Source organism: Cryptomeria japonica, chromosome 9 (genome assembly GCF_030272615.1).
Source record: "Cryptomeria japonica chromosome 9, Sugi_1.0, whole genome shotgun sequence".
NCBI classification, from domain to species: Eukaryota; Viridiplantae; Streptophyta; class Pinopsida; order Cupressales; family Cupressaceae; genus Cryptomeria; species Cryptomeria japonica.
In genome coordinates this window covers 356,708,725-356,852,903 of record NC_081413.1, presented here as the reverse complement: position 1 = coordinate 356,852,903, position 144,179 = coordinate 356,708,725, and the positions used below count along the sequence as shown (strand labels likewise).

At 36.8% G+C, this 144,179-nt stretch overlaps 1 protein-coding gene across 1 annotated transcript; it reads right to left on the bottom strand.

Annotated features, from left to right (window-relative positions):
* Positions 1-61,020: 61,020 nt before the first annotated feature.
* LOC131029693 (ABC transporter I family member 6, chloroplastic) lies at positions 61,021-137,362 on the bottom strand. The gene is made up of 6 exons (XM_057960286.2): positions 136,993-137,362; positions 92,315-92,365; positions 91,997-92,218; positions 90,884-91,006; positions 61,585-61,761; positions 61,021-61,469 (listed from the first exon to the last, which is right to left on the bottom strand). Exons 1-6 carry the CDS (start codon positions 137,221-137,223, stop codon positions 61,383-61,385), a joined length of 891 nt encoding a protein of 296 aa, XP_057816269.1. The 5' UTR covers positions 137,224-137,362; the 3' UTR covers positions 61,021-61,382.
* Between the last annotated feature and the right edge of the window lie 6,817 nt (positions 137,363-144,179).

The window sequence follows — 144,179 nt, the reverse complement described above, 5'->3', positions numbered from 1 at the left end:
AACAGATGCTATCTTTGTCTTAATAATGAGGAATCTGTGAACCATATTTTTATACACTCTCCTTTTGTCCTTCCTATCTGGGGGATGCTTTTTCAACTTTGGGGATTGGATTGGGCTTTCCCAAAGGAGATTCAAGACTGTTTTAGAAGCTGACACTACACTACCAATAACCCCACCATAAGAAATCTATGGAAGTTCTCCTTTTCTCATATCCTTTGGGGTATATGGAAAGAGAGGAATAACATAATATTCAGGAATGATATTAATACCTCTAAAGTGGTGTGGGCCAAGATAAAATATAATTGTGTTAAGAATGTGATGGCCAGGGGTGAGTATTGGTGTAATAGTAAGGAGGACTTGATGTTCTCAAGTGCTGGAATATCCCAACCTACATGGGCACCAACATCAACCAAATCAATAGAAGTATGTGTAGCTAGTATTTTCCCCCTAATGATTGGTTTAAGGCCAACTTTGATGGTGCTGCTAAAGGGAACCTTGGACTTGCTGGTTGTGGTGGAGTTATCCAGAATGGTGCTGGCTTTTGTACTGGGGTGGTTGCCTATCCCTTGGGGATTCAAACTAATATTTACCTTTGACCTTTGTTGAAATTAGTGTTCCCATTGAAGTCCTGCTTCCTTTTAAATGAGTGGTTCCCATTATAGTTCCGCCCTGCTAGTGTTTGAATCTTCCTCTCTTGCCTTAGGGACTTTTCAAGTACTTCGTTCATGTTTTTGGGTCCATGCATGTCAACCTTTGCCCCTATGTTGGTATTTAGCCCCAAAATGAACTTCCTTGCTTGGCCTTCTTCATCTTTCACATATCCATATATAAAAAAAAAAATCTAACAATATCATTTGCCATAATTTAAAATTTGATTGGCATTAATAAAGGGGTCAAGTGGTAGTGGGACCCCACGGGTCCCCTCCACTACCCTACGGCCACTACCGCAACAGTGACCGCGGGCTAGTGGAGGGCACCATTACGGTACCACTCCCCCTGTGGAGTATTAACACCACCTGCGAGCCCGATAGCCCGTACGGCATGCTGGATACCGTGCACCCAAACAATAAGGAAATTTACTTTGCGCAAAAAATTATAAATACTATATATATATATATATATATATATATATATATATATATATATATAGTTCCCAATTTTAATTTATTTAAACACAAAGAGTAGAATTTAACCAGCATATGAGAGATAAAATATTAATGTAAACAATAAGGATTTATTTATAGGAGTGAATAACACAGAGAGTTAAACACAAAGGGATTTATTCCTCAGTTTTCAACTATTATTTCCAAAGAGAAGTAGATAACCAGACAGAAAAATATTAATGGAACCAAATGAGAATATCATAGAGAATTATTCACAGCGAAACTATTCCTCCATTTCAACTAATTTTCACAGAGAGGATATATAACCAGATAATAGAAAAATATTTATGGAATCAAATGAGAATATCACAGAGAATTATTCACAGCGAAAACTATTCCTCCATTTCAACTAATTTTCACAGAGAGGATATATAACCAGATAATAGAAAAATATATATGGAATCAAATGAGATCAAGGATTCATTCACAGGAGATATATTCTTCAATTTCAACTGATATTCACAGAGGAATTTTGATTCAACTATTATTCATAGAGAGATCTATTAAAAGGATGATATTCAGATTTCTATTCGAAAAACCAGAGAGATGAATTAGAGGGAGGAAATAAAGATTGATCTAATCTAATTCTCAACAAGGAATTGAAACAAGATTCTCTTTTTTTTCTTTTACTAATCTAATACTCATCAAGGAATTGAAACAAAATGATCTAATTCTCATCAAGGAATTGAAACAAGATTGATCTAATCTAATTCGCAGCAAGAATAAGATGCAAGATTCAAAATAAAATAAAACTAAATTAAAAGAACTTGGATACTTGCAATTGATGTAGAATCCCCTATGAATCCTTCAATTAGCCTCCCTTGATCCTTCAAGCTTGAAAAAAAAAATCCTCCAAAGCAACCTTAGATATTCTCTAAAATGAAATATGACTACCAAAACAATTACTTGAGAGAAGAATTTCTTCAAGGAATAACCAACTCCCCTTTTTGAAAACTTGCATATCATTTATAAGAAAAATCCCTCTATTCCACTATCTAGAAATTTTAATTAAAAAAAGAGATTCTTTTCCAATATTGGACTCATGCAAATTGATTAAACTTAGTGGGGGAGTTACATGCAAGGTGATGGAGATTCATCTAGAAGCTTCTTATTCTTCCTACAACATGTGCCAAAATTGGGAGTGAAAAATAAATAAATAAATAAATAAAAATAATTATATTCTCCAAGTGTGTGTGTGTGTGTGTTTATTACTATTCTTTTATAACAATTATTCAATCATTTTAAATAGCTTAACCAAAATATAATAGAATTGTATTTTAAATCCAAAAGTGATAAAGGAGGGTTGTGACATCCTCCCCCCCTTAATTTGTGCATCATCCCGATGCACTTATTGAACGCATCCAAAAGAGTCTATAGTTCATGATTAAAACAAAAAAGGAAACAATTGTTGTATATCCTTAGTATCCTCCCACGTGGCATTCCTTTCATCATACTAGTTCCATTGTACTTTGCACTGATCAACCTCTCTGTTGTGCAACTAGCACTAGGGCCTCTCCAATATTTTGAATGGCTCTATCATTATTCCTCCCATTTCCTGGACCTGTAAGGCATCCCAATTCAAAATGTGTTTCTCATCAGGTACACACTTTTTAAGAAGAGATACATGGAAGACATCATGGATTCAGCTCAATTGGGGAGGTAAGGCCAACCAGTATGCAACTGGATTAATCCTTCCCAATATTTCAAAGGGTCCAACATAGCGAGGTGCAAGCTTAGTCTTTTTCCCAAATCTTATGGAACTTTTGTGTGGCCTAACCCTTAGAAAGACTTTCTCTCCTACCTCAAACTCCCTTGGTGTCCTGTTTTTGTCTGCATAACTTTTCTGCCTATCTGAGGCTTCCTTCAATCTCTGCCTAATTTCCTTAGTTTTCCTTTCCATTTCCTTCAACATATCTGGTCCAACAATTACTCTATCTTCCAGACTATTCCAACTCAAAGGTGTTCAACATGGTCTACCATACAATGCTTCGAAAGGTGTCATTCCCAAAGACGTTTGATATGTATTATTGTAATAAAATTCTACTAGAGGTAGGTACTCTTCCCATTTCTTCTGTTGGTCCATGCAATACATGCGAAGTAGGTCTTCCATAATCTGATTTGTCCTTTCTGTCTGACCGCCGGTTTCAAGATGGTATGCGGTGCTAAAATTTAGTTGAGTTCCTAGAGCTAATTGAAGAGTGGTCCAAAACCTTGAAGTGAATCTAGCATCTCTATCTGATATGATTTTCTCTGGTATTCCATGCAGCCTAATTATTTCCTTAACAAAGTGCCTAGCCAAGGTAGGTGCATCATCCGTCAAATTCCCTGGTATAAAGTGTGCCACCTTAGTGAGTTTGTCAATTACCACCATTATTGTATCATGCCTAAAAGGTGACATGGGCAACCCTTGCACAAAATCCATGCTAATAACTTGCCACTTGTGTTGAGGTACATCATGTAACTGTAACAATCCAGCTGGATGTCTATGCTCTACCTTTACTCTTTGACACTCAAAACATTTAGCCACATACTTGACAATGTCATTCTTCATCCCTTGCCAAAAGTATAACTTCTTTAGATCTGCATAAAGTTTGTTAACTCCTGGGTGCCCTGAATAAGGGGCATTGTAAGCCTCCGACAAGACTACTTCCCTTAAGTTCCCTAAATTAGGAATATAGATTCTATTATTGTATCTGAGCAACCCATCTTCATCTAATGTATACCCTTCAATCTTAGGATCGGTTGGATCGTATTCTAAAGTCAATTTGGCATGCTCATACCATGGGTCATGTCCTTGTTCATCCATTACTTGCCTTTTGAAAGAAGTTTTGAATATTGCTATAGTCATGAAGTGTCTCATCCTACTTGAGGCATCTACCACCCTATTTTCCTTCCCCTTAATATATTCAATTTCAAAATCATATTCACTTAGAAACTCTAACCACCTTCTTTGTCTGGCATTTAAGTGGGGTTGGGTAAAGATGTACTTTAGTCCTTGGTTATCTGATTTTAACTCAAAGGGCTTCCCTAGCAAGAAGTGTCTCCATTTTTGTAGGGCATGCACAATCGCTGCCAGCTCTAAGTGAGCAAGGGATAGGCAACCACCCTAGTACAAAAGCCAGCACCATTCCTGATAACTCCACCACAACCAACAAGTCCAAGGTTCCCTTTAGCAACACCATCAAAGTTGGCCTTACACCAATCATTTTTGATTTGGTTGATGTTGGTGCCCATGTAGGTTGGGATATCCCAGCACTTGAGAACATCAAAGTCCTCCTTACTATTACAGCAATACTCACCCCTGGCCATCACATTCTTAACACAATTATATTTTATCTTGGCCCACACCACTTCAGAGGTATTAATATCATTCCTGAATATTATGTTATTCCTCTCTTTCCATATACCCCGAAGGATATGAGAAAAGGAGAACTTCCATAGATTTCTTATGGTGGGGTTATTGGTAGTGTAGTGTCAGCTTCTAAAACAATCTTGAATCTCCTCTGGGAATGCCCAATCCAATCCCCAAAGTTGAAAAAGCATCCCCTAGATAGGAAGGACAACAGGAGAGTGTATAAAAATATGGTTCACATATTCCTCATTATTAAGACAAAGATAGCATTTGTTAGGGTACAGAAGCCCCTCTTTCTCAAATTATCAGTAGTTAGAATCTTATTTTTCAAAATAATTGATAAAAATATATTGATTTTAGGAGTCAAACCTAGATACCATGCCTTAGCCCAGCAAGGAGTAGGATCTTGGGATTGAGCTAGCAAAAAGACAACAGATGAGACCGAATAAGTCCCTGAAGAGGTCCCACTCCACACCATGTGGTCTTCCCTTTTGTTATTTAAGATAGCATGGTTGATCATTAAGTTTACCTATTTTAGGTTGGGATCAATAGAGTTGAGGTCCACCCACTTTTGATCTTTCTAGTAATCTACCACTTTAGCATGAATTATACCTTGAACATTAATTATATAGAGATTTGGTGAGACTTGAAGAATGAAAATCTCATAAAGCGATCAGACTAATCAAGTTATCTACAATAGTGATCAAGAAGGTTAATAATAACAATAACAATATTACACAACAATTAGATCTATGATAAAGGTTGACAACATAGAAAATAGAGCAACAACTATATATTTAAAATCAATGCTTATGAAACATCAACAATTTGTTTGAATAAAGAATAAAAATTTTAGATAGTGATCAATTCACATTGATGCAACAATTCCTAACAAAGAGTAATATAAGACAAGAAAATAAAACCTTGAAAAAGACAATATCAGAAGTGGAAAAAGATAAAAACACAAAAAGACAAAACTTGAATAAGACAAAATTTGTCTTATATGGAAAGAAAAAGTGCACCATAAAAAAAATTAGGGGGGGCAATTTTCTTTTGGAAAGGTTAATAAATTAAAAGGTGCAATCTCCTTGGTAAAGGATGACTTCATAATACACATTTATAAAGGGCATTGATTAAGATAAAGACTTATTGTTTAATCTTCTGAAGAGGTGTGATCTGATTTGAGGTGTGTTTCTAAAAGATGCATCTCTTCATTTTAAAAAGGCATGATCTTTAGAAGTAAAATATATATATAGAGATAAATTTTGGATTTTTATGAGAGTGTGTATTGTGAGTAAATAAATAAAAAGACTAATCAGGTACATACACCAATTTGAGAAGAGAAGGGATTTGAGTAAAGATCTTTTCAATTTTAAGGAGAAATAGATTAGAAATTTATTGCAGATTCTATATGAAGTGATTGTGGCCTTCTTGAGATAAATTGAATATCATATTTAACCAATTTGTGAAAAAATCATATAGCAAATTTGTGAGAAATAATCTAGCAGACTTGTGATCATATTCAAGGAGTTCAAGTGCAAATTTTGAAGGATAGATTGTGATCTCTTTGTGGCAAATTGGTGAGCAGGATTATAGAAGATTTAAGTAAGAGTTATTGCAAATTAACAAGAGAGTTGTAACTCTTGTGACTATATTTTTTAACGAGGGGTTGGTGCCTCTAAAATTCTAATTGTTATTTATATAAAGCAAACATATTGTCACAGTTTCTCCCTTTTACAGTTTCTACATAAACATTGTGTTCCAAACATTAAGACTTGTTATCATTATTTTTTATTATAATACAAAAACTGGATAACCCCTACGAATTTTTGTTTGAATCCGTAATTTTTCTCTCTAAGTTCATTTTTCAAGGCGAATTTTCACTTCGATTAGTCTTATTAGGATTTTCATGGTTGTCTCTTGATCATAGCTAAAGTTTTTAACTTGAAAATTAACTTAAAGTTGTCTTTTTTAATCTTTTTAAAAAATGGTGCAATATCAAAGTTTAACTCTGATCCTACACTAGTTTTGGTCTTTTAGGTGCAATTCGCACTTACAAGTCTGAATTACACCTATTTTTGCTTGTAGATGCAAATCAGACTTATCAGTTCGAATTACACGTATGTATAAAAATGCACTTAAAATGCACTTAAAATGTGTATTTCAAGTTGTAAACCCGAAATACACATCTTGGTTTATTTCAAGTTTATAACCCCAAAATACACATCTTGGTGTATTTTAGGTTTATAACCCTGAAATACACATCTTGGTGTATTTTAGGTTTATAACCCTGAAATACACATTTATGTCGCACGATTGAGCATTTATTGGCTAATTCTTTGAAACTGATTTGGTTTCTTCTTGCTTTTTAAATCTTCTTTTTTATATCTTTTGGGTCATTTCACATTCCTTTTTCTCCCACACCAAAGTTTTGGTTGATTGTTGAGGAGGTGTTGAAGCAGAAGTCAATTTTCATTTTCATCTCTTTTCGGGTATGTTTTCTTTTATTTCTTTCTTGTTTTGTTTAGGGTTTCATGTGTTTTGTTCTTCCTCAAACTTGACTATTCGGGATTTCTTTCCCGAACATTGTTTTTCAAAAGCATTTCTTATTCGGTGTATGTCAGGAATACAATATCGTCATACACCGAGTTCTATTTTTGCAATGTATGGCAGGGTTGTATCTCTGACAAATATCGAATACACTGAAGACCAAAAATATGAGTTCCATCATTTGGTGGATGTCGGTGGCATAGTCCCGACATACACCAAATACCATTCTTTGTTGGATGTCGATGGCATAACCCCAACATACACCAAATCCCATTCTTTGGTGGATGGTGATGGCATAACCCCGACATACACCAAAACCTATTGTTTGGTATATGTCAGAGTTACGACCCTAACATATGCCAAAAATCTAAGTCACTTTTATGAGTGTAAGGCAAGGTTACGACCTGGACTCACACCAAGTCCTTCCCTTTTTGGTGTAAGTTATCGTTATAACCCCACCTTACACCAACATCAATACTCAATGAAAAATGTTATGTGTGGTGTATATCAGGTCTGTAACCCCAATCTACACCAAGTCTCTCCTTACTGGTTTATATCGAGGTTATGACCTTGAGATACGCTCAGCTTGAATCATTTAACTTTATTGTTTTAAAAAATGGTGTGAATTGGGTTTGTAAACCCGATCTACACCATATTTTTGTATTAACCTTCCAAAGTGTGGATCGAGCTTACAAACTTGACTTGCACCATTGTGATATGTCATCCTTCCCAAATGCAAATCAAACTTATAAGTCTAAAATACATCTCATGATCCAGACCCTATGTTAGGTGTAAATTGGGTTTGTAAACCCGATTTGCACCAAGTGCACACACATGTAAATCAAGATTACAAACCCAATTTACACCTAAAGGCAATCTTGTTCTACCAATGAATTAGAGTTTTTGGAACCCCAATGAAGTAAATTTGGTGAGCTGAACATGGTGATGATTTATTTTTCAAATTTTTCATTTCACCCATAGTCAGATGATAGAGTTGTCACCAAGTAAAAGACCCATCAAGTTTAAGAAGCAGGATCTTCATCCTGTCTTCCCACCTTCTTCTATGTCAACTAATATAGACAACATCAGAGACACAAAAATTGGTCATGTTAAAGAGACAAGATGGAGGCAACTATTAATAGTGGAACTCACTTAGTTGTAGCTTTCCCAATGTTAGCACAGAACCCTGAATTTGTGTTACCATTAGCTAACAAGTTTGATCCAGTAAGCAGGTCTATCAAGGATGCAAAAGGAAAGAAAACTCTCATAAAATTGGATGAGTATTTCTTTGATACAATTTTCAAATGTTCGTACATTGAACAATATGCCAATATTGACATGCAGTCAGCTCAAATATATTATGACAATGATTTAGACAAGTGCAGGAGGAATATCAATGATAATTGGCTAAAGTCTCCTAGGCCCACCATTGAAATATGGCCTAAGACCATTCACCAAAGTGACTTCATTGAGGAGGTAAATGATTTGATTACTCTTCTTAGTAAGGTGAAAGGGCTTCCTGTTTCAAATACATATCAAGAATGGATGTATCAATACATCCATATCATCTGACAAAATAAGAAAATGATCTATTGGGGTAAATAAATAAGTGATGCTTGGCCTGAGAAACATACCAAGGTCCCAACTACTTTAAAGTTTTATATGACTTCATATCTAGTATATGCAGCAGATTCAATGAGGCACTTTCCAGGATTGTTTACAACAAGGGATAGAAGACAAATTCTAGTGAAGAGGGTGAAAAACAACAAGGAGATAGAATGGTTAGTAATCAAAATAAAGAATTCATAGCACAAAGTAAAACCATTATACCTTGTTACCTTTACCTTCTCTTTTGGATTGAGCAATGGATGAAGTGGAATGCACCCTTGTCTCCATTTGATTTTGATGTGCTCCTTGATTGAATGTGGGTTTCTCTCCAATGCACAACAAATTGAATGGATATGGATGGATTCTTGAAAATGGATGAAGGATGTGGATAGCTATGGAGTTGGATGGTTTTTGCCTATAGTGGTGATGCTTAAGGATGGATTTCTAAAGCCAAATTAACAGCATGAGATTGCACAAGATGATATGGGAAATGAAGGGGAGGAGACCCCAATTTATAGATTTGAGGGGGAATAAATGGATGGCCAAGATTGAAAGAGAATGGAGGGCTAAGATTGAAGGAGATGGAGCACATGGATTGAGGGGACAATGACATGACAAGGTGTGGAGACCAAGAGATTTTTCATAAAGACATTTCTTGTCTCCACACTCCATAATTCATATGGGGAAGAGATCCCCAAGTACATTGGGAAGACAAAAAGGAATTAAAAATTCCTTGGGGGATGGACAAGGGAATTAAAAATTCTCAAGTAATGAGATGCATGGGGAATGAGATAAGAAAAGGAATTTAAAATTCCTTGGGAAAATGAGAGACATGGGAGGATGTGAGATTTTGAAAGTCCCACATTCACCCAAAAAGGGAGCATTTAAGGTGGAAGGTAAGGAGGGGACAAGGGAGTTTACCCATAAATGGCCATGGGTTGACTTTGTGGCTAATCATGGGGATTAGCCACTAGAAAATGATTAAGAGGGTGATTAGGTGAGATAATGGAGAATTAGGAGACAAGTGGGATTTGTAGGAGGATTTGACAAGAGGAGAGAGAATGAGTGGGAGAATTTAAAATTGAATAATAATGCTAAACATGATAATGAGAGGTTCAAGAAGAATTAATGACAGGGAGGACCCTAGATTGCTTGAGTCCGCTTGACTCACTCTAAGGCTTTCTTCCTAGCCTAACCTGGGAAATCTCCTCTCACTATTCCCCTAATCCTCTCTAGGTCCTCACTACCGAGGTTTGATACTTTTCTCTATGTGAATTCACTTTCATAAATCCACCAACTCACTAATCCACCAAATCTCACCAACCACCTTGCAGAGTTTTCTCTACCATGGATTATACCTACAACTTCTGCTAAGTTGGTTTCCTCCTCATGCTTGGATCTTTCTTCCTATTGATCACATCTTCCCCCTGGTCTGAGGCTAATAGCCTAGACTCCAGTCTACCCTGCAAGTGATTCCTTTTGGTCACTGATACCTAGTCGGGCTATCATCAAGCTCGCCTAGGGCCAGTCTAATGAAATGGACAATGTCATTCCCTAGTCTGCTGCATATAGAACACTAATGTACATGATTGGCTCTTCTTGACAACCTCCAATGGTTGTGTGGATCCCATGATGGAGAATCAAGATAGAGCCATGTTATACCTACTTGTCACCAATAGAAAACAAGAAATAGAATGACAACTTATTTACAGAGCCGATCTCGACACGACTTCAAAATTGGAACTTACAAAACACAGAAAAGTAACATCTACTCTAACACATTGGCATTTAAAGAGTTAAGCCATTATTTACAGTTTTCAAATGAAAATTGAACTCTTAGAAAGAAACCTGAAAACGGTCGTCAAATTGTTATTCAAAAGATGTTCTTTGTTCCACCTATCCAACCTCCTTACAAAATGTCCATTGGGTCTTTTATAGCCTCTATGACATGTCCTAAAACATCCCTAACCGAGGAGATTGAACTTGACACAATCAGTTTCCTGTTGTAACTATCTTTTGATTTCCATCAGGTCATCGGGTTATCACCGAAACACTTACATCGATGTCTGATGGTAGTTTACAACTCACTTGTTTTTCTATCAGGTCATCGGAATAGCCTCAAAACACTTACTCCGATGTCCAATGGCATTTTACACTTTGCGCACTTCCATATTGGTTTCCATCAGGTTATTAGGTTATCATCAAAACATTATTGCCGATGGCCGATGGTGCGCTCCCAACAACATGATGTTCCATCAGGTTATCAATGTAGCCCTAAACATGTTAGGCCGATAACCGATGGTGCCCTCCAAACTCACTCTGCTCATTCCAAACTGTATGCTTTCCCATTGGGTTATTGGGTTAGCATAAAACATGTTATACCAATAATCGATGGCTCCACTCAGAACTCACTCCACTCGCTCCAATCCATTGGTGACTTCATCGGCTCATCAAGGTAGGTGGAAAATATTTCTGTCGATAGCCAATGGTTCTGCTTTGACTCGCTCCAACCACTGGCGACTTCATCGGGCTATCAGGGTAGGTAGAAAATAGTCCCGTTGATAGCCAATTGGTCCACTCCGATCTTACGCATACTCAGCGGGGCATTGGGATATGGTAAAACCAGTTGTTTCAATGGCGATGGTAGCACTCCATATGCTAGCGGTGTCATCGGGGTAAGTCTCACCAAAAACATGCACTCCAAAAAGAAAAGAAAAATGCACTCCAAGCTCCCTATAAACAACCTGATGGACTTGAACTAGTCCTTATGCCAAAATTGAAAAGGGTATTGGCTAACCCTTAGGTGCTCCTACACCATACTCCCCACATGAAAAATCAAGTCCCCCTGGGGGTGGCAAGGCGACATCAATGCCCAATCTGTTGAAATCAAATTCAGCAACCCAAGTGGCTTCGGCTTCAGGTAAATTGTGCCACTTGATTAAGTGTTCCATATATACGCCATGCCTTGTTTTCTTCTTCACCCTAGAATCCAAAATCTGTTCCACCTGCAGTTTAGAAATGGGTGGTACTAGAATATCACTGAGAGTAGTCTCCCTGTCTGGATTCGGTCCATCTATCACTGCTATGGGACCCTTAAACTGAACCAAGTCTTGGACATTAAACATAGGGGACAATGTCAAATCTATGGGTAAATCTACCTTATAAGCATTGGAGCCATACTTAGCCAAAATTGTGCAAGGACCTATTCTCCTAATCTGAAGCTTACTAGGGACTCCCTTTTGCAATCTTGCCTTGTTCAGATGTACCATAATCATGTCTCCAACTACAAATTGAATGTCCTTTCTCCCCTCATCTACGCTAGACTTAATCCTTTGCGTAGCATCGTTCAATGTTTTTTGCACTTGCTCATGCACCTCTTTCATAGACTGAGTGAAATCCTATGCATTTCCACTTCTTCCTTCCAAGCTTCCCAAATCTCAAAGTGCACAAACACCGCGTGGGTGGAGTCCATAAACAATCTAAAAAGGACTCTTACATGTAGTTCTATTGAGACTGTCATTATAGGCAAATCCTGCCTATGGTAGCACTTGATGCCACATTTGTCCATATTCCTTTGCTAGACACCTCACAAGATTACCCAGTACTTGGTTAATGACCTCAGTTTGACCATCTGTCTGCGGATGGTATGCAGAACCAAAAGAAAGGTTAGTTCCCAGTCTCGTCAACGAAGTTTTCCAAAAGTGTCCCATAAAATTTACATCCCTGTCTGAAACTATACTAAGAGGCAGCCCATGAATTCTTACCACCTCTTTGAAAAATAAATGTGCAATGTAACTAGCATCATGCATAGTCTTGCATGGAACAAAATGACTCATTTTACAAAACCGGTCAATGACAAAAATACTATCCAGGCCAGTCTTGGTTTTTGGCATACCTACAATAAAATCCATATTGATGCACTCCCACGGTCTTTTGGGAATTGGTAAAGGTAGGTATAGTCCAGCATTTGAACTAGTACCCTTGGCTCTCTGACACACAAAACACTGCTCAACATACTTCCTGATATCTTTATGCATTTTTGACCAATAATAAATTCTTTGCACCAACTCAAGTGTTTTATTCAGACCAAAATGTCCACTAAGACTTCCATTATGTTTTTCCTGTATGAGATTTTCCCTCATAGATCCCCTTGGCACACATAACTAACATCCCTTAAACAAAAGACCACTCTGCAATATGTAATCTGCATACTGGCTATTGAAATTATTATTAAACTCACTGCATACCTTGTATACCTTGGAAAAGTCTTCATCTTCTCTGTAAAGCTCCTTGAAACTCTCCACACCTATGCTCTGCAAAGTCACTTCTTGGACAGTGAGAAGTTTTCTACTTAAGGCATCTGCTACCTTGTTCAGATGTCCCTTTTTGTGCTTGATAGTGAAAGTGTATGCCTGTGGGTATTCTATCCATTTGATGTGTCTATTGCTCAACTTTTCTTGAGAATTGATAAAACTCAAGGCTTGGTTATCTTTAAACACTAGAAATTCATTGGGCAAAAGATAATGCCTCTACTTCCTAAGAGCTTGCACTAAGGCATAAAATTCTAAGTCATAGAATGAGTATCTCTTCTTAGCATCATTCAATTTCTCACTAAAGAATGCTATTGGTCTTCCCTCTTGGTTCAAAACAGCTCCTACTGCTATATGACTAGCATCACATTCTAGGGTAAACAACTTAACAAAACTTGGTAAAACTAGGATGGGTTGGCTAGCTATCCTCTTTTTGAGCAACTCAAACCCTTGGTCGGCTTCTTTAGTCCACCTAAACCTGGTTTTCAACCCACCCTTAATTTTTTCAAGAACAGGAGCACAAATTTCACTAAAACTCGAATGAACTTCCTATAAAATTGTGAAAGTCCATGAAAACTTCTTACCTCAGTCATAGTTTTCGGTGTAGCCCAACTCTATATTGCTTCCACCTTGCTAAGATCCATTTCCAAAGTACCTTGAGCTACTACAAAACCCAGATAAATGAGTTCTTGTTTTATGAATTCACATTTTTCAAGATTGATTACCAACTGTTCCTCATGCAGTTTCCTTAATACAATTTGCAAGTGTTCAAGATGTTCTTCCTCTATTTTGTTGAATATGAGGATATCATCAAGGTATACCACTACAAATCTACCTATGTAGTCCTTCAACACCTCATTCATCAACCTCATGAAGGTGCTAGGGGTGTTCATAAGCCCAAATGGCATAACTAACCACTCATATAACCCCTTTGTAGTCTTAAAATTTGTTTTTCATTCATCCCCTTTGTTGTCCTCATTTTTGTTTTCAAAAATGAAGGACCATTACATAAAAATTTGATGTAAAAATAAAAAATTTACTCGGTGGCATGCTTCCCGAGGTATAATTTCAACTAATCCTTGGACTAGCTTAATCCTCAGTCCATCCTCGAACTACGTTTTGAATTTCATCACACTCTGGATTCGTTTGCTATGTCTTTCCTTCAATTTAGGGTTTTTTCTCCCTAACTGCAGGTGGAGAATTTTCCTTGAACTGCAAGTTTTAATGATTTTGATTGTTTTGGTCTTTGTAGGGAAATTTTTAGCTAATTACAAGTGAACTTTATTGAAAAATAAAAACTTGTAATTTGCTTTTTATTTCCCCCTTGATGCTTTTTGGCTTTTTCAGTTAAAATAGGGATTTTTTGGTTAAGTTACAAGTAAACTTGTAATTCTTTTTAAAAAACCCCTACTTCAATGGTTTTTGCTTGTAATAGGGATTTTAAACCCCTATTACATGTGTGCAAGTGAATTATAACTTGTTGTAGCGATTTTATTTTCCCTTTACAAGTGATTTTCAAACTTGCACATCTCTCTCCAAAACCCGATTTTGCCTAGGAATGAAAAAGTACATTTGAAACTTGTTATTTGTTTCAAAAAACCCGATTTTGCCTATAAAGTACATTTTTGAGGATTTTAAACATGTAATTGCATTTTAAAAACCCGATTTTTGTCTTATAGTTGAAAAAGTGCATTTTAAACTTGTTATTTGTTCCAAAAAACCCGATTTTCATTGTTTCATGCAAATTGAAACTTGTTATTCACTTCCAAAAACCCGACCAAGTATTTTTCCTCTCCTAAACCGATTTTGCCACAAATTCTTCCCGATTTTTGTGGAGAAATTCATGGATCAAGGAGGCGATATGATTACAAGGCAATTTTTGTGAGTTTGGAAACACGTTGCATTTGATTTGGTAAATGGTTTACACTTCATTTACTGCGTTTTACTTCTTCAAAACCGTTTTTCACATGATTCTTCCAAGCCACATCTTGGGGTTTGGTGCCGCGATTTCACTTCATCCTTGGGCGTTTGGCTTTGGGACTCTCCTACATGGTATTTCCTTAGTGATTTAACCCTATTTTCTTGCATCTTCAACCACGTTTTTGCTACTAAAGACATTTTTCAAAAATGTGGCAAGGGTTTGGGATTGCGGTTTGTGTTTATATAAGAGCTATTCTTCTTCATTCCAAAATTGTTGCATCATTTGGAGAGGCATTTTCAGTTTGAAACACGGTATGTTTTCTTTTCTTTCCTTGTTTCATTTTCTTGTTTTCTTAGTTTTCCTTTCTGGTTGTAAATTTATAAATATGTTGTTCTTGTCTCAAAAATCGATTTTGTGAGAGAGTTTTTCCCCCTTGACATGCAATTTTTGGATTGCATTATTCTTCCCCATTTTCCCTCTTTACTTATATTCGAGATTTTAAATCCCGATTACAAGTTGGCTGAAAATCTTTGTTCTTCCCTTACGATTAAAGAATTTAACCATTTTTGGTTAAAATTCCAAGTTGAAAAAGATGTGAAATACCTTTCCTTTCAAAATCGGGTTTTAAGAACCCAATTACATTTTGAAAAGTTCTTCCCATTTTCATAAAGATGACATTCCCGGATTTTCCCATTTTTATCCATTCATGTCACCCATATCCGTAGTTTCCATTTTTGTCATTTTCGTAAGTCTAATTCTCATTTTCCATCCATTTCTCCATTTGTAAATTTACAAGTGTACTTGCATTCGGGTTTTAAATCCGATTGCATGTATGCCCTTTCCAACTTGTATAGTTGCAAAAATTTCCCCAAGATCCGAAATTGGTCAAAGTCAAGATTCCCCCATTTCCATTTATTTCCCCTCTTTCTCTCACAAAGTCATGAAGTTCAACAGTCAAATTTTTTCCCATTTGAAGAAGGAAAAATGTTATTTGCAGCTGAATATGATGGCCTTAACACTTTTAAGTCTTCAATTCCAGGTTGTCCATCAACGTCAGATTTGTCGTCATCACCAATTCCAAAAAAGATGAACTAAAAATATGACAAGTACCAAAATGAAGTTGCACCTTCCCAAGTTTCCTCTCCTTTGGATCGTATCAGAGATACATAGATAGGGCATGTAGACATGTCAGAATTGTTCAAGAGAGTTGAAGATCCACAAGATAGCAATATGCAGTGGTTGTTGGACAGCCATATCCATCACGCATCGTCTTTCCCGGTGGCTGCCCTAGAACCTGAATTTGTTCTCACTTGCGCCCATCACTTTGACAAGGAGACAAGAATCATTAAAAATGATGATGGCAAAGAAATAATCTGCCTTGATGCAGACACAATTGAGAAGGTATTTAGAATAGATCCTGCGCCTGTTTGCATGGAAATCTCCAAAGACAGTGCAGCTGAGTATTATGTGAAAAGGGAAAAAGATTGTAAACGACATATCAACACGTGGATCCATAAGCCTCAAGCCGCCTTCTCAAGGTGGGATAATTTATAACGATGTGACTTCAAATTGGAAATAGGAGACATCATAACTCTCCTCAGCAGGATTATGGGCCTTGAACATTCTAATGTTTTTGAGCCCTGGATGTACCAGTTCATTATGTTCATAAGGCAGTCCCATCATATATCATGGGAAGAAGTCATCAACAATGCCTTGTGTGAAAAACTTCCAATAGTCCCTTCCACCATGACTTTCTACATGAATTCATCTTTGGTGTACTTGGCAGCATCACTTAGACATTTTCCAGGTCTTTCTACCAAGGGTGATTGCTCACTTATACCAGTTTTGGGATATTATGATCAATTGCCTTTGAGACCCAGCAGATTGCACTTCAGAAGAGTCCAAGATGAATTCTTCGGTTACTTCATGTGTCAGTTTGACAGAACTCTAAAGAACAAAAGGGTATCAGATGAGGCATGAGAAAGGGTGAGTGATTATGGATGCTTGTTTCTACAGTTCCTGACCTTCACCTATATGAGAATCAGATGTTATAGTGGGAAGCCATACATGCTCCCTAGATACCCAACTGATAAGATCATTCTTATGGAGTTGGGAAGACAAATCATGGCTTTCCACACTCATCAGTCTGCCAGACATAAAGTTGGAATGGGGATCTCTACAACAAATCCATTAAAAATTGGTCGGTATTCTCTTGTCACATCCATTAAAGCTAAGGCCATGGAGACTGAAATGCAGGAAATTAAGCTCAAAAGGTTTAAGTCTAGAGCTAATTTTGATTACCAGGGTATGAAGGAGAAGATCAAAAAATCCTTTGTGCATGTGCATCGCATTGAGGATATCTAGGTAGATCTTTGCACAGAGGTCGAGGTTTTAAAGATGGATTACTGCAGGCTCACTGTTGAGCAGGTTGTTGATTTGAACTTGGTGGACATTCTACAAGGGATGATTGATGATGGGAACATACTTGATCCTGAATATATTTCATGAAGGGTTGAGGAAGCTCCACTTCCTTTAATCCAATGGTCACATAAGGAGTGCATATCCATTCTTAAGAGATTTTAGCCTATCTTGGCTAACACCAACGCTTGGTTGAAAAGTAATGTTTTTAGACTCATAAAAACCAAGATTGGAAAAGAAGATGATTCTACAGGACCTCTTGGATGTAATTCTGAGATTCAGGTTGACAACAAGGAAGGTGCATCATCTTCGGGCACAAGGATCAAATGGTGAGTTAGTCGGGCAGTAGTGCTTCCTCTTGAGGAGTCGACAATTCGTGGAAAGGAAAATTCATGATTTCATGTTCAGGTGATCGATCTTCACAATCCAGAAGAAGGGCAGCAATCTGATGATGCTCCAAAGTCTCCAACATCCGACTTACCTCATGAGATTATTCCTCCAGTTTCCATTGAGACGCCCCTTTCTCCTCCTGACTTGATTGTTGATGAATCTCCTCAGAATGCCATTCCTATTTAGGCATACAAACCACCTCCTGATCATCAACAAGAGAGTGTGTGGAAAGTTCCTGAAGATATTCCTGCTTGTATCCAGCAGTCAGAAATTGATACCTCCACTTCTGGTTTTGAAGAATTCATGAGGCAATCTTCATGCCCATTGGTTACTGAGCAAACCATGGTCACCATGCAAACAAATATTCCTCCCAGGATGACCACAGTTATTCAAATAGAAACTGCTTCTCCTTTGCCTAGGGCTACTACTGAAGGAGAGTTGATGGCTTTACCTCCATGGCTTAGTTCTTTTACTCCAAAAAGGAAGAAGCAAGAAATCTCACCGGATGCCTTTGATTATCAGCAACTAAAACAGTCCAGATCCAAGGTTGCTAAAAAGGCCAAGACTATCTCCAGAGTAACTATTGACAGCAATAAGATGAAGGTAGCTGAAATTGTTGAACCCATTCCAGATAAACCACTTGAAGAAATGTCAGTTGTTGATTACAAAGTTACAAGGATAGAATTGGGTAAGAAAATGCATGAGGTGATTAAAAATGATGCTCAGTTTCCTGTAGCTTCACTGGTACAGCAGTGTGATGAACTTCTAGCAAAGAAAAACAAGCTAGAAGAGGAAAACTGACAACTTATGGAAATTGCTCATAAAATCACAAAACCTGTTGCTAAAGGAAGTAACTCCATAGGTTCTTTTGGTTCCCAAGAATCAATTCATGGAGTGGAAAGGGCTTCTTAGAAGGTACAAGCATTGGATTCCTGGGTTGATCAGCTTCATGATCTATGTGCACAAGTGATGAAAGACATTTTTCAGATGATGTCTAAGCTGGAAACCATTGAAGAGAAACTGGATCAGACTTTCGATACTTTCAAAAAGGATCTGGAAAGTGTTGAAGATAGTTTGACAATCTGGCATACTGTGCCCCAACAACAATTGAGCATTCTATAGGAGCATGCCATCATCTCTTCCAGGGTCATGTACTTGGAATTTGAAGAGCTTCTAGAAAATAAGGCCCTTGTTCTTAAATCCCTCATTGAGGAGATTGGTGATACAATGAGATTATGGGGTGAAGTTTTCTAAGATATTGTCTCTCATTGTGAAAAGGCCTCTTGCAACATATTAAGTCGGGATGGAAAGCTGATTCCAGAAGAAGAAGAAGTTCTTGTTGATTTATAGATGAGGATTCATAATGAATGGAGGAGCGAACAATTCTTGGTCGCTTCAATTCAAATGTTGATGAAACACCAAATCTTTTTGCATGAAATCCAGTCTATCCTAGAGAAAAACAGCTCTGCGCTCCTCTGATGCCATGATACCATTGTGAAAACCATAGTTGTTGCCAATAACACCAATGAACCGGATCCCGATGAACTACAAATGATCATCTAGAAGTTTGAAGGATTTGTGTCTTCACGTGCTGCAACTTAAGTGTTTTTCAACACTTAGTTGTATTTTTCCACTTTTGTAATCTGTAGTTGTAGTTTTTCTTTTGACAAGTTACATGTAAAAACCTTTTTGTAAAATGCAAGTTAGCTCATTACTTGCACTTTTGTAATTACATGTAAGGCAACTACAAGTTGTATTCAATTAGGACTGTAGTTGGAATAAGTCTTAGTTATTTCTTGAAGTCTTAGTTAGTTATTGAATAAGTCTTGGTGGTTGAGAGAATCTCTCAAGTTAGTTAAGATCCTCGCACCTTTTTCTCAAGGTTCCTCTTCTATAAATACTTAATGGGTCTATTGTAATTGTTATCTTTGGATAAGAAAACAAAAACTCTGTCAAATTTATAGCAACGAAGTCTTTGAGCTTTCATGTATAAATTCAAGAATTGAAAGGAATAGAAGGAAATTGTTCAAGCTTTGAGTCTTTGTGCTACATACTTGAGTTTGTGTTCTATATTATCTTTCTTGCAAGTGTTTCTTAAAGAGCTTAATCACATCTGATTTGCAGTCTTTGTGTTGCAAGTAGTTGAGCTTAATATAGATTAAAATAAATATTTTGTTGAGAGAAGTTGTAAGTCTTTGTGATTTCACTTGTTCTTAGGAGAATCTAGGAGTAGATTTTGTGAGAAATAGTTGTAAGTCTTTGATCTTATACTACTTCCCATTGTTTTAAGTGAAAAGAATAAGATATTCCATTCTTTGAGTTGTTATAATTTGTTCTTGATAGCATTAGTATAGAAAAGGGTAGATAGGAATTCACGTGATCAAGTCTTTGAGCTTGATATTGTTGTCCCATCCTGAAGGAAGTGACGGAAGTCTTTGAGCTTTTAGGAAACTTCATTTCCTTTCTCTCATTTCATTTTGAAAGTGGAAAATTCAAATGTTGATGAAACACCAAATCTTTTTGCATCAAATCCAGTCTATCCTGGAGAAAAACAGCTCTGTGCTCCTCTGATGCCATGATACCATTGTGAAAACCATAGTTGTTGCCAATAACACCAATGAACTGGATCCCGATGAACTACAAATGATCATCCAGAAGTTTGAAGGATTCGTGTCTTCACGTGCTGCAACTTAAGTGTTTTTCAACACTTAGTTGTATTTTTCCACTTTTGTAATCTGTAGTTGTAGTTTTTCTTTTGACAAGTTACATGTAAAAACCTTTTTGTAAAATGCAAGTTAACTCATTACTTGCACTTTTGTAATTACATGTAAGGCAACTACAAGTTGTATTCAATTAGGACTGTAGTTGGAATAAGTCTTAGTTATTTCTTGAAGTCTTAGTTAGTTATTGAATAAGTCTTGGTGGTTGAGAGAATCTCTCAAGTTAGTTAGGATCCTCCCACCTTTTTCTCAAGGCTCCTCTTCTATAAATACTTAATGGGTCTATTGTAATTGTTATCTTTGGAAAAGAAAACAAAAACTCTATCAAATTTACAGCAAAGAAGTCTTTGAGCTTTCATGTATAAATTCAAGAATTGAAAGGAATAGAAGGAAATTGTTCAAGCTTTGAGTCTTTGTGCTACATACTTGAGTTTGTGGTCTATATTATCTTTCTTGCAAGTGTTTCTTAAAGAGCTTAATCACATCTGATTTGCAGTCTTTGTGCTGCAAGTAGTTGAGCTTAATATAGATTAAAATAAATATTTTGTTGAGAGAAGTTGTAAGTCTTTGTGTTTTCACTTGTTCTTAGGAGAATCTAGGAGTAGATTTTGTGAGAAATAGTTGTAAGTCTTTGATCTTATACTACTTCCCATTGTTTTAAGTAGAAAAGAATAAGATATTCCAATCTTTGAGTTGTTATAATTTGTTCTTGATAGCATTAGTATAGAAAAGGGTAGATAGGAATTCACATGATCAAGTCTTTGAGCTTGATATTGTTGTCCCATCCTGAAGGAATTGACAGAAGTCTTTGAGCTTTTAGGAAACTTCATTTCCTTTCTCTCATTTCATTTTGAAAGTGGTTACTTCTGTTTATATCAAATCGCTATCCTTTTCTGTGAAGAGAAAAGGATATTGTCTTTCTTGAAAGAAGAAGAAATATTGTTGTCCCATCACATTTTATTTTCAAAGTTGTAGTTCAATAGGGGGTGCCTTCCCTTAATTAGGAGAGTTTTACTCACACGTTGTGGTTGAAACCACAATTTTGTATATTTCCCCAAGTGTACAAAATTTTCAACCAATAGTTTTTTGGCAACTCTGCTTGGGACACAGGTGCATTCGGAAGCCTCACGCTTTCATTTGAATACTAGTGTCTTGCTGATTTTAAAGAAGAAATAATTTTTCTTGGGGTTTCCTGTTGATAAGAGCTTGGAAATATTTTGATTTCTCTAAGCTGGAAGGTTTGCGTGTTTATGTTCATCGAAGGAAAGGTGAACATCCTGAAGAGATATCTCCTGCTGAAAGAGCTAGGTTCCATTTGCTTACTAGTACATCCTCCCTTTCACGAACCACAAGTTACCCTCTTTCAAAGAAAAAGAAGTCTATCCCAAGTGAAAATTCCCCTTTCTTTTTCAAACTGTTGATATCTTCATCATCTAGTATGGCTAAATCACCTCCACCTCCTCCTCCCAGTCTGCAGGGAGTAGCTTTTGGTCCTTTGGCCTTAACCCCACCTCTTCATCCACTTCCACAAGGTTCCCATAAAAATCTTCCCAAGTTCTATGGAGATGGAAAGCAACATCCCGATGAACATGTCAAATCTTTCTATATGGCATGTGGTGTTCTTGGAGTAGAACATCAAGATGTTGTTGTTCGTTTGTTTGTGGAAACTTTTCAAAGTATTGTAGCTGATTTGTTTTTCAATCTTTTTATTGGTTCAATCATTTCTTGGAACTCGTTGAGAGATAGGTTTGAAGAACATTTCAAGCCCGTGGAAGATGAACACGCCTTGATGGCCCAATTAACCCAAATGAAGAAGGATACACATGAAGGCATGTGTGAATTCATTGCCAAGTTCAATAAATTGGCAAATAGAATTCCTATCAATTCTAAACCTACTCCTAAGAATCTCAAGTACTTTTTCATTAATACTCAGTTGTTTGAGGTCAATTTCTTCTTGAGGCGAGCCTCCCCCGCTGATTTGGTTGTTGCTCAATCAATGGCTACTGAAATTGAAGATGATTTGATCCTAGCTGGTAAAATAAAAAAGGATTATAATCGGTCTAAAGGAGGTTCACATATGGAGAGTTCATCTTCTAGTTCTACCAACCCAATGGTGCAGAAATTGGCAAATGAACTACTTGCTTTAAAAAAGCAAAAATCTCAGAATTCCTATCCTACACCATACAAGGATATCCCAAGACGGACGTATCCTAATGTTGTTGCTAGTTATGCTGCTAAGAGTCAACCTAATTTACCTCCTCCTCTCGAGAGGCTTGCGCTTGAACCACCTCCTTCAAAGGAAGCAGTTGGCTATTATGAGACGGATCAAAATGAGTCTTCTTATTTTGATTATCAGTCTAATGACACTGCTCTTCCTCCACAAGAAGAAGAAGAAGATGTAACTGGCGACTCTACTATACACTATATGCACTATGATGACTCTAATGCTGCTGAAAGGACTCATAGTCAATAATTTATCATGATGACAAGATCCCTGACTCAGTTGGCTCAACAAGAGGAAGCTGCAAAAGTTACAAGTGATTTACAATCACCTATTACTATTGCTAAAAGGGGAACACCGCTACCCTACATTCCAAAGGATGCAGCAAAAAGTTAAGTAACGAAAATCCCCCTTTTGCTTCTTCTATTGATTCCAAGCCCAGTATGCCTAACCCCAGACCACAATTGGACAATGTTAATCCCGCTCTAGCTGGTTCATTTCAAGCTTTCGATATTATTGACCATGCTAGGAAGACCAAGATTCAAATGTCCAAAGTCGAATAATTACAAGCTAATCTTGATCAATTTGATAGGTTAGCTGACTTTGTTAAAAGTAAGGAAACTCATCCTATACTTGAAAATACTGCCCCTCAAGAACCCAAGAATTTGCCCAATCATTTGGTGACCATTCCATCTACTACCCAAGGAAAGATAGAACCTTTTTAAATTTACCTATTGATCAATGGTTTTCAATTGAGCAATTGTGTTTTGGATTCTGGTGCTTCTAATAACGTCATGCCCACAAAAGTTTCTCAAGCTTTGGGGCTGACCTTGACCAAAACTTCTGGTCATTGTTATTCCATGGAAAAAAAACAAGTGCCTCTTATTGGGCAAATCAAAGATGCTCAATTTGCATTTGCAGCTTTTTCGGATAGTAAAATAAAGATGACTATTTTGGTAGCTAACATTCCTACGTCATATGGAATGTTACTTGGTCGTAATTCTTGCAAGGATGTTGGAGGTGATCTCAACATGGATATGACGGAAGCAAGAATACCCATCAAAGGTATTGTGTAGAAGTTAATTCCTGAAAGAGAAACCAAGTACACAGTTGTCAAGTCTAATGATCCCCATGCTCAGATTCTTTTTGAATCTTTGGGTTTCGAGAATTATTATCTCCATATAGATGAAATCTCAGAATTTGCTGAAGATTCTCCTTCTAGCAGCTTCGACATTTCACTACTTTTAGCAAATGAAAAATTTGTTGACATTGAACAAGACCAAGCATCGGAAGATGGGTCTTCCAGTTCATATGTTATGGTTGAAGAAGTCCCATCTCTTGTTGCTGATGAAAGTATTCCATTATCTTCTCAACAAGAAGAGTTTCACTCTTCACCTACATAAGAGGAGAGTTCATCTTCTCCTATGGAAGAAGATCACAACTTTTCTTTTTATAATGCATCCATTTCAGATGAAGACAGCTCTAATCATTCCAACAAAAATGACAGTTCAAATGATGTATGGACTCTTGAGTTTGATGGTAGATGCGCTACAAATGGATCCAGAGCTAGCATAGTTCTCATATCTTCTAAGGGAGAGATCTTCCCTTATTCCTACAAATTGCAATTCGCAAATACTAACAATACGGCTGAATATGAGTCGCTTTTGTTAGGAATGAGCATTGCATTGAAAAAAGGAATCAAAAATCTTCACGCCCAGGGTGATTCAGAATTAGTAGTTTGTCAAGTAAGGAGTATATATCAGACTAGAAATGACAGACTCGGGCATTACCGTAATTTGGTATGGGAAAATATTTAATATTTTGATGCTTTTAGCATCTCAGTTGTGCCTTGTGAATACAATGATAGGGTTGATTCCCTTGTTGTTTCAGCTACTTTGTTAATTCCCCATCTTGACTTTGATCAAGATAAATATATTATTGAGTTAATCTTCAGACCTAGTGTGCCTGATAATTGGAATCATTGGCAAATCTTCAATGATGATAAATAGATTAATAATTTCCTACAAGAAAAAGATGGTTTCAACAACCTATATTTCGAAGGAAGTAATTCTCCTACTTCTTCATCATCAGATTCAATGTCTGAAACATCATCTGAATCAGATGAAAATATTCTTCAACTGAAAGGAAATAAGATTCCCAAGGGGTTGGTTTCTCTTGAAAAACTTTTTGATCAACATGATCGTTATATCAAGAGGCGGCAACAAGAAAGTGTTGATTCTCCTATGGGATATGAGAAATATAATATTGGCTCAAATGAAGATCTCAAATTTGTCAATATTGGCAATAACTGCACTTCAAATGAAAGAGATCAGTTTATTAAGCTTTTGCACCAATACCATGATGTCTTGGCATATTCATACGATGATCTAAAATCCATTCAACCCAAGGTAGTGCAGCATGATATTCCTCTAAATCTTGGTGCAGTTCCCTTTAGACAAAAGTAGCACCAGTACAATCCAAAAATTTTAGCTACCATTCTTTCTGAAACTCAAAAGATGCTTGATGCCCAGATTATCTTTCCCATCCATCATTCAACGTGGTTGGAAAATATAGTGCCAGTGCGTAAGAAGAATGGAGAAATACGTATTTGTGTTGATTTTAGAAATCTTAATCAACTATCACTCAAGGACAATTATCCATTGCCAATCATGGATCAAGTTTTACAAACAGTGACATGTTCTGAAATGCTATCTATGTTAGATGGATTTTTGGGATACAATCAGATTGAGGTTAGTGAATCTGATCAATATAAGACTGCATTTCCTAATCCATGGGGTACATTTGCCTACCGCAGAATGCCTTTTGGGTTGATCAATGCAGGAGCCACTTTCCAAAGAGTTGTGGACTTGGCCTTCCATGGTAATGTGGGAAGATATATTGTAGTATATCTTGATGATCTCACTATTTTTTCTAAGGACCGTGAGAATCATCTTTTTCATTTAAAAGATGTACTTGAAAGATGTCGCAAGCATGACATCTCACTTAATCCCAAGAAGTCAATTTTTGGATTGATAGAGGGAAAACTCCTTGGTCATATTGTTTCCAAGGAATGAATAAAAGTTGATCTTGAAAGGGTAAAATCTATTCAAACTCTTCCTCTGTCATCCAATAAGACTGTTGTTCATTCCTTCTTTGGTAAGCTAAATTTTCTGTGGAGATTCATTCCTAACTTTGCAGAAAAGACTTGTCATATTGTGAATATGATGAAAGGAAAGACTGCTTTCCATTGGAATTCAGAAGGCAAAGTTGCATTCAATGATATCAAAGATGCAATTGCTCATGCACCCATGTTGGTATGTCCCAACTACACCAACGAGTTCATCATGTATAGTTATGCTTCTGAGCATACTATGTTGGCTATTCTGATGCAGAAGAACTCAGAAGAGATTGAATCTCCTATTGATTTCATGAGTTGTCCTTTAAAATCTCATGAACTCAAGTATTTCTCTATTGAGAAGAATGCCTATGCGGTTGTTAAAGCAGTCAAGAATTTCCATTTTTACATCTTGAAATCTCATACCGTTGTGTTAGTTCTTGATACATCAATCAAGTCTATCTTAACACAATAGGAGTTTGGCACAAAAAGAGGGAATTGGATTGCTAAAATCCAAGAGTATGATTTGGAGATTAAGCCTACAAAGCTTGTTCGAGGAAGAGGACTCTGTCAGCTAATGGCGGAAGGTATTCCAGAGGAGGGAGAATTGGATGATTTTGAAGATCTTCCCAAGGTGTTGTTTGTCAGTACTACTAATGAATAGTACTCTAATATAGCATGTTTCTTGACTTATGGTGAATGTCCATAATATTTGTCATTCAAGGAAAAAAGAAGTATCAAATTGAAAGTTGCCAACTTTGTATTATGGGATACTGGTTTGTACAAAAGAGCAATTGATGGTACTTTCCTTCGTTGTGTTGACAAAGCACAACTAACCAAATTGCTAGAATCTTTCCATGACAAGGCTTGTGGTGGACATTTTTCTGCACCAATGACTGCTCACAAAATTTTGGGAGCTAAGTATTATTGGCCTACGCTCTTTCAAGATGATTTTAGATGGGTGCGTAAATGTATACATTGTCAACAGTTTGTGGGTAAACAAAAGCTTGCAGTGTTACCATTGAAGTCAGTTATTGTTGAAGAACCTTTCCGGCAATGGGGCATTCATTTCATTGGTGTGATCAATCCTTCTTCAAGCGCGGGTTATTCATATATCCTTACTGCTACAAATTATTTCACCAAGTGGGTGGAAGCAATACCAGTAAAACACGCTACTTCTGACATAGTGTGCAGATTCCTCAAGGAGAATATTATTTCTAGATTTGGTGTTCCATTCAAAATCGTGATTGATAATGCAGCCAAATTTTCTTCCTCTGAAATTTCACAATTTTTCTTTGAATATAGTATTTTGTTAACTCATTCATCCAATTATTATCCCCAAGGTAATGGTCAGGCGGAATCAAGTAACAAAAATTTGATTACTATTATTCGCAAGCTTGTGGAAGAAAATCAAAGGTCTTGGCATTAAGCTCTTTTTGATGCTTTATGGGCAGACAGAATTACACCCAAAAGGGCTATTGGTATGTCACCATTTCAGCTTCTTTATGGGATCAATGCAGAAATACCCATCACTTTGGAACTTCCTGCTCTTAAGTTGGCTAAAGCAATTGAAGATCAAACTTTTGAGAATGCTTTAGACAAAAGGATCATGTATCTTTCTCAGCTGGAAAAGCAAAGAACACAAGTGGTGGACCGGATTGCTCAGCATCAGCAACAAGTCAAATTTCTTTTTGATAAAAAAGAAAAGCAAAGAGGATTCCAAGTTGGTGATCGTGTTTTGCTTTGGGATAAGTGAAGGGAACCGAAAGGTTTACATGGAAAATTTGATTCTCTTTGGTGAGGACCCTTCACTGTTCACCGTATTGCTGGAGAAGATAGTTTTATCTTGGCTTATCATGATGGTACACCATTTGCGCTGCCCTGTAATGGTCAGCATTTGAAGCATTACTTTGAATGAAGGTTTGAGGTAACTTCTTGTAAATAATGTCTTTTTCTTGTTTGATTTTTGTCATTTGTTTGTTTGTTTTTGCGTTGTTTGACTCCGTGACCCAATGCATAAGAGGAAGGCACTTAGAGTTCTGAATTCTTTTCTTTCACTATCTTGAAGGATAAATGAAAGAATTCCCCAGTCAGAGCCAGTTGTTGTCCTAATTTTTGTTTTCAAAAATGAAGGACCATTACATAAATTTTTTGTGTAAAAATAAAAAATTTACTCTATGGCGCACTTCCCGAGGCATAATTTTGACAAATCCTTGGACTGGCTTAATCCTCAATCCATCCTCGAACTACGTTTCAAATTTCATCACATTCTAGATCCATTTTCTATGTCTTTCCTTCAATTTCGGGTTTTTTTCTTTCTAACTGCAGGTGGAGAATTTTTCTTCAACTACAAGTTTTAATGATTTCCATTGTTTTGGTCTTTGTAGGGAAATTTTTAGCTAATTACAAGTGCACTTTATTGAAAAGTAAAAACTTGTAATTTACTTTTTATTTCCCCCTTGATGCTTTTTGGCTTTTTCAGTTAAAATAGGGATTTTTTGGTTAAGTTACAAGTAAACTTGTAATTCTTTTTTAAAACCCCTACTTTAATGCTTTTTGCTCGTAATGGGGCTTTTAAATCCCTATTACATGTGTGCAAGTGAATTATAACTTGTTGTAGGGATTTTATTTTCCATTTACAAGTGATTTTCAAACTTGCACAACTCTCTCCAAAACCCAATTTTGCCTAGGAATGAAAAAGTGCATTTTAAACTTGTTATTTATTCCAAAAAACCCGATTTTGCCTATAAAGTGCATTTTTGAGGATTTTAAACATGTAATTGCATTGTAAAAACCCGAATTTTGCCTTATAGTTGAAAAAGTGCATTTTAAACTTGTTATTTGTTACAAAAAACCTGATTTTCATTCTTTCAGGAAAATTGAAACTTGTTATTCACTTCCAAAAACCCGACCCAGTATTTTTCCTCTCCTAAACCGATTTTACCACAAATTCTTCCTGATTTTTGTGGATAAATTCATGGATCAAGGAGGCGATATGATTGCAAGGCGATTTTTGTGAGTTTGGAAACACGTTGCATTTGATTTGGCAAATGGTTTACACTTCATTTACTGTTTTTTACTTCTTCAACACCATTTTTCACATGATTCTTCCAAGCCACGTCTTGGGGTTTTGCTGCCACGATTTCACTTCATCCTTGGGAATTTGGCTTTGGGACTCTCCTACATGGTATTTCCTTAGCAATTTGACCCTATTTTCTTGCATCTTCAACAATGTTTTTGCTGCTAAAGACGTTTTTCAAAAACGTGGCAAAGGTTTGGGATTGCGGTTTGTGTTTATTTAAGAGCTATTCTTCTTCATTCCAAGATTGTTGCATATTTTGGAGAGGCATTTTCAGTTTGAAACAAGGTATGTTTTCTTTTCTTTCCTTGTTTCATTTTCTTGTTTTCTTGTTTTCTTAGTTTTCCTTTCTACTTGTAAATTTGCAAATATGTTGTTCTTGTCTCAAAAATCGGTTTTGTGAGAGAGTTTTTCCCCCTTGATATGCAATTTTTGGATTGCATTATTCTTCCCCATTTTCCCTCTTTACTTGTATTCGGGATTTTAAATCCCGATTACAAGTTGGCTGGAAATCTTTGTTCTTCCCTTACGGTTAAAGAATTTAACCAATTTTGGTTAAAATTCCAAATTGAACAAGATGTGAAATACCTTTCCTTTCAAAATCGGGTTTTAAGAACCCAATTACATGTTGAAAAGTTCTTCCCATTTTCATAAAAAATAACATTCCCGGATTTTCCCATTTTTATTTATTTATGTCACCCATATTCGTACTTTCCATTTTTGTCATTTTTCGCAAGTCTAATTCTCATTTTCCATCCATTTCTCCATTTGCAAATTTACAAGTGCACTTACATTCGGGTTTTAAATCCAATTGCATGTATGCCCTTTCCAACTTGTATACTTGCAAAAATTTCCCCAAGATCCGAAATTGGTCAAAGTCAAGATTCCCCCATTTCCATTTATTTCCCCTCTTTCTCTCACAAAGTCGTGAAGTTCAACAGTCGAATTTTTTCTCATTTGAAGAAGGAAAAATGTTGTGTAGTTGAATATGATGTTGCCTTAACAGTTTTAAGTCTTCATCACAGTATTCCAGGTTGTCCATCAATGTCAGATTTGTCATCATCACCAATTCCAAAAAAGATGAAGTACAAATATGACAAGTACCAAAATGAAGTTGCGCCTTCCCAAGTTTCCTCTACTTTGGATCGTATCATAGCTATAGAGATAGGGCATGTAGACATGTCAGAATTTGTCAAGAGGGTTGAGGATCCACAAGATAGCAATATGCAGCGGCTTTTGGACAGCCATATCCATCACGCATCTTCTTTCCCGGTGACTGCCCTAGAACCTGAATTTGTTCTCGCTTGCACCCATCACTTTAATAAGGAGACAAGAATCGTTAAAAATGATGATGGAGAAGAAATAAGCAGCTTTGATGCAGACACAATTGAGAAGGTCTTTAGAATACCTCCCGCACTTGTTTACATGGAAATCTCCAAAGACAGTGCAGCTGAGTATTATGTGAAAAGAAAAAAAGATTGTAAACGACATATCAACAGGTGGATCCATGAGCCTCGAGCCACCTTCTCAAGGTGGGCTAAGTTTTACCGATGTGACTTCAAATGGGAAATAGGAGACATCATAACACTCCTCAGTGGGATAATGGGTCTTGAACATTCTAATGTTTTTGAGCCCTGGATGTACCAGTTCATCATGTTCATAAGGCAGTCCCATCATATATCATGGGGAGAAGTCATCAGCGATGCCTTGTGTGAACAACTTGTGCAGTCCCTTCCACCATGACTTTCTACATGAACACATGTTTGGTGTACTTGGCAGCATCACATAGACATTTTCCAGGTCTTTCTACCAAGGGTGATCGCTCACTTATACCAGTTTGGGAATATTATGATCAGTTGCCTTTGAGACCCAGCAGATTGCATTTGAGAAGAGCCCAAGATGCATTCTTCGGTTACTTCATGTGTCAGTTTGACAGAGCTCTGAAGAAAAAAATGGTATCAGATGTGGCATGGAAAAGGGTAAGTGAGTATGGATGCTTGTTTCTACAGTTCCCGACCTTCACCTATATGAGAATCAGATGTTATAGTGGGCAGCCATACATGCTCCCTAGATACCCAACTGATAAGATCATTCTTATGGAGTTGGGAAGACAAATCATGGTTTTCCACACTCATCAGTCTGCCAGACATAAATTTGGAATGGGGATCTCTACAACAAACCCATTAAAAATTGGTCGTTATTCACTTATCACATCTGTTAAAGCTAAGGCCATGGAGACCGAAATGCAGGAAATTAAGCTCAAAAGGTTTAAGTCTAGAGCTAATTTTGATTACCGGGGTAAGAAGGAGAAGATCAAAAAATCCATTGTGCACGTGCATTGCATTGAGGATACCTGGGTAGATCTCCGCACAGAGGTCAAAGTTTTAAAGATGGATTACTGTAGGCTCATTGTTGAGCAGGTTGTTAATTTGAACTTGGTGGACATTCCACAAGGTATGATTGATGATGGGCACATAACTGATCCTAAATATATTTCATGAAGGTTTGAGGAAGCTCCACTTCCTTTAATCCAATGGTCACACAAGGAGTGCGTATCCATTCTTGAGAGATTTCAGCCTATCTTCGCTAACACCAACGCTTGGTTGAAAAGTAATGTTGTTAGACTCATAAAAATCAAGATTGGAAAAGAAGATGATTCTACAAAACCTCTTGGATGTAAGACTGAGATTCAGGTTGACAACAAGGAAGGTGCATCATCTTCAGGCACAAGGATCAAATTGTGAGTTAGTCAGGCAGTAGTGCTTCCTTCTGAGGAGGCGACAGTTCGTGGAAAGAAAAAGTCACGATTTCATGTTCTGGTGATCGATCTTGAAAATCCAGAAGAAGGGCAGCAATCTGATGATGCTCCCAAGTCTCCAGCATCGGACTCACCTCATGAGATTATTCCTCATGTTTCCATTGAGATGCCCCTTTCTCCTCCTGACTTGCTTGTTGATTAATCTACTCATAATGCCATTCCTATTTCAGCATACGAGCCACCTCCTAATCATCAACAGGAGAGTGTGTGGGAAGTTCTTGAAGATATTCCTGCTTGTATCCAGCTGTTAGAGATTGATACCTCCACTTCTGGTTTTGAAGAATTCATGAGGCAATCTTCATGCTCATTGGTTACTAAGAAAACCGTGGTCACCATCCAAACAAATATTCCTCCCAGGATGACCACGGTTATCCAAACAGAAACTGCTTCTCCTTTGCCTATGGCTACTACTGAAGGAGAGTTGATGGCTTTACCTCCATGGCTTAGTTCTTTTACTCCAAAAAGGAAGAAGCAATAAATCTCACCTGATGCCTTTGATTATCGGCAACTAAAACAGTCCAGATCCAAGGTTGCTAAAAAGACCAAGAGTATCTCCAGAGTAACTGTTGATAGCAACAAGATGAAGGTAGCTGAGATTGTTGAACCCATTGCAGATAATCCACTTGAAGAAATGTCACCTGCTGATTACAAAGTTACAAGGATAGAATTGGGTAAGAAAACGCATGAGGTGATTAAACATGATGCTCATTTTTTTGTAGCTTCACTGGTACAGCGGTGTTATGAACTTCTAGCAAATAAAAACAAGCTAGAAGAGGAAAACTGACAACTTGTGGCAGATGTTCATAAAATCACAAAACCCGTTGCTGAAGGAAGTAACTCCATAGGTTCTTCCAGTTCCCAAGAATCAATTCATGGAGTGGAAAGGGCTTCTTAGAAGGTACAAGCATTGGATTCCTGGGTTGATCAACTTCATGATCTATGTGCACAAGTGATGAAAGACATTTTTCAGATGATGTCTAAGTTGGAAACCGTTGAAGAGAAACTGGATCAAACTTCCGATACTTTCAAAAAGAATCTGGAAAGTGTTGAAGATAGTTTGACAATCTGGCGTACCATGCCCCAACAACAGTTGAGAATTCTACAGGAGCATACCATCATCTCTTCCAAGGTCATGTACTTGGAATTTGAAGAGCTTCTGGAAAATAAGGCCCTTGTTCTTAAATCCCTCATTGAGGAGATTGGTGATACAATGATATTACGGGGTGAAGTTTTATGAGATATTGTCTCTCATTTTGAAAAGGCCTCTTGCAACATATTAAGTCGGGATGGAGAGCTGATTCCAGAAGAAGAAGTTCTTGTTGATTTACAGATGAGGATTCATAATGAATGGAGGAGCGAACAGTTCACAGCCACTTCAATTCAAATGTTGATGAAATACCAAATCTTTTTGCATGAAATCTAGACTATCCTAGAGAAAAACAGCTCTACGTTCCTTCGATTCCATGATACCATTGTGAAGACCATGGTTTTTGCCAAGAACACCCATGAACCTGATCTCGATGAACTACAAATGATCATCCGGAAGTTTGAATGATTTGTGTCTTCACGTGCTGCAACTTAAGTCTTTTTCAACACTTAGTTGTATTTTTCCACTTTTGTAATCTTTAGTTGTAGTTTTTCTTTTGACAAATTATATGTAAAAACCATTTTTGTAAGATGCAAGTTAACTCATTACTTGCACTTTTGTAATTACATGTAAGGCAACTACAAGTTGTGTTCAATTATGATTGTAGTTGGAATAAGTCTTTGTTATTGAAGTCTTAGTTAGTTATTGAATAAGTCTTGGTGGTTGAGAGAATCTCTGAAGTTAGTTAGGAGCCTCCCACCTTTTTCTCAAGGCTCCTCTTCTATAAATACTTAAGGGGTCTATTGTAATTTTTATCTTTGGAAAAGCAAGCAAAAACTCTGCCAAATTTATAGCAAAGAAGTCTTTGAGCTTTCATTTGTAAGTTCAAGAATTGAAAGGATTAGAAGGAAATTACTCAAGCTTTGAGTCTTTGTGCTACATACTTGAGTTTGTGTTCTATATTATCTTTCTTGCAAGTGTTTCTTAAAGAGCTTAATCGCATCTGATTTGCAGTCGTTGTGCTGCAAGTAGTTGAGGTTAATATAGATTAAAATAAATATTTTGTTGAGAGAAGTTGTAAGTTTTTGTACTTTCACTTGTCCTAAGGAGAATCTAGGAGTAGATTTTGTGAGAAAGAGTTGTAAGTCTTTGATCTTATACTACTTCCCATTGTTTTCAGTAGAAAAGAATAAGATATTCCAGTATTTGAGCTGTTATAATTTGTTCTTGATAGCTTTAGTATAGAAAAGGGTAGATAGGACTTCACATAATCAAGTCTTTGAGCTTGATATTGTTGTCCCGTCCTGAAGGAAGTGATGGAAGTCTTTGAGATTTCAAGAAACTTAATTTCCTTTCTCTCATTTCATTTTGAAAGTGGTTACTGTTGTTTATATCAAATCTCTATCCTTTTCTGTGAAGAGAAAAGGATATTGTCTTTCTTGAAAGAAGAAGAAATATTGTTGTCCCATCCCATTTTATTTTTAAAGTTGTAGTTAGATAGGGGGAGCCTTCCCTTAATTAGGAGAGTTTTACTCACACATTGTTGTTGAAACCACAATTTTGTATATTTCCTTAAGTGTACAAAATTTTCAACCAATACCCTTCTTTAATCTGGATCTGGTGATATCCACTCTTTAAATCCAGCTTAGTAAAATACTTTGCTTCTCCAAGACAATCCATTAAATCCTCAATTCTAGGGATACGAAATTTGTATCTTATGGTGATTTTGTTTATTGCTCGAGAATCAGTACATAGCCTCCATTTACCTCCTTTCTTGGTTGCTAACACCAATGGTACAGCACATGGGCTTATAATTTTCGTTATTAGACCTTGATCAAGTAGCTCTTGTACTTGTCTTGCCACTACTTTGTTTTCTTCAGGAGTCATCTTATATGCAACCTTATTAGGTAGTGATGCTCTAAGAATAAAGTCTATCTAGTGACTAACTATTCTAGGAGGAGGTAGCATTGCGGGTGTTCCATCACTCACAATGTCCTTAAACTTTTCTAACAACTGTTGAACCTCTTTAGGTAAACTTTCTTGTTCAGTCTTCTTTTCTTGACTAGGTTTCACTAAGAGAGCATAATGTTCTCCATCTCCTTTCTTGAGATCTCTCAAAAATTATTTTCCTCCAGCCAACAACACATTAGGACCACTAGTCTTGGTTCCTTCATCCTCTACCAAAGATTGAATCATGTATGTCACCCCTTTGTGAGTGCATAAGAGTTATTTTCACCATCATGGATAGCTTTTCTATCAAATTGCCACGGTCTACCTAGTAACAAATGACAGACGTCCATGGGTAGAACATCACATAAAATTATGTTAGAATATTTCCCAATTGCAAATTCAACCCATACTTGTTCATTTACTAACACATGTTGTCCTTTATTCAACCATGTGGCCTTGTAAGGATGACTATGTGGCATGCTACTCAACCCAAGTTTACTTACTGCTTCTTCGGAGATGATATTGTCTGTTGATCTTGATCGATGATCACTTTACACACCTTAAAAAGTATCTTGCACTTTACTCTGAAAAGAGACCTCCTCTATTTTGGCTCTTCCTTAACCGGTTCCCTGATTAGTACCCTTCTAACCATCAGATTCTCAGCATTCTCTGAGTCAAGGTTTACTTTAGGAGACTTCACACTACTAGAATCCTCTTGCACATAATTAATTATTTTCTCTTTATGTGATGAGCATGCCTTCTCCGGACACCTATAGGCAGGATGACCAAAATTACTACAATGGTAACACTTCATGTTTGCAAAGTATGAACCTCCACCAGAACTTCCAGATCTACCTCTTTTGTTGTTGTTATGTCCTCTTCCTCTACCATAATTTCCTCTTCCACTGGATTCATTGGTCTTCTCAATCAATTTTGAATCTCCTTGTGATCTTACTTCACTTCCTCTGCCACTATAGCTTCCCCTATAACCTTTTGAATCTCGGCCTCTACCTCTACCTCTACTAATGCTTTCATGTTTCTTCTTATTCTTTTCTTCTACTTTCAGGGCCAACTGATAGCATTTGTGAACGGTATTTGGACTCAACAAACTTAATTCCTCTTGTATGTTCCATCTGATACCGTTAAGATACCTTGCTACTCTGATGGTTTCATCCTCCATCACTTTTGACCATAGACACAACTTCCGAAACTCTTCAGTGTAGGTATTTAAATCTAAATCCTCTTGTCTTAGGTTTTGTCTTTTCCTATGCAATTGCACTTCATAATCCTTAGGAAGATAAGTCTCCCTGATTTTGCTTACCATCCCTTTCCAAGTAGAGATGGGGATCTTACCTTCTCTTCATCTCTCATTTTGTATAAACTTCCACCAAGTAACGACAACACCCCTCATTCTTGACTTAGCCACTTTAACCTTTTGGGCTTCAGTCACACCTTCACACTAAAAATGATTTTCCATACCCTCTATCCATTCCATTACCAATTCTGCTTCCATCTTGCTGCTAAACAATGGTACTCCTTCCAAAGATATTCCACTCATTGCCTTCAAAGCCTTCAAGAATGGTTCTTGATCAATAATAAGGTCTGGGGTAGAGACTTCATCCTCTATTGCCAACATTTTACCCTTCTCGTCTATCTTCCCACTCACTTTTGTTGTCTTGACTTCCACCACAGCTAGTTTTTGCTCCAACTGCTCCAACCTTTCCTTGAGCAATCAGTTTTCATCTTCTTGGTCAGCGACCTACTTAGCCAACTCTGCATTGGTCACCCATCTTTACTCCTTCTGGTACTAGATCAATCTGACACTCTTCACCCCAAGTCTTTAACTTGCTCTGATACCAATCTGATAGGGAGGACCCTAGATTGCTTAAGTCTGCTTGACTCACTCTAAGGCTTTCTTCCTAGCCTAACTCGGGAATACTCCTCTCACTATTCCCCTAATCCTCTCTAGGTCCTCACTACCGAGGTTTGATACTCTGGTCTGTGTGAATTCACTTTCGTAAATCCACCAACTCACTAATCCATCGGATCTCACCAGCCACCTTGCAGGGTTTTCTCTACCATCAATTATACCTCCAACTTCTGCTAAGTTGTTTTCCTCCTCATGCTTGGATCTTTCTTCCTATTGATCCCATCTTCCCCCTGGTCTGAGGCTAACAGCCTAGACTCCTGTCTACCCTGCAAGTGATTCCTTTTGGTCATTGATACCTAGTCGGGCTATCATCAAGCTCGCCTACGGCCAGTCTAATGAAATGGTCGATGCCATTCCCTAGTCTGTTGTATATAAAACACTATTGTACATGACTGGCTCTTCTTGACAACCTCCAATGCTCGTGTGGATCCCATGATGGAGAATCAAGACAGATCCATGTTATACCTACTTGTCACCAATAGAAAACAAGAAATAGAATGACAACTTATTTACAGAGCCGAGTTTGGCACGACTTCAAAATTGAAACTTACAAAACACAGAAAAGTAGCATCTACTCTAACACATTGCATTTAAAGATTTAAGCCATTATTTACAGTTTTCAAACAAAAATTGAACTCTGAGAAAGATACTAGAAAATGATCTTCAAATTGTTATTCAAAAGATGTTCTTTGTTCCACCTACCAACCTCCTTACAAAATGCCCATTGGGTCTTTTATAGCCTCTACAACATGTCCTGAAACATCACTAACCGACGAGATTCAACTTGACACAATTGGTTTCCTGCTGTAACTGTCTTTTTATTTTCATCGGGTCATCGAGTTATCACCGAAACACTTACACCGATGTCCGATGGCAGTTTACAACTCACTTGTTTTTCTATCGGGTCATCGGAGTAGCCTCAAAACACTTACTCCGATGTTCGATGATATTTTACACTTTGCGCACTTCCATATTGGTTTCCATCAGGTTATCGGGTTATCATCAAAACATTTTTGCCGATGGCCGATGGTGCGCTCCCAACAACATGATGTTCCATCGAGTTATCTGTGTAGTCCTAAACATGTTAGGCCGATAGCCAATGGTGTGCTCCGAACTCACTCTGTTCGCTCCAAACTGTATGCTTTCCCATTGGGTTATCGGGTTAGCATCAAACATGTTATATCGATAGCCAATGACTCCACTCTGAACTCACTCCACTCGCTTTAATCTGTTGGCAACTTCATCGTCTCATCGGGGTAGGTGGAAAACACTTTCGCTGATAGTCGATGGTTACACTTTGAGTTGCTCCAACTGCTGGCGACTTCATCGGGCTATCGGGGTTGGTAGAAAACAGTCTCGCCGATAGCCGATGGGTCCACTCTGGTCTTATACATACTCATCGGGGCATCGAGATAGGGTAAAACCAGTAGTTTCCTAATGGTCAATGGTAGCACTCCATACGCTGGCGGTGTCTTCAAGGTAAGTCTCGTCGAAAACATGCACTCCAAAAAGAAAAGAAAAATGCACTCCAAGCTCCCTATAAACAACCTAATGGACTTGAACCAGTCCTTATGCCAAAATTGAAAAGGGTATTTTCTCACCCTTAGGTGCTCCTGCACCAATTAATTAGGCTAATGAGGGTTTAGGGAAAGTGATTTGTGGGAATCACTTGATTTAGCTAATTAATTTAGATTAATTAACTAAGGGGAATTTAGGAGAAATAATTAATTAGATCTTTAGAAAAATAGGGAATAATTGATTTATTAAATAAATCAATTATCTGGACTATAGTGACATGATTAATTAAATTTAATTTAATTAACAATGAGAAGAATAAAGGCTAACATAATTATATTAATTAATTATGTAGTAATGTTAAATTAATTAAAAGGTAATTAATTTAAGCGTCTACATCTAGTATATAAATATTACTCTCAGTTGACTCTAAAGAATAGTTTACATCATTTCAAGAGAGTGAATGATGCTTTCATTTATCACTACATGTGCATGTTTGATAAGGATCTCTAGAAGAAGTGGGTATCAGATGAAGCCTAAAATATAGTGAATCAATATGGGTGTATGTTCCTATAATTCCCCACTTTCACCCACCTCAAAGTAGAATGCTATGATGATGAGCCTTTCATGCTCGCTACATACCCATCAGACAAAATTGTGTTCATGGAGTTGGCTCATTAGATGGTAGTGGCACATGAATGCCAGTCAAGTTCACACAAGCCTGGTTTCAAGTTTTCTCTCATTATTGGGAGATATTCAATCAATTACATTTAAAAGGCTGGGGTTATGGATGATGAAATGACAAGGGTTACAATGAAGCTTTTCAAGGATAGGAAATATTTCGACTACAGGGGCATGAAGAAAAAGTTAAAGAAAAGCTATACTCATGTTCACCATGTAAAAGATATCTAGATAGACTGTAAAATAAAGGAAAATATCAGAAAACTTGATTATTGTCATCTCACTGTGGAACAAATTAAGAACCTAAATCTTGTTGACATTCTTGAGGATCTTGAAGATGATGGAAACATTTTGGACCCAGTCTATGGAAAGAATAAGATTGTTGGTTCACCACTCCCTCTCATCCAATGGTCGCAAAAGGAAATGACTTCAACAAGGGTCAAGTTCTAGAATATTCTAGTCAATACTAATGTTTGGTTAACGCAAAAAAGAATTAAATTGAAGCCATTCCAAACAAGATCAGAAGATGACACTGCAAGACCAATGGGAAAGACTTATGAATTGAGGACTAAGAATAGGCAAGATATAGATACCCAAAAGGCTCCTAAATTCAAGTTTATTGTTGGAAAAAGGGAATCATCGGTTCAAGATACTCAGACAGGAGTTGAGGAACAATTTCTTGAAGAGGAGCTACAACAACAACAACTAGAAAAAGAACAAGAAGAGTAATGATGAGGAAGGATTGCTTGAAATTCCTAATACTTCCCAATCCGAAAGGACACAAGAATACGCTCCTCATACATCTCATGATGCTCTAGGTAGTTTTCCTCCTCAAGTTCCTATTTCTAATCCTATTCCTTTTGGTTCCACTATTTCCTATGCATATATGCTCTTGTGTACTATTCCATACTATTCCTTCTACAACAACCAGTGAGTCAACCTTGGACACTCCATAGGACAATATTGAAAATATGTTTCTCCCAAATTTGTCAAAATTTTCTTCCTCTATGCTAGAAGATTTTGATAAGTTTGTATCAGATACTGAACTTGTACCCTAAGTTTTAGTTATATAAAACCCACCTACAATTGTGACTTCTACTCCTCCCATTGTGACTACCAATCTACAAAGGCAAGAACTTTCATCTTAGGTATTGATCACAAGAGTTGAAAATGACACACCTTTACCACCTTGGTTGATCTTGTTGGCAATTGACACTCATTCGGGTTCTAGGTGTTGTCATCAACACACTTTATGGAAGATCTGGAAATCAAGGTAACCGACATTCATATCACAGGCATTCAGGGAACCGACAGGCATGTAACTGGCAAACTTGGAACCGGTATTCTAAGGCCGACATAGGAGATTGATCCGACAAATGTGGAAGTGGCAACGGTCATATAGTTTTATGTTTATATTTTGTCTAGGCCGACATGTCCCATATCTTTTGAAATATTATTGTAAGCCGACATAAGGCATTTATGTTTATACATGTAAATGGGTATAAAATTCAGTCTGGTTAGGTCATTTTGGATATATAAAGATGCGATAGGTTATGTGATGTTATGCGAGCGAGATCTTGATCGACATAATACGAATGTAAAGATCTGTAGTAGGTCTTGGTTATTTGTGGAGGATTGGAGAGAAATCTAAGTTACCGGTAAGGGAGGTTACAGTATAAACTGGTACAGACAGTGCATAAACCGGAACTCATCTAGCATGTCAGATGCACATTCAGAGTTTAGATTTTGTTTGTAATTCAATATTTCATATCTGTAGTCAGTTAGGCTCCTTTGTGATGAGTAGTGTGCTCTAGGCAGTGTGTCTTCCTGCATGTGCAGGCCCCTCTTGTAATATGTATTCATTTGGCCAGTGTATAGATATTGTGGGTCACCAATCCCACCGTGGTTTTTCCTCTTTGAGGTTTTCCACGTATAAATCTTTGTGTTATGGTGTTGATTATTGTGGTTGCATTGCTATTACTTGATGTTAATTTCTTTTATGCATATCGATTAATAAGTGGATTTGATAATAAGGCTAAAAATATTGTAACCGGCAGAACACTGATTCACCCCCCCCCCCCGCCCCCTCTCAGTGTTCTTGGATCCCAACAATTGGTATCAGAGCCTGGTTCCTCAAAATAAGTCTTACATCTTGAGGAAGATCCGGAATCCATGGAGATGAGTATAGAGAAGGAACTTGAAGTAGCACTTGAACACTATGATGCTAAAAAGTTGAAGAACTTGAAGCTGCAAGATGAGTTGAACTTTGCAAAGGAATTCATCCTTACCCTACAGGAGAGGTTATCATCTGCTCAAGATAAAAGGAAGGAACTCTTAGAAAGTTCGGATGATGAAGAGAATAATGCCCTTAAGGAATTATGTCAGAAGCTGAGTCAGGAGAATGGTGTCATGAAGAAAGAAATGCAAGTCGTGACCATGAAGATATCCAAGGAGATTGAAGACCGAAACAAGAATGAATAAAATCTTGCTATATCTCTGAAAGACAGATTTGAGGAATGCATTAGGTTGGCACATGAGAACGATGTGTTGAGAAATGAATTGGTGCAATCACAGAACAATGAGAAAGAGTTGGAAAGAATGATAACAATCCTAAGAGGAGATCTAGATGTTGCAAATGAATACAAAGAAAATTTTAAGGCCAGTTTTGCAAAGCTTGATGAATTATTGAAGGATCAAAAAGACACTGGAGACACTAGAGGTCTTGGATTCGAGCATGGAGAAAGCTCTGGTACTGCTAATCAGGATGACACATCTGGTTAGAAGATCAACTAGAATCAAAAATCGCCAGTAGGACAACCCAATGCACATAAATTTAATGGTAGATGCTTTGTTTGCAATAAGTTTGGTCATAGAGCAAGTCAATGCAAAAATAGAGCAAAGCAGAATAATAATTTAGTTCTTGGTCAGTGTTCAAATTGTAAAAAGTATGGTCATAGGACAAAAGGTTGTAGAATGAAAGTGAGATGTCATGCATGTGGAAATTTTGGACATATGGCTAGTCAATGTAAGTCAAGGAATGATCAAGGATATGACAAGGCAATTCAGAAGAACGATGTTACTTGCTATGCATGCAACAAAATAGGACACATTGCCAAATATTGTAGAAGCAAGAATACATCGGAAAGGAATGACACATCCAATGAGAAGGGAAAGAAAAAGGTTGATGAAATCCAGCAAGCTCATGCTAAACAGTGGGTTAGGAAGTTTGAAGATAAATCAGCAGAGGCAAATTCACCGGTTACTCAACCGGCAGAGCAGAATGTTCCTACACCGGTAGGAAACTCATCTGGTAACTAAGGCATTAGTCTTAGGGGGAGGCAAATTAATAACAGATCCTGCATTACCCTTGGTAGTGGTCTAAAAGCTTGTTTCAGATCTTGGAGAAGTCAATCTGAAGGATAACCGGCGCTGAGATAATGGATTTTGAATCCAGTATGATATGTCGGCATGCATTAATGTCAATAAGAAATTAGTGTTTTGCAGAATAAAAGGGAAAAGTTGCTTCATTCTGATCTCAAAGCACTCAGAGCGAAGCAGAGCGAAGCAGAGCGAATTCAAGGCGATCAAAGGTGATTAAGAGCATTTTCTAGCAATTTCCAGTATTTTCAAAGCGGATTTTCTATGAAATTAAAATGGCTTCTGGATCTACTCCCGCTCCAATAGATGTGACTACCCCTGTTGTGGTGGACATTAAGGATCATCCACATCCAGAATTCAAGCAATGCCCCCAAATTGCAAAGTTTGATGATTCAATCGGCCCATTTTCCAGGGTCCTTGACGAAGTTCTCTATGTGGAAGATGTGAGAGCCTATATTCACTGTACTTTGGATAATATGGGATCACCGAAGATTAAGTCAATGTACATGTCCACTTTGTTGAACAAGGATGGGTTGATCAAACCAGAATTTTAAATTTTGAAGGATCGGGGTTTCACCAATATTCTGAAGATGCCCGAGTTCGAGGATGAGATGATTCAGTACATGCTGAGTCAAGTCCATGGCAAGTTCATGTGGCTTGACCGGCCCTACAAAATCACCAAGGAGGCGATTTGTGCTATCACCGGTTTACCCCACGTCGGATAGACACTGGGCAAGAGGAAGATTTTGAACAACTAAGTGAACAAGCTAACCGGTGCCACCTTTGACAACCGATCAATGTGAATTAGCACCATCAGGGACAAAGATGTTTAATTTGCAAGCATGGTGATCGGATACAAGGTAACATAATCCAACTGGTTGAACTCCATTTCTAGTTCATGTATCTACTGTGCACACAATATGGTCGAAAAAATGAGAAATATGATCTATGTCAATGGATGTGCGATGAATTGATTTTGAATTTGGGAAAGACTAAGGGAGAAAAGAAAGGTACATTCCGGTATGGAAACCTCATTGTCTGTTCAATGCTTTTCTTTCTAAAAGAGATATCGGGATCTAGTAAGAGGCAATGAGCCTTTAATATACCAGTGGGAAAACAAATTAAGGATGCCTTGAGGAATTCGGGACCGGACATAGACTCCATTATGTGAGGTTATTTCAAAGCATTCCAGAAAGCAATGAAGCATAGGGAAAGTATTCCTAAGTATATAGTTGATAAATACTTTATCGATATATGCTTCATGGTCAAAAATGATGAAACTTTAATGGAAGCAGTGCAGCCTAGAACAATATAGGTTACTGCAATGGGCTATGAGGTTGATGCACATATCTTGGACCTATATGCCAAGATGCTTATAGATGCCCCAGTTGATGAGAAGGAGAAAACTTTTGGAACTGCACAGCAGAAGGAATCAGAAGTGCAAATAGGTTTCAGCAAGAAGAAAAGGGAAGGACAAATATAGAAGGTTGGACAAGTTGTCCAGAAGATGTCCTCTGAGATTAAAAAAATCATTGGTTTAGCAGAGACATCTCCTTTGGCAGCACTACAGGCTTCTTTGGCATCAGGGACCGGAAAGGGTATAATGAAGAGGGAAAAATTGAAGACCTTCATTGCCCCTGTTGCATCCAGTTCTGAGACTGAGGAAGAACCCTCGAAGATTACTAAGATCTACATGAGAATTCAGAGGAAGAAGCTCGAAGAAGGGAAGCTACAGAAAGCCAAAGTCACTCCTCTGGGAGCTCAAAAGAACATTTTGAAGGAGAGGAAGCCTACTAAGAAAATAAAACTGGTCAAGGAGAAGAAGAAATCAGATCTAGATACATCTCTTGAATCAGACAAAAGTATTAAGGTTATTGGTCCTCTTTCTGTTGCTGAATTAATTGATCAAATTACAAGGGATGGTATTTTGAGTAATATAGAACATTACTATGTCAATATGGATGATAAAGAACAAAAGGAGATAGAAGAAGCAGTTTTGTTTTATTTAGATATATATAAGAAAGCTTTGCTTGAGTTTGAGAAGCAAATACCAGCAGATTTATATAATAAGTTAGATGCTAGGAGATTATCTACTATTGAGGAAGATAAACATATAAAGGTTTAGGAATTTATGCAGCAGTGTCTAGATTTTGCTAATAAAACAATTTTCCGGAGTAGACACAGGCATATAAGTCTTATGGTGGGAAGAGTGAATGAAATAGTCAAGGAAACCCACGAGGCATGGGTTAAATTCTTTGTTGATAAACCAGATTTCTTTACATCACTGGATACACCTCCTAAGTCTGACATTCCAGACATCTCGGTTGATGCTAAGGGTAAAGGTATACTAGGTGAAGATCCACAGGTTCTGGAATAGAAAATGACTGAAGACATTCCTCCGGCAATAACACCTATACATGATGTAGACATCAATAAACCGGTAGATAACATTAGGGACAATCCTCCTCTGGTAATTGATGTTGATACAATTGAAATTTATGAGGTAGAGGCAGCAGAAATAACTGCACCAAGTGGTGAAGCCGTCGGTGCTGAGGAGAAGGTAAAGGATAAATTAGAACAAAAGGAAGAGGAGAAAGAACATGTTGAACAAACTGAAGTCAGGGTACCAACACCTTCACCAGCTATTGGTCCCTCATTGTTGGCAATTGACTCATCCGGTCAAGAAGATTTTGGTCATTTTAGGAAAAAGAATATTGAGCAGTTGAGTAGTTTTGAATTAATGTTTATTGTAGCTCAGAAATTGAAGAAAGAAGGATCGGAGGATAAGAAGGTTATTGAGCAGGTAATTCCAATTTTGCAGCAACTTGCACCAGAATGCAAGATAGATGAGGTTGCAAGTCCCTCTGGTAAGTTGAAAGGTTTGACTGAGCACATTGCAAAGGAGTACAAAACTCTTCAACAAGTGTCAAACCGATAGTTGGTGGAAAGATATAATGTAGCTAGGAAGGTCACCTGTGATAATATAATTACATCAGACAAAGCTAAGTTGATAGAAGTAATTACAAGGATTGATGAAGCACTTCACCAATGTAGTTGTATATATCAGTCTTGCACTAACACAACCAAACTAACAGCAGACCTGGATAATAAAAATAAGGCGGATAAGGACAAGTTGGAACAACTTGTAGTCAGTTTTGATGTTACTGAATCATTGACCAGCTCTGTTGATGGTCAGATTTTGCTTTTAGAGTCAAAAATTTCAGCCTTGGAGAAAGAAAAGGACAAGTTAATCCGATGGGACAAAGAATTAAGAGGTTTGGTCAGTCCCTAGCCTAATACTTTGTGACTTCATAAGCGGGAATGTATGGAACAGATGAATATGCCCTCACTGAAAACCCTAACAGAGGAATAATTGCACACTTACATTCTGAACAGGTTTGTATCAATTTTGGGAACTTTAAAGACCGGTCGGGATACTTATTTAGCATTTTTGAAGGGTGCTTATCTGGATATTTTCAAATACATCTAGATCCAGTAATCACAATTTTGATTTGTACATAATTTCATTCATTTCTTATTTTTTTTGCCCCGGCCTTTGGCATTGTTGTCAAAGGGGGAGAGGTTGGATGTGAAAAATGTTAAGGGACATAAGAAGTAATGTATAGCTCAGGAGGAGAAGCATTCTGAGACCATCTTTGGGTGATCAGATTTTGGATAGGAATTGGTACAACACTTCATCGATCCATTTTTCACATGAGTGTTGTCATCAATGCCAAAGGGGGAGATTGTTGGCAATTGACACTCATCCGACTTCTAGGTGTTGTCATTGATGGCAACACACTTCATGGAAGATCCAGCAATCAAGGTAACTGGCATTCATATCGGTAGGCATGTAACCAGCAAACTTGGAACCGGTATTCTAAGGCCGACATAGGAGATTGATCCAGCAAACGTGGAAGCGGCAATGGTCATATAGTTTTATGTTTATATTTTGTCTAGGCCGACATGTCTCATATCTTTTGAAATAAGATTGTAAGCCAACATAAGGCATTTATGTGTATACATGAAAATGAGTATAAAAGTCAGTCCGGTTAGGTCATTTTGGATATACAGAGATGCGATAGGTTATGTGATGTTATGCGAGCGAGATCTTGATCGACAAAATGCAAATTTAAAGATCTGTAGTCAGTCTTGGTTAGTTGTCTAGAGGATTGGAGAGAAATCTAAGTTACCGGTAAGGGAGGTTACAGTATAAACCGGTACAGACAATGCATAAACTGGAACTCATCCAACATGTCAAATGCACATTCAGAGTTCAGATTTTGTTTGTAATTTAGTATTTCATATATGTAGTCAGTGAGGATCCTTTGTGATGAGCAGTGTGCTCTAGGCAGTGTGCCTTCCTTCATGTCCAGGCCCCTCTTGTAATATTTATTCATTTGGTCAGTGGATAGATATTGTGGGTCACAAATCCCACCGTGGTTTTTCCTCTTTGAGGTTTTCCATGTATAAATATTTGTGTTATGGTGTTGATTTTTGTGGTTGCATTGCTATTAATTGATGTTACTTTCTTTTATGCATACTGGTTGATAAGTGGATTTGATAGTAAGGCTAAAAATATTAAAACCGGCATAACACTAATTCACCCCCCACCCCCCCCACCTCTCAGTGTTCTTGGATCCCAAAGGTCTCTAATACTCCCAAGAGAAAGAAACAAGCCATCTCCCCAGATGACTTTGACTTCAGCTAGTAGGTTCCTATCAAGCCCAAGGTTGCAAAGAAGGCTAAGACTTTGTCTAGGGTTAAAGTGGATAAATCAAAGAACAAGTATGTTGAACTTGCAATGCCTCCTCCAGACACAGATATTGACAAGATTAAACCTACACATTGTGTCATTAACATAATTGAATTGGGCAATCAAACTCATGAGGGAATTGTGGAAGATGCTTAGGCATCTTTTGATAATCTTGTGGAAAGGTACAATGAAGAAAAGGTAAAGAAGGATAAACTTAAGAAACAAGTGGAACAACTCACCTCTATATTGATTAAGATAACAAATTCTTTAGAGGTAATTGAGCCAGTTACTTTATCAATTGATGAGGAAGTCATCAAATAGGTTGAGCATGTCACTTCACGAGGGAGACCACTAGGTGAATGGATGGACAGAATGTTGAGTCAAGGAACACATCTTCTATGCTCTACAATTATATTGATCAACGATTTAGAGGGTGTTAAGTTTGAAGCAGATAAAACATTGGATCTACCCTCACAAGAATTCGAGACACAAGAGAAAGACTTCAGCTCATGGTTGAAGTTAGAAGATTTTCAGTTGGATGTTCTAGTTGATAATGAAGTACTCTCTTCAATGGACATGCATACTAAAGAAAGGGAAGCATTAGAACATCAAATGAACACTTTAGAATTGATATCAGGGACATATGAAAGGCCCAAAAAAGAATGTAATGACAAAGGGAAGGAAATCATTGAAAAAGTATCAGAACTTCCTTGTGCATTCCTTAATGAGAATCAAAATCCTCTTCATAAAGATGATGTTATCAAAGAATTCAGCTTACTCATTGGATAGAAGGTTGATAAAGAAATTTTCTCAATATCTTTGATTGACAAATTCATAGATATTCAAGTTAATCTGGACAACTTGGCTTCCCTTCTGAAGAAGCACACAAAATGTTATGTTGTCCTTGGAGATTCTATCACTCGATTCAAAGTTATCACAAGTCATACTCAAGGACCCGATGAGGAACAAATGAAGATTTCCCTACAAAAATTTAAAGAATTCATGAAACAAGATCATAACGCTTAGTAGTTTTACAATTCAAAAGTTGTAGGTACATTTTTGTAGTTAGTATTCAACACTTCAAGTGTCCTTTTTTATTTATATTTTTGCATCTAGCATATGCACAAGTTCTAAGTCAAGTAGGACTTATTTTTTACTTAGTCATAGTTTGTTGTAGCTTTCCTAGATTAGCTCTTTGTCCCTCTCCTATATACATGAGGGTGCTTATTGTAATTAGTATCTTTAATTTTATGCAACGAAACTTTGTCGAAGTGAAGAGCAAAGTGAAACTTTGAGTTCATATTGTTATTTTACAAACTTGATCAAATAAGAAGACATCTTTGGCATTTAGACTTTGTCTTGGATTCATTGTGGTTTATGGTGAGAGTGTTCTTACGTCATTCTTATTGTAAAATCTTATTTTTGATTGAGTAAAAGCATTGTGGATAGTATTATTAAAGAGTAAAACAAATCTCATTTTGTAAACTTTATGTTAAATTGTGGCATTTGTAAGGTAGAATTGGTACGTAGATAACCATTTAAAGACTTTGAGCTTTACTTTGTTATCTTAAGTGGAAATTTATTAAGTTGTAAATAGGTATCAATTCAAATACTTTTTGTGTTGCCTTGTTATCTTGGAAAGTTCATTTTTGGGTTACAGAAGTTATCAGTTAAAGGTTGATAGGACTATGGTGTTTTGGAGACTTTGAGCTCAAGTACTATTTTATCATCTTGAGGAAGCAACAGAGGACTTTGTGCTTTCATGGCACGGGGGTTTCACTGGCTAGGTAATATTATATCACGTGCATTCATATTGGAGGGTTTAATATTCCAAAAATGAGGGTACAATATATTGCCTATCGGTTAAAATAGGAGGGTTTTTAATACGAGCTATGAAAAATACAATATTTGGTGAAAAGAGGAGAGCTTTTAATTTGAGTTGTGTATTGGGAGTGGGTAACAAAAAAAAGGTTTAAGACAATATTTTTTGAAAATAGGGGGATTCTTTAGTACGCCATGAACGCACGTGCTATAACCCAAGTTCACTAAGTGAAGCCCCCGTGTTTCATGGAAACTTTGTTTCTTGTTATTTGTATATTTCATTAGTGTACTTTGAGTTATTCCATAGTAATTTAGAAGTTTTTTAAATTAGCATTGCTCTTAATTGTAACTTCTTTTCTAAAAAAAGAGAAAAGAATAACATCTATTCTAAAAAGAGAATAAGATGATGTATCACCCAAGTTTAGATTAGGATTCATAGTTAGAGTTTTGTTTTAAGTAGAGAGTAGTAATCAAAGGAGGAGCCTTCCCTTATAACTAGGAGAGATTTAATTGCACATATTATGACTGAAACCACAATTTTGTGAAGTTCCCTAGTTTACAAAATTTTCAACCAACAAGACTAAAATAAAAATTATGTGTGTGTGTGTCTACACACACACATAAACATGTATATACACATATATATACATGTATATGTGTGTGTACATACATACATTATGTATATGTATATGTATATGTATATGTGTGTGTACACACGTACACATGAAATTGATAGTATATAAACGATAAGATTGCATAAATATATATATCAAGTACAAATATCTAGAACGAAGAAAAAATAAAAAATCTAAAAAATAAACTAAGTTAAGAAGAAAGAAAAAACAAATGAAAAATAAAAAATGATGAAATTAATAAAAGAAATATTTATTAAAAATACTAAAAAATATAAAATAAATAGCGATCAATATAATGGGAGATGGCCCTTACCAGTTATTTATTGACAATAAATAAATAAATAAATAACAAAATAAATAAAACCAAATACTATAAAAAGAAAATAACTAAATAAAAGAAATAAACTAAATAAGAGAAATTATCTATTAAAAAAACTAAGAATCTAATGGTATCTAATGAAGAGATCATAAATAATTAAACCTATATATAAATAAAAAATAAATAAGAAAAAAAAAGAAGCCAAAGACAAAGATAATAAAAAAGAAAAAGAAAAATGAAATGGTTGGAAAAATAAATATAGAAAAGGAAAAGGATTGGAAATAAATACAAAAGAAAAATAATAGACAAAAAGAAAAAGAATAAATGAAAAAAAAAGGAAGACAAATATAAATAGGAAAGAATATAATTAGAAAAAAAAAAGGAAAAATTAAAAAAGAATAAAGAAAAAATTAAAATAAAAAAGATTAAAAAATTGAGACAAAATAAGTGAAAAAATTAAATAAAATAAAAATGCAGAGAATGAAAAAAGGAATATAAAAATAAATATGGGAAGGTGATAGAAAATGGGATAGAAGGAAGAAGAAAGAAAAAAAGGTAAGAAAAAGAAAAAGAATGAGCAAAAATTAACTAGTTGATGGCAATGTTGTTGGGTTATGATTTGCTAATAAACTTCAAGAAGCATTTCTCGCATGGAAAGATTGATTCAGTAAGGTCTCATGGTAACCAATGTTTTAGTATTCTTCCAATGGCATACAAGTTAAAGTTTTACTCTTCAAACTAACTACTACTAACTACTACTGCATGTTGATAAAGGTTGTAATAGGATATAAACTGCATTGATGAAGAAAAATAGGTGGTATGTATGTTATATCAATCTTTTCTTTCATTTTGTTTCAAGTTTTGCATGTAAAAGTTTGAGGTACATTCAAATGCAAAGTGACAAGCAACTTTAATCTTCTACCAAGCTCATAATGAAGTGGCTAACAAGACCCTGGCACATGTCAATTATGGCTCGATTATGTATGTATTATTTGCCTAACATTTGAAACCTTGATTAAGTGGATTATTATTTGCTTAATGATATCATAAAAGTGGCAAGGTGCTTTAAGATTCTATCATAGCATGGATAACATGAAGATCCACATAAGTCATGAAAACTAGCAACATAGAATGAAAACTCTACTTGACATAAATAGATACAAGTTTTTCTCGTGAATAAAAATGATATAAATGAACATAAATTCTAATTGAAAAAAAAAATAGAAAAAAAACATCTGAAAGTTTTACCCAAACAATGTGTCTTCTCTCTATCATCTCATTCTAATTTAAGTGCCATAAATTTCTTCTCAATGTGTAAGGAAAAAATGGTGTGCATTTAAAAGCTCAACATGTTTGCGAGGTGGTAACATGATATAATAATTCTACTAAAAGGAAAGATGGTATCAAGTGATGAAAATTCTGAAGACATGACTAAAGCACACTTTTGTAGTGGATTTGCCCATTAGACTTTTTGTCCAACACTTTAAAACATGCCAAAAGTGAAAGTGCCCACTCATGATGGCCTGACCATTAGAAACCTCCACCTAAGTTTAAGAGAGTGTAACAAAGTTGTCTTACGCACATGCCCAAATAGATTGTGAGCCATATAAGAAGAACTAGGGAATTTAAGTGGCATATGTAGTCTTTAGGCATGCCCAAAAAACATGCATTATTTTTAGTGAAAAGAGTGCCTTTTATAAGCACTTGGTACTATTTGATGGTTTAAGTGTTGTGTGTAACTAAGGTAGTGCGTAAGTGTTATATTTGATGAATTTATAAAACATGTGAATTAGATAATTGTGAATTTCAATAGGATTGTAGTCTCTTATAACAACAAAATAAAAAGAATTTTCAAACACATGAATTGCAATTATGTGTTTAAACATGATGATGTGCTATATATTTTCACCATATCTATGATTTCAAGCATTTACCATAGATTGGTAAAATCAAAACAACATTAGTTTTAATGGCAAACTCTTGATAAAAGTGTGCCTTACTGAAAAGGGCTTGCAACAAAAGGAATATGTTATAGATTTCAATCTCTCTAAGTTGTAGTAAGTAATGTTTACAATACTTATGGTTGCATCTCTCCCATGCTTGGATGATGTTAACATCTAAATGTTTGCTATGCACTTGTTTTTGTACATATATTAGCAAATTAATAATTAAGAGCAATGTTGATGGCAATTATTTGGGTTAGAGTTTGTTGATAAACCCTAAGAAGCAAATCTCACTTGGAATAAATGGATGATCACTATTTCAATATTCTTCAAATAAGTCAATGGTTTTGATGCACACTATTTTAAAAATCACATTGGAGACTCATGCATAAAAAATTGCTATGTTTGATCACATCCTGTGAGATTTTGTCAAGATCAAGAGCTCAATGAAATGTACAAAATAGAAACACAATATAGGACAAGAATAAATTGTATTCTCATCAATAGAAAATGATCAATAATATCCGAATTACATACAATGTAGATGAGCTTGCTTATATAGGCAAGGCTAGAGATATGTGAGCACACAAACATGACATGTGGCTCAATAAGAAACAAGGGTAGTAGGAAATAGGTGTGGGTAGGTAGGAGAAATAATATAATAGTCCACATGAGGTGGATCACCCACTGAATGCGGAGTGTAACAACAAGATCAACACCATAAAAGGTGGAATTTCTCCTACACACACTATCCCAATGTGGCACAAACACCCAAGTGTCTCATACCCAAACTACTATGAAATGCATTTCCTAAGTAAACTTAAGTAAGTGTAATAATATCCAAGATGAATAATTATTTACACCAACACCCCCCCTTAAGTGCAACTTAGGGGAATGCACTTAAGTCAACAATGCAACTAAGCAATGCAAGATGGGTCCCGGCTACGAGGCCATGTTAGGTACCCATGTACAAATGCAAATGCATGCAAACCAATGCAATGAAAACTCTCACAAAGTGGGGAAAGAGAGAAAAACCCAATGGGAAAAAACCCTCCCCCAAAAGAGAAATGAAAAACATACAAGAGAACTCTCATAGAAGAATGTGAAGGACAAAACCCCATGTGAGGAAAAAGTCCCCCCCATATGAGAGAAGAAGAGAAGCTAGGAAGCCCACCCTCAATGTGGAATCTGCACCAATGATAGATGCTCGATGTATGAAGAAACTACTCCATGAACGTCGAACAACATTCCTCCCCTTAGGAAGAAACAAAACCAAAGGTGTATCCATGAAGTCTCCCCAATCATGAAGGGAAGATGTATGAAGAAAACTCATGATGAAAGGAATCTCTGAAAACTGCTCAAGTGTCCCCATGTCGATGCTAAAAGATACCCCCTCCAAAGGTGGTAAACTGTGCCACGCTGCTGAAAAAGGCACTCCAAGATCTAGTGGAGATGGATGTAGAACATGTCCCAAAGACTCACATGTCTCCTCGAAAAATAAAGAGACCTCCTCCAACTGCTGTACATAAGTGTCCACAATCATGTCAACCTCGAAAGAATGATCGTGTAGAGAATGAACAAGAGGGTCAGAGTGTTCCCTCGCAACAGTCGAAGAAGGATCACCTTCATCAAAGAGAAGATGAATGTCATCAATGATGTCTCCCAAATCTGCAATGTAGGATTCCATAAATAAACCTGCAATGTCTGTCAAGTAATCATCCCACGAATCTGAAGCTGGAAGACAATGAATATCTTGCTACACTGAATCACATGAAGGCAAAACTGTTGCACTATCTGCATCATCAGGTGCAATAGGTGATGTGATATCAATAGGAGGAGATGAAATACAAGGCTCAAGAATGGGGTCACATGTGAGAATCCCCATGTTCAAGTGCCCAAAGTTCTCCTCAAAATCTGAACCATCACAAGAAGTGTGATCATCATGTGTAGAATCATCAAATGTGAAATCATCATCATCAACAAAATCTGAAAAGGAGTATAACCGAGATGCATGATCAACCACCCCAGTCGCAATGATAGCTCTAGTCTCCAAGTCTCTAATGAAAACTGAGTCAGGTGTGAACTCCACAACTCTCTTAGTTGCGCCATGTGTGATTTGATAGATAGAAAGGAGATTGTTTGTCAAGTGGGGTACACACAACACATCATTGAAGGAGTTATCCCCAATGTCAATAGATCCTTTCCTAATCGCATCCATGTATGTATGATTGCCCATCAAAATCTGTGGCATGGGGCAAGGCTCAAATGTAGAGAACATAGACTGCGAAGATGCCATATGATGAGAAGCCCCTGAATCTAGAAGCCATCTCTCTGAATCATGACTGATAGTAGCACATAGAGCTTTTCCTTTTCTTGTTCCAAGAGAGTGAGTCTTCCCACTTGTAGAAGCCATGAATGCTTGCCCTTTTCCTTTTGAATGTGAGGAAGTGGAAGTTGATGAATCATCCTTCTTGTAGACTTTAGGCAAATCAATGTTATGCTTTTTTATGATATGTGTGAGCTCATCAATCTTCTTAGAATGGCAACGATGCTCCTCATAACCAATCTTTTTACAATAAGCATAAGTAGGTCTCTCCCTCTTTGGTGAATTATCTCTCTTGGAAGAGGATGAATCTCCTTGTTGTGGGGAAGATGGTGCTTTTTCCTTAGGCTTTGATTGCCATTTCTTCTTGTTTGAGTTGTCCTTTCCTTGATTTCCTTTGTTCCCTTCATTTGCCACTAATGCTTGAGATTTAGAAGCCTTAAGAATGCCCATGTTTATCAACTTAGTTTGTTCCATCATCAACATTTCATTGAAAGCATCAAATGTAGGCATTGTGTAGCTTGAACCCATTGTCATTCTATGGGTTTGGAAACTAGAAACAAATGCTGCATATTCTTATGGAAGCTTGCCTATCAAATTGAATATCAATTGAGTATCCTTCTTATCAATGCCACAATATTTGAGTTGTGCCCTCAACTCATTTGCCTTAGTGACATAATCTTGTATAGTATCAAAGTTCTTGGGATCTAACATGGTGAGATCACTATCAATTTGATATCCCCTAATCTCATCAACTTGACCATACAAGTCTTGAAACTTTTGCCAAGCATCCTTGATTAGAGTACACTTCTCAATATGAAAAATGAGATCCTTTGATACATACTTTCTTAAGGTACCAATTGCCATGATATTTTTAGTGAGCCAATCCAAGTGACCAACTGGATCAACCTTAGGATCAGCGGGAGCAACAATAGTTCCAACAATGTAATGAGTGAGTCATTTTTCCATAAGTTTACTCCATGCATCAATTTTCCAAGTAGCATAATTATGAGGAGTTAAGAGAGGAAACTTAGAAGAATCCATAGCAGCAAAAAGGAAGGAACACAAGAGCACAAAAGCACAAGAGACACCCCCCCCAAATTCACTCAATCAAAGTACCCCCCCCAAAAATGATGATTTTGGCACTTTATATGTAGTGCGTGTACAATAGGCCACTTGCAAACAATGGCAAGGTGGACTTCTGATTTTGTTTTACAACTGCCCCAATAGGTTGAAAACTACAAAGCAAAAGATCAGAAGATAGATCTATGCAATACAAATGCCAAATTGGCCAAATAAGACCATATGATGAAAGTACAATTTCTACCCACAATTGTTGCAAACTAATAGCATATTCTGAGAGTAGACAAAAAATAACGCACTTTCAAAAAAAATGACACATGAAAAGGAGTTCGTATGAGCCCGAACGGAGACCTGGAAGTTGCAGAAACGAGGATTGGACAGGTACAGTCACCAAAAACTGAGAATTCTGAAAAAACTATCCATCAAAATCAGAAAATAATTCCACCACGTGAAAGTACACGAAATTCTAGCCCATTTCAAAAAAAAATTGCACCCAAAAAGGAGCAAAAATGAGCAAGTTATGGCCATTTGAAGTTGAACTGCAAAATCAAAAAGCTCAATGAGAGGAGCCTGCAAAAAAAAAATTTAATGATGACGTCAGCAAACTGCGGGGTTAAATTTGACGGTCGTATGACCGTCGCGAAAAATTCGTCTCCCTGTTGACTAGGCATCCGTATTGTACGGACTGCTGATTGGGCAGGTGACTGTGCGGTACGGATGCTGACGTGGCACTGTACAGTGGCGTACGGACGGACTGTGTGGCGCAAGTGACGTGGCGTACGGAAGTCGACTGCGGGCCAGTGGCCGCCTGCCACGTGGCGGACGCAGGGCCGCCTGTTTAGGTGGTCGCCGACGGAGTGAGCGGCCGAATCCGAGGGGTCGGCGGCGGGCCGGGAGCCGAGGCAGCCGACGAGAGAGGTGACCGGCCGACGGAGGTGGCGGCTGCGTGCGGAGGGAAACGGCCGACAGACAGGGCCGGCAGTGAGCGGTGGTTTGCTCGGCAGCGGGCAGTGGTGAACCTGGGCGCTGGGGGGACTAGTGGGGACCTGCGGGCGGCGGCGGAGGGTCTCGACGGCGGGCGATGCCTGCAACACACGTACAGCGGGGGGGGTCTGCGGACCCCCAAAAAACACTTTTTGCTTTTTTTTTTTTTAATTTTATTTTATTTTTTATCGCTTTTTTTTTTCGAAATTTTTAATGAATTTTTTTTTTTCGAAAATTTTTCAGAAAATTAAAAAAAAAAATTACGAAAAATTAATAAAAAATTTCGAAATCTGTACAATAATAGCAAAATTGGCGAAAAAAAATTTTCTCACCAAAATAGGCCGACTTTATAACCAAAATTCATGGAAACAGCCTTTTGAACGCAATGACGAGGTCGGATCTGGTCTAGGACGCCTCCAAAAGATGCTACTCCTCAGATCTACCTCTTGACGTCACAATAATGCCTCTTCAAGACGAATCAATGAAGCCCCAATGGCTCTGATACCATGTGAGACATGGACCAGCTCTGATACCATGTGAGATTTTGCCAAGATCAAAAGCTTAATAAAATGTACAAAATAGAGACACAATATAGGACAAAAATAAACTGTATTCTCATCAATAGAAAATGATCAATAATATCTGAATTACATACAATGTAGATGAGCTTGCTTATATAGGCAAGGCTAGGGATATGTGAGCACACAAACATGACATGTGGCTCAATAAGAAACAAGGGTAGGTAGGAAATAGGTATGGGTAAGTAAGAGAAATAATATAATAGTCCACATGAGGTGGATCACCCATTGAATGTGGAGTGTAACAACAAGATCAACACCATAAAAGGTGGAATTTCTCCTACACACACTATCCCAATGTGGCACAAGCACCCAAGTGTCTCGTACCCAAACTACTATGAAATGCATTTCCTAAGTAAACTTAAGTAAGTGTAATAATATCCAAGATGAATAATTATTTACACCAACACATCCATTTCTAACCGTGGCTATTCCTAATGTTCTATTTTTTAGCAAAAACAAGGGCATTCTTCCAAGTCATTTTATTTAGTTTGTTTTATTATTTATTTAAAATATATTTTCTTTCAAGTTTCTTTATTCTTTCTCTCTTTTCTTTTCTTTTTTGCTTTTAACTTTTGCTTTCAATCTTTGTTTCTTGAGGATAATTAATTATTATTTTCATATCCGTAAAATCATATTTATGGTAATCGATAAATAAAGTGTATTGGGCACAAGTTATTTTTAATGGTGGTTAAATTGAAGGCTATGCTGCAAAAATTATCATTTGCACATTTGATTCAACTTGTTATGTATGTTTGTCTCATATTAAAATGAAGACCACTATTAAGCTTTATGTCAACGTCATCATTCACTAGGTAATTATGTCCTTCTAGGGGCTCTTCTTTCTCCAATCTTGCATTGTGGTTTGGTGTTCGAAGTAGATTTTGTTTAATCCATTCTTGTGTAAGTGGGAATTTGTCTGTATTTTCAACAAATTAGGAAGCATTCATTCATAATTAGGATTAATTTGTATCAATTGCAAGCTATGATTCAATAAAAGACCTCATTTGTGATAAAAGAACAAAAAAGATACATCAAAGCTTATTTTACATTATTTTTTTTTATACAAAGCCCCAATTATGATATTGAGAAGTATATAATTGTATCATAGGTTTAGGTTTGGGAGTTGTGTTTAGTTCTCTGTGATGTCCCCATGTTATCAAATAATAGTAATCTATATCTGAATATGCTCATGCATCAATTATTTAATTATAAGTTTATTATTCATTCAAATAGATTATTATATCACATATTTCATTAAATAGCATCTTTATTTTAAAATTGTTATTAATATTTCAAGATCATTAATTAACCACTAAATCCCCAGAAAAGAAGTAATTATCAATCACAGTAAATAAATATTAAGGAAACATCTATATTCAGCATACTTAATAATGGCAGACCAAATCTAACGCAGCATTAATTAAAAAGAACATTCATAAACATATACAGCGATCTATATACAAGTTAACAATGCAACGAATAGATTAAGGGGCCATGGGACATGTTGAATTATGTTTTATTAAGCATTGATGAGGTGCGGTAACAGCAGCAGTTGTTAATTAAAAGGCAAAAGGACAATTTATCAAAAGTCGCCACTTTTGCAAGGATCGTATCCGTGGGAAACGACATAATCTTCCATCCAAATGAAGCAATATTTATACAGCATATCAACCACTCAAAAGAGGCATCGAATGCTGAAGGAGAAAGGTTGTTCGGTCAAATTGAGAATATCAGTCACCAATTTTATTGGTAAGGAGTCATGTCTTACTATTGATCGATCACCATTTCAATAAATAAATTTATAGATAATATGATAAGAATATTAAAGTATAAATATAATAGGAAGGATAATAAATTTCTTATAAAATTTAAAGTAATATTCTTATATTATCAATAGAAATTATTATATGAAGAGAGTTAATGGTTTTGTGGACCATTAATAACTTATATAATAGGTAATTAGTAAATACATAAATAATTGGTAGTATAATTTATTTCATTTACTTAATTATGTATATATTCAAATCAGAATAAGGATAATAGACCTATATATAATAATGATGTAAACAAGATTTATATTTGCTTGTTATATATACTTGAAATAATATTAATAAGATAATATTTATATATTTATTAATAAATAAATTATAAACATATATATGGAATAAATTACTTTGATTATATTTTCTCAGATTATTTATACATGTGTCTTATCTCGTAATCAATCAAAGAAATGGAGGAAGTACGTTAGGGAATTGCAGTTTACCGGCTCTCCCAAGCTAAGTAGGCCACCCCAAGGGATGGAATTGTCATAGTGGGACGTTCCTGCCTCGTGTGGGCCAAGAAGTGAGTTGTCATAGTGGGACGCTGCACACTCTTGGGCTTAGTTGGGTTGAACAGTTTACAGGTGCCCTCGCAAGGCTTTCCTACCAAGCTACACTATGATTGAATATGGGTGAAAAGACATGTTTATCATTCTATGTAATATATTTGCTATTAATCCATGTGTTTATTTGTCTATTCCTAAGTTTATTGAATAACTAGATGAAGTCACTCTCATAATTTGAAAAAAATGATAAACTATATTGTGGAATTACTAATTTAGGGTAAAATCCAGGTAAGCTCAAGGTGGGGCCATTACATTCTCAAAGAGCTTCCCTACTAATTTGAAGAGAGGTTTATCCTTGTGTGCTATTCTATTTTGTGTTGTCTTGAAAGAGACAACTAAAATAATATTAGAGTCTATAGAGAATAGACACATGAAACTACATGCCTCAAAGCATCAATCTCTGGCAAGTTACTTGCCAAGCAAATAACTCAAGAGTTGGGCGACAACTCACCAAGTTTGCAAATTATGGTCTATGCTATGAAGACTTGGCTTAATGTAATTCCAAGACTGCCATCAAAACTTGCTTGACCTACATTACCATGATTTAAACTATCAGAAATGTGTTAGCGATGACAAGTCCCTAGGTGGGTGCATGCCAAATGAAAGACTCTGGAATTAGGAATAAATTAATGCACTGAAATAAGCCATAAAGAAATCAATGCAATCTTTGCTAAGTTGGAGACTCCTAAGTCACAAATTACTCATACTACTAGTTTTCTATGTCCCAAATAAATCACAAGAATGAATAATTTGTTTGATCTTAAAAGTCAAACATCATCTTTTGTGTTCTAGCCATTGCCCTTGGCAAATAAAGAAAGGTGCAGACATAATAAAGCCAAAACCTCCATAGGATATTGAAAGGGGGTCCAACAGCCCTATTTTCTCTAGCAAAGTACCTACACTATAGTGGAACAAACCAACCCTGCAAAGCAATTGAGATAACCACCCAAACAAGCAACAACCCGAGGACATTACATACCAATTTAGCTTGGTGTTGAGCACAAACCAAACAAACTGCTAGGCAATCAATATGGATTGATGGGAGGGATGGATTCACCCAAGAGACCAACCCTTGAACCCAATCACCAACCCTCTCTTTTTTAAGGGAAGCATCAACAACGGAGCTCTTTACCAAATGACCAGAATGCAAAGGAACCCAGGCACCCACCCCAGCACGCCACACAGAGACCCAACCCAAACAAAACAACTAAGCCAAAATCCATGCAAGGATCGATGCAAGCAACTAACAGAGGGCCACTTCCTACCCCCTACATTCCTCTCCTAACCTATCCGTACCTCCTTTACTTAAACAGACAACTATCCCTACCTAACACAAGCAACTAGACCCTCAGCCCATTAATAGTTGAAATTTATTTCTGTGCAATTCCAATATAATGTCATCAAGTAAACACAATGTTAGCAATAGAAAGAAAAACATGACCTATACCTGCTTCCAAATAACAGTTGCATACATACAGGTAGTGTTCTTTCATTAGCAGACTAGCAATAAGGACATATGATAGGCTCTTGCCACCTCTTCCCTGTAAGAACACGGACACAGCTATTTTGGCTCCAAAATGTTATATCCGTACGTTGTGTTATATGACATTCGTGAAAATCACAGCCGTTAATCGCGTTATCGACAGTCAATAACACGCGAATGTCATATAACACGACGTACGAATATAAGATTTTGGAGCCAGAACAGCTATAGCCGTAAGAACACTGTGCTAAGTATTTTCTTTTGCATCATTTTGCAAAAAAAGGCATTTTATCTTAAGTTTGGCTATGTATCTCATTTGCAGTTCCTGAAAGTGGGTGTTTTGTCATGGTCTTGCACATGCAGGAAAGAATTATAGGCGGCTCTAAACATGCAATCACTATTTCCTTTAGTGCTTGCACATACAAAAAAGAATTATAGGCGGCTCTAAACATACAATCACTGTTTCCTTTAGTGCCCAATTGTAACCCAACAAGACGTAGCCAAAAGAGTTCCTGTCTTTTATTATGTTTATCCAAAAACATAGGAATATGGATACTACTTTGGGAACTCATAAAACAAAGTTCCTTGAACATTGGCCAGCAGCTGGAACTCTGCTAGTATTTTATTTTGCAAAACCCAAATGCTTCTAATAAAGAAAATAATTTGGGAAGAAGGCATAAAATTACAAAACTCACATCAATTTTACATTTAATATTACAAATTCCAAATAGCACACTCAAGGTAATGTAAATGTTCATTTACTTGCAGTGGAATCCAGAAGACTATGTCAATAAAGGACTCTGCTGATCAATTATAAATTCATCCGGCAAAACTTTATGTCAGACACAGAGGACAGATCTCATACACTAACAATTGCTCTATAACCACCTTCTTCGAGCTGTTTTGCCAATGAAGCATTTCCAGTTTTCACAATAAGACCATTCTCCTAAGCATACCAAAAAATTGCAATTAGAACTGATAAAAAGGATTTGAATTCATGTTAAAGTTGAACTTAATACTGAATTAGGAATTCTTTAGTTAATTTTGGTGCTTCCACTTACAATTATGTGCACGTATGTAGGCTTTATATATTCCAGAAGACGCTGGTAGTGGGTGATCATCAACACTGCATTTTTCGGAGTTAATAATCCATTTACAGCCTTTGCAACGTCTTGTAAAGCATCAACATCCAATCCAGAGTCAATCTCATCTAGAATAGCCAAATCAGCCTCGAGTACCTATGAAAATAGAATCAAATACAGTCCAACCCATTAGTTTCTGCATAAAATAATCATTGCATTCAAATTAAGTATTTACTATTGAATAAAACTGCAGGGTGCCTGACTGCATAATTTTGTCAAACCAATTATATTCCAAAAGCAAACAAGATATTGGTTAGTTATTATTCTTGTCTGCCATTAGAAGTAAAGGTAATCATAAACCATCTTTAGTTCTTAGTTAAAGAATTAAATTTTTACAGTTAGACATGATATCACATATCCGATACCACTGCAATGTTAGTTCTGACATTTTTAATCTCCACATTTAAGGAATATTACAATATCAAAACTTGAAGATGTTGTCTGTCAATTCAATTATCTATAAGTGAAATAATTCTTTTTTTTATTATTAAATATATAACTGTATTAAGATAAAAGTACTTATTAGGCGATTTCCCCTAGAAAAGTTGTGAATATCCAAATGACAAAGAAATCCACAAGAAGATCAATAAAACAATGCACCTATGTTCAGATATATAGAAATAATTAAATAAAGCACAAGTGAACATGTCAGGCTAAAAGGCAATGTAAATCTGCCTGAAAGATGAATGTCAGAGAGCTTTCGTAACACCTGCATCTCAGCAAGACATAAACATCCAAGCTGAATTTACTATATCCATGAACAAAATTTCAAATTATTCAATGTGAAGAACATAGCCCACCCTCCTTGTGCTTAGCTAAGGTAATCTGGAACAAGATTATTCCCATCCTATTCTAAAAACCACTAAAGTTCTGCAAATGTTTATCCTGATTTCAATCTCTCGCAGATATTACAGAACATAACCTGCTTGTGAATTACGTTTGTATCAAACATCTAATAAATTTAGCAAAAGACAGAAAATATAAAGTCATAAGGTTTTGTTCCAATTTCATGTGATAAGATATGTCCTAAGGTAGGAAAAGACTAGAATTTAGACATATTTTGCTAGTTCATAAATTTAATTTTTGAGAAATCTAATGGCAGATAGCTATATGGAAAATTAATACCTATGAGGTTTCCTATGCTTTCCACAGATAGGAAACGTCTGCATTATCATAGCAATGGAAGCTGGCATCTTTCATGTCTTAAATAACTTCAGCACTTCCATGAATCACAGACTAACCTCCCTATCCAATTAACTCTTTTGACTCTGAAAATGAGAACAATTGCACTCAAAATCATTAAGAAATTCAGAGACTTATAACCATTTCTTGAAGGAGGAGACTTACAGAATCCTGTCCATGCAGTTAGAAGTTCAAGCCACATCGTTCACATTCATTATAAAATCTATAATTTTGACAACTCAAAAAACTCTAAAATATCTTGGGATTAAATACTCTGAAGAACATAATTATCATTATCATGTGGTGTCTCTAGAATGACTTGTGGAAGTTTTCCAAGATATGTGGGTGGGGAGGGGATCCGAAGTCAAGGAAATAATTCCTTTATGTGATGGTGAAATTTTCATGTCACTGTTAAGAAGTAATTAAATATTGACAAATATCACAATCTTGTGCAAAATTGGTCTTTTCACTAGACATCTGACGCTATCTCATCCATTCCTACACATTTTCCCATACATTTCATGTTTTTTGCACCTCCCGTGTCCAAACTCCATTTCCCATACAGATTTTACCTCTCCTTTGTCCTAGGTCAATTCTGCTGGGAGTGATCAATCTGACACCACAAAGAACTTGTTGGAGATTGGTGTCATTGATGTCTGGGTGTTGTCATTTGATGTCAACCCTCATTGTTGTGTTGGCATTGATGTCTCTTGTGCAGTTGTGATGAAGTCCATGGTTGGATGTCTATTTGGTGTTGATGTCTATTATACTCAGTGTGTTGTGGTGTGTACTTTATGCTTGCACTTGCTGAAGATGATGATGATGATGATGATGATGATGATGATGATGAGTTATGTTGAAGAATAGTGATGGTGATGAAGTTCATGATTGGGTCTCATGCCTTGTTTATTGTCAACAGATATGTTATCATGTTGATATCATATTAAGATGAGGGTTAGAAGCATTGTGAAGAAGTGGATATGATGTTAATGGTCTTGTGCATGCTACAAGCTGTTGTTCTGTCTCTCTTGGCACTCCTAAGTGAGAAAATATTGCTCCAATGATGTTTTGGTCTCTACAGATTGATGAAGTGTGAAAATGCTAGAAAGTGCTTTGAACTATGTTTGGGAGAATGCTCTGCATTCCTCCACACTTGAAGAATAGCCTTGCATTCCTCCACACTTGAAATAGCCTTGCAGTTTGGGATTTAACTTGTATGTGTTGTAGACATTGCACTCCTATCTTTTCAGGCCATAGGAGTTCCCACAGATGGCTTCTGGTGAATGTTGTATGTTGGCAGTTTGATTGCTTGTCAAGGCTAGTTCAAAAAATGCTCTGCATTTCTCCACATTGTTGTTTATGCTCCTATGGCTTTGTGGACATGCTTATATTGTCTATGTAGTGTCTTAATTCAATTTTCAGGTGATGATGTAAACTGCAAGTATGTTTGATGATGCTTTATCTCAAGACTGTGTTTTCTAGCCTTTCGGGCTTAAAGACGTCTGGATTTATTTGGTTGCTTTAGCTTGTTTTGGCATGACAGTGTGAAACGAGTGTATGGGAATGTTGTTGAATATTCAGAGAATGTCTCTATGTGGTCCACAAAACAATATTTGATCTTTTTGGTGATGCATTTTGTTTGGAGTTGGTTTTTAGGGTGTTTTGTGGTTGTTTGGCAGATGAAGCTTATTCTCTTGCTTATAGTATAGTTTGCATACTCACTGAGTAAGTGAGTACTCGCCAAAAAATTAGGGCAGCAAGCAACTCGCAGGTAAACTCACCACAGTGATCGCTTGATAGAGTGTGCATAACTAGCAAAAAACACGCAAAATTATTGCCAAAAACTCGCCATAAATTCCAGAGTACTCGTCACGGGTAAAATGCAAGTAAAATGCGAAAAAAAAAATGCTGTAAACACTCATTTTTGCCATTTTTTTTCCCTATAAAACCCTACCGTTGGAGCAAACGAAGAACACACAATAGCAGCGTGCCAAAGACAGCTTAGCGAGCAAAAGGGACAATATAGTGAGCGGTAACGACAACACAAATCATCTCCGGCGCAAGTGGGACAACTTCAAATTTCTAGGTAAGAGAAATTTCTTCACCTACGATTCTCTGTGTTTTTTTCTTAAATACTGAAGTCTAAAAATATTTCACATTTTTTTAATCTTCATGACATGGTATTTTAAATTTTAATCATCATCTACACAATTTTTTAATCAGCATCAATAGTGTTTTTTTTTTAATTTCAATATAAATCAATTATATTTTGTTTTAACTTTTATTATTATATAAAAAATTTAAAATGTATATTAGTGGTTTAATATCGTTTAAAATTTCCCCCCAAAGGCTCAATTGTAGGCCAGTAATCACGGATTATCTATCTTGGGACATTTATGATGAGGGATCAGCTTTTTTCTAGGAAGATTCTTGGTGAGGTTACCTAAGCATTGACAACAAAATTGCAATGATTCAAACAAAGCATATTTGAAGAAGCACTGGGGTGACAGGGTGAAAGACTGTGATTTTTATACAAAATGACCCTACTGTAGGTTGGAATTGGAAGGATTTAAATACTCTTCCCTTGCCTCGAGACAAGATTAATCAAGCGTTGACAATTTTATCCAACTGAAAAGTTGTTTTTAGGAGAGAAGGCAAACTCATTTGGGCAGTATCGAAGAATGGCATGTTCAATTCTAAAGATGGCTACAAGGTAGTGGCAATGCAAGATGCTCAGGAAAATACGAATATCCCCACACAACTTTGTTGGAATAAATACTGGGTGCCCAAAGTTAGGATGTTTGCTTGGGTAGTGATCCAAAAGAGAATTCTGACATTAGAAAAGAAAATGGGCTATGAAGGTCCCTCCAGGTGTGTGCTATGCAAGACTGAGGAGGAAACTATGGATCATCTCCTTGTGTGGTGTCCATTTACCCAAGAATGTTGGAGATGGTTGTGTGCCGAACTGGGTTGGATCACGGCACTCCCTAATGACATCATGAGCCTCTTTAAGGGTTGGCCAATCAAAAATGGTTTGGACCCACTTGGATATTTGTGGACCATCTGTCCTTCATTGATGATTTGGGAGATCTAGAAGGAAAGAAATCAAAGATATTTGAAGATAAAGACATGACCATCACTTCTTTCCAGAACAAGATGGAAGCGGCTATAGTCGAAGTGGTCAATAATAGGATATTTTTGCTCCCAAAGAAAAAGGGAAAATTTACTAAGTGGGATGGGAGAATGAGGTCCAATTAGCATGGTCTTTGCATTCCCCATTTCATCAGGGAGGGCAGGAACGAGACCCAACATGAAAGATGCCATGTTGTATGGCAACCACCAAGATTCGGGTGGTTTAAATTGAATTTTGATGGTGCCTCCAAGGGAAACCCAAGGCCTTCCAATGCAGGTTGCATAATCGGGCTTTAGGATGGAGAAATTGTGGGTAGGTTGGCCATCCTCTTAGTAAAAGATACTAATAACATGGCAGAGTTAAATGCTCTGACGCAAGGTCTTTTGTTCTATAAAGATCTAGAGATCGAGAAACTAGAAGTTGAAGGTGATTCAAATTTCAAATTTTGTAGGCACTAACCCACAGGAGACACCAATCCCCTTTAGATAATTTCACAGGCACCAACCCATTGGAGACACCAATCCCCTTTAGATAATTTCACCAACTTAGCAAGAGACACCAATCTCTTGAAGATGAGCCAACAACCTCCAAAGTAATCAAATGATAAATGTTTGACCACCTCCTTCAATCAGATCTGAAATCCTTCACAATTCTGCTCAAGAATCTCTACAAGTATTCTCCCTTAAGATCTACATATAAATTCTTTCAAATCTGCAATGAATAGCCTTTTAAGATCTGCAACAACTCAATCTTGAAATCTGCAATAAAATTGCCCTCAAATCTGTACTAATTGTTCCTTTTGATCAGCAAAAATTCAACAATAATCTCTGCTCATATTCTTTAATAATCTATTCTTATGAGGTCTGAAATAATCTTCAATGAAATCTGCTCATAATTCTCAAAAAGCTCTGCTCTTAATAAGAAAAATATTCAATGAATGGATGCCTTAATGAGCCCTTTCATGCTAAGAATTATGCCTCCTCAATCAGGTCGTCCAAGGAGGGAAAAAGCTATTTTTATTTGATTTGATTTTTGCCTCCCAAAATAAGCGTCTATCATCATTAAGCCAGCTCAACAATAAATGCAATATTTTACTTATTTAAAACCTTACTGAATGCACCATCATATGGAGGGAGGTCAGCTATAATGATAGTATTTATTTCCCCCATAACGAGTCAGCCTTCCTTATTTAATTTTCTTTTGCCACTATTTGAGGTCGGCCACAAAAATTGATATAGGCATCTGTATTGTCATGGGCATATATAGAAAAGGGGGTCAGCCTCTATATTAATATTAACATTTGCATGCTTTATTTAATATTTTCTCCTCCGGGATGTAAAACATGGGCCGACCCTTGTAGACAAAAATTCATTTTTTTTCGTAAATAAAAACTCTATAAAAGATGCCATAAATTTGTCATTTTTAAGTCTGCCCTGTTGTTCTTTAATCTTTGCCCTGCTGTCCTAAATAATAATCTCTTCAATTTTGCCTTGTCCTTTTATCTCTACCCTGCTGTCTTTTGAAATCAATGACAATATTTGAAGAATCTCCCCCTTTGTCATTGATGGCAACCCTACAAAATGATCTTTTGAATGTACTTGAGTCATGCAACTCTTGACTGAAATGCTCCCCCTAACTGGAATGCTTTCCCTTACTCTACTTCTCCCCCTTTGACATCAATGGCAAAGGGTATCTGGGGCTAAATGAATAAGGCAATGAATAGCTCCACTTGAACATATGCTTCCCTTGAAAACTTAGCAAATGGATGAGAGTGAAATTACTCCCAATTTTTCTCTCAAGTACTCAAAAGTCTCTTTCACAAGAGGCATTTCAAAGATGTCGGCAATCTACTCCTTTGTAGCAATATAGTCCAACTTAACCTGCTACTCAAGTACTTTTTCCCTCAAGAAATGATACTTAATCAAAATATGCCTAGTCCTTGGATGCATGACTGGAATCTTTGAAATGTTAATGGCACTTGTATTATCACATAGTATTGGAATGGGATGCTCATACTCAACCTTAACCAGCCCAATCCACATTCATGTATGTTGTAATACTGAAACTCTACCTCTTGAATACCACAATCCAAAGTCCATAGTCCCCTTCAAATATTTCAATATTCTCTTGACTGCATTAACATGGCTTTCTTTTGGAGCTGCCTAAAACTATGCTACCAAACCAACTGCTTGCATGATGTCAGGCCTCATAGCTGTGAGATACAACAAACTTCCAATCATAGATCGATACATAGTCTAATTAGCCACAAGAGTATCATCATCTTTGCTCAATTTGCACCCGGTAACCATACGTGTACTTATTGGATTATAATCTTCCATCCTAAACTTCTTTAGCATCTCTTTAACATACATGGTTTGTGAAATAAATATGCCTTCATTTGATTGGGAAATTTGCAATCCAAGGAATGGACAACTCATCAAGCATTGACATTTCAAGCTCGTTTTGCATACTTGTGGCAAATTATTGGCACGTCTTGTCTTTGCTGCCACCAAAAATAATGCCATCCACATAGACTACAACAATCAACAAGTTATCTCCTTCATTCTTGCTATAAAGATTTCTATCCGCAATTCCCTTTTGAAGCCTTGCTCTTGAAGATACCTGTCTATTCTTGAGTACCAAGCCCTCGAGGCTTGTTTTAGTCCATGAAGTGCCTTCTTTAATCTGCAAACATAGTCCTCATCCTTTGATATAAGAAACCCCTCTAGTTGTTCAATGTACACTTCTTCCTTCATGTTTCCGTTTGGGAAGGCTGATTTCACATCCATCTAGTAGACTTTGAAGTTCTTGAAACTGGCAAGGGCTAGAAACATCCTTATAGCTTTGCTTTGTTTCTTACAACTTGGGCATCCTCATTCAATTTATTTGTGAAAACACATTTAGTACCAACAACATTATTGTCCTTAAGTCTTGGGACAAGTTCCCAAGTTTCATTCTTCTTGATTTGATCCAATTCCACTTCCATAGCCTTTATCCAAAACTTATCTTCCCTTGTTTATGTAAAGCCCTTTGGTTCTAGTTTTGAGAGCAAGAAAAAATGTGCATGTTTTGCTGTGTTAGCAAGCCTCCTTGTCTGAATCTTTGTATCTTTGTCCCCATGATCAAATCTTGTAGGTGGTTCTTTCATACAAATTTAGATGGAGTCTTAGGTGGTGCTCTTGATGGTGCCTTAGGAATCTCTTTCTCAAGCGCCTCTTTCTCAACTTCCTCCTTTGTTTCTTCTTCTTTGCAAACTTCCTTTGTGCATGTTCTATTGTGTTAGCAAGCCTCCTACTTGTCTAAATCTTTGTATCTTTGTCACCAATGATCAAGTCTTTTGGATGGTTCTTTTGGACAAATTTAGATGGATTCTTAGGTGGTGCTCTTGATGGTGTCTTAGGCTTTTCTTGCTCAAGGGCCTCTTTCTCAACTTCCTCCTATGTTTCTTCTTCTTTGCAAACTTCCTCTGTTTGAGGAACATCTTCTTAGGTTTCTTCTTCATAGCATCTTCCTTCATCAACCTACACATTTGTACTTTCAACAATCTTGTGTAGCCTCTTGTTGTAGCATTTGTACATTTTACTTCTTGTAGTGTAGCCAAGGAATATTCCTTCGTCAACTCTAGCATCAAATTTGCCTAGATCTTCTTCATCTCTACTTATGTAGCATGTGCCTCCAAAAACTTTGAAATACTAAATTATTCCAAGTCTTGTTATCATTTACTCTAATTTGTGCATGATTCAAAATGTAGACCGTTGTGTGAACCGCATCTCTCCAAAAAGAATCAGCTTAATTTGATTCATTTAACATAGCTCTAGCCATTTCTTGGACTGTTTTATTCTTTCTTTCTACAACTCCATTCTATTGTAGAGTTCTTGCAGCTGAACATTATCTTTGTATCCCATGTTTTTCACACAAATCTTCAAATTCATTGGAAGAGAATTATCCTCCAATATCTGATCTAAGACATTTGATCTTCAAGCTTGATTCATTTTCTACTAATGCTTTGAAATCTTTAAAATTATCAAGAGCTTCATTTTTTTTTATAAAAGGTAACCCAAGTCATTCTAGAGTAATCATCAATTAATGGCATAAAATACCTTTCTCCTTGTATGCTCCTTGTTCTGATTGGACCACAGACAACTATATGTATGAGCTCCAATGGTTTCAATGCCGAGTGTTCTTTTGATTTAAAACTCACTCTAGTTTGCTTCCCAAGGTGACATCACTTGCAAGTAATATTTGCAGGTTTTGAAATCTTACGCATGTTAAATTTTGATCAGATTTGAATAAACAGGAAATCTTTTAATTTTATTAAGGCTTTGATCTCAATCACAAATGAATATTAATCTGTTGACGAATATCTTCACCCGATGAACAATCTATTTGAGATATATTGAAGCTTTGATCAGCAATAAAGTATAACCAATCTGTTGTAGGTATATACTTCGATTCTTATCTATCAACTATAGTCGTCAATTATTAGAGTTATCCAATGTTGTGTGATCGATCTGTAACCAATACATATAATTTGCTGATATCGAAATACGATCTGGTTGCCTCCGTCTTCTGTATTTATATATTCAATATGTTACAGATCTGATATTGCTCACCGTATATGCTATTTGTTCCTTATCAATAGAATTCGGTCAGATGTGCTATCATATATTAATCTCCGATGCAGGTATAACAATTAATATGCATCAATGGGTGACGTTGTCAAGAGTCGTCTCTCTTTGGAGAGATATGACAGTCACAAGATATCGCACCCATTCACTAAGGGTGGCGGACAGGATATTAGTCGCCATAAACACAAGTTAATGCAAACAGTCAATCGGTTATAGCGATTAACAAATTCATTATTTTGTTTATTAACTTCTTATTAAACATGCACATTAGAACTCGACAGAAGTATAAGGCATGATATATATAAATAATCGAAATGTGAAATGTGTAAGGCCGATAGGCCATTCACACATTTTGATTTGCAAAGTCGGCTAGAAGGAGATCGACTGACGCTATATTATCAACACTCCCTCTTAGCTAGGGAGGAATCCTTCTTGATTTCTACAAGTCATATCACCTCATCGTGACGTTTGACCACAATGGCTACATCCATGTGTGGAAAGGAAAGATATCACCTCACCGTGATATCAACCATCATGGCTCCTTCATAGATATCACCTCACAGTGATATAAACCATCATGGTTAATATATAGATATCTCCTCACGAAATATCCACCATTATGGCTTATCCATAGATATCACCTCACGTGATATCCACCATTATGGCTTATCCATAGATATCACCTCACGAGATATCAACCATTATTGTGAGATTGTCACGTCACAATGATGGTAAGATGCACAAGTGTTCATCATTATGAGATCGTCACCTCACAATGATATTCACCATGGCTCATCCAGAGGGTAAACACACAAGTACAAGAAAATCACCACGGACTCTCTCACGTGGTGTTGTCATAACGTCACACACATGGCATCCACCATGAACTATATCAGAGGGTGGAGATAAGGGCTTACACCTCAAGTCTCTCTCAAGGAGAAATGCAATAACAAGAGTTTACACTTTAAACATCTTTTGAAGAGAAGAATACATTAGTATATATATAAACAAATATAAACAAATCAATGAAGCAAAGACTCAATCTCAACTAGGGCTTCATTCTCCACTGTACCAAGCTTACCTCGAAAGTACACAAACTTTATTCTGGAGAGGGGCTTGGTAAGAATGTCTGTTGTTTGCTCAACAGTACTAATGTATCTCAGCTAAATAGCATTCCTTTCCACCATGTCTCTAACATAGTAATACTTGATCTCCACATGCTTCATTTTGTCATGAAACACAGGATTGATAGAAAGCTTTACACAACTTTGATTATCACAATGGATAATTGTAGGTTCTAAGGATTGTCCAAACAATCCTGCAAGAAGCTTCCGAAGCCACACTGCTTCTCGTGCTCCCACACATGCTGCAATATACTCGGCTTCTGTGGAGCTCAGTGCTACTGAAGACTGTTTCCTGTTGCACCAAGAAATAATAGCTAAACCCAAACTGAAACAACAACTAGAGGTGCTCTTCCGATCAGTGACACATCCTGCCCAATCGGAACCAGTATATCCATGCAGCTTCAAGTTCATATCAGAAGAATATCTCAGGCCATATCCAACTGTGTTGCGCAAGTATCTCAGAATATGTTTTGCTGCAACTAGATGTATTTTCTTTGGTTCACACATGAATTGGCTAAGTGCACTTACTACATAGCAAATATCTGGTCTAGTATTGACTAGGTACATTAATGACCCAATCATCTGCCTGTATAGTGTAGAATCCACCAAATCCAAAATAGTTGCAGCTTCTCTTAACTTATGCAAGTTGGTCTCCATAGGTGTGGCCATGGATTTACAATCCATCATACCAAATCTCTTTAGAATGTCTATGGTGTACTTCCCTTGACTCAAAATGATCCCATCAGATTTCTGCCAAACTTCTAACCCAAGGAAGTAGTGCAATTAACCAAGATCCTTCATCTCATATTCAGAAGCTAACTCCTTGCATTTGATAATAAGATGATCTTCTCCAATGATAAGTAAGTCATCAACATAAAGAATTAGGATTAGTGTTTCCCCATTAATTACCTTGAAGTACAAGTTGAATCTGCATCATTCTTGGAGAAGCCCAAGCACATTAAATAACGATCAATCCTTTCATACCAAGCACGTGGAGCCTGCTTAAGGCCATACAGTGCCTTCTTCAGCTTGCAAACATGAGATTCCTTCCCATGTACCACAAATCCTTCAGGTTGTTCAATATACACTTCTTCCTTGATTATACCATTTAGAAAAGCCGTCTTTACATCCATTTGATGAATCTTCCATCCTTTAGATGTTGCAATAGCTATAATGGTTCTGACTGAAGTGTATCGGGCAACTGGAGCAAAGGTTTCCTCATAGTCAATTCCCTCCTTTTGAGAGAATCCTCTAGCCACAAACCTAGCCTTGTATTTTTCAATACTACCATCAGCAGCATGTTTGATCTTAAAGAGCCATTTAGAAGAAACAACAAATTTACCTTCTAGTCTAGGTACAATGTCCCAAACATCAATCTTTAGAATTGATTGATACTCTTCTGCCATGGCATCTTTCCAAACTTGTTGACTAGTGGCTTCCTCAACACTGGAAGGTTTTGATTCAATGATTTGACTCATCAATACAGCATAGCTAGAGAACTTATGAGGTCTCTTACTTTCTCTAAATGTTCCTTTTGGGGCTGCAAAACCTTCAGCCTCTTGCATCATTTTCCTTGCCCAAAGAGGTCTTTTCTTACCAATCACAATGTCAATAGGCCCATCAATAGGATTCAAGGGCTTATTTGGATCATCATCTTCTTCAGGTTCACGAGTCTCCCTCTAAATCTCAGGAGTATGACCTTCTTCCATATTTTGAGGAGGCTTGTAACCATCTTCTCCATTGTAGGTAGTGCACGAAAGTGAAGGTGACCCAATCTTCTATGCCAAATCTCACAAGTACTTGATAAATCATGAAATAAGGCTTGAGGAGGAAAAGTGCAAAGTCTATAAAGACATCCATGACGAACTCCAATGACTTGAGTTGTCTTGATATTTGATTTCTTTGGCCATGCAAGGACTTTGCCATCCATGAATGCGATTCGATATCCTTTGTCTTTAAGGCTGATATGGAGACAAGATTTCGCTTAATTACCAAAACGAATAGTACATCATTCAATTTCAAGGAAATGCCTAAATTTAGGTGAAGAGAGGAGGTCCCAATTCCTTTCATGAAGTAACTAGTATCATCTCCAATGGTCACTTGTTCTCTCCACCAAATCATTTAGATGTTCTCTAAATCCGGTAATGCAGCAAGATGCACCACTGCAATTATCCAAGTATTGTGGTCGGTAGGCACATTACTTGAAAGGGCTGAATAGAATATGAATCCATCTGGATCCTTTGTGTAAGAGTCTCACCAACATCCTCAATGGAAGCTTTAGGCATAGTCCTAGTAGGACATTTCATTGCATAGTGACCATATTTGTCACATCTAAAGCATTGGATTTTTTAAATATCCTTCATTCTTTTGAATGTAGAACCATCATTGGATTCCTTATCTTTCTTCCTTTTGAAATGTCCTTTCTTACCCTTCTTCTTTGAGGAGTGAGAGGCAAGAACATGAATATCTTCATTTGTAGAACTTTGACCAATGCCTCTTGTGACCAATCTTGACTCTTCTTGAATGCAGTCTCCCTTTTCCGGTTGAGGTTTGACCCGGTTGGTCGAGTGTCCGAAACCTATGATCGAGGGTACGCGCCGCTATAAAAAAACTCCCCCGTTGTTTGGGGTTGGAAAGAACCACTCTTGAGCTAGGTCGAGGCTTTTCATACTCGACCACCAGGGAAGGGTTATCACTCGACCGACAGGTCTTCAATCCCTCGCTTCCCCAGAATAAAGAAGCCCAGCCGCTGATAGCTATAGTTAGCTGATCCGGGCTAGCCCGGTGATCGAAAGGTTTGGGGAAAGAGAGAGTGATCCAAACATTTCAGAACGCCAACTCACGGAAGAAAGCCAAGGATTGATGGGGAATGTGATGGACTGGGTATAGGTAGGACTTTTCCATATAGAGAAAGACCTGCCCGCGATCCATGCTTTGTCTATCTTCAATCGATCAAACTTAGGAAGTTTTGATCTTGCACTTATCCCTTGAATAAATGACTCCCAAGATGAAGGGAGACCCATTGAGTGCCAACATGGTTAACTCTTTGCTCTCTAAAGTGTGTCCAATGGTGATGGATTCTCATGAAGTATGAGGTGATGGATTCTCCTTTCGTCATTTTGATGTGGTGAAGTTGTTGCTTTCATGCAAGGGCTTGGCTTGTGTTGTTGATCTCATACATTTCCTCTAATGCTTTGAACATATCATATGCCGTCTCCAACTTGGAAATAATTGGCACAATGTGATCTTTCATAGAGTCAACCAACATCTTCATTGCTTTGTGGTTCTTTCTCTTCCATTGAAGCTTCTCATCCTCTTCGGTTGGTTCCGGTATGCCTTTCTTCACGAATTCGTCTAATTCGTTTTCACCCAAGGCAAGCATAATTCTAAACTTCCAAGATACAAAGTTTGATGCTCCCTCGAGTCTGTCTTCAACTCTAATTCCATTCACCATCTTGACATTTGATAGAAGTAGTCGAACTTAAGGACAATAGTGGAAGATAACCTTGCTTCTATAGATCTGATCTGATCTTTCCTTAAGCCTGCTCTGATACCATGTTAAGTTTTGATCAGATTTGAATAAACAGGGAATTTTTTAATTTTATTAATGCTTTGATCTCAATCACAAATGAATATTAATATGTTGAATATCTTCACCTGATGAACAATCTGAGATATATTGAAGCTTTGATCAGCAATGAAGTATAACCGATCTACTGTAGGTATATACTTTGATTCTTATCTATCAACTATAGTCATCTATTATTAGAGTTATCCAATGTTGTGTGATCGATCTGTAACCAATATATATAATTTGCTGATGTCGAAATACGATCTGGTTGCCTCTGTCTGCTGTATTTATATATTCGATATGTTATAGATCTGATATTGCTGACCGTATATGCTATCCGTTCCTTATAAGTCAAATTCGGTCAGATGTGCTATCATATATTAATCTCTGATGCAGGTATAACAATTAATATGCATCGATGGGTGACGTTGTCAAGAGTCGTCTCTCTTTAGAGATATATGACAGTCACAAGATATCGCACCCATTCACTAAGGGTGGCGGACAAGACATTAGTCGTCATAAACACAAGTTAATGCAAATAGACAATCGGTTATACCGATTAACAAATTCATTATTTTGTTTATTAACTTCTTATTAAACATGCACATTAGAACTCAACAGAAGTATAAGGCATGATATATATAAATAATCGAAATGTGAAATGTGTAAGGCCGATAGGCCATTCACACATTTTGATTTGCAGAGTCGGCTAGAAGGAGACCGACTGACGCTATATTATCAACATGGCATGTCTCTCACTGCTTCTTTACAGCTGATATTGACAAGACTATCAAAGTTTAAGTGCACAAGTCTTCTATGCCATAACCAACTCTCATCTTGTTGACCTATGTAACATCTTTCGTTGTTGATCTCATTGAGGATGTAAAGATTAATCAATGTTTTGTAAGCATTTGCTATCAATTTTCCATCTTTCTAGATTTCACATCCTTTGGGAAGAAATGTGACGACAAGCCCTTGATCAAATAGCTGACTTACACTCAAGATATTCTGCTTTAAACCCTTTAACATAAAGGAAATTCTCAGTTTTTGTTTTTCCATTGTCTAGACTGATGCCCCTTTCCCTTTTTATATATTTCTTCTTGTTGTCTCAAAATTTCACTGTCCTTTCATCTGCTTATTCAAGAGTAATGAATTTACTTTTGTCACTTATCATATGCCTTGAGCAACTGCTATCAACATACCATCAATCCCTTTTGTTTTGCGTATGTAGAGCTGTTTGAACAAACACGGGCTCTACGTTTTCTTTTGTCTCCTGATTCTTCTTTTTCCAAACCTTAGTTGGCTCATCCTCACTTTTGTTAGGAACAATGTCCTTGTTTTATCTCGAAGGCTCAACAAAAATAGTTTTGCAAAAACGTGATGTATGCCCAAAATTGTTGCACTTGTAACATATAATATTATAATCCATTAGAGGAGCAAAAAAATTATAATTTCTTTTGGTGAAGCTAAGATTATCACTTGCACGAGTTCTACGATCTACTACTTTGTGACCAAAATGATTGCATGAAAAACAATAGCCATTAAAGGAATGATGGAACCTGGTTATATATGGTTGTCTTTGACAGAAGGGCCTTCTAAAATTTTCCTTGTCTGCCTTTGGGAGTGGATTGTTCTTTTGTGGGATTATATTCTCATCCTTCTTGATCTCCTCTTTTTTGTCGTCCTTAGTGGAAATCTTGAAAGCCTTGATGTAGCTTTTTGGCTTTTCTTCATTTTCCTTTTGTAGTGGATCTATAGTAATAAAACTTGTTGTAGAACATAGATTTACTGCTGAGAGGGGGCAGGGGGCGAAGCGGCAGGGTGAAGCAGTAGTAAATGAAATAAATTGAATTCTTATTCAATTAATTCTTTTCAAGAACTTGTTCAAAACTTTTAATCTTAATCCTGAAATGAAAGCAATAAAATTTCAAGAATACATCACACAATGAGACTAATGCACAAAGGTATACGTAGAAACCCAATTTGGGAAAACCACAGTGAGAAATGCTGCTAGGATCCACCTTCCTAATCCAGCCTCACAGTTAATCCTCTTACAATCCTTTGAGCGCCAACTCAACCAAAATCCTTAACAGAGCAGCAAACCTCCAAATACACAACACAATGACTTGAGCACCAACTCAAGAATCTCGGAGCACCAACTCCAGAATCAAATCATTTACAGAGTATGCTCATTTATATATCAATTATACAAGCCAATTCCAACAATCTGAGATAGAAAAGAAATGTACTAAAATATAGTAAGTCTTGATGCCAACTGTCTCTGTATAACTGCAAAATGACGCACTGAAACAAATGCTGAGAAGTTTAACATGTTTCTGTATATCTGAAAGCAGATAAAGACCTGCAAACAACTTCCCCCAGTACTGTTGTTCGTCACATGCTATGATGTAATGTCCCCTACTAGATTTAGGCCTATTTTAACCATAATCAATCCATCTCAACCTACTTGTGACATAAACTAAGTTGATTAGGAGACAAAACTATGAATCAAGTCAATAATATTCCACAGTTCCAATTAATTTATCAATTATTAATGAGTAAATAGTTCATCTATTATACTAGATAATCAATCTATCATTCATAATTCTAGGTCTCATTCCCCAAGCTCTTAAATACTGGCAGTCTTAACAGAAAAAACACAGTTTTCTTTCTGTTATTAACTTATGAATTCTTCCTGATTTATATTAGTTTGTCGAATCAAACAATATTCTTTTACATTTATATATGTACTTGTATATATTTTATATTATATTTTTACATTATATATCTATATATATATATATATATACTCGGATATTAACATTATACGTATAACTGTAGAACAGTTCTCACAAGTATTATAATAATCATAATTATTATTTTGTTATTAATATTTGTATTATTATTAAATTCTTATTATTAGTGTTATTATTAAATCTTGTATATGAGCCAGCGGCTTCAAACACAATCACATATTAAGTACGTCCCATGCATATCAGCAAGAACAAAGATGTTACTGCCTGTAACATAATAACAGTTCTGATCTGATCTGATCCATCGTCTGACCTCCTTTTATGAGTACAGACTATACGATAATCCCCCATCTATAAGATGGTTGCCAATAACACCACCCCCCCTTGGAATGATATTCCAGTCTCCTTTAATATATCATGATGGGGTGCAATCTGGGTTGCAACTGTTTTTAATACAGCTTATCATCTTACCAATCACACCTCTTTGTAAATGGATTACTATTGTTTCAAGTGACATCGCATTCTTTGATAAAACTCTTAACCACCGATTATCATTTAATTAGTGTCTTAATTATAATTCATTCAACATACCAAACCACTAATCATTCTAATTTTTCAATGTCTTTTCCCCGAGTAACAATTTCTGATTGCATATGATCGCGCCCAGTAAGGGAGTTGCGTTCAGCCTCTATAGTCACGGTAATACTAATATTTGATTCATACTAATGCTATGCGCTTTACTTAAGCCTTTGTTTCATGTGATGAATGTTCGATTCCCATCGGTGGAAATCTCCAGTAGCTTAGTCACCACGATAGGCAATGATAATCGTTGAATGCTTACTCCTCGATCTCTGTTATTATCGATGATGTGTCAAGGATGTTGACCAGATTGCTGCCTTAGCCAATCGTTGTTGTGACTTCTCAATGGTGATATTATAGTCGCTGCCCCATATTATCGATGTCTCTGATATCCTCTTATGATTGAAATGGAAATAAAATCAATAATAATTCAAATATCTCCTATTGTTTCTAAAGGTGTGGGTAATATTATTTGGAGTGGATACGAACAGCTATCAGCGGCAATTATACTTGAAGTGAAGGAGAATCTACCGATATCGAAGCTTTAGAAATTAATTCATTATGCTTATAATATAATATTTATTTATTTTTAGTTGAATACTTCAAGAATATTATTAGTAATAAATATTAATTAAATAATAATATTTAATAAATAAATAAATTTCAAATAATCATTTGTTGTTAGTTATTATATCAATTAATAATAACAATTTATATATATATATATATATATAACGATCAAGGAGGGGACATGACATATGATCTGAAACTTAAACTCGGAAAACTATTACTGTTATAACGTCAGTGATGAACATAAACTCTCTGTAAAATATTCTGAAGATATCAATCATAAAACAAATCTGCAAGAGTGAATATCTAAAACAAAACACAACCAATGATACCTAGTCACCCATGCCACTTGTCTCTGTCAACAGCCTTTTTGTAATGCGGATTTCTTCAATTCAATTCGCTGATGAAGCATATAACATTCTTCAAAATCGACTTGTAATACTTTCATATACACTAAGTTACCGGTTTGGGTTCGGGTTCGGATTCGGATACGGATTCGCAGATTCAACAAAAAAAAAAAATTCTTGGGTATGGGTACGGGTTCATCCATATATATATATATATATATATATATATATATATATATTTTAATTATATATATTTTAATATGTTCAATATATACAATCCATACAAAAATAAAATATACAATGTGACTTTCCATACATAAATGATAAATGATAAATCATAAATACATAATTGCCAATGCCAATAAATATTCATATATCGCAAATGTAATCAGTAAACTAATAACTAAAGTCTAATATCATATTCATAATTTGCAAAAAAGATAATATTCAAGTTTCAAGTCTTTTTTAAAAAGTCATAAAAGGGCGAATTAGGGTTTTATTATTAAAAAACTATTTTTAAAAGTCTTTTTTTATTGTTTTTTTGACCCGTGGGCCCCATTTTTGGAAACCCACGAACCTGGGTTCACGCGGGTCCTCTTGGGTTCGACCTGGGTTCCACCCGGGTCCTTCCTAGGTGGTCGGGTTCCCTATGGGCAGGACCCACAAGGAACCTGACCACCTGGGAAGGACCTGAGTGGACCGGGCACGAACCAGGACCCGAACCCAGGCCAAAAAGGGAAGAACCGGTAACTTAGCATATACACTCATTGATTGATATACACATTCACCATATACACATCCATCATATATGTTTATTGTAAAATGCTTTGATTCACACGTCTTTTTTCAATCATGAACACACAATATTCCATCGAACCCATACCTTAAATACTATGCAGTAGTTCTAAAGTAGTTTGGAGGAAGTTGTAACTACTTGCAACCAATGTTTAGTTAATTGCCACATCATCCAATCACACTTTGTCTGTTTGTAAGGGTCAGTAACAAACTTTAAACAATATCAAACCACCTTCATCTATCGATGAAAAATAATAAAAACTACCAATTCCTTCCAACGATTGATGTGTCAATAAAAAGAAAATATTGATTGAAGCCAACATAAATAATCAAATATACAAGAAAAGAATATTGATCAGGTCACAATGAAATACATGTTCAGATAATCATTGACAAATTAAAAAGTTCAATCATGGACCATTCGCAGACATAATCAACAATCAACAAGATGCAGCCATACGAACTGATACATATTCCAAATAGCAGGTATTGCTGCCATCAATGTCATGTCATCAATCAATGTGTTATGCCTTCTGTTATGCAATCTGATCATTTCATTCTGATTTGACATCAATGAAAAAAGTATTCTAACACTTGTAGCCTCTTTTGATTTCTTTTGATCTTCAATAAAACCAAGACCAGTCTTAATAAATGGTGATCTTTGCAAATTGATGATTTCATCCAATCTTTCGGTGCTTGTGTCAAATATTAAGCTTCAATTCAATTGTTCAACTGATTTCTCCAATTCCTTTCTTAAGGAGACAAATTCAAGCTCCAATTTTTCACAATCGGAAAGCTGATCTTATATAGCCTCCTCAATCCATTTTGCCTCTACTAATTGAACTTTCAGATCTTCAATTATTTTGTCTGATTTTTCTTGAGCTTCACAAATTTCTTGAATTCGAACCTTTTTCATAAATCCTTTTCTTGAGCTTGTCGTTTTCTTTGTAAACATAGTGAAAGTTCTTCCTCAAGATCTACATCCTCTTCTTCATTGCATGCCTCTTTTTATCCTTCCTCTTCATTTTTATCATTTTCCACTTCCATCGCTAGGAAGAGTATTTCTTCTCCATCACTACTTGAACATTCTTTGCTACTTTCTTTTGATGAGCTATCACTCTTCTTTGAATAGAAACTCTTCTTGTTTTTTCAAGATTTCTTCTTCTTTTGATGATTCTTTTTCTCTTCCTTTATGTGATTGTCCTCTTCATCCTCACTACATTCACTTTTATCCTATGGACATTGGCAAAGTGTCCAATTTTACCACAATTAAAACATTTAAATGGAAAGTTTCTTGGATCCTTTCTTTAAATTTCTCATAAAAAGAGCTTCTTCGTCTATTTCATTGCATGAACTTGTGCTCCATTTGTATACTTTGCTTTTTCCCTTTCTTGAAGCTTTAAAGGCTGCCTCCTTTTGTGCTGGTTTGCCTTCAATCCTCATTTCATAGGCAGTAAGGATCCCATGCAACTCATCCTTTGTCAATGTCTCTAGATCTTTCATTTCTTCAGTTGCTGAAACTTTGGAATCAAATCTTAAGGGCGAAGATCTTAGAATCTTTGAACAACTATGGCTTCCTCAACTTCTTCACCAAGTCCTTCGATTGTATTTGCAATCTCATAAACACGAAGCAGATAAGAGGCTATGTTCTCTTCTTTCATCTTGAGACTTTCAAATTGCTTTTGGTGGGATTGAAGATTCGCCTTCTTCGCTTGACTATCTCCTTCATAGTTGTTCTTAACTTATCCCATAAGTCCTTCGCTGATTTGCAATCCATAACCTTCATGAACTCAGATTTGGATAGCCCACACAAAATCGAATGTTTGGCTTTTGCATTGTTCTCGTTTTCCTTCTTTCTAGCTTGATTTGTTGGGCAAGTGACGGAGGTGTGTAGCCATTCACCACCAATTGCAAAACATCATATCCTAGGGCATTCAAGTAGTCTCCATCCTTATGCTTCAAAAGGCATAATTTGTCCCACCAAAGAAAGGTGCCTTGTTTGATGAGAATCCATGTCCTTGCTCAGCCATAAGTGCTCTTATAGATCCACCTTCAAGCAGTTAGCCTATATCTGAAGGAACCTACTCTAATACCAATTGAGGACCACACAAATATACTAAGAGGGGAGGCAGGGGGTGAATCAACATATCAACAAACTTTTAAAAACTTGATTAGATGCAACAGCAATACTTCATAGACCTTGATCAACCACACATGCAAGATCTAGCAATTAAGAACACAAAAGAGCACAATATTTACGTGGAAACACTTGCGGGAGATAACAACACTAAAATATTGCTTTTATGCTGAAACTTATTACAAATTTTGTAGGCACCAACCCACACAAGACACCAATCCTCTTTAGATAATTTTGTAGGCACCAACCCATTGGGGACACCAATACCCACAACTAAGAACCAACTCAGCAAGACACACCAATCTCTTGAAGACGAGGCAACAACCTCCAAAAGAATGAAATGATAGATGTTTGACCTTCTTCAATCAGATCTGAAATCCTTCACAATTCTGCTCAAGAATCTCTACAAGTATTCTCTCTTAAGATCTGCATAGAAAGTCTTCCAAATCTGCAATGAACAGCCTTTTAAAATCTGCAACAACTCAATCTTGAAATCTGCAATAAAATTGCCCTCGAATCTGCAATAATTGTTCATTTCGGTCTGCAAAAAATCGCCAATAATCTTTTTGCATATTCTTTAATAATCTCTAACTATGAGATCTGAAATAATCTTCAATGAAATCTGCTCATAATTCTCAAAAAGCTCTGCTATTTATCTGCTCTTAATAAGAAAAATATTCAATGAATGGATGCCTTAATGATCTCAAAACAACCTATATTTATACCCTTCAATTCGCCCTTTCATGCCAAGAGTTATGCCTCCTCAATCAGGTTGGCCAAGGAGGGAAAAAGGTATTTTTATTTGATTTTCTTTTTGCCTCCCAAAATAAGCATCTATCATCATTAAGTCGGCTCCACAATGAATGCAATATTTTATTTATTTAAAACCTTATTGAACACGCCATCAAATGGAGGGAGGTCAGCTGTAAAGATAGAATTTATTTCCCCCATAAGGAGTTGGCCTTCGTTAATTAATTTTCTTTTGCCACTCTTTTGAGGTTGACCACATAAATTGATATAAGCATTTATTTTATCCAGGGCATATATAGCAAAGGGGGTCAACCTCTATATTAATATTAACTTTGCATCTTTATTCAATATTTTTCTTCTCCAGGATGCAAAACATGGGTCAGCCCTTGTAGACAAAAATTCATTTTTTTTGCAAATAAAAACTCTATAAAAGATGCCATAAATTTGTCATTTTTAAGTGTAACCCTGTTGTTCTTTAATCTTTGCCCTGCTGTCCTAAATAATAATCTCTTCATTTTTTCCCGATTGTCCTTTAATCTCTGCCCAACTGTCTTTTGACATCATTGACAATATTCCAACACTTTGAGCTCCAATCTCCCTAGTTTATCGGCCCTGGAGATTCTTCTTCATTGGTTTATCAGCGTCTAAAGAAAACAGCATATGCTTGTTGGAATGATGAGATAGAATTAATGCAAAAGTTGCCAAATATTCCTTAAACCACAACAATAAATCAAAGGCTAGAATGAGCACCAAGAATTCCATGCCCAAGTTGGAATATTTCCCACTTTATGCTTGGAAACTACTAATTTGACTTTCCCCATCACCTTCTGCAGTTCTAACGGAAACTTGCCATTTGCCAACAAATGTCAAATGGGCAATGAAATTCAAAATGTTGCTAAAACAAGCCTTGCCAAACATTCCTTAAACCACAACAATAATTCAAGGCTAGAATGGGCACCAAGAATCCAATGCCCAAGTTGGAATATTTCCCACTTCATGCTTGGAAACTGCTAATTTGACTTTGCCCTTCACCTTCTGCAGTTCTAACCGAAACTTGCCATTTGCCAACAAATGTCAAATGGGCAATGAAATTCAAAATGTTGCTAAAATAAGCCTTTCAAAACACCCATGCCATCAATTTTGTAGAAAATTTCAATAATATCTTTGATGACTAAATAAAATATTTGATTTAATCAAATCATTAAAAAATATATTATTTTCTAGGCTATCCATGTGTTCTGACTCAATATATTTGGACAAGTGGACTTACTATAAATAGTAAGTGCTGTTTTTGGAAAGGGTACATTACAGCAAGAACTCAAGAGGCACTGTGAAGAATATCTATTATGCACACACTTAGTAATTTTTTTATATATTTCATATGGTTAATTATATATAACTAAATTATTAAATAGCTATTACACAAAATAAAGAAATTAAAATTATATATGTATTTATAAATTAATTATTATAGCATTATATTTTAATCTATAACATATTAAATAGTTAATAAATTATTTAATATATATTTAGGATTTTTGAATATTTAAATATAATAGAGCTAATAATTAATAATTTAATCCTATATACAATGATTTTTTTACCTATGTTTAACTATTTATTATATAATATAATAGTAAATTATACTTATTATAATTTAAATCATTCTATCCTTAATATTCTCTGCTGAAAAAGAAAAAAATGAAGCCTTCAAATCTAATAGCAAGTCAAAGGAAATATATTTAATATATAAGCTAAGTAGTGAGCAACAAAGAAGAAGATCAAGAATGGTCCTCAACATCCTGATCAAATTTTAATACTCTACCCTTAGCATTTCAATAACGTCAATCATTCATTATAGAGAAAACACAACCCTTTCCCAAATGATTTTGAAACCTAGCTAATAGCAACTTGGATGAATCATTGATCAAAAAGAGAAGCTAAATTTATTAAAAAATACAAAGCAACAACTCAAAAAACTCAAAATATTTTTTTAATGAGATAACCCATGCCATAGTAAGGACTTTTGAATGTCCTCCCAAAACATCCCCTCTATGAAAGGAAAGTCCTAGGGATGTTTCCCTCTAGTGGTCTCATTTTGGGTGGCAAGGGGGTCTAGAAATATGTTGTTGTAAATATTTCACCAATGGAAGATAAGTTGCACATAAGGCCTTTAAGATTTGACAATAGGAGATTCACCAACAACGTACACCAAGTCCTGAGAATCTCCTAAATTGGCCTACCAAGATTGCTACTACCCATATTGACTTCACTACCACCTTTCCATGAGTGGGGAAAGTTAATGTGCCTATAAGCTGACCCTAGGAAACTATCTCTTTGCCCTATCTCCTTTATTCATGCATGTCTCATTCTATTTACTTCCTTGTTACTTTATATTACTTACTATCTTGCACGCCATTACTATGTTTATTGTCATCTATATTATCCTACTTATGGTTCATAACTTAACCATCCACCTTATTGCTGTTTTTATATCCCATGGCTTAGATGTCCTCCTTATTGTCCCTTTTATTATGTTATATGCATTGTCCTTTAAGTGTATCCACTAAAAGGGGCCTTCATTTTTCCATATTAAAAGTTGATATATAAGAAACTGTATCTTAGTGTATATGCAAACATTACCAAAAGTATAGGATAGTCGAAATGACAAGCAAAGGGAGATCTTTTTTTAAATAGATCAAATATTAAGAAAATTGAACCTCATTACCAGCTCAATAAACATAAACTAAAGCTATACGTAAAAACACGAAAAATCTGCCATAAATCATCAACCCTTTTAAGTATATTTAAATATTAAAAAAGAAAAGCTATTTTAAATTTATGTAAAGTTTGCTAAAAGCTTTATCATTCCTATTTGTTCATTTAGCTTTTATCAGTTTGATTGTTTTCATTTTTTTAGATGTGTATAGTTATACAATATCAAATAGTAAAAAATGACTGATTTATATCAGATTGTAATGTCCCCTCTCTAGGCCTAAGCATTTGGTGATCATTAGCCTTTTATGGGTTTCCCCGTAGGCTAATGTGTGTAGGGGGACTCTGTGGTTAGGTGGCTGTGCAATTCCCTTTTCAGTTGGTTTTGATCAATTTCAACTGAGGTCATTTCTGCATTTAATGGGATTATTAATTAATTAAATGTCATATTTAAGGCCTCGCACATTAATACATTTGATTAATTAATATTTATTTATTTGACCTTAGTGTGCACCCAAGTGATGATTAAAATGTAATATTTTAAATTTTAATATTTCCTAAGTTGAGCGCCTGAGTGGTGAATAAAATGAAATATTTCAGTTTTTAAATAAAGTGCCTATGTCTTTGGCATGGTAAGAAAGGAGGCATAAGGGATTTCTTTTATTATATAATTCTTCTAAGTTTGGCTTAAGTGGGGATGATTTAAAAATTATTTTATTTTCCCATTAATGGTCGTGGACTTAGTGAGCATCAAATTATTAAATGTATTGCATGTGTTTGGAATGGAGGATGGAAGGTAAATTAAAAATGAAGCTTTCCTTTCATTTTTGGTTTATGCATGCATGAAAAGAAGAAGAGAGGATTTGCAAAATTAATATTCTAATACCCTCCCTTAATGGTCATTCTATCTACTAACTACCCTACAGAAGACACTACAAGTCTTTTGATCACAAATGAAAAGAACACTCTGTTGCAGTGGAGACCCTCCCTGGATCTGAAAAGTGTTAATGACCAAGAATACCAGAATCCATCCAACCTGACGTTGGGTAACCAAACTGAAACCTGAAACCATGATTTTGAGGAAAATCGGCAAACCCTTTTGCAGAAGAGTATCAACTCCAAAACTGACTACAAGATACCACGGTTGTAGATGTTCGCCCTAGCAGGCGTGACCTAAACTGACTGCAACAAAGCTCGATTTTTTAGGATAAAAATCAATCAAAACCAGAGAACTTTGTGAATCACAAATCCCACGCGAACTTCGCATATTACAGATGATTTTTGAGGAAAAAATCATAAAAACCAGCAAACAATTTTTGAAGAAAAAATCGTGAAAACCTAGAAATCCCAAGCAAGCTTTGCGGATGACAGATAATAATTTTTAAGGAAAAAATTATAAACCTTGCGAACAATTTTTGAGGAAAAAAATGTGAAAACCAAGAAATCTGAGGTTACAAATCATTGTTTTTGTGGAAAAAAACGATAAAACCCAGATAATTAAAATCTTACGCAAATATCGCAGATTACAGATGAGATAATTTTTAAGGGAAAACTATAAACCCTACGAACAATTTTTGAGGAAAAAATCGTGAAAACCCTCCCATGATTTTTTTATGGAAAAAATCAAAAAACTGACAAACAATTTTTCAGGAAAAAATCGTGAAAACCCTAGGACTTGTAAGACGAGGTCTAGCCTAAATCAATCTGATAAAGGTAACGATATTCAGATATCGTGAACATGCAATGTTTCCAGGTGTTGTGACAGCTGTTGAACTTTTGACTGTGTTCCAACATGATGTTGGTCAAAGATGCCATCACAAAAATGGAGGTTGAACGAGGTCAACCTAGTGAAAGCATGAGACAGAAGAATCTGATTCAAAAATCAAAATAGAAGCAACTACACAAAAAATTTGAAACCCTGGAGGAGAATTCTGGCACAAATTCTAAGGCACGAATTTTGAGGTTTGGAAGAAACCCAAAAATTAAAATTTTCTGCAAACTTAAAACCTGAAATTTTTCCTGAAAATAATCAAAAAAAAATAATAATTTGCAGAAAATAAAAAAATACCTCTGATTTTTTTTGTAAAAAAAATAGAAAAATATTGACGATTTTTTTTCCAAAAAAATGCAAAAACAAATAGGGGCAGAAACCCTAGGTCGGATGTACAACATAAACGGCCCCCAGAAGACACCAAAATTCCCGACGTCCACAGAATTAGTAGAAATCGCTGACTGTTTTTAAATTCCAAGGCAAATTCGCTGGCACAAAATTCAAGGCACGAAAAACGAGGCACCCAGAAAAATATGAGACCAACCAAAAAAAGCTCTCAAAAAACCCACCAAGAATCTGAAAATTAGAATGCAGATCTGACGGCTCAAAAATTGAGGCACAAAAAACGATGCACCCAGAAAAATCTAACGACGACCCAGTTGAGGTCTCGAAAAACCCATCAAGAATCTGCAACCAGAATAAAATTTCAACTTGAAATGAAGGGTCAAAACCCTAGTCGAAAATTGCAGAAACCCTAGGAAAATTTTCAATCTGCAAAAAAAACATGAACTGCTGCCCAGCACAAAGAAATTTGTCCACGAACTAGAAACCCTCGAAACACAAAAATCAAAATGCAGATCCGACGGCTCAAAAATCGAGGCACAAAAAACGATGCACACAGAAAAATATGACAACCACCTAGTTGAAGTCTCGAAAAACCCATCAAGAATATGCAACTAGAATAAAATTTCAACTTGAACTGAAGGGTCAAAACCCTAGTCGAAAATTGCAGAAACCCTAGGAAAATTTTCAATCTGCAAAAGAAACATGAACTGCTGCCCAGCACAAAGAAATTCATCCACAAACCAGAAACCTTCGAAACCCTCAAAAAGCCTTCAAAAAAGCAAAATCGTTTTTTTATAAAAAAAACTAATTAAAAAAAATTTGGAAAATATTCCAAAAAGAAGGCCATGAATTTTATTAAAAAATTCGCCAAACTTTAAAGAATCCCATTGACCCGCTCTGATACCATAAAAAATAAATTGAATGAATGATTCAATAATCGGACGATTACATTGAACGATATACACACGTATATATAGAGGTTACAAGACGATGATGTTCTATAATTAGAACATAACATTAAAGTAAAAGATTAAAGAGCTAAACGCTAAATTAAGCGTGAAAGCTAAATTAAGCTTAAAAGCTAATTAACTAAAAAGAAAAAGCTAAATGCTAAATAAAGCTTAAAAGCTAATTAACTAAAAAGCTAAATGACCATTAAACAAGGAACTAAATATAGGTGACTAAAATATAATTAAATATTCTAATAGTTTTGGGGTTTACAGACCTCTTGGAGGGCAAGATTCTTTCTTGAGGACATCATCTTTGGGAATAAAAGATCTCTCCAGGATGGTAGATTGATTGTCTCATTTCAGGGGCAATATCTAGCTTCTCAATAACAGTGATTTTGAGCAGGTTTTGATATTTTTGATTTAGTATTCTCAGGAAATGATGAAGATGTTTCTGGTTTTTTGAATGTAAGCATTTGCAAATAATATTTCATATGGATTTTGGGCTTTTGGAGTGTTTATTCATTTAATCATATTTTGGAGGATTGTCTCTTATTGTTGTACATGGGAAATGGAATGAAAAAATCAAGAAGGGAATCGACCAGGGCAAATGAAGGCTGAAATCGATATGGGTATTTTTCCAGTATTTTAATCGCATAGAAGCATCCTTATTTGGTGGCTCTTTCTCTAGAAATCGCTGGAGTTTATTTATTCTAAAGGGATCAAATCATGCTTGAGGGCTGTTTTAATTCATGAGCATGGCATAGGTACTGGTGATGAATTGTTCTGTTTATTGGGGTCTATTTCAGTCAATTTGCTGGCGCCTACACTCTCAGATCATAGACTGCGTGCTGTTTGGATGATTAGATGCAAAATTTAATATTCAGTATTTGAAGCAAGGTATCGCCCCTGCTGGAAGTTGCGTGGATTTCTTGTTCCAGAGATTCTTGCCTTTATCAAGACCAGATTGGTTTTTTTCATGGGAATTGAAAAGGTTCTGAGTATTGCTTCTTGTGTGTGGTTAAGAGTTAAGGCAGTTTTGGAGTGGCTAGGAGAATTTAATGCTGGTCGCTGTTTTCTTCATGTTCAGTGATTTAATACCAGCAAATAGTGTTCTGGCAGTCTTGGCTGGATGTTTTGAATATTTTTTGCTGTATACACGCTGATTAAGGAATTAGTGGGAAGGTGCTTGGAAAACTATTGCTGCTTATTGAGAGGACCTTTCATGCCTAATGTGGAGAAACTCACTACTGTGCAAACTGTCATCAATCAGATTTATCATTTGGACTGTCATTTCCAGATTGTAGCTGTAGCTGATAATGAAAGATTAAAAAAAATTATTGTAATCTGAACCTGCAATTTTCTTGGAAGCATAATCAAGGTGCTTTTATCTTTAATTGGTTGAATTAGTTGTTCTTTCAATTTGCAATCTGAAGTTTGAAGACTTTTTTCCATGTTCTATGAATGGCACTATGGATGTATGAAAATTTCTGTTCAAAACATGCATTAAAATTTAAACTTATCCCAAGTTGGCAAAAAACACTTTACATTGGCAAGGAAAATCAAAAAGAAAAATCTGACAGAAATCATCAACCCTTTTAATATATTTTAGTATAAAAAAAATTATTTTGAATTTATGTGAAGTTCACTAAGCTTTATCATTCCTATTTGTTTATTTAGCTTTTATCAGTTTGATTGTTTTCATTTTTTTAAGATATGCATACAACATCAATAGTTAAAAATGATTGATTTATATCAGATAGTGACGGTCAAAATGTGTACCGCAAGTTGCAGATTTTCATTGCATTTTCTACATATCAAATAGTAAAAATGATTGATTGGTATCAGATAGTAAGGGTCAAAATGTGTACCGCAAGTTGCAGAATTTCATTGCGTTTTTTCTCACCACCACTAAATCCTTCGTTAACATTGCGGTCCAAGAATTTTGGATCCATATTTAGCATTGCAAGCTTTGGGGAAAGGAAACCATAGAACTGCATGAAAACCCCAAAATTGTAATTCAGTTTATCACTTACAAAGCAGCTTGAACAAAAATTATGATTAGCTATACTTTCAAAAAAAGAAATCTTGGGGGAAATCATTTAGATTTATGAACAACAAAATTCTTTCATAATTCAATATTATCAATAATCAGCCAAAGCTACTCAAGCAAAAAGGAGGCTAAGAAGCATATCGATGTTCAAAGTCAGAAGCAGGATGAAAAAAACTCAAAAATGTACCAAAATAATGTTGCCCTACTCACAGATCATAGCTTTCAGAAAAGCTGTAGGTAAAAGCAAACATGCAGACTTGTAAGTCTGCATTTTCATTAATTATATTATAAAATTCACTTTAAAGGTCACGTGTCTTAACTAAGTGAAAAATATAAATTCACTTTAAAGGTCACATGTCTTAACTAAGTGAATCTCTCAAAAAGAAAAACAGAATGTAAAGAATTATTTTTAAGATAGAAACCATAGAAGCAATACTCTGGAAAAAATCGTGATTCGGAAAAAATTGCAGGTGCCGCCGATTAATTCCTTAAAAGAAGGATAAAAATTGTTGACTTGGTCAACGATTTTTTGCCGATTAAATCACTAATAATCGCAATTGAAACCAGCCAACACAAAACAATAGAAAACCTGTGGCTATTACACTGAAGTAGATTTATATGATCACTATGCACATGAATGTTGAAGCATGAGCAACTTCACCAGAAATTGGCATTGCATTCTCTCTAACAGACATATGACAAAAAGCAAACAAAAAAATATGTAAAAACAATAACAACTAACCAGAAAGAATGAAACAACATATTTAATGGAGCTTTTAGATGCTAACCAAGCATCTGTGTCTTAAACTGCAAGTGCCAAAGCACTTATGTACCACAAGAAGGGAAAGAAAGGACCACATAAATCCCATGGGAATTATCTAATTCAGATATATTGAGATCTTGTCCTAGGAATAAATGTTCAAATGCACACCTCAAGGGGACCAAATTCTGGAAGACCAAGGGTTGCTCTTCGAGCATTACATGCCATCCGCAGAAAATCCATGTTGCTCACACCTGGGATCTCAACTGGAGACTGAAAACTCATAAATAAGCCAGCATGGCTTCTCTCTTCAGGCTCCTTATCCAGCAAGCTCTCGCCTTTGAAAATCACTGTACCCCCAGTAACCTCATAATCAGGATGACCCACAAGAACCTGTATTTAATGCCAACAAGATTCAGATAATATATATCCTAAATCTTTTGTTTAACAATAAAAAATGTGAAAAAAACAGTTTTTAAATCGCCTTGCCTTCGAGAAAGTACTCTTTCCAGACCCATTTTTTCCCATGATCGCGTGAACCTGCAAGGAAACCAAACCATCTAAGAGTTTTCACCAAGTCCTGTAAATGAGCATTCTAGTTCTAAAAATATCTTTATTTATGCAATGTTTAGCTAAGCATTTGATAGAAGGTTCTATAAGCATAGATAAGAATTGTAAACATGTGTTTATTAGATTCCTTGAGGATTTTGTTGTTTTATTTCTTTTTTTGATCTTTGAAATATTTAAGCATAGGAAAAAAAAGGGATATACTGACAAAACTTTCAACTTGATTTTGATTTTTAAAAAATCACTAAAGATTTAAGGAACAAATAGAGGCTCATGTGATGGCTAGGGAAAAAAACCAAGAGAGAGAGAGAGAGAGAGAGGGCTGAAGAAGGCATAAGAATTCGAACTGATAGAAAATGGCAGATGTATGAATTGACACAATCACATTCTTGTACATTTACGTGACTTCCATGAAATTATCTAGTAGTGAAAACCATAATAACTGAAGACACTATCAGTGCACAATTTCCTGTAGCAAGCAATGCTGCAAAAACTCTAGTTGTGAGTGCCAGTGTCACTAAGTAGCTAGGATGCACCAAAGTCAGTTGTTTTGGGATCCTTGACAAAGGCATCAATGAACATTTGTCAGAAAATCAATTGTCGTCATTACCAAAATAGTATCAAGGGAGCAAAGCAAGGTCTAGTCTTGGCACAAAGACAATATCATCATTACCTACACTCAATCGAGAGCAAAGCCAGGACTTATCTTGGCACAAAGACAATATTATCATTACCTACACTCTAGCCATACACGCACAGACACTCCATTGTTACAGGATAGAATTGCAAACATTGAGTCTGAACCTGCTCAAATGCATACTATCAGCCTGCTGTGCATACTCACCAAACTAGGGAAATTTGAAACATAGCCAACTCAGTGCTGCAAGAGTACTCGTTTTGTGGCTTTACAATATGATCTGCCTATATGAGGGCCAAGTGGTCAGCTTCATGTCATTTGAAAGGGAGCAATTTTTGACAGTTTAAGCAAAGGTGCATTGTAAGCCTTGAGTAACTTAGTTTAAAGTGCGTTAAGCATGCAAACAAAGTTTTATAAGGATCATGGTAAGTAGCTTTAGCTTCCTTTCAGAGCTTTGAACCTCTCTTTCTTTCAGATAAAGCCAAATCTTCTGACCAAATTGAAAGTAATGAGAGACCCAATGTATATCACAACTCTTGATAAACATGTTGAACCTTCCAAAGAAACTGCTCAATCTTACCTGTTTAACTTCGTATTGAGTTGTGGAATACATGCAACGCGTATCAAAATAATTACTTTTCAACATGGTAAATGTCATATTGCAATGCGCATAGTAGCAGTAGATTGATACTGAAAGGATATATGTCCAATAAAAATGAGATAAACTGAGCACAAAGATGTCATGGATGACTAATGATCTTTTCCTTGGTTTCACAATGCTGAATGCTTTATATGAACTCATCAACAAGAAAGAGGTAATTAGAAGATGAATATACTCGTTAACAGAAAAGAGGTGATTAATAGATGAATATGCATCTTTTCTAAACCACATTATATGAACAGGGGCTTAAAAATGGACAATTTCTTAGCTGTATGCATATCAGGTAAGAAACAGACTTGATCAAGTAAGCAACAGACTTATTCAAGTAAGCTGCATATCTGTTTAGGCAGCTTACAACACGGCCTTACAAATAAGCCACTATTTCTGCCAACCATGCCCTGGATGAAAGCATACAGGAGGACTGAGGTACATGTATGTGTCGTGTATATTCGATAACACCTACACTTATGCAAAATGTAATGATGTGATAAAGTCATATCAAATCCAGGTTGTAATTAATAATTAAGAGGGGCCATTTCAAAAAGATGAGTATTTAATAGTGATTTAGTGAAGTGACTAATTATTAAAGTGGAGATGACTAACAAATGATTAGGTAAGAAGTTGTCCAAGTGATTGTGAGTCCCCAGTCTTTAAAAAGCAGTGTGAGTTTCCTAAGAAGGACATTCATCCTCTCCATCCTCTCCCAAGTACGTACAATTCTCTGATTTTAAATCAATGGATTTATAAAAGGAAGGCAGAAATTTCTCAAAGTAGTTGCAATACTAGAGCTGTTGCCATTCTCGCTGGAAGACACCCAGATGGATTCTCAGAATGAGGTACCCAATACAGGCATAGAATGAAGTTACCTTATTCATTATTTCATAAGATAGTTGTTTGCTTTCATTTCTTGTACATATTCTCTCATGTAATTGTCTTGGAGATCAGTTCTTTCTGCAAATGGAAATGTACCATCTGGAGATTGCTCTGTGTTAAGCATATGTCCTTGACTCCTTGGATTTGACAAATCAAGTGTTTTGCATCAACGGATCAAGGTTTAAAAACTGGATTAATTAGAGTCTGGGAATAGAAACAGCAACAAAGCTTCTTAAAAAAAGGAATCTACAAGTTGCACAGATCTTTTCACCACCAACTCACGAAATCTTCAGCCCCTTCTATGGGATCTACAATTGAAACAGTAAAGTTTCGAGGTAATTGCAAGATAATATTATTTTCAAAAGAACAAACGTTCTTATAGCAATTACAAGGAACAATGTTTCCTAAACGAAACAATCGTCAAAATAGAAACAGACTAATTGAACTAATATTACATGTAAAATACATTATTGACCATTAAATAAGATATAATAATATTATTCTACTACCCTCCCTTAATGGTCAATCTGTCAACTACACCAAGTTGCCCCCTAGATTTTACAAACTTTTCTGGGCTCAGAGACTTGGTGAGGATGTCTGCAATCTGATCCTCAGTTGGAACATACTGCAACTAAATTGATACGTCTTCAACCTAATGAAATGACAATGAAGCTCAACATGCTTTGTTCTTTCATGGAAGACCGGATTTTTGGAAAGTTTGAGCACCCCTTGATTGTCACAGTAGAGGGGTGAAGGCCCTGCTTGAGACATTTGCATGTCCGAAAACATCCTTCGAAGCCAACCTACCTCACAAGCTGCTTTAACAATTCCCCAATACTCTGCTTCGGTCGAGGAAAGAGCTACTGCTTGTTGCTTCTTGCTGGTCCATGTGACTGCATCTATTCCCAGACTGAAGACATACCCAGATGTAGACTTCCTATCATCAACAGAACCTACCCAATCCGAGTCATTGAAACCAATGAGTCTAAGATCTTTGCTTCTGCCATATAGAATGCCAAAGTCAAAAGTGCTTTTCAAATATCTCAACACACGCTTCATTGCAACCCAGTGTTCATAGGTAGGGGCTGTCATGAAGTGAGAGAGGTAACTCACAACATAACTCAGGTCAAGTCTAGTGGTGGTGAGATAGATGAGACTGCCCACTAGTTGCCTAAACAAGGATTCATTCGCTACGCGTGAATCTGGTTTGGCTGACAACTTCAGCCCTTTCTCCATAGGTGTAGAGGTGGGTTTGCAATCCTACATCTAAAACTTATCAAGCAGACTCTTGGTGTACTTCGACTAAGAGATAAAGATACTGCCATCTATCTGCCAAAACTCAACACCCAAACAGTAATGCAGAAGTCCCAAGTTTGTCATGTCAAAGGTCTGACACAAACTCGGTTTGATCTGTTTGATCAAAAGTGTTGAACTACCAGTGATAATCAAATCATCAACATAGATGACAAGCAAAAGAATACCATCACCAGTAGTTTTGACATACAGATTGGAATCGGAAGGACTCCTCTAAAAGCCTTGATCACTGAGGTACTTATCAATTTTTATGTACCAAGCTCGAGGAGCCTGTTTCAGGCCACAGAGTGCTTTCACCAGTCTGCATACCTAGTGTTCTTTACTGGCGACCTTGAATCCTTGAGGCTGCGTCATGTAGACTTCTTCCTAACTCACTATTGAGGAATGCACTCTTGATATCCATTTGATAGACTTTCCAACCAAACTAAGCTAACAAGGCAAGGACGAGCCGAATTGTACTCATTTTGGTTGTAGGAGCAAAAGTCCCCTCATTGTAAATGCCCTCTTTCTGTGTGAACCCCCGAGCAACTAACTGTACCTTGTACCTATCAAGGGTTCCATTAGCCTTATACTTAACTTTATACACCCATTTGCAGCTAATGGGCTTCTTCCCAGGTGGAAGATCAGAGAGAACCCAAGTTTTGTTCTTCAGAAGGCTATGATGTTTAGCTTCCAAAGTCTATTCCAACTCAGGTATACCTTTAGCCTTTGCATATGTTTGAGGCTCATAAATACTATGAATGTTGGCCATGAGAGCAAAAGTAACTGTATGTTGTTGTTTGCTCTTGTTTCTAGACGATCTACCCTCAATGAGCTCATCATCATGAAGATCACCAATAGTCTTGGCCCACCACTTAGGCTAGAGAGTAGAAGTACCAACATCTAAAACAGGTGGTCCAACATCACTAGGAATTTCCATAACAAAGTCATCAGGATGCTGCTCAAGATTCTCCTCAAGAAAGTTGGGTGGTGTAACTCCTTGTCTGGGAGACCCTGCAAGAGAAGTGACAGGTGCAAAGCTTGGAACAGTTGTATCCCTCCCATCAAGTGGACCTAACAGAAGACGGACCCCCAAATCACTTGCCTTCAAAGGCGGACCTAATAGAAGACGGACCCCCAAATCGCTTGCCTTCAAAGGCTGATCCTCGAGGCTCAAAATAGGAGAAGAGAGCTGAAAAGGCCCTCGGTCTTCATCAAAAACAACATCTCAACTAAATATGAGACGATCCGTGTCTACATCAATCAGCCCGTAATCTTTGTGGTTATCACTGTACCTAGTGAACATGAGTTTCTGACTTAGGATCCAACTTTGTGCACTTGGCATCCGAGATCCAAACAAATGCAAAAGAGTCAAATACTTTCAAGTGACTGATTTTGGGCTTCCTGCCAGACCAGGCTTCCTCTGGAGTCTTCTTCTTAACGGTCTTTGTGGGAGACCGGTTCAGAAGATAGAGAGCAGTGTAAACCGCTTCTACCCAACACTTCTTTGGAACATTCCAATGCTCCATCATAGAATGAGACATCTCAGTTATTGTGTGGTTTCTCCGCTCAACAACACCGTTTTGCTGAGGGGTGTAGGGTGTAGTAAACTAACGCTTAATGCCATGTTTCGCACAGAAGTCGAAGAAAGCAGAACAAAATTCCCCCCCATTATCTGACCTAATGGTGATTATTTGTTGACCAGACTCTTTTTCAACTAAGGCCTTAAACTGCTGAAACATGCTAAACACCTCTGATTTTTGTTTAAGGAAATACACCCACATTTTGCGACTAAAATAGTCAACAAATAACAGAAAATACCCAAACTTGTAACTGAAGGAGTGTTCATCGGACCACAAATGTCAACATGAACCAATTGCAATACCTTAGAAGCTTGCCAAGAATCATCATCCATGAATTGAGTCTGATGCTGCTTTCCAGCCTGACAAGCTCCGCAAACTCCCTAATTTTGAGTTTGAATCTCAGGTAGACCAACAACCAAATCCTCTCAAACTAGCTAAGACAGATAGTGAATGTTTAGATGGCCATACCGTTGAGGCCAAAGATTGTTGATTGAAGAACTTTTGGCTGCCATGGCATGCTCCTAAGAATCACCAATGTCAACAAGTCTCTATAGACCATGATCCTCAATACCCATAGTAACTATAGCGCTAGTCTCCCTATCTCAATGCTGCATTTGTGTGAACTGAATACCGCATCAAGTTGAGTAAAGTGTCTCATAAATTGACTAATAGAGAGAAGGTTGAGTTCCATGTCGAAAACATAGTATACATCGAGGAAAATTAAATTCCTCCCACCAGACTGAATATGCACGTTGTCCTTTTTGACAACGGTATATTCTTCCCCTCCAAAAATCACAAAATCAGTGAAAGGTTGATATTTTATGAACCAGTCACGTCTATGAGTGAAGTGTCGCAAAGCACCTAAATCAATATACCAGGCGAAGGACTTCACATGATCTGCAAGTCTTTTAGCCATAAAGGCGTAAAAGGCAGATTCCTTCTGCTCAGTGTGCTTGGCAACATTCACTTTTGGTTGAGACCCTCCCTGTTTATTCAATTTAGAAGCCAAGCGTAATCGACAATCCTTCTTCATGTGACCATATTTGTGGCAATAGTTGCACTGAATGTTCTTCTTCTTTGAGCCTTCGGATGATGGAGCAAAGTTCTTCTACTGAGAAGATTGAGATTTGCCTTTATCCTTGTGAAGGATTTGGCTGCAAAGGCTTGTTCTGTGGAGGACGAACTGGCACCACTACCAAACTGTTGTTTTTAACGATCCTACTGCAGAAGTTTGTTTCACAACTCTGGAAACTTCAAGTCAACATTAGTCGAGGTAATATTGAGCATTTCGATAAAGTGCTCATAAGACTTCGGCAAACTTTTCAGAGTGATGACTACCATGTCTTATTCCTCCATCTTCCGTCCAATCGCCTCTAGCTAATCACAGATGTCCTTAAACTTTGTCAGATGCTCCTACAAGGACATTCTCTCATCCATTATGATGGAGAACAATTGGTTCTTTAGAAAGAATGCACGACTCTTGTCTAATGTTTCATGGAGATCCTTCAGATGAGACCAAATCTCTGTAGTTGTCTTGCCTGACGGCACTTGAGGTAGTTGATCATCAGCAGTAGAGATTTTTATCAGCATCACAGTTTCGAGGTTGTAGTCATCAAATTTGTCCTGGTCCTATCCAGTTGTTGTAGGATGAGTTTCTGTACCCAAAACAAGTGCATCAAGGCAGCGATATTCAAAGATGGTCAACATTTGCCGCTTATTGGTGTTGTATTTTTTGTCGTTGAACCTCTAACTGCCTTCCAACATTATGTTGGTCAAAGATGCCACCTTGCATGCTTTTCGAGCCACAGAAAAACAAGGGAAACAGAAGAGGCGGGAGTCTGATTAAAATTTTGAGTGCACAAAACCCAAGGCACAAATCCCAATGCACAAAAAGTTGAGGTAAATGCAGGCACAAAATCCAAGGTAGAAAAGACTGGCACAAATCCCAACATACGAATTTTTGAAAACCCAAAAAATTTAAATGAAGACCTAGAAATCTTCTTGAAAAACTTAGAAAGATTTGAGCAGGAAATTAAAAACGGCTGATTATAATAGGGTTTTTACAAAACCCTAGCCACAGAAATAACCCTAGGTCAAAATGCAATAAAAGCCAAAAAATGGGTCAAAACCCTAGCTAGAAAACCGCAGGTTGGAATCAGCACAAATCATGTCAAAAAAAGTAATCAGAAATCACAATTTTTTTTTCCAGTTGCAAGAGACACGAAGCATAGGAAACACGAACTCTCGTTGCACGCAAAGACAAGGCGAAGTCACGCGCAGAGAAAAGGCAAAGTCGTGTCGATTTGCAAAGAAAGATCGCGCAGATTTTGGGAAGGGTTGTGCGCACCAAAAGCCAAAAAAAGACATCACGAATTGAAGGTAAACAAGCACAAGTTGCAAAAAAAGGTTGTAGCTTGAAAAAATGCAAGAAAAACTTCACGCGAGTAGAGATCGTCCTCAGATCCGAACACAGACCAAACGTCTTCACAAGAAAAAAGACCATAGATTTCACCATCTGGGTATATCTTCGGTTTTGATGATATATTGTACTTTCAATTCTGAATTAGTTTTGAGATTATTGTTAGTTGTGGGTATTTTGAAATATTGTATTTGAAGAGTCATCCCAATCGTTTCATTTAAGCAAATAGATCTATTGATATATCTATTTTTGCATCTCCGTCTATTTCGATAAAGCAATTCAAACAGAAAAACAAACACCAAATAAAAAGGTGTTTACTACAACAACCATAACCCTAGTTAGCGACAATCCACCCATCAGCATCTAAAATCAACCACCACTCTCACCAAGCCAACATCCATGCCACTCAAGTTATTTTTGAAATTGAGACCAACAATTTTCACCTCATCCAAGTGGCTTTAGAGAATCTAACAACAGTTTTGGATTATTTGGTAAAATCTTTAAGTTTCCATTGGCTTTCTAGGTCTAGGGTGGTTTTTCATCAGCTATGGGGCATTTGCTATCAGCCTAGGTAATTTGTTGTCTACTGACATCAATGTGACATCAACATCCAAATAACCCCAAACCCACCCCCTCTCCATTGGCATTCTGATTTTGGCAGCTCAACTTTGTAAGCTCCATTCTTGGCTATTCTAGATCTACTTTTTGTGCAATTTTTTATCTTGGCTATTTTTTTATGAATACATATTGGTGAGTTTATTTACAGGTTTTGGTTTTCAGAAGTTTTACTCAATAGTTCTCATTTAAGAAACTTCCGAGGCTCCATTCTTGTTCATATGGACTCCATTTTGAGTGTCATTTTCAAGTGCAAGATTTTTCATGTGCCCTGCAATGGTGCTCTTTGTTTGTTCTATTTTGCTTTACATCTATAGTTTCATCATTTTGTCCTTATTTGGCAACTATTAAACATCATAATCAAGTTCACTTTAGTAATTCTATCATGTGGCAATTTGTACTTGCACTAATTATAAAATGTCATCATTATATTTGTTAGAGGGGACCACTTGATTGAATGATTTTATTTCTTTCTTTCTTTTGTTGGTGGAGGGGGTTTTTGTGTTTGTGCATTGTTTTCAACCTTTCCTACAATTTTCTGTTTAATCTTTTTCTTTTGCATTAAGGATCATCAATTTGTTCCAATCTTGGAACTCCACAACTATTTGGCATGGAAAACTAAAATGACTATTGCTATGGTGTAAGGGATTGTACAAGATATCTTAGGGCACTAAACCCAAACCTAACGAAGATGCTGAAAAGATTAAGTGGTTTAACAAATGTGACAAGACCCTTGGTATCTTGTGCCTAGGTGTATCTCCTAATTTGCTCTTTCATATTAAAGCACTAGATTGACCTAAAGGCTATATGGAACATGTTATCAAGCTTGTTTGGACAAACAAATGAAATTTAGGTTCAAACATTGGAAAATGAACCAGTAAGTTTTAATCCATGCATTGGACAACATATAGGACTTAATCACACATTTAAGTAATTGAGCACAAATTTGAAAGATTGTAAGATTGAAAAGATAGACTCACAATTGGTATTGAATGTACTCTCTAAGTGAGGACCTGATTTTTCTACGCTTGTCTCCACCTTCTATGCTACTGAAGCTGCCTTAAGAAGTGAGTTTAAAATGTTCTCTTCTGATGATTTTGCAAAGTCACTCACTAGAAAGTGACACAAACTAATCAAAATGGACACCTTGAAGTTTTCACAATCTCATGCCTTGGTTGCAAGCCATGACACTAAAGACCAAAAGGTTCCTTGCAACAAAGAGAAGAAGATGAAATCCACGTCCAAAAGAAAGCCACCTCAACTAATCAACAACAGTGTCCATCCACTTCCAAAGCAGACTCTGAAAACTTCTCTTCAGAAGATGATTCATCGAAGGAAGGGAAATTTAATTTTTGCTAGTGCAAAAAAGAATGGACATGATGAATCAAAGTGCATGAAGAAAGACATTGATTGGCCAATGAGTATTCTCCAAAAGAACAGTATCAACATTCCAAATTCATTTTCCACAGGTTCTTCTTCACTCCTCAGTCTGAAAAGCAAAAGGGAAAGGCATTTGTTGTAATTGCGGATTCTAGTTTAAGGACATGGATTCTAGACTCTAGAGCTTCACACCGCATGACTTCATCATATGATATGCTTTCTTCATTTAAGCCTTGTTCTCTGCCCCATATTCTGATGGGTGACAACTCTTCTATGGACGTGTGTGAGTGAGAGGGTCTATTGACATGGGGAAGGATCATTTCGTTATGTCCTTTATGTACCCTTCTTATCAACTAACCTCCAATCCATCCATTAGATCACACATAGTGGGATAGTTACAAGTGTTGAGTTTACTCTTGATTCTGTGGTGATTTGGGAACTGCAAAGTAATAACATTGTTGCAGTCGGGAAGGCAGATCATCAGTCTAGACTATATACCTTCTCACCTTTTGCCTTGGATGCTTCTTCGACAAATCTACAGATGCCACCAATGTGAACAATTTTGAGATGAGTAGTATAGTCATCTAGTCACCCATGTCCTTGCACTGACTAGAGTTACAAAGACATGTCCTAAGATCCCATCATTACCTTCTACTAATTCTACAGAGTTAAATGATGCTTCTTTGAAATATAGCTCATTGAGATTCTTACTTGACAAATCTCTCATGTTTGTTTGCTAAATCCCACAATTCCGATCTGCATGACACTATTGAGGACAAAGCTTTCCCCTTTGATAACAATGCTCTAGCAATTGCATCCTCCTCATCTTTGGTATCTTTTCTATCTTAGTTTCCATATGGTTTTGAGATGCCATGTTCTACAATTAGGCCTAAGACTCCTAATTAGATCTTGCCACTACTCAACACTGATATGGGGACCAATGAATGAATTCCAAAGTATATTGCATGTTTTCTTCCTCATGTTCCTTTATGGATTAAGAAAGGGAGGGAAGAAGTATTGTTTGACAAGAGTGAATCTCCATCAACATTCGATATCGTCCATCCATTTCTAATGCATGAGCTGTTGCCCCTCTTGGTTCTCTCCTTTGGCATTGTTGTCAAAAGGGGGAGATAAGTTTCAGTATTCAGTGCAGTATTGAGATCACAATGATATGATGCAGTGATTTTTCAGTGATTTCAGTATTCAGTGCAGTATTGAGATCACAGTGATATGATTTGCAGTGAAATCTGTGATGTCTATGTGACTAATAGTCCTATTTGCTCCTTGTATTCAGTGAGATGATAGAACAGTGATTTGTGACATGACAGAGCAGTGGTTTGTGACATGATTCTTACAATGCTATTATTTCATCATACCTTTATGACAGTGATATCTGGACTGACAGTTTGTATGATTTTCACAGGGCAGATCATGAGGCTAAAATGTCAATTTTTGGTACAGGTATATCTTTCAATTGAAATTTGGCTCTGATCATTTTCAGTTTATGATATTTGACATCAATGCCAAAGGGGGAGTTTGTTGCCCCTCTTGGTCATTGTTTGGCATTAATGTCAAATGCTAAGACATCGTAATGGTTTTCCAATGTTGATAAAGTCTAAAGGACTTGTGATATGCAATATGTTTAAAGGCATTTAAAAAGGAGGTGTTGATGTTTTACATGTTTTAGTCACTTTAAGTGACTAGGGGCTCGAATACATTTTTTTGTATTTGAAATGTTTTTTTATTGAACCCCATCGAAATGCATCTTTGAATAGAGGTTCGGTTACCAAGGATAAAGGCATATAACATAAAGATTAAAACAAGTGTAATCGGGCTTATTCTTGGTAAAGCATGTTTTATTATTTCATTGCCCCTTCTCAAGCTAGGGCACGAGAACGCATTGTTAGGGTTTGAACGGTTACAAGAACAGTAAGGGATATGATTCCAGCTTGCAGTCAGTGAAGATGCATATGGTTTATGGCGGCTTGGACAGTTCTTCAATCTTATCTTTTAAGGTGTTTTTGTTCCCTGGATCTCTGTCGGTTTTTTAATCCAGCATTGGTTATTGTTTGTTGTCTGTCAGTTATGTGCTATGTGTTTTGTGATAAGCAAAGAATTGTTTTGATAAGATAGTTTGTGTTTTGTTAATGATGGAAATCTGTTCAGTCTTTTTCTTCAAAAATCTTTGGTTATACTCTTTGCTTATACATTGGTTTACGGTCGTAATCTAACCATCATTATAATCTACTAAAAGAACCCTGGCCTGAGTGATTTTGTGGTTTCACATTCAGCTTAAGGGGTTTGTTGTAAATTGTTTGTTGACTTTTTGTTATACACTTTTTTAAACCCGAGTTTAGGTTTTGGTCATCTCTTTGGTGAAGAACACAAATGGACACTGAGAGGGGGGTTGAATCAATGTATTTTAAAATTTTAACTATGTGTGCAAATACTGAAACTGCAAACTAATAAAAGACATACACACAAATGAAATCACAACACCATATTTATGAGGAAAACCCAATGTGGGAAAAACCTCGGTGAGGATAGCTGCTGGAGTCTACTGCTCCAATATAGCCTCACAGTAAATAACGGATTACAAAATTTTAGGGCACCAACCCAAGGCGCACCAACCCCTAAAACTTTAGGGCACCAACCCAAGGCGCACCAACCCCTGATTTTATGAGCACCTACTAAAAGGAGCACCTACCTCTGCTCTGAGCACCCACTCAAAGATTTACAAAGATTATCAAAATTTTACAATGCAGTGAGAAGGTAGAGATATCAAAATTTATAAAGCCTTGTTACAAATGAGTTTTGTAACACTTAGAAATTTCTCATATCTTGAGAATGAATTTCTCTGCCTACAGAGGTTCTTCCTCTGTTTCTTCTTCTTCTTTTGTTTGATTATCTCCTTCTTTCTACTACAACTTCACCTTTCAGAACACTCTATTCTAGTTCACTGCTTACTCTCTCTACTTCTGGAGATATCTCTACCTTCTCACAGCAGCAACACTACACTCCACAGCACACACACTCTACACAGTCGACTCGTTGAGATATTTATATTTCCACCTCTATCTTTGTCTCGACGACCTACCTCTGTCAACTCACATTTACTACCCTGCACAGTCAGCTCTGCATAGAAGAATGTCTAGGATTCGGTCTGTAGCAGATTTGATTTTCTTTCTTGGATCGACCATTTGCATTAAATGGCTCTTCTCTGATTTTATTAAAGATCTTTGTATTGGATTGCTATATTTAGCAAACTCAATCTGTCCAACCGATTTGATTTTGCCTCTATCAATCACCTTGAGCCCTTCAACCATCTACAATTTGGTCGCCATTAATGTGTTTACCATCCTCTGTCGATCTACCCTGAAAAGATCGACAACTACCACACTTGCATACATCGTCATCAACTTTTGCATATCAGATATTCTCATCGACAAGCCAGGGAGCCATATGTCTCCCTTTCCTTCGTCAAATTACTCAGTCAAGGTTGGTTAGCTTCCACGTAAAACCCTTGTGCCTATCGGCATGCACAGATGTCGTCAAAAGTCTTCTTTATTGACGTCCAAGTCACCTGGTCAACTGCCACGCGGACTATCGATCCAATTGAGCTACCTCATTCTTTCTTTTTGTTATCCCGCATCAACATTTACGAGCCCTCTTTACCCATGCGCGCTGGCGGGTTGCACAATTATTCAATTTATCTTGCCCCGCAAGAGTTCTAACTTATGGTCTTTGACATCGCGGGATAGCGAGGGACATGTCTCTCTTCACCTTTTGTTAGCCCGCATAACAATTGGCATGACCTCTTAACCCATGTGGGATAAGAGACTTCGACATTCTCTTTGTTCTCTTTTTATCCCGCAGGGTCCTCTTTTCATCATTCTGCATGCTGCGGGATAGCAAGATCTTACTCTTGCTCCACTATCTTATCTCACACGACCATCGCACACCCATCTTGAATGGTGCGGGATAGCGGGAACCATTTACCGCTATCTTCATGTTACTCCGCACGACCATCATCTCATCCTTCTTAGCATCACGAGATAGCGGGATGCATCTCTCCTTTATCTATTTCATATCCCGCAGGACCAATTTTCTTTGGTCATCAGTGGTGCGGGATGGCAAGGAATACATTTTCCTCAACTCTTTCTTGTCCCGCATGGTCACAAAACTCTTGTTCATCACGTCGCGGGATAGCAAGGGGTTTTTGACCTCAATGAAATTCTTATCCCACACGACTAGTGCATATTTCTTTTCAATGTTGTGGGGTGGTTGCGAATGGTCTTCTCTTCGCTCAATTGTTATCCCGCACGGTCTCTTTCCTTCATTTGAACACACCACGGGACCCATTGACACACGTGAACCAAACAACTGCTGCCACATGGAAATCATGACTCACCATACCCAACTCGCGACTCGGTCAAATAGTGAAGACTTCCCCACCGAGTGTCGAGTGCGACAACCAACGCACCAAAGAGGCTCTACAATGTACACCTCACCAACATGTAACTCCAAACCGTTGCCGACATGTGGAGTAAATGAGCTTAGTCGAGGCCCCTGTAGCACTATGTGTTATGCATAATTACATACATGACTGCATAGCCTGCGTGTTATGCACACCGTTGCCTTCTTCTCTGCAACCTCAAGATATTCCTTGACATCAATGACAATAATGCCAACAATCTCCCCCTTTGGCATTGATGTCAACACACTTGCAGACCACTCCCATTTCTCCCCCTTTGACAACAATGGCAAAAGGTGAAGCAACTAACTATCAACTGCACACGTTCTCGCCTTTGATTTTCTATAGCACTGAATGGAGCTTCTTGAAAGATGTCTTATCTGTCTACCTCTGTTGCCTGTAGCAAGATGAACCATTATTACAATATAAAAAGCAGTACCAATACTGCTTATAAAAATTCAGATCTCCCCCTGAGACTGTACATGAGGTTCAAGGCAGAAAGTGTGAAACAATATGAGCCCCCTGAACCACATACTACACAAAAATGCTAAGTGTTGAAGGCGGGTGGAAGAACACCCAATTTCAGTCTCACATATTTAAAACTGTCCTTAGGCAGTGGCTTAGTGAAAATATCAGCAATTTGTTCATCGGTGCACACATATTCAACTTTTACCTTTCTCTGCAACCTTTTCTCTGAGAAAATGATATTTGATCGCAATGTGCTTTGTCCTAGAATGCATGACAGGGCACTTTGATATATTGATTGCACTTGAGTTGTCACACATGATAGGAATAGGTTCTGAAAATTCTACCCGAATGTCCTTGAGAGTTTGCTTCATCCACAGGACTTGAGAACAACATGTGGCAGCTGCAATATACTCAGCTTCAGCAGTTGATAATGAAATGGATTCTTGCTTCTTGTCGTGCCATGACACTAACCTGTCTCCAAGTAAGAAAGCTCCACCACTGGTGTTTTTCCTGACATCTACACATCCTGCCCAATCTGCATTAGTATAGGCTCGTAGAGTGAAATCTCCTTTCTTTGGGTACCATAAGCCATAAGTAAGTGTTCCCTGCAGATACTTGAATATTCTCCTAACTGCATTGACGTGTGACTTCTCAAGAGCTGCTTGGAATCTTGCAACCATGCACACTGTTTGAACTATATCAGGCCTTGATGTTGTAAGATACAATAGGCTTCCAATCATGGATCTATACAAGGTCTGATCTACACTAGGTGACTCATCATCTTTGCTTCACTTACATACAGACACCATGGGAGTACCAACCAATTTTCTATCCTCCATCTAAAACTTCTTCAACATATCTTTAGCATACTTGGTTTGAGAAATGAATATGCCCTTATTTTATAGTGATATTTGCAGACCAAGAAAGTAGGATAACTCTCCAAGCATGGACATTTCAAACTCTGACTGCATTTGATCAACAAATTCTTTGCATAGAATATCTTTATTACCTCCAAATATGATGTCATCTACATATACCACAACTATGATCATGTGGTCTCTATCCACCTTAATGTACAAGTTGTTGTCAGCATTTCCCTTTTTGAAACCTTGCTGATGTAAGTACTTTTCCAACCTAGAATACCATGATGTAGGTGCCTGTTTCAAACCATATAGTGCCTTTTTCAATCTACATACAAAGTTATCATCTTCATGCAGCTGAAACCCTTCAGGTTGCTCAATGTAGACCTCTTCTTCTAGATTTCCATTGAGAAATGCAGATTTAACATCCATTTGATATACTTTGTATCCTTTATAGGCTGAGAATACCAAGAACATTCTGATTGCTTCAAGCCTTGCAACAAGTACAAATATCTCCTCAAAATCTATGCCCTGTACTTGAGCATATCCCTTGCATACAAGTCTTGCCTTGTTCCTTATTACCTTGCCTTCTTCATTCATCTTGTTCCTGTAGACCCATTTAGTCCCAATGACATTTTTGTCAGCAGGTCTAGGAACCAATTCCCATGTTTTGTTCTTCTCAATATGTTGCAACTCTTCTTCCATAGCTTTCATCTACTTCTCACTCTTGTTGGTCTCATCATATGTTCTGGGTTCCATCTCAGTCATAAGGCAGAAATTTACTTGCTCTGTGTTGCTTGCTTTTCTCCTAGTTTGCACACCATCATTCTTGTTGCCAATGATCTGATCCTCCAGATGATTCTTTTGCGCATATTTGTTCGGGGCTTTGCTTGTTGCTTCTTCTTCATGTTCACTCTCAGATTGATCTTCATCTTCAACATATGGTTCTTCAATCTGAGTTATTGAGTTTTGCTTTCCTTTGTACATATCTTCATCAACTCTCACATGTACACTCTCAATTACCTTCTTCAGTCTTTTGTTGAAACACTTATAGTCCTTATTGTGAGTAGAGTAGCCTAAAAAGATACCTTCATCACTTCTTGATTCAAATCTACCTAATTCATCTCCATCTCTTTTGATGAAGCATTTGCTGCCAAACACCTTGAAATACTTGACTGAGGATCTTCTATCATACCATAGTTCAGAAGGTGTCATATTGTTGTTCACCCTTAGTTGTACTCTGTTTAAGGTGTATGCAACAGTGTGAACTGGCTCTTTCCAATAGACATCAGGTAGATTAGCTTCATTTAACATTGTCCTTGCCATTTCCTTGATTGTTTTGTTCTTCCTTTCCACAACACCATTTTGTTGTGGTGTCCTAGGGGCTGAATATTGTCTTTTGATTCCATGTCTTTCACAGTAGTCTTCAAACTCATTTGATGTAAACTCACCTCCACGGTCTGATCTTAAACATTTCAACTTGTATCCACTTTCCTTTTCAACCATTTTCTTGAAGACCTTGAATCTCTCAAATGCTTGTGACTTGTCTTGCAAGAAAGTGACCCGTGTCATCCTTGAAAACTCATCTATGAGCAGCATAAAGTATCTTTCTCCATTTAGGGCTCTTGTTCTCGTAGGCCCACACAAATCAATATGCACAAGCTCAAGAGGTCTTGTAGTTGAGTATTCTTTTGTCTAAAAACTGACCTTTGTTTGCTTACCTCTTTGAGACTCATCACAGAAGGTACTTGCTGGCTTACTAATTTGAGGTATGTGTCTTACATACCCTTTCTTGCTTACCTTAACAAGGTTATCAAAATTGATGTAACCTAGTCTTCTATGCCATAACCAACTCTCATCAACTTGTCTCATCATACATTGAGACTCAAAACATTCCTTCAAGTTGTAAGCATTTCCATCTGTTCTTTTACCTTCTGCCACTAGTTGACCATTACTTTCTTTTCTGATTTCACAACCCTTGGAATCAAATGTAAATTTATATCCTTTGTCACACATTTGACTCACTTAGCAGATTATGTTTTAGACCTTCCAGATAATAAACATCATGAACTTTCAGCTTGCCATCAATGTTCAGTGTACCTTTACCCTTGATTTTGATTGATGAGTTGTCTCCAAACCTCACTGAGCCTCCATTCCAATCTTCAAGCTTAATAAATTTATTTTTATCACCAGTCATATGGTTGGAACAGCCACTGTCTACTACCCAAAGATTTTTCCTTTCAACATGTAGGGCAGTTTGAAAATTCAAACTTGACTCAACCTTGTCCTTCTCCTTTTCTACCCGAGCTTGTTTTGATTCTTTCTTGCTTTCTGTTGTTGTTTCCTGACCTAAATTGACTCTTGGTTCCAATGTTGACAAAGCCTTCTTTTGCTTAGCAGTCCTTAGCTTACAATGTTTTGCAATATGGCTCAAGTTTTGACAATGATAGCATTTAACATTTACATTGAATGATGAATTTGAAAAACTATTGTAGAATTGAGATACATTTTCCTACATTCATAACTCCTATGACCATACCCATTACATTTATAACAAATAACATTCATATCCCTAAGAGCAGCAAATTGATTTCTACTTTCAAAACTGGGTGGAGACCTATGCATAATCTTACAATCAACAATTCTATGACCATAAGTATTACATTTATAACAGTAGCCATGGAATTGAGGTACATACCAATCATTGTTGAAGTTGTTTCTCATTGGTCTCCTTGGAGCAGCATAGTTCGGTCTTCTTGAGCTCTTCCTTCTTGTATACTTGACCTTTGTGAAGCCTCCATTATCAACATTGGTTTTTCTTTTAGGATCAGCATGCTGGTTCATTGACTGATTCTTTGTAGCAGCAGCATATGTCTTCTTCTCATTTGGTTTGCTGACTGTGAATGTTTGTTTGACTTCACTTTCACTTGAAGAGGTGAAATGTATCTCTTTGCCTGATGAATCCTTACTGTTAGAACATTGTCCATTTTCAAACCCAACACCATTGATGTCCTTGTTGTGCTTCTACTTACTCAACATTTTGTCTAATGCTTCAATGCTGCCACCATACTTAATCCTCACGTTGAGTTCATCCTTATTCTTTTCCAATTCCTTTCTTAGATTTACAAGATCTTCTTCCAATTTTTGACACTCCTTATCCTTCCTTTCTAAATCTGATTTTGTTACTTCATACATCATTTTTGCTTCTTCCAACTGGATTCTCAAATCTGAAATTGTTGTATTCGACTCCTCAAGTGATTTGTTTAGTAGGTGTTGTTCTTCAGCAGCAGCATTCCTGTACTTTTTATATTCCTTTCTCACTTTTCTAAGTTCTTCTAGTGCACTCACAAGTTCACCTTCGAGATCTACTTTAGCTTCAATTTCCTCTTCTTCATCATCAATAATATGTTCATCGGATAACTCTCCTTGTGCCATAAAGAGATTGACTTCTTTTTCACCATCACTACAGCAATCTTCAGAGACACTTTCTTCATCAAAGATATCATCTTCAAATCTGTAAAGACAACTCTTTATCCTGAAATTTCTTCTTCTTGGCTTATAAGAGTTCTTCATCTTTTCCTTGCCAAAAGCCTTCATATTTTCCTTTTCATCTTCTTCATTTTCTCCATAAGGGCACTTAGATGCAAAGTGTCCACTCTTGCCACAGTTGAAACATTTGAAAGGCAGCTTACCTTTGTACTTTCTTGAACCTCTTTGGAGCTTTCTTACAAAGTTTGCTAGAGCAGCCTCAAAATCATTTTCATCCTCATTTGTAGCTTGTTCTTTTTCTTTCTATGTGGTATTGAAAGCAGCCTCTCTCTTTGAAGGTTCGGCACTTACTGTCCTCATTTCATAGGCTCATAGAGAACCAAATAATTCATCCATAGAGAAAGCTTTTAGATCTTTAGCTTCTTCAATAGCAAAAGCTTTTGTGTCATACCTTGTAGTTAATGATCTCAGGACCTTTTTGACAGTGACTTCATCTGTTAGATCTTCTCCAAGTCCTCTTATTGCGCTCACAATCTCATCCACTCTTTGCAGATAATCAACTATCTTCTCCTTTTCTTTCATTTTCAAATTTTCAAACTGAGTTCTTAAATTTTGCAGTTTAGCTTCTTTTACTTTAGTGTTTCCTTCATATATATGCTTTGTAGCTTATCCCATGTTGCTTTTGCTGAAGTGCAGTGCATGACTTTGACAAACTCTGTATCAGACAGACCACTTAAGATTGCGTTTTTAGCTTTTGCATTGTTTTCATACTCCCTTTTAGCATCAAGGTTTGTAAGGGGAACTTGAGGAACAGTATATCCATTTTTTACTAACATCCAAATATCAAACCCAAGTGAAGACAAATATGTCTCCATTCTTCTACTCCAGAAAGCATAGTTGGTGTCGTGCCATCAAGCATAGGTGCTTTGGAGGATGACTCATTTCTAGCCATTGTGTTCACAAGACAGGATCTACCCAAGCTAGAGGAAGCTTTTCACTAAGGGAACCTAAGGCTCTAATACCAATTAAAGAACACAAATGGACACTGAGGGGGGGTTGAATCAGTGTATTTTAAAATTTTAACTATGTGTGCAAATACTGAAACTGCAAACTAATTAAAGACATATACACACACAAAACAAACCACAACACCAAATTTACGAGGAAAAACCTCGATGAGAATAGTTGTTGGAGTCTACTGCTCCAATCCAGCCTCACAGTAAATAACAGATTACAAAATTTTAGGGCACCAACCTATTATGACGTATTCACACATCGCCCCATTGTAAATGGGGACCCCTACTTTTTGCTTTCTGGGGTTAGTTTTCTTTGCTTGGTTGTCTGGTCTTGGCTATTAGCCTTTGCATTGGAGAGTTGTCAGAGAGGTCATTAGGATAGCAGGGTCTGCTTGAGTTGAGGTAGGTCAGTAGGTGGTCCAGGTCAGGATCTCTTTGAAAGCCTTCTCTAGGTTAGGCCTTGCTCTTGTTTCTAGTCTGGGGGTTATGTCTTGATTGAGTTTGAGGAAGTCCTTATATCCTGATAGGAGTCTTGTCTTTTGAGACCTATGTCTTTGAGTTAAGGAAGTGAATGAAGGTTTGTGAGTGAGTATCATCAAGGATTTTCCCTTTGAGGGTTTGAGATTGGTCCAGTTGATGAATGATGAAGTTCTAGGCATTGATTGATGTGACACTGACCTATTTATCCTTAGAAAACGCCTAATGATCAGGGTCTAGACTTGGAAATTTGGAGAAAGGTCAAGAATTTGAGCATTTTTGCAAATTTCGCTCCTCACCCTTCCAAAGGGTCCAGAGCGAAATCTTCCTTAGCTCCCTTTTGACTCCTATTCTAGACAAAACTTTCACTTTAAGGCATGTATTGGGGGGAAATAAGCTTGAGTTCACCTTTGGAGACACCTTGGATAAGCTTAGACATGGAAATTTGATGAAAAGGTCAAGATTTGAGCCTAAAAGACAAATTTCACTCCTGACCCTTCCAAAGGGTCCGGAGCGAAATCCTTAGAAAGACCTAATTTGTCATCAAAAGCATTGAATTGACATCACCTTGAAGGCAAATGGACTTGATTAAGATGAAGGAAGGACCCAAAAACCAAGTCTAAGAGCAAAGTTGAGGGGAAAGTGAGAAAATTGAGCCTAAAACATGAATTTCGCTCTTGACCCTTCCAAAGGGTCCAGAGCGAATTTCCTTGGATCTCTCTTCTTGGTCCTAATTTGCATTATAAACCTTGCCCCTAGGGCGTTATTGAGAGAGTATTGATGTGTGCAATAAAGTCAAGTGATGAGAAGGTCAATAATTTGGGCATAATTGCAAATTTCGCTCCTGACCCTTCCAAAGGGTCCAGAGCGAAATTCCCTAAAAGACCTAGTTCTTCACCAAATTCATTGAATGGTTGTCATTCTGAGCAAAAGTGAGGGCAAATTTGCAAGATCATGGAGAGAAAAGGATCAAAGATCAAGTTTAAAGCAAAGCTAAGGCAAATTGGATGTGGATTGAGCCTAAAACATGAATTTCACTCCTGACCCTTCCAAAGGGTCCAGAGCGAAATCTTTAGGATAGCCTAATTTCTTGCCAAAACGTTGAAATGGACACCACTTTGAGAGCAAGTTGGCTTGAATATGATAAGATAAAAGGGGAATGGGCAAGTCCAAGGAAAAAATTCAAGGCAAAGAAAGGATGAATGGATGAAGAAATTGGCCCTAGGAAGAATTTCGCTCCTGACCCTTCCAAAAGGGTCGAGAGCGAATTCTCCTAAAAACACTATTTTCCTCCTTGTTCAAACTAAAACCTATTCCTAGGACATGGTTGAGGGAGGATGGATATATACTTGCCTTAAGAACTGAATGGAAGTGAAGGCAATGATGGATTTGAGGTCAAAAGACAAAATTCGCTCCTAACCCTTCCAAAGGGTCCAGAGCGAATTTTCATGGAATCTTCCCTTTGCTTCAAATTTGAACTAATTTTGTGCCTTGGAGCCTTAGCTAGGATGTCATCATGCCTTGGAAGCAATTGAGGGGTGAAAAGGTGGAGGATTTGAGCCAAGAATGCAAATTTCGCTCCTTACCCTTCCAAAGGGTCCAGAGCGAAATTCCTAAAATCTCTATTTTGCTCCATGTTTGAAACCAAGATTTTTGTTCCTATGGCATGGTTGGAAGGATTGATGTGTACTTGTCCTTGGAAAGTGATTTGAGACAATGAGATGATAGAATTTGAGTTAAAATGCAAATTTCGTTCCTGACCCTTCCAAAGGGTCCAGAGCGAAATTCCTAGGAGGTCTAATGTTTTGCCTAGGTCCTTGAGTAAAACCTATTCCTAGGCAATTTTGGAGGCGAATGATTTGATCTTGGTAAGGTAAGGTTGAAAATGAGGTCTAATTGAGCAACTTTGTCAAATTTCACTCCTGACTCTTCCAAAGGGTCCAGAGCGAATTTCATTATAGGGCCTACCCTTCCAGAAGGTCTAGAGCAAATTTCATTATAGGGCTTATCCTTCCAGAGGGTCCAGAGCGAATTTCATTATAGGGCCTGTCCTTCCAGAGGGTCCAAAGCGAAAATCTCATTATAGGCCCTGTCCCTAGAGAGGATCCAGAGCGCATTTTATTATAGGTCCTGTCCTTGGAGAGGATCCAAAGCGAATTGATCTTAATGCCTTCTTATTAATGGTTTGAAGTAAGAAATACCATGTTAGAATCAATATATCATGTATTCTTAATCATCTTTTGTTCGTTTTGCAGGTCCATCAAATCAAGTTGGAGAAAGATCAGGCTAGGACAAGGGCGACCTATTCAAGTTTCATCATCATTAAAGACGACTCAAATGCATGGAGGAGGACTCAAAGTGCTACTAAATTGAAGGACTTCGAATGATCAACAATTGCAAGCAATGTGTTAGAACTATCCTCGAAGAGATCACAGGATGACAGAGAAGAGGGATCTTGTAAACATTTCAAGGCGATATGAGTTACCAAAGGAGGAGTGACTTGACCGTGAAGGGCTTCATCAAACACAAGAGTGTCAAGAAGGTACATCATTAATCAAGTACATCAAGGACGAAGGAGGATCACCAAAGTCAGTGCAAGGGTACGTTGAAGAAGCAGATAGTTTCAGAAGAGTTAATCAAAGTTAGCTTCTCATCATCATCACATTGAATATCAAGAGATACAACATTCCTTAATTAACCAAGCACAAACACAAGTCAAGGTGGCATCCCAGTCACTGTTCCTCCAGTCAGATAGCTCCACATTAGCATGTCCAGATTCAATGTACCTGACTCACTAGTGATGGCACAAACTTCAAGGCACCTACCCTTGAAATGTATTGGTCCACACATGAAATGTAATTTTCTCATTGGCTAAAGGAGTTTGTTGTAACAAACCCTAATGAGGGTTTCCATCTTGTAATCCTAGCCATTAAATTGTAAAGAGCTCCCTATATAAAGCTCTGGCTCTTCATTTGTAGAGGTTAATAGTGAGTTGAGGGTTAATAGTTAGCTAATAGAGAATAGTGAATAGTTAGAAATTAGTCAATAGTGAATAGTTTCAGTTGATTTCGAAGCAAACGCATCATAGAATCGCCATATCCGATGATGAAGTTCCAAGCCACAACGAAGGAGTGAAAGAACGATTCAAACGTAAGGCCCCTTGGATTACCATTATATCACATCAGCCAACTGAGTCACGTCCGTTGCACGAAGGAACCTTGGAGTTAGCCGTTTGATCTTATTACAATCTTAGCATACATTTTAACTTTGATCAAGAGAGAGTGAAGTGACCGTTGGGAACTTTATTCTATGTTAGACGTTGTCATAAAAAACACGTCAACGGGACCCACCGACACACGTGAACCAAACAACTGCTGCCACGTGGAAATCATGGCTCACCATACCCAACTCACAACTCGGTCAAATACTGAAGACTTCCCCATCGAGTGTCGAGTGCGACAACCAACGCACCAAAGAGGCCCTACAATGTACACCTCACCAACACGTAACTCCATACCGATGCCGACATGTGGAGTAAATGAGCTCGATCGAGGCCCCTGTAGCACTACGTGTTATGCGTAATTACATATATGACTGCATAACCTGCATGTTATGCACACTGCTGCCTTCTTCTTTGCAACCTCAAGATATTCCTTGACATCAATGACAATAATGCCAACATTTGGAGGGTTATTGTGTAAATTGTGACATGGTTTTTTGAAGACAAGCAAATCATATTGTGGCTTAAGAACTGTTATTATGTCAAAGGTTTGTTAACATTGTTTTAGTTACCATTCATGTATAACAGCAAAGCATTTTGTTGTGAAGGCATTAAGTAGTATCATTATCATTCAGGTACTTGTTAAAGAAAGTAGTTAAGGATGGAAGTTATGTTTCAGTTTGAAAATGCAAAACACTATATGTACTTTCTTGAATTCGTTTTTCAGCGTGTTGAACAGAAAAGAAATATTATTCTCAGATTGTAAAAAGTATTTCATTCATATTCTTGTACTTGAAAACTCTATTGATAGCACATTCAGTGCTCTATGAAATTGATCAATTGTAAAAGTATCTCATACTGATGTGTATACAAACATATACACATCAGTATGTTGTACTTGGACTTCTGCCTGTGAATCTTAAGTAATGTGAGATCAAAGGATGTTGTAGAAAGAAACAGAGATGATACTCTGTGTATGAAATTCAAAAGTGATTGAGAAGTTGTGATTGCCAGTGAGGCATTTTGTAACCAATGAAGTTCTCAACCAGTGAGGCATTGTAAGAAAGAAATTTTCAGATAAGCCAGTGAGGCATTTCGAGTGGTTTTATTCCCCGGGAGGGTTTCCACTCGGAACATTTCTCTATGTCATGTTCTTATGTATGTTTGAGTATACTATTGTTCATTTCTTCTTGCTTTATATTGCATAAACAAATCAAGTCTGAAAAAGTTGATGAAAAGTGAATTTTTGTATGAACACTGATTCACCCCCCTCCCCCCAGTGTTCATTGTACTCCAACAAGAGCTTGAGGGAGGTTATCAATCGCTCTTCTCTCTCTAATTTAGGAGTTTTTCTTTCTCATATGGAGGGGTATTCTCCTCCTCTTCTTCTATGAAGGATTACTTTGTACATGGGTACCTAACATGGCTACACATTTGATGGGACCCATCTCTATCCACCTAAGCTATGCTTATGAGGGATGTTGGTGCATTTGTTTTATATGCACTTAGTTTATTTTATGTGCATTCATTTGCACCTAGGATAAGTGTACTTTGAGTAGGTGTTATCTCTCACATTGGTAGGCAACTACTTAGGTAGGTAACTTGCATTTAATAGGGTTGAGTTGTATTTTTCCATGTTTGGTGGCGGGTCATACACTTGTACTTTTTTCACATTTATCCCACAAGTTGTAAATCCTCTTCACTTGGGAGCATATCCTACAAATGCTACAATCTTGCTCTTGTAAGAACATCTTGCAATCCAATGTACTCCCATACTCATTCTATTGGAATAGCTATCATGTGTTGCATCTACGATCTCCCATTGTCAATAGCAAGTTTGCTATTGTGGGGCTTGCAAGAAGGGTGGGAATAGAACAACTATAATTCCCTATGAATGCACACTGCCATTATTCTATAAGGTCATAAATTAGGAAGCCCCTTCTATCTCCTCCCACCCACCAACAACTATTCACTCCCGCAAGAATAGTAAAATTCATGAACACATTTTTTTTGATGAAAGGGTGGCCCTACTATTTTAAGGCCAAAAGCAATAGTTCCAATTAATTCTGTAGGGTGATAAATGGAAATTGCCCTACTATTCTAAGGGGTGTTGGAACCGCCCGCCATCAAGATCTTGGGTGATTGATGAGCATCTATGCAAATCTTACAGCATGCAACAAGTGTTACCCAAAAAATTGATGGGATTTATTGGTTCCTAGAACAACACCCTAATTTCTTAGGAGTGATCACACAACATGAGATCATTGCCATGACTTGATCTTTCAAAAAGGCATAGCAGCAAACTAAGTCCTAACAAAGGGGGTTCTCCTCTCCTGACTTTAGGCTCCACAAGGCTATGAGGGTGTTTCTAAGGTTATATTTAAGATTGACTCATGCAACAATCAAACAGATCTAAGGGTAAGCAAGACCCTCTAATGCAAGCATGCCCAATTGGCTATCACTAGCAACCCTATGCATCAATTTACCCTATAATGATATCAAAACCGCAATTAAAGCATGAATATGAAAGAGATCTAACAATTCCCCTCATAATGAAAGAGGTCTTTAAAGTTTGCAAAAAAAGGATCTATTGCATAGGAAGTCCCTAGAGCAATGCAAATATTGGGGGTGGGGGGCCACCATGATTATCCAATGAAGCTAAACTACTCTAGGAAGGATAGGGTGCCTATAGGGTTGAATGGGCTTCAATCCATCAAGCCATGAAAACAATATTAAATGTGTAGACACCTAAAATTGTCCTAGCTTAATTAAATAAATATTTTATTTATTTAATTATTTTATCCTAAGTTTTCTATTAATTAAATAAATTCTTATTTATTTGATTAATTCACTTATCTTCTTATAGTTTTTTCCCTATTTATATAAATATTTTTATTTATTTAAATTATCTTATCCCTAAAATAAATAAATATTTTATTTATTTAATTGGTCCCACTTCTTCTATTAATTAAATGAATTTTTATTTATTTAATTAATTCATTAGCTTTTTCTCTTCTATGACACATGTCATTTATCTTTTAATTTTCCTCTACCTATCCCCTTCATTATTTTATTATTTCTTTTCCCTACCCTTTAATCCTAGCTGACCATTTATTTCTTTTCACCTCTTAATTTTATCCCTCCATTTTCTAAAGTGTCTTCTATATAAGAGGATTCTTTTATCCTTCTAATCCTAATGCGTTTATCAAGTTTTCTTGCGATCAAGTGACTTTACAACCACAATCCGTTCTTTGTTGAGCTCTTGTGCACAATACAAAATCTGAGAGCAAATATATCAAACAACATCAATGGAAATAGGAGACAATGGAGATCAAACCCTACTTGACATGTGAATGGTATTATTGTTTCAATTTGTTAATTTGCATGTTCTTAGGTTTCTTCATTGGTGTATGGTGAATGTTTTATTGTGGAACTAGGATTGTTTGTGGTTGGATCTTTGTGGTTTTGCAATAGTTTGTCATCATCATTTTCCACCTCACACAAAATGAATTCACCAATGCTAGTATCTATTAACTACAAAATCCTTATATGCAAAAAAGGGAAAACACATTTAACAAGATTTGATCAATTTCATACATTCTAACCAATGACAAAATCCATTGGCCAAAAGACAAAGAGATCATCAAATAATCAATATACTTAATAACCATGTGCTCAAATCATTCAATAGGCATCGCAAGTCATTAGATTTCTATAAGACTATAAATGAATTCTATTAGCATTCAAATTCAAATCACACAGAGGAACAAAAATATCAAATCAAAAATGACATCATTGTTACTAAAAATCAAAGTTGCATGGACACGAACACGGATACAAATATGGATACAGTATCGGATACAGATACGGCCAATTTTTAAGACCCCCAATATGGATACGGTTGGATATGTCATTCATAAAGAACACATACACATATATTTAACACAATTTTCAAAGTTATTCGAGGAGATTTTCATTACTTCAAAAGCAATATAGACACATAATTGCTACATAAATAATGATAAGTTGATTTAACATTTTACAATATGCAAAAATAGAAGAGTTGCATTGGAAGATAACCCAAAAAATGGGTCACTGAAATAGAAAAACATTTCATTTGTCCTTCTCATTTGGTGTAGGTTTTGTTAATACCATTTTTTTTTTTTAAATGCATGAATGAAGTTTTTTAAAATTAAATTTAGGAAGATTTACATCAAATTTTTAAAAAAAATCAAATCACATAGTATCTAGCATGGTTGGAAATCAAAGTTTTTTGGGCACACATGGGTACAATATTCGACGTGCATCCGAGCTGTATCGGATATGTATCCGTTTTGGAAATGGGAATGGATATGGGGATACGCGTGCCTAAGGAGGGACAAAGGAGTTTCTAGCTACTCTGCTGAAAATTGATCCAAATGCCATATTTAGTAATTTGAAAAGATTTTTACAATGTGATTGAGAGCCTTCCTTTTGGTCTAACTTCTCAAAACAAATAACTCTTTACAATCTAACAAAACACCACAAGATTAGCAACAAGTGACCCACATTGACATTTGATAAAAATCTCAGCAATCTTTTTTTGACAAAGTACTATAGATAGACTACTTAGATCTATATAAATAATGAGAGTCCTAATTATGACCCTCTACAAGACAAAACAAGCTTTTGACATCTAGATACTAAAAGCAGAGGAAAAGATCCCAACCTTTGGGATTAAAATTTCTATTTTGTATCTTCAGGAGGCAATGCTCACCCATGGGTGAGTAACATGTACTCCTTTCAATATTTACACATGTATGCTCTCCCTTGCACAAAAAGATATGGTTAGGCATATGTTTCCAACATTAAGAGTCCCAACTGCGGGTGCACACAAATGTACACTCTAGAGATTATGTACAATATGTTACATAGTATGTCATCTTAAAAAATTTAATGTCTTTATGCAAGCCACAAGACTTTCTATCCTAAAGAAGGAAAAAACATATAGAATAATAGAAGAATAAAAACATGAGGATAAAAGAATGCAAACAATAGAAGAATATTGGAAAAAATGTCTAGCCTAGTCCCATCATGCAATATCTGCCACCAATTTTTCCCATTCAGGGTTTCAAAGGAAGTCCATAGAAAGCACTTTGTTGAGTTCTCCAAAGGAGGCATTCCATGGGGCCTCTACAATTGATGTGATTCACTTTACAAAAATTTCAACATGAAACTTCAAGGAGATACCCCCCTCACGAGCACTGTTTACATCCTGAATGCCCACGAGATTGCTCTTATTTATGTTTTAATTTTTCCCAAAAACGTGAATCATGGGCTCAATGTCCTTTAATCATTCTACTTATTTTTTAATGCCAGATTTTCAGTCATAGGGGAAGGCAATCCAACAATGATCATACCTTTTAGGACCTCTATCTTGTCTTTTATTACACCCCCTATGTGGGAGATGTGAGTTTCCACCTTATAAATACACTACAACTGTTTTCCAAGGCCTTTAGGGAATATTTAAGCTACTACCCAAAAGTATATCCATTTTCTTGTATGTCCTCTTCCAATTTCCAACCAACTTTATTGGCAATTTGACCATCCCAAATCTAGTAAAATTGTAATGTCCCCAATTTGAGCTGAATCGCTTTGTGAGCTTTTAGCTTAGTTCCTTTTTAGCTTAGTTCCCGAGTCTCATAGGCTAATTGGTAAGAGAAAGGGGGGCTCTAACATTTTTGGAGATCGCAAGTTCAGTAATCCAGGATTTCTATTTTTGGAAATGATCCCAATTAGCAGTTTGGATCACTATGACACTTTCAGAAATATTTTTGGACTCCTGGGTGTTCTCCAAATGTCTTGAAGAGCATGTCTACTTTTAGTAAGTCACTTGTTTTCATCATCCTAAATCTTTAGTATCATCCAGGTGTGATCAAAGTTTGATTCCAATTCAGTTTCAATGCTTTCTGCAACTTGGGTGAGTAATTGAATAATTAATTAATATTCCCTAATGTTGTCTAATTTCGATAAATAATAGAAGGACAACTTAGTGTAATATCTAATTCAAAAGTAATGCCGTGTTTTAAAAGTTGGACTCCTAGTTAATGGGGCCTTTGCATATGATATGTCATTATTATTTCATAAAGGTCATTTTTGAGGGAGGAGGAATTATTATAATTTAAAATTACAAATTCCCTCCAAAAATCTATAAAAGGAGGTTGGAGGTATTATTTGCTCATATGTTGTTGACTGATAATGTTATCTTGTCGGATTGAACCTGAGAGTTCGTCCACAATCTTCTGAAGATGAAATCCCTCATTTGATTTCTAGTTTTGGATTTGAAAGATAATCCCTAGCTGGATTGTGTGGTTTCATTTCGAAGATCACCATTGTGCTTCAAATCAGTGTACCAGTTTTGTGTTGCAGATTTCAGTGTCATTTGTGGAGATTTTGAAGAGTTTGTTGAAGTTCCTTGAGGGCGACTTGAGGAGTTTCTTTGCTGGTCGTACACCTCACATTGGCTGTGTTGAACACTATGTTTGAAATAAAAAAAAATCTTCCCATAGGCTTGAAAACTAAAAGATTATCGGCCAAGATATTGTATCGAGCATCTCAAAAGGAATTTCACCGAAAGGATACTTTCATCTAAATAGAGCATGATGTGTAAAGCACTACGCAAAAGTGTTTTCGGCAGAATATCACTGTCGATAAATAAAGGAAGCCGCTCATCGATACTCCAGTTTCATCAAAAAATGAAAAGCAAAAAGTAAAAAGTGATTTCGAAGAAATACAACTGCCGAAGAAATTCATAAAGCATTCATCGAAATGCAAATCTCATCGATAACATTATATCGAACAAGAACAGAGGTGTTTCATCGATAAAGGGGATATCGAAGGAAAAAGACTTTCGAGGAGCTTGCATGAACTTTCACCGAAGAATAGAACTCATCGAAATATGATTTCGATGAAACTTGCGAATAACTTATCGAAAGAAAGTTCATCGAGGAAAAGATGATTTCGATGAGTCTTGAAAATGGTTTTTCGACATGGGCTATTCACCGAAAAAGTGATATCGAGGAAAGTGAGCTTTCGATGAAAGATCAAAACATTCGGCCGAAGACGAGGGTTCATCGAAACTTGACTTACGATCATTTTGGTCGAACTGTACTTCCCGCGAAAGAGTTAAAGGCCCAAGTGAAGAATGTCACATCTGCAATTAAGTTTAAACATTTGAATAGCCGTTGTAGACGCAGAGACATTAACTGTACACAAGTTGCCCATGCAATTACAGCCGAACTGATCAAATCTTCATAAGAACCAGATTGATGCCAAAAGATTGACAATTGCGAGGAATTTGCTGAGGTTCGTGAACGACAATCTGAAGAGCTAGACATTTCTCCAAGTAAGTGTGATTTCTCGTATTTACTGAAGCTATGGAATCTTCTTCTTCTTCTAAAAGGAGTAGAAAAGGGAAAGAATTAAATCCTGAGGAGAAACCCAAAAGATAGAAAAAGGAAGGTAGAGCTTTGACTCAGGATTTGCTAGACCAGTGCCCGGCATCCAGCGTGAGGTCTAAGAAGATCAAGAGTGAAGAAGAAGGATTGGAGGATAGATTTGAAAATCTGGGAGACATATGGACCGAAATCAGGGGACATGAATTGTTCCTATTTAGTTACAAAAGAAGGGATGCTCCTGAGCCCATAAGTAATCTATGGAAGAAAAACTTAGGGAAATTGGTAGTCCCAAATGTGTTTGTGGATGTTGAACTAATGAAAGCCCTGGTAGATTGCTATAATCCGAGAACCAAAACCATATGCGACTACCGAGGGAATCCCTTGGTGGTGATTAACAAACAGACTATTGATATGGTGTTTGATCTAGACTGGGAAGTAGAGGAGAAAATCGATATGCAGAAACTGTCGCGGGAATTCTTTAGCTTGGAAAACATCTACAGGACATGGAGATTACCTATTCACCGGCCGAAAGTGGGTGGGTCCTTTGTTCAGTTCAGCAAAGATGACAAGGTGCCATTTGATGTCAACCATTTCCATCCATATTTTAAGTATACATATTATGCTGCAGCTCAAGTATTAGGTTTAGAAGCTCATCCTCTCATGGATATTGGGGTTATGGTTCTGTGTGCTGATTTACAATCAAAAGACCCTAGGTCATTTGATTATGCCACTTATGCTGCAGATGCCCTAAATCATGGGTTGGAGAAGTTAAGAGGGGACCTTGTGAATATCCATTTTTCATTGTACTCTTTATTGATGCATATTATTCTTTATTGTGGACAAGAAATCAATTTCTGGTCAGATGATTTCTGCATCAGAGCTTATGATAAGAATGGTTTGAAAAAACCAGTTCAGTTGTGGGTTTCCGCATGGGATCAGAGATTCATGAACAACCAGTACTGGCACTTTCAGGAATATTTTGTGAAACCCCTTAGTGCGGCCTTTGGGCAACATAGAGATTATACTCTGTCCCCTGAAATTAAGAGATTTCTCAGGCCAAAGGACTTCTCTCCGGAGTCACAGATTGATCACAATTGGGGTGATTGGTATTGCCACAATAATCATACAGAAATCAGGGTATTTGGGTATGAAGGAAGGCCACACATGCTTCCAATTACAGTACCAAACAAGGTGGCTAGCCTGGAGATTGTGAGACAACTATCTACTGTCAGTGCCAAACATCTTACGGATTTCGGTAAACAGTCCATCGTTCCAAGTTTATTGGTTTTTTCTGATTTTATTGTTAAAAGTTCAAAAAGTTATCATCTACTTCAAAATAAATTAGACTACTATGGCATGACTCTGGGTGAACCTAGAGAGAACTTTGATCCTGAGGGATATATAAGAGCTGCCAGGGCATCACAAAAACTAAAGGCTGGAATACATGTGGCTAAAATGCCAGATGACTTGATCAAGAACCTTGAAAGAGAGGAAGCCAGGGTTTTGAGAGAAAGGAGTGAAATGACTTGGGAGGCTTTCAAATGGAAAAGGGCAAGGGGGATGGTGGATGGAGATTTACTTGGAAACCTCCAAGATCCTCTGGAAATAGCCAAAAGGCTACTCCAACATGAAGTAGAAATCATGCATAGAGTGCCCACACAATTCCTTCATTTTATCAACACTGAAAAGGATAGTCAACCATTGGCTCACATGTCACCAAAATCAACTGCTAGTAGTATCCCTGCTGATTCTCCTAGAGAAGATTATCCTCCTGGTTTTGAAGCAGAGGTGAATATGGACACTGGTGAAATTAACATTAAAGATGTTGTTGATATAAGGATGACAGAGCATGAAGATTTTGTTGCTGACGACGGATTCGCCTCTTCGAGGGAATTCCTTTCATTCTTGTACCAGTATAAAGGGGCACATGTGAAACGAAGCATGGCTGGAAGACCAGAAGAGGAACAGATGAAAAGACTAGAGGAAGAAATTGATACCCTCATGAAAGATATGACCCCTGAGAAAGGGAGAAGATTATTAAAAGAGGCTGGTATTATCATCTTTTCTGGTTGGGACATAAATTCAGCACTTCTGTTTGACGGATTCTTGAAGAAGCAAGACTTGAATCAACAGGTGTTGCCTCAGGAGATAGACAAATTATTCCTAGGCTCCGGATATGATCCTGATAAAAAGGCTCTCCTACAGTGGGCGTTATATCCAAAGGGAAAAAGGCCTATTATTGTGGATATCGAAGAAACCTTTGGACACCTCATGGTTCATCAGGTTGGAAAGACTGACCCTAGGGTCACTGCTAAATTAAACTTGGATGTTGCCAGATTAAATTTGGACCAGACAGAATTTTTGGTCAGGGAAAACATCACTTATAAGGGGTTGTATGAAAAATCTAAAGAGGAGAATCAAAAGTTGCAAGCAAAAATATTGCAACTTGAGACAGGGACTCCCATAAATGAATATACCTCATATCCCACAGGATGTAGCTTGGATGATGTTTCTGATGCTCTGTACTGGAAGTATCAAGCAGATAAGGCTACCAAACAGGCAAATAGTATCCAACAAAAGATGGATAAAATGGTTAATGATATCATCGGACACCGATTCAACACCATGCTTTCACATGTTGAACAATATTGGAAGGTGTACACTGGAACTATAAAGGCATTAAGAGAGCATGAGAGATTAAAAGCACGATTGCACGGAGTACTAAACAGTGTTGATACGATGACGCCAGAGGAGAAGGCTGAAGGGACTGCGTACATGGAAAATCATGTTAAACTCGAAGATGCGCTAAGAAGAGATCTTAAGGAGTTGGATGATGGGAGACCTATTGGAATGCCCTCGGTCTATAAAGAAGGAGATGTAATATCTCTGGAGGATTTGCGGAATGAGCTTGTCAGTGTCAAGGATTGGGCTTTATCAAAAATGGATTGAAGCAAAGACATGGCCCCTACCGTCAACCAGATGATATTCGAATACCTGTCACAAGGAGAAGAATTGAAGAAACAGAGTGCTAAAATCAAAACCTTCAAAGATGATGATTATATTCATCATTTAGGAATTCTTAATCTCTTTTTGCTTAAATTTGTTAAGAACATTCAAACTAACGATTAGCATTTTGAAAAGACATGTCTTTTCATGAATAACTTTCGTTCTCATATATATATGAGAATGGTTTTTGTAATATGGGGGACGAAAAAATACATAAGAAGAAGATGGCAATGTATGATAGCCTGTAAGTTTTACAAACTTCAATGGAATACATGCTATGAACTGTTGTTTTTTCTTTGCGTATGTGTTGTGGATTGTTTCACTTTGTTCTGGCAATCGTCTGTGATATTATCTAAAGTGATAAGGTTATTCATATTCTTGAAATCAAATTTGTGCTTCATGTTATAAGGTTGAAACAAAAGTTTTGCTTGCGAATTGTAATTGTTCCTCGCAGTACTTCATTGATTGGTCCCTTAAAGGTAGGGTTAAATTCATTCAATCAACGTATGATATAAGCATTCAATTGATCTCAAAAGAAATAACAACCGACAGGTCCATAAAGGGGTGGATTAAAAAACTGTCTCGCAGGCTCGCATGATAAGTCCTAAAGAAAGTATAATGACTCTGTAGCCCAAACAGCAAAGAAGGCACTGGTTAATTTCAGATTACACTTATCACTATATTCATCATATGTTATTTTAAAGCAACAGAAGTAATTAGGAAACATAGATCGAATAGCTTCTACAACAACAATCTTGAACTCATCTGCTATATCTCCATTCTAGGAACCTATGCCATTCTGAAGACTAGGAGATATCAGATTAAGACAATAAATCTGCTATAAAAAGCACTGGTTATTAGAAACAGCCGGTGAATAGGTATACCCGCCTAGGTCCTGCAGAGCCTGAAGTGAGAGAGTTAACATCTTAACAGGTTTGCTCTATAAGTTGGCCAAGTCAATTGGAGGGTTTGATCATAGGAGTTGGCATTTCCTTAGAACCTATCCAATCTGTTGATTTGAGACCCAACAGGCTGCACCATTCCTTGCTGGAAGTTGTTTTTGGTTTTTGATATGCTGTTTGGGATGTTGTTTTTTGTTTACATTTGCAAACCGTACAATTGTTTTGGTGCAGATTTAAGTTGTTGGAGGTTGTACCATGACCCTATTGCTGGTTGTACCTACTAGCTTTGCATGGGAATTTTAAAGTTGAGTTGCTGCCCTTTTTGAGGGTATTTCTTATGGGTTGCAGGTGCCTGAATCCCTGGAGGATAGTTGTAGATCTTCCAGGTTGAACTTTTGATGTTCGCATGATTATAGGAGGCTGTGCATGAAATAAACATTTATATTTCATGTATATTGTCAGGATGTTTGAAATGGGTTTCAGATCTATAGGATTGCGATGCAAATTATAGTTTTGTAGGAACTTGCAAATTTTCAGACTTGGACAAATTTCAGTGATCAGCAGTCTTCAGTGTGAGATTCAGTTCTGTTATTACAGTTTGATATCTTTCCAGTATTCATATTTGGGCAAGTCTTGAAGTGAATTTGGAGTTGCAGCTTGGGTGTGTGTTGATGTGTGTTGATAAGATTTTGGTGTTGTTGATATCACTGCCCCAGTTGAACCAGCCACCACTTCCTTCATTTCAGACCTGCAGGTGTCTGAAATCAATTTTAAGATTGACATATTCATCTTCCAATAGGATATGGTGTGAAAGGGAGTTATTTTTGAAGCGTTGTACTAGATTGTGGTCGTGTTTGGTGTGTTGGATCTGATTTGATGAGGTTTTTTAGCATTTGCTTGCTGCCCAGGCCTGCTGCAGTATGTTCACAGAGCATAACAGACCTGTACAAGCGTATTCCACTTCAATCACTGAGGTATATTGCTGTTATTTTCAATCTGGGTGGTATATTTATGACTTGGGGTACCTTTGGGGTGTGTTTTCAACAGTAATCTAACTTCTCATATCAGCACTTGTATCAGCAGTAATATTCTATCAGCACTTTGTGACGGTGTTATATCATTGTTGATATGTTTATGCTGAGCTTACATATTGTCCAGAAAAAATCTAGGGTTAATACAAAAACAGTAACACTTATTCTCAATATTTGCCAATTGGGTGGAAGCATTTTCCTGTTGATTAGAGACCTTCCTATCCTTCCTTATCTCAACCTCAACAACTCTTGATACTAAAAGAACAAGCATTATCTTCTTGAATGAGTCTTTAGGGATTATTTTTCAACTAGAAGCTGCTTATTCTGCTCAATCAGAATCTCTGTTCTCCTTTGAGCTGCTCAACCATATGCCTCATCTCTTCCTACTGCTGTTGTAGCCCTTAAGATTGTGGCTTAGGTGATTCATGTAGTTGCAGAACCAGCACTGGATGTGGTTTGTATAATCTGAATTGGAGGAGATGGTACTTGTACAACACCAAGGGATATTCCATCCTCCCCATCACTTTTGTCTCTTTTGTTGAGAGCAGCTTTAAAATCCCTGGCCATCCTTCTTAGCCTCAAATTCTTGTATTTCACTGTGTTATAATCAGCTGTTTTCTTCCTGACGTTGTACTAGTTAAACTGAGCATAGTCCAAGACTGCCTTCAAGTAGTCATCGATCTCCACATCCCCTACCTTAAGTACAAACAATTGCCCTTCAAAATCTTCAAGTGTCAATTCATTCATGGGCTTACTATGAGGTGGAGCGACAGCCTGGGTTACCAACATTTACCTATCTATATTGATCTTTGTTTCGACGAAGTACTTGTCAGTATCTTTAGAGCTGAAGCTTTCCTCAACAACCATACTAGTATCATAGCATTGCACCATGTTATAAAGAACCATCACTTGAGCAATATCCCATCTAAGCAATGACAAGCAACCCCTATTCTTTACGATCTCCCTTCCTTCCTCTGGTATCAGGTTGTCAATGTCTATTTCTGTTGCTGAGAGCACTTTGAATCCTGTCCCAGCTGTGTTGTTGTCTTTCTTCTTCATAAACCTCATTGATTGCCCTTGCCGCACCCTTGTTCCTCTAATAACATACACCATGACATAGTTCTTAAACTCCTTAGTTTTGGTAAACTCATCATCACTGAGCAATATTCTGTATTCCAATAGCCTTTGGTTCTATAACTCATGGGTATCAAGGATATGGATGATTTCCATATTTGCTTGTCCCTCCAGTAGCAGAGTTCTTGGTTCTTCCTTTTTGTGGACCTCTCTAAGTTTCTCTTACTAGAATTTTCTATTGTAATATGATGTACTCTCAAGTCCCATTAACCTACATTTGGTCATATATGGACATTACTATGATTTCTTTCTTTCTTTCTTTCTTTCTAACTTAATTTCTTGTTAATCATCTTTCAAATTATGATCTAACGTTAGATTTGGAAGATGAGTTTGAATTACCTTCTAATCTTGTGTAACAATGTTGCTTGAACTTGATGTAGATTTTGCACTTTCGGCTTTTTCTTCTTGATCCCAAACTACTCCTTGACTTACTGTTTCTTTTTCTTTCTTGAAATGATATGCAATGTGCATATACTCCTACCTTCAACAAATATGACATCTCTTGAAATAATTGCTTTCCCTATCTTGAGGGATATAAAACTTGTGGACTTTGCTTTTTGCACTAATTAGTACATATGCAAGCTTTACTCTTTGCATCCAAATTCTTTTCTCATCATCTATGTGAACATAAACTAAACTAAATGCTTACAACTTTCAAGTATGCAACTATAGGCTTTCTCCCATACCAATTTTAATGCAATATCCTATTTCTAACTGTCACAGTTGGGCTCCTAATCATGATGTAAACAGCAATGCTCACTCCTTCCACCCATAACATTATGACAGTATGCCCATATTCTTTACTTCCAGTAAGCTACTTGTTGATTCTATTATCGTTTTGTTCTTTCTTTCCAATACTCTATTTTGTTGTGATTTATAATGTGTTAACTTTGTCTCTTGATTCCATTTATTACAGAAAATTCATTAAGAATTTTTTGAACAAAATTCATCTCCTGTATCTATTCCTAAAAACTTTATGGATCTTGCATTTTCTTTTTCTACCATAGCTTTAAGCATTTTGAATGCTTGGATCACTCTTATTTTTCAAAAAATAAACCCATATGTATCTAGTAAAATAATCAATGCAATCATGTAGCAGCTCATACCAATGCTTGCCTTGTACGTAGAACCAAAATCTGAATGAACTAGTTCCAATGGCTGATTTGCTCTTCATGAACTTCTGTAAAAACCTGTCCCAGCGATGTTTTCCAAGTGTACAACCCTTGCACACTTTCTTTCCTCTTGCTTGAATACTTGGTGAGCCATGTACTATATTTCTTTGATACAACATATACAATCCCTTAATTTTAAGGTGTTAATACCTTTGGTACTATAACCAACTTGAATCCTCAATAGTAGCATAACAAAAATTTGATTCACTTGCTTTGATTCTCAATGGAAGCACTCACTTTTTTGTCATCTTTGTAGTAGCAGTCATCTTTCCTCCTTCTCCCTTATCATAGATGGTATCATCAAATAAAAGTCCCATTCTGAACTAGCTTGCCAACACTCATCAAATTATGCCTTAGTTGTGATGAGTGGTATACGTCAACAACTTTTTGACATTAGATTTTCAAACAACTTTTTCTGCCACCTAGCCTCATTTGTTTTGAAGCTGGCCCAAATTGACTATTTTTCTACAAATTCTGCACTATCAACACAATTTCTTGTGAGATCTTCAATCTCATCAAAGTCATAGGGGTGCCCACATTTTCAGCCCGTGACAATCCTTCTAAATATTATAAACCTTTCTGGGTCATGCCTCTTGTGTGGTCAGGTCCCCAATCACATCTATTGCAAAACTTGAGCTGACACCAGTAGGGCATATTTTATGCTCAAAAGTAAAGTCTCCAAGCACCATTGAAGTTCATTAATGCTTGTTTTCCTACCACCCCAAAATCCTCATCAATATCCAACTACCTATTAAACTATGTAGTGCAAAAGGGGGTATCTTCTAGATTGCCGTTACCTATAGACCTTGCATTCCCAGCGAAAAAGGGGATGTCCTCAGTCAGAAACATCTCAGGGATGTTGAGACGGGTCGGAAACGTCCCAACGTCGTCCACAAAATCACATCAATGCTCGGAAATGTCCTAGGGACGTTTGCCAAAAACCCTAGGGAATGGCTAGCCATCCTTGGATGGTCAGGGGATGCCTAGATGTCCCCCAACCGTCCTGATGGCCCAGCCAAGGAAAAGTGCAATTTAAAAAAAAACATAAATATTAAAAAATAAAGGGATGTGACAGCCCACAATGGCCCCCACACCCCTTTGCACAATACCTAAACCTAAATACAGAATTAAAACATCCAAAACAATAAAAGAAGCTCATTTGTGTCATTTGCCAAAGTGTGAAGGGAGAAAAGAAGAGCACAATTGTGAGAAAGCATGTGAAAGAAGGAAAGAGGAGTGAGCGAAGGGCAAAAGAAGATCAAGTCTTCATCATTTGAGGTAAATTCATTATTTTTTGTTTTTTTAACAAATTCTTTTGAATCTTTTTTTTTTTGTTTATGTCAAAAATTTCAAATACTTAGGAGGGTGTTTTTGCTTGTTTGTGATAAACGTTGCATTTGAAGCTATCATTCACATTCTCAACCCAATAAAAATTAAAAAACAATGGGCACTAGCAGTGAGGGTAGTGAGGGGCAAGAAATTGAAGTTGAACAAGCATGTCATGGTGGTGGTGGTGGTGGAAGTTCCTCAAGGAGTGTGAATGTTGCAAACAATCCATTTCAATGCCCTTCTAACCTCTTGAAAAATTTTGCAAAGGGACCATTTAATCCAAAAAACCCACTTCTACAATTTGCAATAGCCATAGATGACAATGAAAACATTGGAGCCTTTGATAAATTGTGGCATATTGATAAGTTGATTATGGCCAGGTGAAGTTGCAACAGACTTGTACACTTGTGGCCTTTGCTGCAAGCAAACTTGCAGCACCACTAAGCACACAGAATAATGTTGAAGGTTAACTTGCAGCATTGCAGGGGGTGTACATGCAACTTGCTACAAGTGACATGCAGCTTGACCCATGGGACCACCTAAACTAATATACTTTTGGATCTTCCACTAGGGGGAAAGAGGAAAAAGAATCAACTTACATGGGCAAGAAATCAACAAAAAAAAAGCAATCTGTGGCCATAATTCTAGCTTATCAATATAAAGGACCAAAAAAGATCACCCAATTAATCCTGACACTAGCAAGAAAGTCTACCACCAGATTCAAATCCCTAAAGCAATGAAAACTTTGAATATTGGAAAGGCCTTACATAAATCCAGGGCTTCTTCAAGAAAACAGCAATGTTGCCAATTTGGGCAAGAAACCTTCTTCAACCCTGAATGATAATCATAGAGTCCCCTCCACCACAAGCTTCTTACAAGTAATTGACGACATCAAAGTAATACCGGCAATCATTACTTCCCACTCATTCATATTTTTGACTTACTACCAAGAAAAAGGAAGCTCCCCTTTACAAAACAACCTTCAGAATCCATCAACACAACACCAACCCTAGCTAAACCAGGGTTACCTCTTGAGACCCTGTTGAAATTGAGCTTAGGATAAACTGAGGTTTAACCGTGACCCAGATTTCTGAATATCCTTTTTGGCAATTATCCCATTAACAGGGAATCTTCTAGATTGTTGTTACCTATAGACCTTGCTTACCACCTAATAGCAGTATAATCTTCATAGTCCTTGCTTACCGTTTATTGGCACCCCCTCTTACAAAGAACTCTTGTTTACAACCCTGGACCACTTTGTGGACCTGTAGCTTATATTATATTAGATTCTCTTCTACTCTTGTTTCGAGGATAGTTATATTATAAATACCTATTTTAGACCCTATGCAATGATCACTCATCATATTACATTGTGATGTGCATTGTACTCTTTTTTGGCCTAAACTTAAAGAAAGTATAACTATACATTCTCTAAATTCATTGTTATGATATTTAATAAATTAAAAGTATTTTGCATTCTATTTAAGTTTATATTATGAAGTGATATTGTTTAATATATCATTTTTTTGTCAATTCTGAATCAAAGCTTTGGATTGCCAAGGTTTTGCCAAGTCTGATTTTTGAAACTATTGCATAAAAGGGTTATGAAGACACCTACATGGTGCATGCATAACCCTTTGTCATAAGGAATAATTTTCTAGTTTACCGCAGTCAGTCTCACTAAATGATAGGATTGTTCCAACCTAATTAAGCTACAAATACGTGTTATATGATCATTGGATATCATGATTGATTTGAGTCCGTACTTAGCTTAATCATTTAAAATGTTAATCCCTAAAAGTGCCATTAATTCCTTACTCTATTGTAAAGTTAATTAGGGCTAAGACCTCACAATTTGACACAACTCTAACCATATTTCATGCAATTGGGATCAATGTTATTGCTTATTTTTGTAGATCTGTTGCAGTCAGTCTCACTAAATGATAGGATTGTTCCAACCTAATTAAGCTAAAAATACGTGTTATATGATCATTGGATATCATGATTGATTTGAGTCCGTACTTAGCTTAGCTTAATCATTTAAAATGTTACTCCCTAAAAGTGTCATTAATTCCTTGCTCTATTGTAAAGTTAATTAGGTCTAAGACCTCACAATTTGACACAACTCTACCATATTTCATGCAATTGTGATCAATGTTATTGCTTATTTTTGTAGATCTGTTGTATCTCTTGCACTAGTGTCCTAACACCACCTGTAATACAAAATCAGATAATTGGACTTGTCCCCATGCCTCTATGTGTATTTCCCTGTGTTTTTTTATGACCCTTTGTCCTAAATCAAGTGGTATGAGAGCTTTAAGTGTTGAGCAAATTAGGTTTCGCTTCCACAAGGATTTCCTCTTTTCATCTCTTCCGTACTTGTTGCTGTACTAGAGATGATTGTTAGTTCACAACAAGCTATCTCCACTAGTATTTGAGCATGGACAACATTGCCAATTCATTTATAGAATCTTTATATATATGATATTCTATGCCTTTTCACTAAAAATTATCAAGCATTGAAGCTAAACGACAAACCAAACGTAGGGGTAAGTGTTGCACGTTGTTTCATAGGTGCTAGAGCTTCAGTTATAGGCATTTTCACTTTGACTTAATTGAAAGTTTAAGTTTCAACTATCTCTATAGTTGTTGGTTAACCTCCTACCTCCAAACTAGCTCATCCTCCCTTGTTGTTACACTAGCAACGGTTTGAGGTTAGTCACACGTCCTTGGTATCATGAAGCTGTTGGGCTTTTAAAATTTGAGATTTGAAATGGAAATGCAGGGATGTCGTTGTGCATGGCTTGACCCGTTAGCCTTCAAGGGGGAGATTGTTAGGAATATGAAGTCCAATGGTCACATGACCATTCATCTTCTGGGATTCTTCACTTGATAGCTGAATATCATTGTATAAATAGATGAGTACAGGCCATGTAATTGATCATTGGTTAATAGATAAGATTTCCCTGCTTTCTAGTGGATGTAGCCAATAATGGTGAACCACGTAAATAGCTGTTTCATTCTGTGTGTCTGTCTTAATTTGCTTTCAACTGTTTTGTATTCTTTATGTGTTTTCTCTGCTCGTTTTTAAACTAACAATTGGTATCAGAGCCACGGTTCGCTTGAGCAGAGATGGGATCCAATTGGATAGTTGATCCTGGAGTTGGGTGCTTTTATGTTATCAATAAACAGGCTGAAGTTTCAGATGATGAGGCCGAATCAGTCATCGAAAAATTTCTTGGAAGTCTAAACTCGGTAGAGAGTGATGTCCAAGTGGAGGTTGAAACCAAATGTCATTGGTGGGATGGCTGGAAAAAGGAGGAGACTTTGGCTGAAGAAGAAGAGGGTTTGTTGTATTCGCTGTTTGAAGAAGAGACTGGTTTGTTTCCCTTCCAAGATGAGGAGGATGCCTCCCGGGATGAGGAGGATGTAGTCTCGAATCTAGCGAATGAGGATGACCCTGAAGAAGAACAAGCAGATTGCAAAAGTGATGATTTATTGTTGCGGATTGTAGCAGTGGAGGCAAAGTGGAATGCATTGATTGCAGGTACTGCACAAGTTTCTGCACAAAATACAACAAATTCATTCAGTGAGGCAATCATGAGAATTGGGAGTGACGTTTGTAGGCTATTCACACCTGTACGAAAGTTTTATATTCGGGAATTAAAATATGATAATGGTGGTCTAGATATTCTATTACGAGGGAGCACAAAAGCAAGAGACTTTGATGGAGGAGTGTATTATGCATCTGTTGATAGTAGTGTTCCTGATTATGGATTACCGGATGAAGTAGTTAGAGAATGTATTTTTAACTCTGATCTGACTTGGAGAAGATTAATTCGCACTGTTCATGAACAGAGTTTGGCGATATTAAAATCTTCTCAAGAGCTGGTTGTAGTATGAGCCTTGGAATGTAGATGCAGGGAATGTTACAGGCTGTGCCGGTTCGACTTCACGGGAGAGATTGTTGGGTATATGAAGCCCAACAGTCGCATGGCTGTTTGTCTTCCCCAGAAGACTCTTCATTTCATATTTGATATGTTTATATAAATGGTTGTGTGAAGCCCATACATAATGTACTATGTAATTGGATACTGGTTAATAAGAATTCTCCCTGCGTTTCTGGTGGACGTAGCCACTTAGTAGTGAACCACGTTAATCTTGTGTCTTGAGTTCTTTGTTGTGTCTATTATTCTTTCTGCTATTTTTTGTTCATTATTATGTGTTTTCTCTACTCGTTTTTAAACCAACAGAAGCAACCCTCTCATTAAATCAACATTTCCCAGTCAGGCACCTTGTCACTGCTATTCAACTCTTGCATACAAACAAGTTTTTGTGTAGGAATTCGTTACATCGTGTTTGTCTTCCATCAACACACTGTCCGTTCCAACACAAAATTATCTTCATAGCCACATCCACCCAACGGTAACAATTCATTTACATTCAAGCAACATCAGAGCTCCATCAGGGACAGGAGTGCTTATCTAAGATTGCCTACTTGAAAAATATCTTACAATCTAAAGATCCGGAGGCATTCACAGTATGTGTATCATGCAGTGCTAAGCCATGCTCGCAGGACTAAGTATCCAGCAGAATAAAAACTATATACGATGTGATAATTTTATACCATATAAACAAGCATTTGTCCCTTCCTTAAAATTCAACTGCAAATCTAAACATGCCATGATTCCTAGAAGAACCAGTTTTTATTAGGATTGCTTGAATGTAAGACTCTTGAAAGACATATGCTTAAGATTTGTGATGTTTGAAAGTTTTCACTCTACACACATATGTAAAACTTTGAAACAGTGTTTGAATACAAACAATGAGAGCCCCCGGGTATTAAACATAACTTATTTCACAATAATCCTACAAGCCAGTGATAGTGGCTGACTGAACCTCCTTGGAAAAATGACCAGATGCTCATAATAACAAAACAAAGCTATGTTTTGAGAGAAATAGATTAAACTATGAAAGATGTGTTAAAAGAGGCAAATAGCAAGTTGATTATGAAAAGAGCTTCGAAGGAGTATTGAAACTTAGAAATTTAGAACATTACACAATGGCATTCGGATACACGATATTCAATTGACTGAAAATCTGGATTCTTTAATTAACAGCATACCTCCCCTGGGCGGATGACAAGGTCGATGCCCCGCAGGATTTCGAGGCGGGAGTCACTAACCACAGCTGTTAACCCCTTCACTTGAAGAAGCGGCTCATCCTCTTGGAGTTGAGCTCTGACCACAGCCGCTCTCACCTTATTTCTCCAACGAAATTCAGCTCTGCTGCACAAGCCCTTGGATAGAGAAGCTGGGAATGAGCATGACTGCATTTTAAGGCTCAACCCTGCCATTCTACTTCAGTTATCGCTTGGCAATGTCGATTGTACCCGTTTATCTATAATTTGCTGATAATATTCTTCTTCTTCGGCGTCTACAATTTGCTGATAATATTCCATTTCTTGTCTCTTACATACGCGGCGGCTAAAGTAATTTACAAAATTACTCTATTTTCTCAACAGTAAAACCTTATTAACCTTCCAACGCCAAATTCGAGAAAAGCTACGAAATATTTACAAGCATCCTAAAAGGGTGTAAAGGAAAATAAACTTTCTTTTAGCATTATATAAATTTTATTTATATATTAATAAAAGTATAATTTAATTTAGATTAATTTAGTGATTGTTTGGGATTTATATGTTTTTTAATATTGTAATAATTAAATAGAAAAATAATTTTAAAAACGTATTTAATTTTGTGATTGGTAATTTAGAAATGGAACTAAAATATGAATGTCTCAAAATCAAAAAGAGATGTAAATCAGTCATATGTCTTCAAATCAATTTTTATGTTTGTTGTGTATGAAATCAAGTCTAGGGATTAATGTCAAGTGTTTATGAATTTTATTTATCAATCTCCATAACTTTTTATTTGTGCACCTAATTTCCCTTTTTTTTTTTCTCTCTTTTCTAATATATGAAAGGTTGGTAGTATTTACAAATATCTCATTGTGTCACTAGGGAACACATTCTCTAAGATAAACCCATGAAAATGTGGAGATAAGACTGAGAATAGTATAAGGTACTGACATGCATATGTTCCTAGAGTGCTAGTGTAGATTTATATTTAGATTATTTTTGTTGCACCAATTGAAATGTTGTAATGTGAATGATATGTTCCTAGCTCAAAAGATGTCGATGTACTTAGATGTGTAAAGTGAATGTATCAATTATCATAAAAAAATAGATCATTATAATCACATAAATTTGTGTTCAATCAACCCTAGGAGGGAAAATAAGTTATGGAAGTCACCTAAATTTTGTATTTGAGAGGGTCAAATTTGGGGGTCTAAGGTCAACCTACAACTCCAAACTTAACTCAAAACCTAAAAAGGGCCAAATAAAAGTAGATAGTGAATATATGGAAGTGTATGCATATACATGTGTAATAAATATATAGGTAAGGTGAATGTGATAATACATGTGCATATAGAAATAGGTTTTGTGGGGCAAACAACCCAACTTTGCACATTTATAACAAATTTCCATGTTTAAATATAATAAGGCACTCTACTCAAAATGGACACAAAATCAAATAGAAAATAGCATGGGCATGAAAATCTCATCATTACATTTTGCTCCCACTTGGAGGTGTATGTGAATCCTATATTGATCATGCATCTCAAATTATGTAGAACTCAAAAACATGCATGTAAAGTAAATAGTCAAACATTAATGGACATGAAAAGGGATCAATATAAAGGTAATAGACTCTACATTATGTCATAAATAGGTTTGTCCTTTGTCCTATACTCTTCAATGGATCTTACAAAATTAAGGGAAAATATTCTATGTGTAGCTTTTGTAATGCAAGCGGGAGGAAACGCAATCTAAATCTTGTTGTCAACAATCATAAGGTGGAGGAATATACATGTGAGATGAGTGGCGGGAAGAGGAATTTTAAAATTGGGGTTTCGAATGGAGGTGGAGAAACTAGTGCAAATCTAGAGGCGCCAAAGGAGAGATCGATGAATAAGGCAGAACAAAAGGCATCAAAAGCAGAGGCAGAAGGTAAGTCTGACAAGGCAGATGTTGTTCATGTGGATCTCAGTGGAATCCCACAAATTGGTGTTTCCCAAGGGGGATTTGGATAATCCGGCCTCAGATTGTAGGGGCCCATGTGCGCATGGTTTGTCAGATGGGATAGAAAAGGGAAAGTCTAGTTCCAAAGATGGATCAGGGTTAATCCACAAATTGTGGGTTTCTCTTTTTGGGGTAAAGCCAGTGGGTAAATCTTCTCTTACCTTGGTGAACAATATTTCAAATCCTAAGTCTGGTAAGTTTGCCATTTTCGTTCCAACTTCAATGACTGATCATAATATTTCTTTGATGGGTTCTTCCTTGGTTGGAAAATTTATGGGCCCTAGGCCCAATATTGAGACTATGAGGGCCCTTGTTTGAAGAAAATGGCTTCTAAAGGGCTAGGTAGAAGTGTCTACTCTTCTTAAAGGGTTCCTTTCTTTCGGATTCTTCTGTGAAGATGATTTGTCTGCTATTATGTGTGAGGGTCCTTGGCTCATTGGGAAAGCTTCTCTGGCTCTAAAGAAATGGTCTTTGAAGTTGGACCTTTCTAACTCGGCCTTTGAAGCGGTCTCGGTATGGGTGTGCCTTCCTCGTTTGCCCGTGGAGTATTGGAATGAAGATGTTTTTAAGGTCATTGCTAGTTCTTTTGGATAACTTTTGTCTATTGATCCTATGATAGCAACAAGGAAAAGGTTAGTATTTGCAAAAATATGTGTTGGAATCCTTCAGCCAATGGATCTCCCTTTCTCTATTGATATAGTTTCTAATTTGGCTATGTAGGAGTAGTTAGTTGAGTTTGAATCTTTGTTCTGATTAATAGGAAAAACAGGTTTTAAGGACCCGAAACCTTTAACAAAGGAGTTTAAAATAGATCATCAAAGAGTATCCAGACCATGTAAGAACAACTAACAAAGCTACTGGCAATAAAGCCAGTAAATAGAAAGGATAGCAGAAGAAAGAAACAACAAAACAGAAGAAACCAGGGAAAACAGCACAATTATAAAGCCTTCAAGAGGTCCTCCGCCTTAATCACCAGTTGGTCGTAATTGGCCGCAGCAGCTTTAAGTTCATCCAGGTCCTTATTTGGCTTCTTCTCCTTCTTTTTACCTCTGGTTCTTGTTCTGGGTCCTTGAACATCTCTCGTGCCTTTAGTGTCAGGCAATTTCCAGGGTATCCTTCTCCTCCTCCAAATTGTTGATGAGGGTTTTGGTATTGCCAGCAGATGCCTTCAGAATGTTTAAGTTTTGCTTTGCGATAATTTTAAGGCTTTCCTCAATTTTGCTGACTCAATTTTGTGTGTTTCCATTGCAATAATTCTACTCTGGGCTAGAAAATGCCCCTTTACTAACCGAAACAAAGTTGATAAGAATGTTGAAGGTAATAAGAAAATTTGGAAAGCTAAACCTAAGGAGGGGGAAATGCATTCTAAGCCCATTGATGCTTCTTCTATCCCTAAGATGATCTCAGATGAAAATTCTATAGTGGGGGGAAACAGTAACCTACATAAAGAGGGGGGGAAGCACTCTATGCCCAATGATGCGTGTCCTCTCCCTGAGAAGAACATAGATGAAAAATCTTTAGTGGGGGGAAATTATGATTTTGAACCCCTTCCTGAGAAAAAATTAGGGAGGAGCGTAGAGCTATAAATAGAAAAGGTTGCAAAGGAAATGAGGTTTCTTTCTACCAATACTAGATGTTCAGAGGTGGGTTCCTGGTGCAGGAGCACCAAGGGTCCTTTGAGGCAACTATGGACCATATTGGGTCAACCATTTTAATAAGGCCATGTTGAGGCCATTTCATTTCTTTTTAAGGTTAATTAAGGTCATGGTGTTCATTTGGATTCAATTTGTAAGGCCATTATGCCATGTTGTCACCTTTAGGCCAATTAGGCCCTGAGTAGGTCAACACTGGTCAACGCCTCCAGAGGTGGTCAAATGTGATAAAATTGATGTAATTCATGTTTTTATGTCATATTTAGCATTTTTGAGGATTCATAGGTTGATAGGGAGTCATTTGGCTAAAAATTGCAAAAATTGTCAAAATTGTCAATGTTGTCAATGCAACAATTTGTTGTAAAGTGCATTAGGAAGTGGTTTGTTGGTAGTTGGTATTCAAAGGGTGGTTATGAATGTTAGAGGGCTGGAAAGGTCTTTAAATATCTTCATTTCCCAGCCAAGTTCTGGTTGGTACATTTTTGTATGGAGATCTCATCATTTGAATGAAATTTGAAACTACTTTCTCTACAATTTCCTACTACAACGCTGCTAATTCCTTCATATCTTTTATGTTAGGATGTTTTAGAATGCAAGGTTGGATTTGTTGGAAATTTATCTAATTCACCTTTCATTTGAGATATATTTTTCTTGATTTCATTGAGTTTTGACCACTCTACAAGCGTTTTTTTTATAATTGATCTGAAACCCTTAGTTTTGGGGTTTTGAGGAACAAAAATGCATATCTAACCATTCCATCAATGGCTCAGCACAAGACTTGGTGGACTGGTATATTTTTTGGTTCTCAAGGTGGTTTTTCACTATTTTTTGCAGAGGAGAATTTCGGAGATTGATTTGGTGTGTTGAGGGCTTAACATCTCTATGTGTTAAGCTGGTTGAGCATGGTTAGAGCAACCACTTGGGATTTTGGCACAAAAAAAAATAAAGGGATTCTGAAACCTATTGAATTGGTGGTTTGGGAGTGTTTGAAACCTGTCCATATTATTTTTTGAATTATGGAGATAAAAATAAGGTACTTGCTTTGTAAAATGGGGCTAATTGGGGCTCTAGAGCAGCAGTAAAAGTCAGTTTTTGATGCATACTCTCTAAAACAACCTAGACTAATTTATATATATGTTTTATAAATCCAAAAAGGGTATCTAAAAAATATTTCAAATTATTTATATCTAGTCTATATCAAAATATATTCATGACTATCCTAAAAAGGAGGGCTAGTAGGAACATAAGCCATTGTGAAGCAAACCGCATAAGGGGATGACTTGGGGCTTAACCATTGCTCAAGTGGATTTTTAATGATTCCTTAAAACATTTTAGAAGCCCGCCCAAAGTTTCTCAGTTCATTTTGGTAGTTTGAGTCAAGTTTTATGTAAATTGGGTTAAAATTGGGTTGCTTAGGGAATGGATCATTGAATCAAACAATGAGTCATGCCTTGTGATCTTGCACTTTGAGTTTGTTTTTTGAGTTGAGTCATTAAATCCACCCTTGGTTCCTCTGCATCAGTTCCAATTTTGATTTTGAGTTGTGTTCCCCTCAGATAATGGTGTCCACATTTTGCAATCAGGTGAAGGAAAAGGAAAATATAGAACCAATTATTTTAGTAGATTGTAATGAGAATACCACTAATAGAAAGGAGAGTTTGAGATAATCAAATAAGATCCCTAATCAGTGGGTGAATGATCTTAGAAAAGAGAATAGATGCCAAGAGGAAACAGATGCGGAAGACGAGCCACCCTTCATTTAGCTGGAAAGGAAAAAGGGGAGCAAAAAGGCCTTGGTATCTGAGGTTTCTACCAAAAATAAAACTAGGGCAGAATGTGGGAACACTAAAAGTTCTGGTCGTAAACCCTCAAAATGGCATAGGGAGTAGGAAAGTCTTTAGAACATAGCTGATAGGGATTAGAAAATAATCTCATAGATTTGCTTGAGCAATACCCCATTAAAACAATGAAGATAATGTCTTAGAATATAAGGGGTCTAAACAACACACATAAGCATGATATTTTGTCCAAATTCATTAGAGACCATAAGCTTGATAATATGGCCATTCAAGAAACTAAGATTCAGAAAGATAGAGTTTTGAAAATGAAATTTTTAAAGAATTGTGGAGTTCATTGTAATAGCTTGGAAGGGACCTCCGGTGGTTGTGTTATTTTTTGGAATCAAAATTTTATTTATGGTGTTAGTCTCTAAGAAGATGCTAACCACATTTCTATTAGATTCAAACACATCAGGGATGATTTTAACTATATATTGTCTAACATCTATGCACCCAACAATAAATCAACTAGAAATTTTGGAGGAATTTGGTTGAATTCAAGTCTTAGTTCCAAGATGAAAATTAGATCATTATAGGGGATTTTAACACCCCTCTTCAAGAGGTGGAGAAATTTGGAGGGTCTCAGATTCAAGCTGATAGTAAACATGATCTCATGGATTTCATAAACAATCAAAGTCTCCATGATCTTGATTTAAAAGGTGCCTCTTACACTTGGACTAACAGACGTTCGGGTAAAAACCTCATCCAGGTGAGACTAGATAGGGCCCTTATATCCAATGATTGGTTCTTTCATTATGTTTGATCTTTAAACACTTTATATAGAATTGGATCTGATCACTTCCCTCTCTGTTTTCAAGTGAAGCCTATCTCAGGTAAGAAGAATCCTCCTTTTCGCTTTGAAAAAATGTGGACCCAAAACCCATAGATTTTTCCAAGAATAAAGGAATGGTGGAGTGTCAAGGTGGATGGTACAACTATGTTTCAAGTGTCTAAAAAACTTGGCATGGTGAAAGTTTTTATTCAAAAATAGAAATTGAGAATTTTTTTGGCAATATTTTCTTTTCCAAGGCCAATATTCAATTAGAGATTAAGGATATCCAAGATAAAATCCAAAGGGAAGGATATGTGGGGATTATTTGGCTAAGAAAATTAGATTCTCATTCAATATCATGATATTATTTCCAAGGAAGAGGACTTCTAGAGACAAAGATCTAGGTCTATTTTGATGGCTTCTAGTGATAGGAACACCCGATTTTTTCATATGTCTACTCTAAAATATAGGGCAGCAAATCACATTTCTCATATTCAAAGGAATGGGTCTATAGTGGAGAAGGAAGAGGATATCTGGGAGGAAGTTGTTCATTTCTTTTCTAATCTTTTATCTGCAAAGGATAGTTTGGATGATGATAAGCAAAAGGAGTTTATTGAGGCTATCCCTAGAGAGGCAAGTGAAGAATGTAATAGAAGTTTGGTTGCCATCCCTTCTTTAGAAGAAATTTAAAAGGTTGTGTTCTCCTTTGAAGGGAACAAAGCACTGAGACCTTATGTTTTCTCGATGTTCTTTTTTCAGACCTTTTGGGAGATAGTGGCAGATGACGTGGGAAATGCGGTCAAAGAAATCTTTGGATCTAGAAGGATTCTCAAGGAGTTGAACTCAACCTTTATTGTGCTTATTCCTAAATTCCCTGGTGCAGATTCTTTTGAGGCTTTTTGACCT

Excerpts from the sequence above, each read along its gene's own strand:
- LOC131029693 (XM_057960286.2), bottom strand. The coding sequence starts at position 137,223 with ATGGCAGGGTTGAGCCTTAAAATGCAGTCATGCTCATTCCCAGCTTCT. Across the intron at positions 92,366-136,992 it reads TTGTCATCCGCCCAGGGGAG|GTTCACGCGATCATGGGAAA; the intron begins GTATGCTGTTAA and ends GTTTCCTTGCAG. Across the intron at positions 61,762-90,883 it reads ATGAAATTCTGCAACTTGCG|GTACTCGAGGCTGATTTGGC; the intron begins GTACACATTTTG and ends CTATTTTCATAG.